This window comes from Cervus canadensis, chromosome 23, assembly GCF_019320065.1.
Source record: "Cervus canadensis isolate Bull #8, Minnesota chromosome 23, ASM1932006v1, whole genome shotgun sequence".
Taxonomy (NCBI): domain Eukaryota; kingdom Metazoa; phylum Chordata; class Mammalia; order Artiodactyla; family Cervidae; genus Cervus; species Cervus canadensis.
In genome coordinates, this window is record NC_057408.1 from 8,992,327 (window position 1) to 9,120,818 (window position 128,492).

The 128,492-nt window shown below is 42.5% G+C and overlaps 1 protein-coding gene across 1 annotated transcript; it reads right to left on the bottom strand.

Moving 5' to 3' along the window:
* Nucleotides 1-42,512: 42,512 nt before the first annotated feature.
* MBD2 (methyl-CpG binding domain protein 2) lies at nucleotides 42,513-107,635 on the bottom strand. Its single transcript, XM_043443759.1, has 7 exons — nucleotides 106,855-107,635; nucleotides 90,835-90,994; nucleotides 72,399-72,536; nucleotides 51,685-51,775; nucleotides 50,221-50,398; nucleotides 45,269-45,407; nucleotides 42,513-42,985 (listed from the first exon to the last, which is right to left on the bottom strand). Exons 1-6 carry the CDS (start codon nucleotides 107,403-107,405, stop codon nucleotides 45,281-45,283), a joined length of 1,245 nt encoding a protein of 414 aa, XP_043299694.1. The 5' UTR covers nucleotides 107,406-107,635; the 3' UTR covers nucleotides 42,513-42,985; nucleotides 45,269-45,280.
* Between the last annotated feature and the right edge of the window lie 20,857 nt (nucleotides 107,636-128,492).

Genomic DNA, 128,492 nt, shown 5'->3' on the forward strand with positions numbered 1-128,492 from the left:
TTTGGCCACCTGCTGTGAAGAGCCAACTCATTGGAAAAGACCCGGGTGCTGGGAAAGACTGAAGGCAAATGAGAAGTGGGCAGCAGAGGATTTGATGGTTAGATAGCAGCATTGACATGAATTTGAGCAAACTCCAGGAGATGGTGAAGGACAGGGAAGCCTGGCATGCTGCATTCCATGAGGTCGCAAAGAGTCGGGCGTGACTTAGCGACTGAAAAACAGCAACTAAACAACTATTATTACAATTATTGCACAATCCTCTCTGTCACTCTCCCTGGCACAGTCTGAGCAGAGTACTCAATATGTTGATTTTTTAAGAATTTTGATATGCTAATTTTTTAAGAATTTTGTATTTGGTTCATCCAAATAGTAGTAATAGTAAGAGGGTAAAGCTAATTAGTTACTGCAGTTCTGTTCCTGTCTATGAGTCACGAAATCCCATTGTCCATGAAATTTCCAGGCAGGGCCAGCCTTCTTCCTGGATGACCTAGCAGCCTCTTACACAAACTCTTCCAGATCTTTTCCTCAAGCCCAGAACTAAAATTCAAAATGAGTCATTCCCTTGATTGACAAGAGAGAACAACACTACTTGCAAGGCAAATCTTTGGAAGAGAGGACTGAACAGACCATTCTCAGTCATTAACACCTTTTCTGACATTGCTCACTTTTCCAGCCTCTCACCAGGGAATCAGGGTCCTGGGGGAAAGAAAACAGGAAAAGTGGGTCTATATCTTTAGAAGATCACCCGTTCCACCTTCGTATTCTGGATGAGTAGGGACAAGGATCTTGTTCTTTTAGTTCCTAGGTCACCAGTATCTAGGGAGCCATATACAGCTCTGAGGGTGAATATTGTCAACTTCTAGGATATTTTCTCCCAGTAGGCAAAAAAAGTAACATTTTATGTGACTTCATTTCCAAAGAATCTCCAAGGTGACACTAATGCAAATAAATGCAAGGCCATTTGTGAAACACCTGCTTACTTTGTTGTTGCTAAGTCTTGTCAACTCTTTGAAACCCCTATGAACCACAGCATGCCAGGCTCCCCTGTCCTTTACTCCTCACATCAGGTGGCCAAAGTACTGGAGTTTCAGCTTCAGCATCCGTCCATCCAATGAATATTCACCGTTGATTTCCTGTAGAATGGACTGGTTTGATCTCCTCACAGTCCAAGGGACTCTCAAATTCTTCCTCCAGAATCATAGTTCGAAGAAATCAATTCTTCAGCACTCAGCCTTTTTGATTGTCCAGCTCTCACATCCATACAAGACTACTGGAAAAACCATAGCTTTGACTATACAGACCTTTGTAGGCGAAGTAATGTCTCTACTTTTTAATTACAATGTATAGGTTTGTCATTGCCTATCATTGTCCTGTCAAGGAGGAGACTGTAAAAGGGTTTCATGATCAGCTAAGTATGGTAAATACTGCATTCAAGATCCCCTTATCAGAGATTCACAATGTCCGTTAGGAGTAAACAAAACCTGTTTTACCACTGTGGCTCAAACTCGTGAGATTTCTTTTTTTGCATGGCAGACACAAGAACTCTTCTGGAACCCTGAGAAACAGTGATGTGGATTAAAATAGCTTCAAGAATTATTAGCCAACAGTAAAGACGGTGACAGAAAGGCTTACACAGAGAAAATGAGACATGCCTGAGTAACTTCGGTAAACTTCAGTCTGTATTCTACCAAATCCTCTGATGTAAAAAATATGGAACCTAATTGGCTTCCCAAGGACATGCTTGCCCCAAAGTGAAACTGAAGTTGCTCAGCCATGTCTGACTCTTTGCAAGTCCATGGACTGTAGCCTGCTAGGCTCCTCCATCCATGGGATTCTCCAGGCAAGAATACTGGAATAGGTTGCCATTTCCTTCTCCAGGGGATCTTCCCAACACAGGGATCGAACCCGGGTCTCCCACACTGCAGGCAGACTCTTTACTGTCTGAGGGACCATGTCTCTCTCTTGGACCTTCCAGAATGAAGCAGGAATCTGGAGGAGGAGACTCGCAGAGGTAGAGGAGAAGATTCTGCAAATGAATGTGTCCCATTTCAGGATTTCACCGAAAGCGGGCCTGGTGGCCAGTGAGCAGCCAATAACATCCAGGATCCAGGAGCTAACACTCCTCCCATCAAAGAGAAGATGCAGAAATTCACATTCTCATCTGGCAAAGTCTAGTTGATGACTTCAAATGTGCTGCCAAGCCTCATAGAAGGAAAAGAGCTATTCATCCACTGCAAAGAGGTATTTTCTTACTTAAGAGCAATTCTATAAGCCCTCATTATTCTACTTTGATGTTTTTCTACCTAAAAATAGACCTTCATCACTCTCTCCAGCCCACTGTTGAGGAAACTTGATTGCAGTCAACTATGAGTGAAATTAATTCCGTGAGTCTCATAAATGAGACAGAATGGAATGAAATGAATTAGACGATATCAGAGCATCAGACACAGCAAGAGTGATTATTATTTTTTCACAAAATTTTAATTTACATTTATACATCTATTCATATATGTGTATATGCACACTGTGTTGTAACATAAAATGTATTTCTTACTTCAAGCTGTAACCAGAAACATTTAACCACCACTGATGCAACCTAATGCCCCCATTTTATGTATGAGTATACTGAAGCCCAGAGAAGTTTAGCAACTTGCCCAAAGACACACAGCTAACACGAGCTATACTTAGAATCTAGCAACTCCAACTCCTTGTTCAATATTCTTGGCATCCCGTTCAAAAACAAAAATTACACCTCCTTTCTGCCTTTTAAGATTCCTACCTACAAGGCTTGTTTAAAGAAATCTTTTCAGTAACCCTCAGCTCATTGCCTTAAACAAAACTCTACATAAAATACAGTAATATTGACCTCTGCTGAGATCTGTGCCAGACAGACATGAAGCCTGAGGCAAAACCTAAAGGAGTTTAATGCTTGGCTTGTAAACTTCCTGACTAAATACGACAGGAGAGAACACAGCCAGAAGTGCTGTAAAATTCCTATTAAATAATGTTTCTCTTAAGTAGGTACTGCTTGCAAAATAAACCCTACTGTCCCATTTTGTGCTTTATGATCTAATTTTCCTGTCAACAGAGCTAAGATATTTTTTTCCCCAAAGAAGGAAAAGATTACTTCAGCAGCAGTAGGGAACTTATCCCCCAGCTAATGAGAGCTTGTTATAAATAATAACAACAGGATCCTAAAGGTTTATAAGAGCCGGGAAACTGCACAGAACCCTCTCAAGGGCAGGGCTTCCCAGGGAGTGCAGAGGAAAAGAATCCGCCTGCCAATGCAGGGGATGCAGGACACCCAGGTTCAATCCCTGGGTCGGGAAGATCCCCTGGAGAAGGAAATGGCAACCCACTCCAGTATTCTTCACTGGAAAATTCCATGGACAGAGGAGCCTGGCGGGCTGCAGTCCACGGGGTCACAAAGCATCGGATGTGGCCAAGCACAGCACACAGTGCGGCTCTCAAAGGCTCTGAGTCCGAAATGAAAATCTAAAAACACAGCATTAAAAAAAAATTTTTTTAATAAATAAATAAAAACATAGCATTTTTAATGAAGCCGCAGACTGGCAAAAGTTGGTAGAGAAGAGGAGGCAAGTGGATAAGGGGGTTGGTTTTCTTCTTTTTAAAATAATTTTAATAATTTTATTTTATAAAAATAAAGGACAATAAAGGACAGAAATGGCAAGGACCTAACAGAAGCAGGAGAGATGAAGAAGAGGTGGCAAGAATCCAAAGAAGAACTATACAAGAAATGTCTTAATGACCCAGATAACCACAATGGTATGGTCACTCACCTAGAGCCAAACATCCTGGAGTGTGAAGTCAAGTGGGCCTTAGGAAGCGTTACTATGAACATAGCTAGTGGAGGTGATGGAATTCCAGCTGAGCTATTTCGAATCCAAAAAGATGATGCTGTGAAAGTGCTGCCCTCAATATGCCAGCAAATTTGGAAAACTCAGCAGTGGCCACAGGACTGAAAAAGGCCAGTTTTCATTCCAATCCCAAAGAAGGGAAATGCCAAAGAATGTTCAAACTACTGCACTATTGTCCTCGTTTCACATGCTAGCAAGGTAGTGCTCAAAATCCCTCAAGCTAGGCTTCAACAATACATGAAACAAGAAATTTCAGACACACAAGCTGGATTTAGAAAAGGCAGAGGAACCAAAGATCAAATTGCCAACATGCACTGGATCATAGAAAAAGCAAGGGAATTCCAGAAAAACATCTACTTCTTCTCATTGACAGTATGGATCACAACAAACTGGAAAATTCTTAAAGAAATGGGAATACCAGGCCACCTTACCTGTCTCCTGAGAAATCTGTATGCAGGTCAAGAAGCAACAGTTAGAACTGGACATGGAACAACAGACTGGTTCCAAATCGGGAAAGGAGTACATCAAGGTTATATATTGTCACTCTGCTTATTTAACTTACATGCAGAGTACATCATAAGAAACGCTGGGTTGGATGAACCACAAGCTGGAATCAAGATTGTCAGGAGAAATATCAACAACTTCAGATATGCAGATGATCCTACTCTAAATGGCAGAAAGTGAAGAGGAACTAAAGAACCTCTAGATGAGGGTGAAAAAGGAGAGTGAAAAAGCTGGCTTAAAACACAACATTCAAAAAGCGAAGATCATGGCATCTGGTCCCATCATCTCATGGCAAATAGATGGGGAAACAATGGAAACAGTGACAGACTTTATTTTCTTGGGCTCCAAAATCACTGCAGATGGTGACTGCAGCCACAAAATTAAAAGACACTTGCTCCTTGGAAAGGAAGCTATGACAAATGTAGACAGTTTAAAAAGCAGAGCCATCACTTTGCCAACAAAGGTCTGTCTAGTCAAAGCTATGGTTTTTTCAGTAGTCATGTACGGATGTGAGAGTTGGACCAAAGCACTGAGCACCAAAGAATTGATGCTTTCAAACTGTGGTGCTGGAGAAGACTCTTGAGAGTTCCTTGGACACCAAGGTGATCAAACCAGTCAATTATAAACCTGAATATTCACTGGAAGGACTGATGCTAAAGCTGAAGCTCCAATACTTTGGCCACCTGATGCGAAGAGCCAACTCACTGGAAAAGACCCTGATGCTGGGAAAGACTGAAGGCAGGAGAAGAGGGCGACAGAGGATGAGATGGTTGGATGGTGTCACTGACTCAACAGACATGAGTTTGAGCAAGTTCTGGGAGACGGTGAAGGACAGGGGAGCCTGGCATGCTGCAGTCCACCAGGTTGCAAAGAGTCAGACATGACTAAGCAACTGAACAACCATATCTTTCCTTTATATTTTTGCCATGGAGCATGTAGATCTTAGTTCCCCAACCAGGTATCAAATCCACACCCCCTGCTGTGGAAGCACAGAGTCTTAATCACTGGACTGCCAGGGAAGTCCCTCTTTTTCTTCTTTAAATCTTTTACAAATAATTATGCAAGGAACTTGGAGCTGCTTAAATGGAACTCTGAGATGGCAAAAAGTATATATTTTTGCTCATGGTTTTGAAAACAATTCTCTAAAACAATAACTGGTACCTAGGAAAATGCATGCTGACAGGCATTTGCAAAAACCACTTTTATTTTTTTGTTTTGTTTTTTCCCCCAGGGCAACTTTGCCAGCCATCATTTTTCTTGAAAGATTTCTCTTCCACTGAGGTGTTCCACATATATGCTGTAATAAGACAATGAAACAGATGCAATTCAAAATGTATGTAAGGGAGAATGTGGACAGAATAGATTGTATAGTGTCCCTTGGTACTAACTTGAGTGATGGGAAAGTTTTCCGCTAAAATGCCCCAGTCCTCTGAGCTTATGTTATAGTCAGAGGAATAAGAAGCTCTCAGGATCCATCCTGTACCTAGTCTGTGGACCCTCAGAGCAATTGGATTAATCAGTATAACAGAATGATCTCATCTGAATCACTTATTAAGCCCTGACACAGTTCCCATCAATATGAAGTCCTGGCTTCCCAACTTTCATCAACACTCGTCTTTCTTAATTCAGCTATTTGCTCTAAAGCTCTCATTTTCCCATTACAAAACAGTACAGTGCTCAGAACAATAATTGAAGCTATAATATTTATTAAATACTTTCTTTGTGTCAGTTTTCAGTTCCGTTCAGTAGCTCAGTCGTCTTGTCTGACTCTGCGACCCCATGAAGTGCAGCTCGCCAGGCTTCCCTGTCCATCACCAGCTCCCAGAGTTTACTCAAACTCATGTCCATTGAGCTGGTGATGCCATCCAACCACCTCATCCTCTATCGTCACTATCCTATTTGCTTTACATGTTTTAACTCAATTTTCACAAGTTGATAAAGTAGATGAGGGTAAGATCTAAGAAGGCAAAGGTTTCTGTCTGTTTTGTTCACTGCTTTATCACTGTAGATGGTCTCTGGCATACAGTTCATGGTCAGTAAATGTCCCCACTATACAGTTCAGAAAAGTGAGGCATAGACAAGTCTCTTGTCCAAGGTCAAAAAGGTAGGAAGTAGCAAAGCCCAGATGTAAAACAAGTGTACCTAACGGCTCGTAGTGTTACTCATGGTGACTTCTATTCAGTTATTCTTTGCAAGATGCTTTTCAAAACATCCATTTTTAATTGGGGTTTTCTAACTTAAAATTTCTTGTCATTGAAAAGTTTTAAAATTCTGAAGATATACACAGATAACAACAATAAAAATATATCCCACTAACTGAATGATAACCACTGTTAATGTTTTTGGAGGGTTTAAAATCTCTGATAAATTTCTATGAATGTAGTTACTGGATTAAAGGATATGGTCTCCAGTGGAACTTCCCTGGTGGTCCAGTGGCTAAGAATCTGCCTTACAATGCAGGGGACGTGGGTTCCATCCCGGATCAGGGAACTGAGATCCCAAATATCTCAGAGCGGCTAAGCCTGAGCGCCGCACTACTGAAGCCCACACTCCGGAACCTGCACGTCCATGCACTGCAGTGAAAGATCCTGCGGGATGCGACGAAGATCTCGCATCTTGCAACTAAGACCCGACACAAGGCAAATAAATAAATAAATGCCTTAAAAAAAGAATATGACCTCCATAGTACACATTCTGAGTTTGGAGATTATATGGACTCACCAATTTTTATTCAAACATAAAAAAGCAGGGTTACTCTTACCCAGTGATGAAGGAAGAGGTGTATAGTTGCCAATAATTTACTAAAAGTGCATTATATAAAACGTTATAACAAGATATTACCATTATATAACAATATTACAACTTGTTCTGCCTCACACAAACAAAACTACCTTCCCCTATAGTCAGGACTCAGCGTCTCCCAACAACCATTCATTTGTAGGAGCCAGAAAGTTCAACTGTCAACAGTGACCCATCTAACCAAAAAGACGTGAACTTGGATGGCCAAGTAACTGGGTTCAAGTTACACAGAAATTAAATCAGTATGGAAATGTGCCCCAAAATCAAGGAAATACATGACAATGACCAAATGAGATAGCCTAAGACAAAATCAGACCAGTGGCCTCCAATTTTTTTTATTTTCACCACAATCAAGAAAGGATTTTAGTATAGGCTTTTAACATAGGGATTTTTATTATAACATATACACATATATCACTGCATTGACATATTCTAAACCATATGAAAAAATATTTTTAACCCGATGAAATTAGTTTAAAAAATAAATGTTAATGTTATTTTTCCACACACCAATAGATCACTGCACATCCTGGAATACTTTCACTCTCTTATTTGAAAGCCATTCATGAGTTGATTGAGGCAGTCTATGTTTATAAGGATTGTGCCTGCTTCTTTTCAATTCAAGCCATATTTGTCTTCTGATGGTTTTGCTCACGATAATAGGTAAAGTCTAATATTTTTTCTGTCCACAATTTTGCCTGATCTAGATTGTTCTTCACATAACAGTAAATAAAAGATGCATAATGCCCACAGTGCTATGCCAGGTCCCACATCACAAACTCATTTCATGTCATTCTCCAAAACCAAGAGAGATTAATAAACTTATATTTTCAGATGAATGAATAAAGAAGATGCAGTGTATGTGTACACACACACACACACATACTACTTGGCCATAAAAAAGAATGAAATATGCCATTTGCAACAACATACATGAATCTAGAGATTATCATACTAAATGAAGTCAAAAAGAGAAAGACAAATACCGTATGATATCACTTATATGTGGAATCTAAAATATGACACAAACGAACTTATATATGAAACAGAAACATTCACACAATCATCCTTTCAAAAAAATTGATAAGAATACAAAGTTGTATATGTGAAGATGCCCATCTGAGCATTGTAAGGAAAAAGAAAATCAGAAGTAATGTAAATGTCCATCAGTTAGGGCATTGTTTTTGGGTAAAACATGTATCCAGCAGAATAATAAGCAGCCATTAAAATTGTTGATGAATACCTATATTTTATTGAAATGGAAAGATGTAAACAATTTATCGTTAAGGTTTAAAAAAAGGTAGGCATCACCAGGCCAGATGGGGAACATAAAAAAGGGAAATAAACACCCAAAGAGACTACCCAAGGTGCTGAAGTTGATCTCTGTGCTCCTCTCTGCTCTTTCATGAGTCAGACCAGGCTGTATATGCTTTCCAATATGCTAAAGCTTGATTTTTCTTTTATCAATATTTCCAGGAAGTACATCATGTACTCCAAACAGCTTCCTAGATGGAAACAATTTGAACATTAAGACCAAAAATTATAGACAAATGTAGTAATTCTAGATTGGCTGGCAGATCGCCGAAGAGCCTGGATGCATGATTAGACAGCTCTTCCAATTATTCTAGCCAATGGCAAGAAGTTCTGTTGTTTGGATAATTGAGATTGATGACCCTAAATTACTGGATAATCCCAAAGATTCTAAATCTGTTTTAGCCAAGGAAATAGTAACAGCCAACATTCTCAACTAAGCGGTGGCAATCCTTTGTAGTATAAAACACAAAAGTCTGAGGAATATTTCCATGCTGGCTCTTAATTAGAACCCTCCAGAGAAAGGGCCTGTCAGATCCAGAGATGAATTTATTCCTGCCGACAAGTTCCCACGGGAAAAGTATCTGTCAATACAAGTCCAGCCTCACCTCCCCCAGATGGAGCAAAAATCAATAGTTCTGCTTCCTAGCTCCGTCAAGAGAGTGCTGAGAGGATTCAAACAGCCCCTGAAAGATTCGAGATCGACTGTGTTATTGCTGGTTAGCTGTCTGAGCTACATCTCGTAACAATTTGGGTCATCCCTCTGAAAGCCACCAAAAAAGTTCCCTAGATGCACAGCTCATTCTAAAGTCCATGGAATCAAGCAGCTTGGAAAGCCCAGAGTGAGAAGATGCTGAGCCCCCCATCTCAGATGCCCCCTCCTTCCCAGGTCTTAGCCTAGAGCACAGGCTCACATCCTTTACCCACGCGTCACCCAAGCAAAAAGGAGACTGACGTTCCAGGGAATCTATCAACGGTATGTTTATTTTCACTTCTGAAATGCTAGTTAAATATGGCTGTAAGTTCTTAAAATCAAAAAAGAAAAGAAACCCAGACGTGAGTAAACTGAATATTCCCAGTGTCACGTCTTCAAGCGTCAGATTTCCCAAGGGGGAGGAAAAGGATTGCATGTCACATAATTCCAAATCACTAATGAAGAAGCCTTACCTTATTATTCTGCTTATTTATTTACTCCCATTATATTTTATCTTCTTCGGTATTCCATCGTTCCTAATTCTTCTTGCCACCAACTCCATTCTGAAACCCTGTGGGATGTTGCTTGTTCGCTTGCTCAGTCGCTCAGCTGTGTCCGACTCTGTGACCCCATGGACTGTAGACTACCAGGCTCCTCAGTCCGCAGAATACTCCAGGCAAGAATACCGGAGTCGGTTGCCATTTCCTCCTCTAGGGGATCTTCCAGACCCAGGGATCAAATTTGCATCTCCTGTGTCTCCTGCCTTGCAGGTGGATTCTTTACTGATTGGGTATGGTATTTTTAAAGAAAATCACTACTTAGCTGGCACCTTGGGGAGAGGAAGGTATTCAATGCTGCCTGGGAAGTACTTGGGGGCCCTCATTTCTACCCAATAGGAGATTCGCTTTCAGCTCTACTTCTGAAGCTAATTTTTCTATCAACAGTAATGAAATATTCTTCTTCCAAGCACTAACGTGCAGATCATGGGAAACAAAGAACAAATGGCCAAAGCCTTGAGAACGGTTGGAGAAGAGGATGAGAAAAGTAAAGGGACAAACAGCTATTATCTCATTCTTAGGAGAGTAATAATCAATCACCAACTGTTTTCTGAAAGTAATATTCATTAGGAATATAGTAGCTAAATACTGCCAGCAAAATAATTTGGGACCTCTTCTTAAAAACAGAAACAGTATTTTCTACCAGCAAGGGTCATGACAAAGCCAAAGCTCTGGATATACCAATATGGAAAAAGTACATCATAGAAAATACATTCGAGGATGACCATTTTATGTCATGGGGGGAGAGATGTCTAGATTAGACCAGAGCAGGGTCACTTCTCTTCACACTCACTCATCATTTCCTTTAGAGAAAGAATTAGACCACAACCCTACTATACATATGGGCTTCCCAGGTACCACTAGTGGTAAAGAACCCACCTGTCAATGCAGGAGATGCAAGAGACATGGGTTCGATCCCTGGGTCAGGAAGATCTCCTGGAAGAGGGCATGCAACCCACTCCAGTATTCTTGCCTGGAGAATCCCATGGAGAGAGGAGTCTGGAGGGCTATAGTCCATAGGGTCGCACAGAACTGGACAAAACTGAAGTGACTTAGCATGCAGACACTACTATATGTGTGTGTGTGTATACACTTTTGATTTGCTATATATAATTATTTTAAGTCTAGAAAACGTGTCGCTTTCATCCAAAAGTATAAGTTCGGTAATTATTAATTAATATAACTTCACATATTTCTGAAATAAAGACTACCTCCAAATGGCATGAAAAGGAGTTATCTTGAATATAGTGGACCCAAATGACTACAGTAGTCAGGATTCTAGTACCTGGTGGGGAAGGCACCAACTCCATAAAGAATAATCTTCTAGAATGTCAGTGCCTTCTAAAATGTTACCGTGAAAGTGAGAGTCGCTCAGTCATGTCCGACTCTTTGCGACCCCATGGACTGTAGGCCGCCAGGCTCTTCTGTCCATGGAATTCTCCAGGCCAGAATACTGGAGTGGGTAGCGGTTCCCTTTTCCAGGGGATCTTCCCAACCTAGAGATCGAACCCAGGTCTCCCATATTGCAGGTGGATTCTCTACTGCCTGAGCCACCAGGAAAGCCCAAGAACAGTGGAGTGGGTAGACTATCCCTGTTCCAGGGCATCTTCCAGACCCAGGAATTGAACTGAAGTTTCCTGCATTGCAGGCAGATTCTTTACCAACTGAGCTACCAGGGAAGCCCATATGTTTCCTTAGCAGGAGTTTAAGAATTCTCTTTGCATCTAGTTTGGTACTTAGATGACAAAGATGCGGTCCTGATTCTTCTTTCTGAGCAAGGCCTAGAAAAAAAAGAAGTCCTATATTTTAAAACCTGATCTGCCTATATGAACAGTTTTCAGCAAGTGGAGTTCTGTGTACTGACCTAAGAAGTGACTTAGTTTACAAAGGAGATCAGTCCCTGAGATAAACACAGTCTCCAGGAGTAACTGTACCATCAAAGCTTTTCCATGAAACAGCCATAGTTTTCTTCTTCCCCTTCTTCCCCTTCCTCCTCCTCCTCCTTCTTGTCTTTTAGTGTTTCTAGCACTTCACAGTTAGTAATATTCAAATATAGTCACGATTTCTAAGCCAAATACTAATGTTTGTTATCCGATATTTTAGAGGAACCATGTTACTGCTGCCTCTCTGAAAAGAAAGAACCTATCATTGTTTCACCCACTGGTATAGAGGCTTTCTCAGATGTCGAATCCCAGCTCCTTTCTAAAGGTATCAGACTGTGCAGTTGATTCCCAAGTCCTTCATCCAACAAACTTGTGCTGACTACTACCATGTGCTAGGCACTGGGTGCATAAAGATGAGAAAAATAAAGTTCCCATCGTTCAAAACTTTTAAGGAAAAGCGTCAAAAACACTGAATGCGCTAAAGAAGCATAATTAACATAATAGGGGTTTCCATGGTGCTTCAGACAGTGGCTCAGATGGTAAAGTGTCTGCCTACAATGCGGGAGACCTGGGTTCAATCCCTGGGTCGGGAAGATCTCCTGGAGAAGGCAATGGCACCCCACTCCAGTATTCTTGCCTGGAAAATCCCATGGACAAAGGAGCCTGGTAGGCTACAGTCCATGGGGTCGCAAAGAATCGGACACAACCGAGCAACTTCACTTTCACTTTCAGATGGTAAAGAATCTCCCTGCAACCCAGGAGACCCAGGTTCAATCCCTGGGTCAGGAAGATCCCCCAGAGAAGGGAATGCAACCCACTCCAGTATTCCTGCCTGGAGAATTCCATGGACAGAGGAGCCTGGCGGGCTACAGTCCACAGGGTCACAAGGAGTCAGACATGACTGAGTGACTAACACCATAATAGAGATCTGAACAAAGACATGAGTACACGAAGAAGCTGGTGATCTGAGCGGCTATTCTGATGTGGTTTCCCAATTACAGATAACATTTTTGGGTCTGATAAACAGTTCTGGGCTGTTGCTCATTGTTTTGCAGGAACATATTCACTTTCCCTGTACAGGATTTTACTACCAGAGAGGATTACAGGCTCAAACCAAGCATAATACCACTATTACTATTCATTAGGCTAAAGGGTCATTTTTCTTGGAGTCATCTTTTAGGTGTCTTCTCTGCTAATTCAATCTCAGTGAAGTCTTTGACTTCATAGGGATGTGAAGTGATAGATTTATATGAGTTGGGAGATGAATAAAAAGAAGTCATTCCATATTGTAGACTTAGAGAAATTAGAATGAAATGGTGAAAAGAAATGAGAAGGGTGGTCAAGAGCTCTTTCAGAAATGTATTAATAAGATGTCCCCAAACTACTATCTGTGCAATCATGCCTTAATTTATGTATTACATGCCATATAAGAAATTGGACTGCGAATCAATGTTTGAGTCAAATTCTATTTCAGAAGTACCCCAGGGCAATTTAAAGAAATAATTTAGTAAATCTCCTCCTAAAGCAGAGGCTGTTTTACAATGTGAATAATCACTTCCTCGTTTTATGTCTTGAAAGTTGGAGTTCTGTCAAGTCTACCTAATGCAAGGCAAACCACATCTTCTTGTTTATGTGAAAAAAAAAATTACTATGAAAGAAAAGGTAGCACGCTGGCTAACTTTATCTCCAGATGCATTCCAGCCACTAAGTTGGTGAGATCAGTTGTTCTAGTTTTAAATAACTTGCACGAAGTAGACCAGTATCTCAGGACAGATGCAGACTAGGAAGGGGAAACTGGGGTTGTCCGATTCTGCGACCCCATGCACTGCAGCACGCCAGGCCTCCCTGTCCATCACCAACTCCCGGAGTCCACCCAAACCCATGTGCATCGAGTTGGTGATGCCATCCAGCCATCTCATCCTCTGTCGTCCCCTTCTCCTTCTGCCCCCAATCCCTCCCAGCATCAGGGTCTTTTCCAATGAGTCAACTCTTCACATCAGGTGGCCAAAGTATTGGAGCTTCAGCTTCAGCATTAGTCCTTCCAATGAACACCCAGGACTGATCTCCTTTAGGATGGACTGGTTGGATCTCCTTGCAGTCCAAGGGCCTCTCAAGAGTCTTCTCCAACACCACAGTTCAAAAGCATAAATTCTTTGGCACTCAGCTTTCTTCACAGTCCAACTCTCACATCCATACATGACTACTGGAAAAACCATAGCTTTGAGTAGACGGACCTTTGTTGGTAAAGTAATGTCTCTGCTTTTTAATATGCTATCTATGTTTTTTTAATATGAGTCACCTGAATTTTGTTTAAATGCAGATTCTGATTCGGGGGGCTGGGGTGAGACCCAGAGGTTCTGCTTTTAACAAGTTGCTGGTGATGCCAAGGCTGCTGGTGCCATGAACCACACGTCAAGCAGCAAGGATGTAAGCTAAGTCTCTAAAATAGATGTTTAGAAGCATGCCTGGTGCTATGCAGTTTATCAGCAACTTGCACCTCCAGGCAAAATGACTTTGAGGTCTTCAAACCACAACAGTGAAGGAAAAAGATCAAGACAAGAAAGGAACTCACTGCAACAGTATTTCCTGTTCCTCAGGGTTTGTTTTTTGTCTACTGTACTCGCATCCCCACCCTCACTTTGGCTGGAGAGGGCTTTATTTGGAGCAGGGAATCTGCTACCATCACATTTTTCAGCAGCGTCTTCGTGGTTTTTCATAGCAGCCACGAAAAGGCAGGGCACATTGGAGCTGGTCAAAGGTTTTATCTTTGATCTCACACAATATCATTTCTCTAAGACATCCAGTGCTCATCTTTTGAGCAAAATTAATGCAGCGTCTTTCACTCTGGCTCTCTCCCTCTCCTGAGATGTCTCTGGAACAATAGTGCTGTACATGGAAAGTTTTTCCTTTGAACTAAGGCAGAGGGAGCACGTAAACCCCAGAACACCTTTGAGCTCTAAGCACAGCATCAGCTTTGAAACGAACGATGAGACTAGAGCTCTATATTTTTAGAAACATATATTTACTGAAAAAAATTGCACGTATGCTATTGCACAAGTTTTTTTTTAAAGCCCGGGCCCAGAACTTCACTGATGGTGCAGTGGTAAGAATCCGTGTGCCAATGCAGGGGACGTGGGTTCAGTCCGTGGTTGGGGAAGATCCCACATGTGCCACAATTACTGAGCTCGCGTGTCACAACTACTGAAGCCTCTGCACCTCGAGCCGGCAAGCACCACAAAAAGAGAAGTCAGCAAAAAGAGAAGCCCGTGCACCACAGTGAAGAGTAAGTAGCAGCTGTTCACCATGACCAGAGAAAACCTGAGCACAGCAAGGAAGATACCAGTGCAGCCAACAAAGAAATAAACAAAGCCCTGGCCCAAATAAAGGCTTAAAAAGACCCTCCCCTTATCTGGGCCTCAGGATAATGTCTACACCTTGGTTTCCTCAATTGTGTAAGAGAATTACACAATTAGATGTGCTTCACATTGCCATTATAAGGTTTCCATGTGTGCATGGTTTAGAGAATTTCCTAAAGCCACAAAATCAGCCATAACATTCACCAGGATTTAACTTCCCAGACCGTAGAAGTAAATCAGCAAAGAGGACACTCAAAATCAAAATAGTCCCACGTAGAGATTGCACACAAACATCTTGAGGCAGAAATAAATCAGTATATCAGAACTGTTGCTTCAAATATATATTAGGCAAAAGTATGGATAGGACAGTTGATATTCTTGCAAAATGGCATGCTATGCCAGTTAGTTCTACATTCATGTCTTAAAATCTCCCATGGGATGTATGTTCTACGCTTCAAAGGAAATCTGGGTACCACAAGACATTATCTATTGCTTAATACTGTTTCCAGATCCATAAAACCCCTATCGGTGAAAGTACAAGTAAAATCACCATAAGACTACACACATTCACTTCGGATAGATATCAGTTTTATATGTATTAATATGCCCTGTGAGCGCATGTGTGCTAAATTGCTTCAGTCCTATCTGACTCTTTCCAATCCTATAGCCCGCCAGGCTCCTCTGTCCATGGGATTCTCCTGGCAAGAATACTGGAGTGGGTTGCCAAGCCCTTCTCCAGGGGATCTTCCCAACCCAGGGATTAAACCCGAGTCTCCTGCATTGCAAGAGGCTTCTTTACCGCTGAGCCTCCCGGGAAGCCCAAGAAAGACACAGGAACACAATTTTTATGGTACATTTTGTATTTACCTGGTCTTTCTTTATTGAAAAACATCACCTGAGAGTTTCGATAGCTATGACATACCTGCCCTCTGGTGGAAAGATGCGTTAAGCCCTTCGGGCACTACTCTTCCGGATCCCGCTGCAGAAATCTGCCTGCAACAAGAGGGACATCTTTATGGGCCAGCAGAAGAGTGTGATTCCATCCCGAGTTGATGTCAAAGACACAGCTGGGGGTGTCTTTCAGAATAATCGAGCCAGCTCTGCAGAGATAGAGTTACAGGAAATGGAAAAACCCTGGGTAAGAAACAGTGAATGCTGTGGGAAGCCCACAGGCCCTACACTTGGTCACATGGGGGCGTCCTAATCCGACGGGAGGAAGAATTTTGAGTTCAGCAGAGATCCTTCACTCAGGTGGTCCTATGGACCAGAGAGCTCCTGGCTTATGTTAGGGTCTTAGAAAGCGACGTGTTGCTTACAAAAACTGAAGGATCTGTTTTCCGTGTTGTTTGGGAAGCAGAAGGTAGCACTGCCTCGGAACCGAGAGGATGTGGCAGGAAGCTAGAGGAAGGTCCTCTCACTTCACCTGTCCCGGCAGCACGGCGCCGTCATGTCGAGGGGGCCGGGCATCAGATGGCTTCAGTAACACCCGTGCTTTAGCAGAAGGCAAAGCTGCCAGCTTTGAGGCTGGCAGAGCACAACTTCAGGTGCATCAGCAGGTGTGGGTGCCCAGAGCAGCCCTGCCAGCAGCAACGCTGGAAGCTAGAGCGTCACCCGAAGCCTTGGCAGAAAGCGTCTGGATGAGTGTTCTGAGAGAAGAGACGTGAGGGTGTCTGCAGGGGCGGAAAGGATTCTGCTGCTGTGCTGTGTTCAGCCGCTCTGTCGTGTCTGACTCTTTGCAAAACCCTGGACTATAGCCAGACTCCTCTGTCCATGGGATTCTCCGGGCCAGAATACTGGAGTGGGTTACCATGCCCTCCTCCAGGGGATCTTCCCAGCCCAGGGATCAAACCCAGGTCTCCCGCATTGCGGGCAGATTCTTTACCATCTGAGCCACCAGGGAAGCCGAAGAATACTGGAGTGAGTAGCCTATCCCTTCTCCAGGGGACCTTCCCAACCCAGGGATCGAACTGGGGTCTCCTGCATTGCAGGCAGATTCTTTACCATCTGAGCCACCAGGGAAGCTGAAGAATACTGGAGTGAGTAGCCTATCCCTTCTCCAGGGGACCTTCCCAACCCAGGGATCGAACCGGAGTCTCCTGCATTGCAGGCAGATTCTTTAACCAGCTGAGCCGTCAGAAAAGCCCAAAAAGGATTCTACTCATGAGCAACGTGAGAGCCTCAGAAGACCCCTTGGAATAACTGGCTGTAGGAGATTTTGAAATTGGAGGCTAGGAAAGAGCCAGAAGGGTAGTATTTACTATTATCATTAGCATCTTTTCAAGCTCCAACTGATGTGACCTGATAAAGTGACATCAGTGGTGTGCACAATTGAGAACCTTTAGATGATGACCTGGAATTCAGCCCTGTCACGGCTCAGTGGTAGCCAGCACAAATACTGTTGCTGATAAAATAGCAACAGTTCTGATGAGTGAACCTAGATCAAGAGGGAAGAAAACAGAGACTTCCCTGGCGGTCCAGCAGTTAAGAATTCGCCTGCCAATGCAGAGAAGTAAAGTCACTCAGTCGTGTCCGACTCTTTGTGACCCCGTGGACTGTAGGCTACAAGGCTCCTCCATCCATGGGATTCTCCAGGCAAGAGTACTGGAGTGGGTTGCCATTTCCTTCTCCAGGAGATCTTCCCGACCCAGGGATCGAACCCGGGTCTCCTGCATTGCAGGCAGACACTTTACCATCTGAGCCACCGGGGAAGTCTTAGTGCAGAGAACAGAAGTTCAAATCCCTGGTCTGGGAACCGATATTCCACATGCCTCAGGGCAACTGAGCCCGTGTACCACGACCCCTGAGGCCTGAACGCCCTAGAGCCCACGCTCCACAACAAGAAAAGTCCCCGCAACTAGAGAAAGCCCGCGAGCCGGAACAGAGAGCCTTGCACCGCAACAGTGACCCAGCACAGCCAAAAATAAATAAATAAGATAAATAAATCAAACGTCTATTTTTTAAAAATGAAGGAAACAGAAGGCTGGAAGAAACTAGTTTGGTTAAGGATGGAACAACTCAGGCTTCAAAGACTAAACCCTGGAGAATCCCCTGTTGTCTAAATCTCAAGTACACAAGCAGCCTGTCAGCATCTTCCTTGTATTTAATTATTCCCACCCCTGGGATTCGCGTCTGGTGAGTGTATTTCAATAGGACTCTCTGCTCTGGTACCTGACTCTGCAAACTTGATCACCATTCCTGCCATACCGGCCCCCACATTTCCACCTGTAACTCTTCCCATGCTACTTTTAAATGCCATTTCCTCTGCCGTGCCTGGCGCAGAGTCAGGGACCAGTAAGTTTTAAACAAGCCTATTTTTATGAATGAAATCTTTTTTAAAGCACACAAGGCAAACCATTTGAAAAACTCCCACAGAAATAGGGTTCACCTTCACCCCCACCTCCTGTTGTCCCATCTGTTTCTTTACAATGAAGAGGCCATCAGGAATACTCCAGGAGTGGGGAGCATCAAAATCTCAAAATGCTGACATTTGCCTCCATAATTCCTGCACTGTCCAAGTTTTTGAAAGTAAGCATGCGGCTACTATTAACACTGAAAGCAAAAATATTCCCAGTTCTCCCAGCTTAATTGTTTTTCCCCAAACCATTTCCATCTCCTTTTTTATTCTGTTAACTTGGCGCCACCACCTTCCCAGTCACTTACTGTCAAAACCATGACTTTGTGTCTTCCCCGATGGTTCAGTGACTAAGACAGCCTTCTCCCAGTGCAGGAGGCCCAGGTTTGATTCAGGGTTGGGGAACTAGATCCCACATGCAGCAACTAAACATCCCTCAGGCCACAGCAAACATCAAAAGGTCTGGCATGCCAAAACTGAGACCCAGCGCTGTCAGAAAACAACAACATGAAAAAACACTCCTCCCCAAACCTTGACCTTTCCTGGATTCTCCCTCTCCCCTTTGCTGGCCTCCCTTTTGCAGACAGTCTTCAGATTTCATCTTTTTTTTCTCCTCACAAAGTCTGTTGCAAACATCTATCTTTCCACTCCTCTGCCATGTAACACCCTCATGACCTTAGTCTAGACAGTTGCAACTTTGTTTTACCTCTAGCTTAACCTGCTACATCCTGAAAAAAATCACAAAGTTAACCTAAATTTAAATATATACATTTGCTTTGAGCAAATCACTCCACTCAAAACTGTCTCCGCCTTGAGTAAGAAATCCAGATGTTCTGGTCTGACAGCCCAAGTCCTCCTGCCAACCCAGCTTTCACCTTCCCCTCTGGTTTCTATGCAGCCCCCCGCCATTCCAGGCATCACCACCCCCCTGGAACCCTCTGATCCAGACAGATGCACCTGCTCTTTGCTCCCTTACACAAACCCCTGGATCTTGCACCATCATATTCACACTCACTCCCTCTTCCACACTTCATCTTCTCCCACCTTCTCTCCCCTCAGCAAAGCCTCCTCCTGCTTCAAGATCTAAATAAACAGACCCTCTCCAGAGAATCCAAGACCCCCAACTTCCTTATGATTACATCCTCCTCTGAAACCATGACATTTACAGGCCGCATTAAATATCTGACAGGCTTTCTGAGTGTGACCCGGCATGTGGGGGAGGCTCATGTTTTGCATCTATATTCCTGGTGAAATATTCAATATTTCACTTAACAGTGCTACCCTCTTTCACGCTCAAAAAAACTCTCCATCTAGATGATGAAATGTGATCATCCTACTTATTCAACCTGCCTTCGCAAGAATCTCACTGCTGGAGCAGGACTGTCAGTGACTCAGAGATGAGAATTTTATCACATGCCCCTGAAGTTCATATGATAAAGTGTCTGCCTGCAATGCAGGAGACCTGGGTTCAATCCCTGGGTCAAGAAGATCCCCTTGGAGAAGGAAATGGCAACCCACTCCAGTATTCTTGCCTGGAGGGAGAATCCCATGGACAGAGGAGCCTGGTAAGCTACAGTCCATGGGGTCGCAAAGAGTCGGACATGACTAAGCACACATGCATGGCATTCCAGGTGGGAATATTTAATAGGTTACAGAAATATCAGTGTTTGCAATCGGGGAAGATGTGTTCTGGAGATAGAGACTGGGGTGTTTTCAGCATATGAGTACTCACAGGAACTGTGGGAAGAGACGGCGTCACCCAGGGAAAGGATGGCTATCAAAATGAAATGGAATCAAAGACTGTAGGAGAGGCATGACTCAGGCAGGCTGGACGGGAGGTATCACTCATTCTGTCAACTTTGATCAATGGCTGTGTCAGCTGTGAGTCCCACAGGAGGGTGCCGGGACCACAGACAGGAGCTGGGATGGATTCACGAGTAGTTAGTGGTGGCTCCAGGACCACGTGGCCATCATCCCAGGTTTAGGAGGCTGTGAGACACAGCAGTGCAAAAATCCAATGAGACAGCCCTTCCAAAAGAAATGTTCAACAGGAACAAGTGCCCCGGGGAGAGCTAATAGAATCAAGGGCTGAAAAGAGGATGCTGGAGTTGGGACACCTGTGACTTGAGAGCTGTCTCGGTGATGCAGCGGAGGCAGAACTGAGGGAGGTGGAGGAGGAAACAGAAGGGGTCGTAACTACCTCAATAAGCAGGGACCGTGGCTCAAGAAATTCCCAGAATCCTTTGCACGCTGCAGGGTCTCCAGGGCTCTCCGCTCTCCATCCCCACCCGCCCTTCCAGGATGTCCTCTGCACTTCTGCCCTTCTCTCCCCGACACCCCACACCACCACCCCCTCCAGGCCCGAAGACTGAAATATCCTTTGATAAAAAGATGAAAGAAATGAGACTTTTCAACTTTGAAAGACAAAGACCCAATTGACAAATGCATACAAAAGAACAGGGCTTCCCTAGAAGCTCAGCTGGTAAAGAATCCACCTGCAAAGCAGGAGACCCTGGTCCGATTCTTGGGTCAGCAAGATCCCCTGGAGAAGGCATAGGCTACCAACTCCAGTATTCATGGGCTTCCCTGGTGGCTCAGATAGTAAAGGATCCGCCTGCAATGCGAGAGACATGGGTTCCATCCGTGGGTGGGGAAGATCCCCTGGAGGCCAGCATGGCAACCCACTCCAATATTCTTGCCTGGAGGAGAATCCATGGACAGAGGAGTCCGTGGGGTAGCAAGGAGCTGGACTCGACTGAGCGACTAAGCCCAGCACAGGATACAAATGGACTCGTGCACACACACACATGCACACACTGGTTCTTTTACTACAAGGGAAAGGGGGAGTTAAAGTGAGATGACAGGGCAGCAGGCTTCTGCCCATCCTGGGATGAAGCTTGAAAAGGACAGTGGGCGCAGAGAACCTTCCGGGTCCAAAGAGAACAGCTGAAAAGCTACGGCCTCTTTAAAAACAGCACAAATAGTCCTGAATTTCAAATCAGAGCTGCTTTTGATTGCAGATGTTTAAAGTTACATTAAAGGACAGTGGCCATCAGAAGGACTCTTCTGGAGCCAGGTTAGGCAGGAAGGAACAGGACTTCATTAGGATGGAATAGGGACAAAGCTGTGACTGAAATGTCCAGGTTCAGCTCAGGTGCAAGGCTTGGCCATTTTTTACGTCGCACTGACCCCTAGAGGTTCTTCATTTGCTTCAGAAGGCGCCGCGCATCCGGCCCCAGGGAAAACAAAGAAAGAAAATCAGAGGGAAAGGTTGCTTTATTTTCTTAAAATCAAAAAGAGAGGAGAGAGCAACGGTAAAGCAGAGAGCCGGATCTCACTGCTAAGAACCATCCATTCAAACCACCTTAATAGGAGCAAACTTTGTCAGCGTCTGTCTCCTGCCCGAAGCACCAGCAGTACGGCTTGCTGCTGTATGCATCAGACATATTGGAAACCAGCTCTTGCATTTTAAAAGTGCATCCTTGATTTCCTGCCCCAAGTGGCAGCTGAGCCCCCCAGGCCAGCTGCCAACCGCGCCAGTCCCTCCCCGCCCAGGGAGGGCAGCTGGGGGGCTGCGAACCTGGGAGGGGGCCCCTGGGCGGGGTTGGGGGGGTGACGCAAGCTGCAGCATCACCACGGGGTGGAGGGAGGCCTGGAGTGTGTCAGCGTCTCCTAAGAATCTCAATGACACCCTCTGGCAACTGAAGTTTTCAAATTTTTATTAACACGCAAATCTGCTTCCCGGTGGCTCAGCAATAAAGAATCTGCCTGCCGATGCAGGAGACAGGTTCGATCCCGGAGTCGGGAAGATCCCCTGGAGAAGGGAATGGCAACCCCCTCCAGTATTCTTGCCTGAGAAATCCTATGGACAGAGGAGGCTGGTGGGCTACCGTCCATGGGGTCGTAAAGAGTCGGACGCGCTGAGCGACTAACACACCTATGGGGAGAAGGAAGGAAAGCAAGCACATGGAATATTGAGGGAGCTGAGATCCCAAGTCTGCAGCTCTGACTCTGAGGGACAGGAGAGCTGGGAGTGGATTGGAAGGTTGCAGAAAGGAATGAACCCCTCTATGGGCAGACAGCCCACGCCCATCTTTCCAGAAGGAGATGGGACCATATGCCAACATTCAAATGATCCTCTGCCGCGGTCAAGGCATCTACACAGCATCACAAATAGGAGCAAAGGAAAAATATAAGGAAGTTTGGAAACAAACAGTTCTGAAACAGCAGTTCCATCACTCTCTAAACATCCTGTAAAGCCTCTTCGTCCTTGAAGCAGCGCAGACCCACCTAAAGGGGCCTTCCCCTTCTAGAACATCCCGGGTTTTTCAGGCAGCTTTGTTTGCGCCTGGGCATACATGGGCGCTCAGGGCGCCCTGATCGGAAGCGGAGGATGCTCCCCACAGGGCTTGCCGACTAACCTGGACAGGTCATGGCGGTCAGTGGGAGACGCTGCATGATGTCCACGCCTCGGTCCTCGATTGTCTGGGTCTGAGAAGGCAAGAGTAGGGATGAGGCTTCTAATCGATTTTCTGCTGGGCAGTAATAGCCTCATCTACAATATCACTGCCCTGAGACTCCTTTCCTCAGCGGTGGTAATCGTTAGCATCTCAAGCAAAGCCAGCCTCTCCAGAGCATACACTTGGGAAGAGGCTGAATTTATTGAAAAACGGTGAGCCTGAGAAATATAATCTCAGATAAGTCTCTTTATCCCTACGAATTGTGGAAGAAGGAATTTTAAGCCGGCAAATACCTGGGTGACTTTTTTCTCTTTTTGAAGAATGAAATACCTGTACAGTATAGCTGATTCGTTTTACTGTACAGTAAAAACTTAACCCAGCATCCATCATGAAGCAACTGTACTCCAATACATTTTTTTTTAATAAGTACCTATGGAGGGGAAGGGGTGGCTCCTCTTCTAGACACTTGATTTGACACCAAAAATAGAAACATAGAATGTAATTAAACAATTCATGTCTTTTGGCTAAACCAGCTGCCCCTTTCCTGAAGATAACAACTATTAGGATCACTGTCCTTGACATTAGCCATTTGGAATTTCAGGCTTTACTGCTGATAGTGTAGTAATTGACCAGGCAGTGATCTGATTTGACGGGTGACTAGCTGAAATAACTGGACTGACAGTTTCCACAGAGAACACACCATCTTTTGCCCACGAGGATCTCATGCATTTCCTTCAATAGAGTCATACAGCACCGTAATTATTCACAAAATCTTCCAGTGCCCCACCGCAGTTGTCACTCAGAAAGTATGTCAAGAAGCCAAGCCAAAGAAATACGTTAAGTATGTGAGCCTTTGTCAAATGTATCCAACTTCCTGCAAGTCTGAGTTTCTGCCAGTCCCATTTTTATTTACAAGGAAACCTGACATGGTCAGTCCTAAGGTTTATAGCACTAATTGTGCCTTCAAATACATCCCTTTTCCCCATGTGTATTTTGAGTCTTTAAAAAGTATCAGAGCAAGCACCTGCTACCAACTTGTAAGGCTTCATTGCTACATCTATAATTTCTTTAAAAAAAAAAGAAAACTGGGAGAATACCAATCTTCCCGTTACAAGAAGAGGTGATTTATACTTACTTTCCTTTTCCGTTCTGTATTATTAGATAAGCGCCTTTTGTCCAAGGTAATAAGGCATTTCTAGTTGTTCCCTGGGCTTGAAAGTTTGAAGAAAGTAGAAAATAAAGCTGCCAACAGTGACGGAAAGCAAGTGTTGGCTGGCTAACTCCTATTCCCACCCCAGCCCAAGGATCCAATTGCTCCTTTAATTTCATCTTTCGCCTAGAAGTGATAGAATGTTGTTTGTCTGCACCTTCTGGAGTTGCCCTGGTGAAATTCACAACCAGCCCCTGAATGCAGAGCACAAGAAGAGGCCACAGTCAGGGGACTCCAGATTGGCAGGTGGCAGGCGTAATAAGCAAGGAAATTTACCTACGAGGCTTCTCTCGGCACTGCCCACCAGAATCTTACAAGTTGTAATAGAGCCCTTAATGCAGTTCAGTCACATACAAAGTCCAGGTGATCTCAACAAGACGTTATTCTCTCAAGACTTTTTTTTTTTTTTTGCAATGGCTGTTAATATGAGAACAGTGGGTAGAACACACACCTTCCAGGACGGGGGATGAGTGAGGAGCCTCTGCTTCTCTTGGTCAACTGGCGGTCACATCCTCTCTCTGACCTCCTCCAATTGTATTTAAAGAAGCCTAATAACAAAACTATTGTTCTTCCACAGCCTACGGGAAAGTAAGCATTCTGTTGCAAATGTCTGTCTTTCCCTTCACAAAGTTGGGTGAATACCAAATGAGTATGACTCAGGAGAAAGCCTGGTAGAGTTTTCAAGAGTATCATTTGTATTATTAACATGATGGTCCATTTAGAAGCAGTTATCACTGTCTATACATCCTAGTCCAACCAAAGAGTTTAATTTAAAAGATACGAGAATTGCTTGAACGCATAATTGCAGAAACACACACAACTATTGACTAAATGGTATTAATGCTAAAGGTTGTCCAGAGTGGCATGCATACACTGCCACGCCTTTTATATCACATTCAATTTCCTTCCCACTGTATGTTCTGGGTAAAAACGTAAGTTACCCAGAGGATTGTGAAGGTCCCTGGTTGTATGAGTGCAAATAACATGGCTTGGAACTCGCAATGCGCAAGATGAGACAGGAGGGTCAGTGGAGTGTAGCAGTTGGTACTGTCAAACCAGATCACCTGGCTTGGAATCCTGGCTCTGCTGTTTGCTAAATTTATGACCCGAGTTGCTTAACCTTTGTGTGCCTTGGCTTCTTCATCTATAAATATTACCGTTCTCATTGAGTGCCTGTGAGGATTAACTGAGTTCATGTTGTGAAGTGTTTTGTCATTTTCAGGGCTGTACAATGTTCTATACGTGCATGTTGAACGTGGAGACAGAATATACCAAGCTTGTTACTTAAAGGAAAGGTATTCTGCTGGCAACATTACAGCAGCAAAAACAAACAGCCTTTGGCACGTACCAGCCAAACAGGCTCGCAAGGGTTGTACCATCTTGGTTATTCTTTAGCTGCTACTACTAACAAACACTTGCAGCTGGACTTGTCCTTCACAAAGCCACTTACTCTCTGGCTCTATATAGATTATACTTTGCACCTGGCATTCTCCACCTACAACGCCCTGGTAGGATTCTGCATCTCAAAGGAAAGAAGCTCACAGCAAATAACTTCAGGGACACCAGACCGGGTTGCTGAGCCACATGATGCCAGCTTTTGGCTGTAAACTTGCAGAAAAAAAATATACAACACCTTCATGAGGATACATTAATAAACCTCTCCCTAGTCCCTAGGGGAGGGAGACAGTTCTAGCCTGCTGCCTACTGCCCTTGGACAGGCAAAGATAAAGCCATTTTTCTATTTCCTCTAAACTCTGTCTCTGTATTTTTTTTAATTCAGCATTGGGGGACAGGGGGTCAAGATTCTGGCAACAACACCCGTATGTTAGCGATTAGATCGTAACATTTGTCGCGCTACAGATGCGTTAAGGGTCCGATGAAAGTGTGCTCAGAGTGTAGAACACAAGTTTTGGCCTCTACAATTTCAGCTTGTTTATGAGCCCCACGTAGGTCATGGGCTCTAGATAAGAAGCCTTGCCTAGAACTGAAACCAGATTTACAGTGAAAACATACTGGCACAGTGACCATTAACCTATTTTTTTAATTTCAAAATCTAAGATGTGTTATCCAGGATTTAGGGAGTTGTGGACTCGGTTCATTTCCCCTAAACTTCACAGGTCCATATGTCTAGACGCAAGCCCCCCAGTAACCTCAGAATGTACTCATTTGGAGGTAGAGTTCTCAAGAAGTAAATTACTTAAAATGAGGTCATTTGAGCGGACCCTAATCCGATGTGAACTGGTGTCATTATAAGAAGAAATTGGAACCCAGCCGTGTCGGGAGGGAAGATTATGGGAAGACGCAAGGAGACGGTGGCCATGTGCAAGACAAGGAGGCAAGCCTCAGGAGAAATCAGACCTGCTGACCGCTTGATCTTGGACATCTAACCTCCAAGGCTGGGGGGCCCCACGCCCAATCTGGGGGGCAACCCTGGCAAACCGACACATTGGGGAACAGGAACAGGGAGAGCGCGGGGGCGTGCCAAACGCGAGCTGAAGGGGCTACAAAGAAAGAGGAAGAACAGTTATTCTCTTACATTTTTAAAAAAGATTTTGTCTTGATGTGGCTTCCCAGGTGGCGCAGAGTGGTAAAGAATCTGCCTACCAATGCAGGAGATGCAGGTTCAATCCCTGGGTGGGGAAGATACCCTGGAGAAGGAAATGGCAACCCACTGCAGTGTTCTTGCCTGGGAAATCCCATGGATAGAGCAGCGTGTATCCATGTACTGGATAGATACAGTCCATAGGGTTGCAGAGTCAGACATGACTGAGCATACACACACAGAACTTTATTTAAAGTCTTTCTTGAATTTGTCACAATATTGCTTCTGTTTTATATTTGGGTTTTTTGGCCCTGAGGCATGTGGGGTCTTAGCTCCCTGACCAGGGATCGAACCCGTATAGTCTGCATTGGAAGGCAAAGTCTTAACCACCGGACCACCAGGGAAGTCCCCCTTTACATTTCGATGTGTGGATATTGAAAAAAGGAAAAGAAAAACAGTTCTTCTGAGATCCTGTTTTGAAGCACATCCTTTGGAATTCCTAAGCTATCATATCATGTGAGACCCTATGAGATCCTATGTCCAGATGAGCCAGCAGTTAATTCAGAACTTTCATATCCAGGTAAATTTAATTACGTAGTAAGTGGAAAAGATTCGATAGGCAGGCAAGTGGATGTAAACATGAATGATGAAGATATAGGTATTCCTGGTGGGGGGACACTGTAGCTGTCCTTTGTCCAAACACTCGTCATGTTTGACCAAAGAGCAGAAATGGAGTCTCCCTGCACAATACTTGAACTCTGGCCACACAGACTTGAGGGTCACGGGAGGGCTGCTTCCGCAGGCAGGCAGGACGTGAAGTCACCCCAGATGCTGCTTCTGAGAAAAGAATAGCCCAATTCTGTGAGCCAATGCTGGCCGCTTTTGTCTATTTTAGCTCAGGCCCTGAAATGAAACTCCGCATGTTGTGGTGATGACCGATGAGAAGGAAGAGAAAGAGACAGAAAAGAATAGAAAAAGCAAAGAAGGATGAGCAGCCCCATCATGGAATCGCTTCCCTTTGATCCAGCCCGGGCAAGAATTGCTACCAGCTCCAGAGGGGACTTAGGACAAAATTCAGAAAGAGTCTGGTCCATAGCACCTCAAAAGAGGTCTCTTGGAAACAGCACTGACTTGTTAACGCCTGCCTCTTGGAACACACTTGATTGTAAATGTTTTTTTTTAATTAATTTATTTATTATAATTGGAGACTAACTATTATATCCGTGGTGGTTCTCGGACGTTGATACATAAGCGGACAATGCTGCTCTTCAAGTTTCTTGAATAAAAACAATTCCGGACCTAGCTTGCATAGATTTTCTATATTATTTTTAGGAAGAATGTAGCATTCAGGAAATGTCTTAAATTGAGGACTTATTCCCGAGAGTACAGAGAGCTTCCCATTTACCCTGCCTGGGTCATTACCTCGGCTTGGTCCAACTGAACCTGAACTATCTCGACAGCCAGTAAAAAATGAAGGTAATGACACTGCCTCTCCAACCAAAGGCTAGGAAAAGTGAAGCATTAAAGAAATAAAGCAGGCTGTTTGAGCGAAGAGGCGAAATGCTGAAGCAGCAACATATTCTAAAGTATCTAAATGTGGCTTCTTTCAACATGGGACTCTTCTATTTTTTTCCAGATTTTGAGACGGGCTTTTTTCTTTACAATTTTCTTTACCATTCCCTGTTTTAAAACATATATATAAAGTCAGACAAGGAAGGAGAGATATCCTAGGACATCCCTTATATGCAGAATCTAAAAAGAAACGCTACAAATGAACTTATTTATGAAACAGAAACAGACTTACAGACTCAGAGAATGAACTTACAGTTGCTGGAGGGGGAAATATGAGGGGAGGAGATAGTTAGGGAGTTGGGGATGGACATGTCCACACCGCTGTATGTAAAATGGATAACCAACAAGGACCTATGGTAGAGTGCAGGGAACTCTGCTGGGTGTTATGTGGCAGCCTGGATGGGAGGGGAGTTTGGGGAGAAAGAATACGTGTATGTGTATGGTTGAGTCCCTCTGCTGTCCACCTGTATCACACACTGCCAATCTGCCATACTCCCATTTAAAATTTAAAAATTGACAAAAAATTAACACAGAAAAAGATAAAATATAAACATATTTTAATTTCAAGTCATATTTTCTCAACTTTCTCATTTTTTTTCCCTCTCATTCCCAGGTCCACTAAATCTCCCTGCTTTCACGCGTCTGAGTTCACGCCATTGCTCTCAGTTCAGGGGTTTTTGCAGGAATGTTGCTGAAGTATGTCCTCCCCCTTTAACATAATCCATCCCGCTCTAATATAGGGGCGCTGCCTCCTGCTTCTTTCTGTGAATAGGCTAACCGGACCCGCAGAGACGGAGCAGAGGGGTGAAGGTGGTGACCTCATGGACTCGGGCACCAGGCTGCCCCGGTCCGAGCTCTGGCTGGGATGCTCACCAGCTGGGCGGCCTTCATGACTCCTCTGGGACTCCATTTCCCCATCTGCAGGATGGGGACAGTATCGTCTCTCTCACAGGGGGTATTGTGAGTCTAAATCGAGTCTATGAATAGTGAGTGAAAGTCGCTCTGTCGTGTCCAACTCTTTGTGACCCCATGGACTGTGACAGTCCATGGGATTCTCCAGGCCAGAATGCTGGAGTGGGTAGCCTTTCCCTTCTCCAGGGGATCTTCCCAACCCAGGAATCGAACCCAGGTCTCCCACACTGCAGGCAGATTCTTTACCAGCTGAGCCACCAGGGAAGGCCGAGTATATGTGCACATCTGCCATAATATTTTTGTTTTCGTCTTTTGGCCGCCCCGTGGGGCCTGCAGGATACCAGTTCTCCCATCAGGGATTGAACCCCCGCCCCTGGCATTGGCAGCATGGAGTCTTAACCACTGGACTGCCAGGGAGGTCCCTACATCTGTCATTATTGTGTGTTGTTTCATAAGCTGTTTTCCGAGAGTTCTCCAGCTCAGTAAGAACTGATAAACCTTTTTCATGGAAAGGGAAATGGATTGTAACATGAAACAAAGCAATGCTTCTCCTGGAAGTGTTTGCTCTGTTACTTCCCTCTGTTCCAGCACAACCAGGTGAAAGAAGGTCCAGTCTCTGCAAAGCTCATCTCCCTTTACGTGGCCAGCGAAATTCCCATGTTATGTCGGGTTAGGTCAGAGAACAAAGGTGATATCTAACTCACACGTTGCATTTGGAGAGTATTTCATATTTTCCTTATTGTATCCAACACAATCCTGAGCATACAAAGTGCAACTCTTTGAAACAAAACCCAAAACGATTGAAAACAGAGCAATTTTCTCCTGTTTGTATTTGACTTACATTGAATTTGGAGCCTCACTATATGCAGAGAGTAGGAGGCTACCCTTTTGTGGAATTGTCTCAACCAGAAGATGTGTTAAGATGATCAAGTTTTGATACTAAAGCATAGTATCAAAAGGAAAGTCCTTCAACAGATGAATGGATAACCAAGGATAAATAAAAATCCATAACAATAGAAGAATGAACTTTCAATTATTTATTCTCAAATGCATTATACTAGGTGAAAGAAGCCAGTCCCGTAAGTTTACGTACTGTATGATTCCATTCATAAGACATTCTGGAAAAGGCAAAAGATTGTGGAGACGGGTAACAGATCAGCGGTTGACAGAGGTTTGGGGTAGGGACGTGGTGAACAACAAAGACAGCACAAGGAATTTGGAAGGGTGAAGATGACAGAACATTTCTGTGTCAACTCTGGTGGTGGGCCTATGACTTTAGTCCTTTGCCAATTCTCACAGGCCTGCACATCAAAAAGCCTGAATTTTGGTGTATATAATTTTTAACATAAATAATTTTTTAAAAAAAAACAATGATAATGTAATCTTCCAGGCAAGCAGGTGCACTTTAGAATTCTCTACGCACCCACCCATCCACCCACCCCCTTTCACGTCTAAAGAGAGACATTTACTTGAAAGGCAAATTAAAATGCTCAGATATCTCCACATTTTGACTCTCTCTCTCTCCCTCCCCCCCCAACCCCACCATCTCTCTCTCTCTCTCTCTCTCTCTATATATATATATATATATATATATATTTATTTATTTATTTGGCATAAGGGGTCTTTGATCTTTGTTATGTCACGGAAGATCTTTAGTTGCAGCTTGTGTGATCATGGTCCCTGACCAGGGATCGAACCTGTGCTCCCTTCATTGGGAGCATGGAGTCTTAGCCACTGGACCAGGGAAGTCCCTTGATACTTTATATTTTGGAACCTCAGGACCCCCCAGAGACTCTATGGTAGAAATAATATGTGTCGACAGTTGTTCTCCTGTCCTATAATCTCACTTAGTTGGTTTATCTCTTTCACTAGATTTTTACGACCAGCATCATAAGATTAGCATCAACAAAGCACTAATGTGATATAGATAAAAGGATAGATTTGTAAAAGGTCTAAAAATGTTAAGTTGGAGGTAGGAAATACCGATGACTTGGTAGTTGCCCCAATAATTAAGCATCATTGTTAGAGTTTAATGGAGATTTTACTGCTTTTTCTTCCCAGGAGGTAAAGTGTTTGCAAGATTACTCAGTCTGTGGCCTTGTTGTTTATTCTTGTGCCATTTATTTGCTCCAGATTAAGAAAAAAAGAAAGCAATTACGTCTTAATTACCTTATAACTTGTGGAGAAAAACAACAGATATACTCCTGCTTATTTTGCATTTGGAGTTCAAGGAAGTTTTCCTGTGTCATAAAAGTGGATGGTGCAGTGGTAAGGGATCCGTCTGCCAATGCAGGAGACTTGGGTCCAATCCCTGGATCGGACAGATGCCCTGGAGGAGGAAACAGCAACCCACTCCAGTATTCTTGCCTGGAAAATTCCATGGACAGAGAGGCCTGGTGGGCTATGGTACAAAGGGTAACAAAGAGTCAGACACGACTGAAGCGACTTAGCATGTGGATCCTTGTATCAAGTTATCAAAACTGAGCGTGGTTTCAAGAGCCTCTGAACTTGCAGTTGGTATCAGAAGTGTGGGTGGACTTATGTGGACTACACCCTCAAACTTTACAATTAACGCCAGGTATGAAATTGATGAACTCACCCCCAAATTCAGTTTGTGAAACTCACTGGCCACATCCAGGAGAAACATCACTCAGTTAAGATGAGAAACACTGGAGGAACAAGCCATATGGAGTCAGGTACAATGTGTCAGACAGAGTCACGCTACCCAGAAGGGATACATTGGATTGATGGAAGCATTTGGCAAGCATTCCAAAAAGAAATGTGATCTTCTTGGGCTAAAGGAAATATAGGACTTGGACAGACTGTGAGAAAGACAAGCTAGTTTTTACAAAAAAAAAAAAAAGAGTAAAAATGAAAGCACAAAAGTGGGGAAAGCATGACACAGAAGAATAGCGAGCCATTTGAAGCAGATATTGCGCTTGACCCCTAAGAGCCATGTTAGTCCCATATGATTAATCTAAGCCACTTGGGGTAATTCCAACCCCTTTTCTCAGTGACTGGGCTTCCCTTGTGGCTCAGCTGGTAAAGAATCTGCCTGCAATGTGGGAGACCTGGGTTTGATCCCTGGGTTGGGACGATCCCCTGGAGAAGGGAAAGGCTACCCACTCCAGTATTCTGGCCTGGAGAATTCCGTGGACTGTGTAGTCCATGGGGTCACAAAGAGTCAAACAGGACTGAGTGACTTTCATGGTCTCAGTGACTGGCCTAGGAAAGGGCATAAACCCAAATCTAGCCGATGAGGCATGGAGGAAAGTGTTTGGGGGCTTTTAAAACACAGACATATGAAACTTCCCTGGTGGTCCAGTGGCTGAGACTGCATGCTCTCAATGGAGGAGGCCGGAGTTCAATCCCTGGTCAGGGAACTGGATTCCACATGCTGCAACCAAGAAGTTGCATGCCACAACTAAAGAACCTGCACACCACAACAAAAACCTCTTGTAGTCAAATAAATAAATAAATATTAAAAAAAACAAAAAACAAAAAAATGCAGACGTAGGAAGCAATAATCTACCTCCTTCCTCTGGCCGCCGTCGTGTCTAATCATGTGATCTGGAACAATCCTGCTGCTGAGATGAGGGTGAAGATGAAGATGAGGTGAGGATGAAGCTAACACGTGGAGAGGAGACCAGAATAAGAAGACTACACAGACACAGAGCTGGAGCCCTGATGGGCGGCCCTGGGTACCTGTCCTCCACGAGGATTGTCTCCTAGATACCTTTAATATTTTATTATTTAAACTGCCTACTACTGACTTTTCTGTTCCTTGGAGCTAACAGTGTGTGACAGACAGAATGGCCCCTCCAATAATGCCTATGCTGTCATTCTTAGTAGCATCAGTAGATCAGGTTCCATGGCGAACAGGACTTTGCAGATGCAACTAAAGTCGCAGACCCTAAAATAGGAAAAGTCATCTTCGATTATCTGGGTGGACTCACTCTAATCAAATCATGCAAGCAGAGAGCTTTCTCTGGCTGGAGTTGGAGACATGAGGTAAAAAGGGAGATGAGAGAGATTCACAGCATAGAAGGAATCTGACCAGCTTTTGTTGACTTTTAAAGAATAGTTATTCATAAATGTTTGGCTGCGCTGGGTCTTCATTGCTGCGCACAGGCTTTCTCCAGTTGCGGCGAGCAGGGGCTCCTCTCTGCTGCGGCGCCTGGCTGCTCACCGCGGCGGCGTCTCTGGTTGTGGACTGCGGCCTCTCAGGCTTGCAGGCTCGATGCTTGTGGTACATGGGTTTAGATGTCCCACGGCATGTGGAATCTTCCTGGACCAGGGATCAAACCCATGTCCCCTGCGTTGGCAGGTGGATTATTAACCACTGTACCACCAGGGAAGTCCCTGTTGTTAGCTTTAAAGATGAAGGGAGCCACGAGCCAGGGAATGTGGACAGCCTCTGGACATTGAAGATAATCCCTGGCTAACAGTCATCAAGGAAAGAGGGACCTTTGTCCTCTGTGCTCCATGTACCTGAATTCTGCTGACAACCCAAGTGCACCTGGGAGCAAGTCTCCTCTAGAGCCTCCAGACAAAATCTCAGGCCAGCCAGCACCTCCATTTCAACCTAAGACTGAGCAGAGAACCAGCTTGTCACACTGTGCCAGGATTTCTGACCCACAGAAACTACGAGATGTTAAAGGGACACTTGTAAGTTTCTAAAACTGCAGTAATTTGTTACCCCAGCAACAGGAAACAAATACATGGTGTCTGAGCTCATGAAGGGTTCTAGTTGGGAGTATCCGCAGGTGAGGTGTGTAGACCGAGGGCCAGAGGTCATCTGAGGAGTCAGACCTGGTCCAAAAGAATAGAAGCCCACAGTAAATGGGACCAAGAACATCAGATCGTCTAAGAGGTACAACCCGTCCATCCTAAAGGAGATCAGTCCTGGGTGTTCATTGGAAGGACTAATGCTGAAGCTGAAACTCCAATAGTTTGGCCACCTGATGCGTAGACCTGACTCATTGGAAAAGACCCCGATGCTGGGAAAGATTGAAGGCGGGAGGAGAAGGGGAAGACAGAGGATGAGACAGTTGGATGGCATCACCGACTCAATGGACATGAGTTTAAGTAAACTCCAGGAGTTGGTGATGGACAGGGAGGCCTGGCGTGCTGCAGTCCATGGGCTCGCAGAGTCAGACATGACTGAGCGACTGAACTGAACTGAACTGAACTGAAGAGGTATATAAGATCTGGTAGCAACAGCAAAATGGAACAGAACTGGAAAAACCAGAGGCACACAGAGCAGACAGATGTTGCTATAGGAAACCAGGGAGGGCTTCGCAAAAGCCTCCATATGATTGGCAGCGTATGAAACCACGGGAATGAGAAAGAAAACTGGGTGGGGCTTCCAGCGATTAGCTGAATATTAGTGCTCAAAGCTGAGTCTAAAGTTTGGGTGTGTACCAATTCGCAATGGCTGCTGAAGATCCAGGTGTCAGAGCCTAATTAGAAGCACAAAGGTGGTACCAGCACATCTGTGAATGGCTACTGGATTAGCCAACCTTCTGTGTCTGCCCTACAGCACATGGTTAAATAAACAAAAAAGAGGTTTTCCCCTTTCCATTTGAGAATATGAGCCAAGACTGCTGCAGACATTTGAATTAATCAACGAGTACTAAGTGGACGTGTTTGTGAGCGTGTGCATTGCTTCGTCGTCCTATTTATTTCTTCCCCAAATGTCCTCTGAGATATCTCTGTGCCAGGCCGGAATCTCCTCCAGTGTTTCCAGTTATTCTCCATTCTTTAACCCTCACTCATGTTTCCTCTTTTCTCTCTATTGGTCTTTAAGGATATGGTGAGGGAGCCTACCAGATTTCACTTTTTTAAATTAATTTTTATTGGAGCATAATTGCTTTACAATGTTGTGTTCGCTTCTGGAGTGAAGACATCCGTACACATATTTCCCCTCCTTTCTGGATTTCCTTCCCATCGAGGTCACCACGAAGCATTGAGTCGAGTTCCCTGTGCTGTAGAGCAGATTCTCATTAATGACCTACTTTATACATAGTATCAAGAGTGTAAATATGCCAATCCCAATCTTTCCCAGTCCCCTCTCCTGTCCCCACTTAGTGTCCAAACGTTTGTTCTCTATATCTGTGGGATTTCATTAAAAAAAAAAAAAAATTAAAGAACAAAGATAGTAACTATTCCCTGAATGAATTTTATTTTATTTTATTTTTTTTTTCCTGAATGAATTTTAAGTTCCAGGAAAGCTGAGTATGTTTTTGACTCTCTGAGTAATACTGCATTTCCCCCCAGGGTCAAGTATTTTTAGGGTTAGGTGACTAATCCATCCTTTTCTCACAGCAGCTTCTGATAAACTAAAATCTGGCCTGTTCCAAAGAGTCACAGTGTTATTTTTAAAAAATAACAGTCATAGCTGTAAGCTTGTGGTTTTCTCATTTACAGCGTTTTATCAAGCGACTCTATGTTTTGGGGGGAGACAGAGGAAATAAAGGTTTTAAAATAAGGCATTCAGTCTCATCATAAATAGAACTTTCTATCATGTTGCTATTCATATCTTTAAGTTTCCAAATGTTTCTATTTTCACGTAAGTCGCTATTGTTGAGTCCAAGGCCCTTGGGTATAAGTCATGATGTGAGCAATAAGGCACCGACAGCTGGCCCCCACCTCCCCCACTAACACACACGAGTCCTCACCTTGGTTCTCTCTAGGTTCAAGAGGTACCTGTCCGGTCAGCAAAATTCAAGATAACTCCCCCCCAAAGCAGAGTCCAATCTCAACAAAAATCCCCAGGGTGTGTTTTGAGCAAAGCGGTTGTTACCATCTATGAAATACAGGCCATAAACCAGGCATGTGAGATGTATTTCCCCACTGAGAATTTTTTTCACAGAAGCTGTGGATACTAGCCCAGAAGAAGAGTACATTGTCACAAAGCTTTTTATTTGATGGCAAGACATTGGCAGGCTCCTTGACTCCAGGGTTCGGGAACCCCAGATGAGGAGTCCTGAACTGGAGTACTGGTCTCAAACCTCTTTTAATAAGAAGAATTTAATAATAAACACTTTAATAATAAGGCTGAAACCGTGCAACTCAGATTGGGACTTGAACCCATGGGCCAGGACTCAAACCCACTGGAACTCGAACCCAGCCAAAACCCAGACTGGGATTTGAACTCACTGTCTTCTGAATGAGATCACACACCTGATCTCAGGACTTAAGCTCAGGTTCTTTAAGTCTCATGGCAGAAAGAATTCAGTGAGAGACAAAGTGATAGGTAAGAAGTAGAATTTTTAGAGAGATCCACATTCCATAGACAATGCGGTTTGTCTCAACAGGTGAGCATGGCCTTGGGAGAAACACTCCACAGACAGAGTGCGGGCCATCTCAGAAGGCGGGAGTTCCCAGAATGTGGGCTAGTTAGTTCTTCTGAGCTGGGTCATTTCACAGGCTAGTAAGCGGGAGGATTATTCCAACTATTTCGGATAAGGGGCAGGGATTTGCAGGAATTAGGCCACTGTCCACTTTTTTGGCCTTGTTTGATCAGCCTCAGAACTATCACGGCGCAGTGGGTGTGTCATTTAGATGCTGACATATTACAATGAGCGTACAATGAGGTTCAAGGTCCTCTGGAAGTCAAATCTTGTCATCTTGGACCTAGTTTGTTCTAACCAGTTTATGTGGTATCCTCAAGGGCTATATGTTATTCTTCCAGAGGTTGTGGCCTGCCCCCTTCCCTCCTGTTTCAAGCCCTTTAAAAAACAAAAAGCATAAGTTCTCAATTTATAGATGTTTATTTATAAATTATATACATGTACTACTCTGATAATATTCAGTTCAGTTGCTCAGTCGTGTCCGACTCTTTGTGACCACATGGACTGCAACACGCCAGGCTTCCCTATCCATCACCAACTCCCGGAGCTTGCTCAAACTCATGTCTATATTCTGATAATATATTATGTCTTTAATTACTCAAAAATTAAAATCTCAAAAAGATCAGATGGCAACAACAGTGCAGGACCCTATGGAGCCTTCCTGGAAAACACCCCCTACACCATATCCTCTGCTGTGGCTCCTCTATGAAGGATCTAGATAATAGTATCTGATGCATATTTCCTGAGTTTTTCAGATGCCAAAACCACCACCAAGTGGAAGAAGTTAACTACTTAATGATCGTGAGCACATTGAGCCCAGATCTACCGGAGCTAAGGACTGGAAATGCTAACCCCTGTGACACAGTCCGTAACAGGACTGCCTTAACAGCTCACCACCAACCAGCCAGAGAACTGTGCAGAAGCTGATCACGCACCCTGGGACGTTGCCTTTGAAAATGCTTTGCTGAAACCCAAGAGGCGTTTGGGTGTTTTGAACACTAACTCTTCCGGACACCTTGCTTGGCGCCTTCAATAAACGCTGCACTTTGCTTCACCACAACCCAGTGTTAATAGATCGGCTTTACTGTCCATGGGTGTGAACGTTGGTTCAGTAACATTCCCACCCGCAGTGAATGCTTACACACAAGCCCTAGATCAGGCGCCCCACTCTGCAGCCCCGTCCCCAGGCCCTGCAGTCCAGTTGCATCTCGATGCCAGACTTCTCACAGCAGCAAGCTCATGAAGCAAAACGCTCAACTACAGGCAGAAGGGAAATGCTAATCCCCTCAGATAAAAATAACTCCCAACATCGTTGAGACCGAGAAGCTGCGCTCTTTCCACCTCTTACAGACGATAAATCGTAACAGGGAAGATTTCTCAGCAGAATTCAATGGAAAAGCTTTGACTGTTCAGTGTGAAAAGAACCAAGCTTCCCATGAAGAGCCACTCTGCCCTGAATAAGTTTTCAGGCCACAGTCGTGCTATACTTGATAAACCAGACTGTTCTGTTCTCTGTCACAGAGAGAAAGGCCCCTTCGGACGTGAGTGGGGAAGAGCGTTGAAAGGTTGCGTGGCGTTCTAAAAGCAGAAGATCGTTCTTCAGCTGCTCCCTCTCAGCACCTTACCGGCTTGAGTAAGTCGTTTAACCCGTCTGCTTCTTAAGACTCCTCGACTCTTAAACTGGGGATAGTAACATGTGTATATATATGACGTGGTTTATTTGTGGTTTGCAATTCAAACATGACATTAATGGAGGTAAACCTGTTCCGAACATCATAAACTGCTCTATAAATGAGAGGAAACAAAAACTTGTGTCCTCCTGCCATAAAAACCAAAGCCAAATAATTAACTGAGCCACTTACACGGACTCTTCTGGAATGGCTCAGAGGGGAAAGAATCTGCCTGCAATGCAGGAGACCTGGGTTCAGTCTCCGGCTTGGGAAGATCCTCTGGAGAAGGAAATGACTACCCACTCCAGTATTCGTGCCTGGAGAATCCCAGGGACAGAGGAGCCTGGCGGGCTCCAGTCCATGGGATTTGCAGAGTCAGACGCAGAGCAACTAACACTTTCACTTTTTCACTTACATGGGCCCTCCTGGAAAAATCAGTATGCAACTTGAAGTTTTCAAGGCCACCCCAGGGACTTCCCTGGTGGGTCCAGCGATGGAACGTCTGCCTGCCAATGCAGGGGACACGGGTTCGATCCCTGGCCCTGGAGGATTCCACCAGCCTCAGGGCAGCTGAGCCCACGTGCCACAGCTCCTGAAGGCCAGGCACCCCAGGGCCTGTGCTCTGCAACGAGGGGGGGTCCCTGCAGTGAGAAGGCTGAGCACCGCAACGCAGAGCAGCCCTGCTCACCGCAGCTAGAGAAAGCCCACACACAGCAGAGAAGGCCCAGGACAGCAAAAAAAAAACCTCCTTAAAAAAATAAAGCCCACCCCAGACCTTTCAGACAGGCAGGTTTGACAAGCCATAGCTGTAATTCGCAACCCCACAGCTAATCCCGCCCTGACGGATGTGACGGCTCCACCGGTGTAAGTGGTGGAAGCCAGTGAAGCAGATTTCACACTGGGGTCACATATGCGTCCCAGCCGTGAAGGCGGGCAGGGCAAGGGAGCTGTGACCGTCCCAGCGGAGGACCAGAGGCTATGGCCTCGCAAGGTCCGGCGTGGCCACCACCTGATTCTGAGAGCCCGTCCGGCTCTTTCTGCTCGCTAGACACACCGGCCGAATGCTGAGCCAGCACCGCAGAAACAACGGCAAGCAGGGTCCCTGGATAAGCTTGAAAGCTTTGGGGCCCTAACCCCAGTCCACAGGCCCGCCCCGTGTCCGGGAAACACAGGCCCGAGATTCCTCCACAGATGAAGTCACTGAAGATGACTTACACAAACATTTTTAAAGCTTCGAAATTTATTGCTGTACATTTTCGCATAGCATTGACTATGGAAATACTAATAGTGCAAATATTTATTTTGGACTTTGTAGCATTTGAGGGATCACAAAGCTTTTTGACATCTTTCGCAATCACTTACGAAGCTCTACATAGTTCAACTTACTTCAGAAATCCAAACAAGTCATCTTATATTCAAAGAGATTACATAATGCTTTCTCGATCTCCTCTCTAGGACCAAAAAAAAAAAAAACACTACCCCGGAAGCCAGCAGGGGCATTCCTTTCCGTGGTAACACAGATGTCTTGCAGGACTTTTCCAACTGCAAGACTTGGTGTTCATAGATTCATTCAACAAGTATTTACTGACAAGCTGTTATGTGCCAGGCACTGAGCTAGGCTCTGGGGACAGAAGCATGGACAGATGCAGTTTCTGCTTTCATGGTGCTTACAGTCTAAAAGTAGAAACAGACATGCAAACAAATGTACAATACAGTAAAGTGCTTCCGTGGAGGTATTTACAAAGTGCAGTAGGAATCTGGAAGAGAGAAAAAGCTCATCTGCCTGGAGGGGATGAAGGACAGCTTCACAGAGGAGGTAGACAACGAGCTGCGACGGGACCAGTGCTCGAGAACCGGCCGTGCGGGCAGCAGGCAGAGGGGACAACAGGGGCAGAGACAGAGGCCCAAGCGGCGCTTCGAAGGAGCAGGTGATGCAGTTTCCTTGAGCTGAAGGTGCGGTGGGGCAGTGGCAGGATGAGCTAGACAAGCAGGCGGCTATCAGATCCTGAAGAGCCTTTCGATCAACCGTCCATCTATTCCACGCACCCGTACTAAGTGCCTACTGCGTGCCAGGCACTAGGCTAAACGCTGGGACTATAACAGGGAGAAAGGCAGACACATCCTGGCTCTCAAAGAGCTTACATTCTAGTAGACAGACAGACAAAAAAAGTCAACAAATAAATAAAATACAGATTTAGAAGATTTCCACAAAGGAACAGAGTGCCAAGGCGGAAAATAGAGAGTATTGGGGGCATTTATAAAGTGGAGGGTAGTTAGGGTTATCAGCAAATGCCTCTTGGAAGTGACATAAAATGACACCTGCAGAGCCCGTCACGACACACCAGGTACTGTGCTGACATGACAAACAGCATCTCGTTTAGTCCTCACGGCGACTCTATGAGGTAGGTATTATTACTATTTCACTGAGGAGGAGCAGGCTCACAGACATTGGGTAAACCTGACAAGTCACACAAATGGCAAAAGTAGGGTCCAAACACAGGTGCTCTCCATTTCCAAGTGCTCACTCTTATGAAGCAGGACTCTAAACCGCGTACACAAGACAAGGGAGGAATTTTGAGCAGGGAAATGGTGAGACCACAGATGCTTCCAGGACCATTACTGATGACTCCATGGAGGAGGAAAAGGAGGGATGGAGGAGGGAAAGGGGACAGGTGAAAAACAGAAGGTGCAGAGTGCAGAGGAGAGGAGGCTGCATGAAGGCGGTGGCTGTGGGAATGAAGAAGATGCGGGTTGGCATCTGATAATCTATTTTTTGACAAATAGATGAGAGAAATGTGGCTAATAATGCTAACAGGATTGATGGGATGTTGGCTGCAAGGACAAGAGTGGCCTCCGGGATCACTCTTGGGCGTCTGCCTTGGGCAGCTGGATCAGATGATCTGCTATCCCCTGAGTTAGGGAATGCAAGATGGTGGAAGGTTGGGGGGATGAGATGATGAATTTTGGGTATGTCCTGGGGGTGCACTGCAAACACCTGGACTTAGGGGTTCTCAGCTGGACACCCTGGAATGGCTTTCAAACCTTGTTCTCTACCTGAGCAAAGTACAGAATAACAAAAATTTTGTATGTGGGTACATTGTGTTTTTCCCTTGAATACAAAAGTTGCTTATACAAGCATGTATATCTTGGTGGGACTGCTTTGTGACATGAACGTATGACGGCCAAGATGAAGTCACCCCAAGCTTGATGACAAATGAAGACTCATGGACTTTTAGAGGAGTCTAAGAAAAGCCTTCAGGCATTCAGTCTAACGAGTCATGATAGCTTTTAAAAAGAATCAATACTTACTTCCCACTGTCACCCCAACTGGGGACAGTCGGAAGGGCCTAGGGCAGGGAGCCTCTGCCACTTGTCTTCCCAGAGTCTACCAGTATCTCTGCTTATTTGCCAGCAGAATTACTCTGAGGAAATTGGTGGCCTCAGGCCCAAAGAGCAAAGTTGAATGCGAGTCAGGAATTCCAAGAAGGTGTCACCTAAGGAGTTTGGCGTAAGGTCCAGAGAGATAGCAGGTCAAACCTAGCGAGTCACATTGCTTTCACTATTTTCTTTTCTTTCCTCAGGAACTGGAAGGGTGCTGGAGATACTAACTTTAAAAAAAAAAATATATATATATATATATATATATATATATATACACATATATATATAAAATACACACAGGTGACATTTATAGAGAATTGGTCACATCCTTGATCACATCATTTTGCATCTAATTTTAAAAGAACTCAGAGTTAAGAAGTGCATAAGCCCTTCCTATAGAAAGATATTATTTTTGCTCATTTTCTCAAAATGTACTTAAATTTGCTTAGTTCCATTTCTTGGCATCAGATTACCTTGTTTTGCTTTTTAAAACTCATTTCTTAATGCTGTGCCAGTCTGAGCAATTAGATATCAAGGAATTTAAGAAGTAATGAAATTAATGCTTGTGAGTTTCAACAGGAAAAAAAAATGTTAAGACTCTGGAGGCTGGGTAGTAATTAGCAAAGCATTACAATCTGGTTCATTTAGCAAGTCTGCCCAGAATGCTGCCTCTCTCTGTGACAAAGGGTCTCACCTGCACCTGTTAACTCTGTAAGCCAACACACATTGGAAAATACAAAATGTTCTCAAAAAACAGTCTCGGACTTCCAGTAACATCTGAAGGGCACGTGTGTACCTAATTCATGCCCGAGGGAAGAAAATGCCTTATTTTTATAAAAGTAATAAAAGTACTCGTTACAGGCAAGGGAAAATAAAAATTACCCACACTACATGACATCATACAATTCTGAGCACAATTCTCATGATATCCAGAGGCATATTGCAAATGTATGAACTATTTCCCACCACTTTCATTTCAAACCTAAGGCCCAGGGAAGACAGCTGAATGTGAATCAGAAATTCTAGGAAGGGACTATGCATGGTGTGTGCTCCTTAACAGAAAGAATTCCAATCAGTCTGTGAATATAATCATTTATTTGTCTTTACAGTGATGATGGAAGAATGTACAGGTGTCCTCTTTCAATAAAGTATAAAAATCTGTTTATATACAGTGAAGTCACAATAAGCGCTCATTGGGAAATTTATTTGGTACTCCTGATCTGTTCATATTAAAATTGGGGGGAACAAGTATTTCATGGAAGTGCTACATTTCCAGTAGATTGCACCTGGCATCACAAGCTCAGCTTCGTTTTAAGGGTCCTGCTTGGTATTACAAAAAGACTAATTTTAAGTCCTGGGACTCAAAATAAACATCATTTTTGAATAATAGATATATACATCAAAAATACATCTAAAAAGGCATTGGTTAGTGCTATTAAAAAGCTCTATGTGCTCAGGTACATTTTTTTTCTTAACAGGCAAAACCCAGTGGAAACGTTTTTGCTCAATTCTAGGAGTTTGCTCTCGGGGAAAGTCGGTCGAAAGTTACCTGCAAGAAAACAAACAGACTTAAGTAATTCAATGATTTCTCAGGTGAGGTCAGCAGCTCGGAAAAGCAGTGAGAGACCAAATTTCACATAGAATAGGATTTTTAAAGCCTTGATAGCATTTAGTTACAGCACTTTGCACATAAAAAGGACTCAACATTTTCCCCCCATTGTTTCAACTTCTTTAATTCTGAAAGAATCTTCATTTCATTTTCAAAGTAATCATATGTGCCCCTTTGTATGCTTATGAAAAGGTTTTCCATCATTAAGTCAGTCAGCATAAAATCGGAACTCACAGGGCAAACACATGAAAAAAAAAATCACAGATACACCCAAATCCAAACATATTGAGAAAATTTAGGAAGATTTCTGCTAACGATGATTTATTTTATTTCACCATAATTTATTTTACTTCAGAGAATTTATAGATGATAGAAACAGAGTAAAGTCTTATTACTGCTTAACTTGGATTTGTACGTGTGTATAAAACAAATAAAGGTCCATCCTGCTAATAAGGACCATTAGAAAGACCAGCCCTGTCACAATGCAATGAACACACCTAAACAGAACTGCGTGGTTCAGAGTCCGGCATGTTACCAGGCATTTGAACTTGGCCATGCCCCACCTTTAGTCAAGCTAAGTCCTACCTATTCCTCAGCTTATTATGAACCCCTAGTTAAGTCATGTGGCAGTGCTCTGGTTTATTAAACACCCTAGGTGTATGTGGGGCTAAATCAGTGATTTAGGTAAATTTAGTTTTGATAATTAAGATGTACTTCTAAATCTTCTATAACCCAAAAGTCTAATGGCCTGGTCTAATAATGCCATTCTCAACTTTAGAATATGATATATATAATACCAATTTCTCCCTACCCAACATACCGAAGTGTCGGCTACTTTTTAAATATATATTAACACTAATCACTCAACGTTAATTAGTTTGTTTTCCACATTAACCACCTTTGGGCCAGGCGATGAGCGCTGCCGGCCTTTATGAGCGCCAAGTACCTAGTCCCTAAACACATGGTCGCTTACATGACCCAGGGGGCTGCCTTGACGTCAACCTGCAAAGTAATCTGCAAGTAGGCAAGGGTCCAGTAAAACCTCAACGACACGACCCTTGATTGTTCCTACATTGTTTTCAGGGGAAAAGTCTGGAAAACAATTAAAAGCTCTGAAGAGGGCTTTCCTGGAATCAGTTCTCATATGGTGCAGGCATGGTGGTCCAGATTTCTGCACTGTGCTGAAGTCTTTGGACAAAAAAAAAATACACTTCAGACTTCCCCCTGAGAGACTTTACACATATGAAGTGTGCTCATCACAGTCCAGAAAACACACCCCTACTGGAAGAGCAGACAAGATTCAGCGTCAACACAGCATCTCCCTCTCCTCGACACGGACACCAGAAGAAAACTACTTAAGAGCACCAAGCTGGATTTAAATGGTTCTGCGCGGTCAGGAAACTGTGGGGTCAAAGGTTGCTGCTGCCGCTGACCATATTCAGGTAAAAAGTGGTAGCTATTACCTGATTTCTGGGTCACTGTGGCATAAGCCACTCTGAATTAAGACAAAAGCACTGATGGGAAGGCAAGACCGTGTGAACAATGAGTTCCTCCTCCCGGCGTGCACCAGCTCCAGTCTGCTCCCTTACCGAACAGGACCCCTGCCCACCCACCCACCCAGCGGGCTCCCGTAAACAGCCTGGGCTCAGTCATCCACCCGGTCACGTCGATTCTGCCTCCAAATACATCTCAGATTGGCTTTTCCATTTTTCTCTGCATCCATGATACCAGGACCCTCAGGAAGCTACCATCACCTCTAGACTCCAGCAGCCTAACTTGGTCTCCCTGCATCACGCCTGTGCTAGAGAGATCAGAAGAGGAGAGGAGAGTGACGGGCTTTTGCCTCCTCTGTGACCATAATTTTACGTATGTGACAACAGACCCCTTTACCCCAGAAAGCGACTGTGGCAGAGGCGACGGCTGCCCTGTCTCCTGCAACGCCTCTCTCCCTGGAGGAGTCCTTTCCTTCCTCCTCTGCTTTGCTCCAGTGACACCTTGGAGCCCAAATCCCTTGCGAGTGGCCGCAGGGGTGTGAATATTTTCACATCATGAGAACAAAAGGATGCACACGTATATGGTCCTTAAATACAAAGGGGGCCCAACAACAGCATGCGCACAAGATATGCAGTGGAGAAGGCTTTGTAGGCGCCGCTGAAGCCGCTGCAAGGGCAGGAGCAAGGAAAGAAAAGCCCTGAGTTTCCACGCGTCCCGGCGTTGCTCTACCTGATGCCAATCTTAGGCGTCATCCCCACTGTCCACTTCGAGGCCCGTCGCCTCCGCGTCAGCAGCCCGGGACAGGATGTCTGCCATCAGCGCCTCCTCCAGTTTCTTACGCACCTGCTGCACTCGCTCTTCCTGTTTCCTTTGTGAAAACAGAGTAAAAGACACTAACAATTTGGCCAGTGTTGGAACAACGATGCTGCCGACGACGCGGTTTTTCTTTACGCCAAAGTCAGGGAAATTCCTCAGAAACACACATCTCTTTCTCCTTAGACTTTGCAAAAGCAGCTTCTAACCCTCACCAAAACCAGGTCTCGTGGGAGATGGGCTTTGCCCAAAATGGGGGGACATTCGGACAGGCAGGGATGCCCTCATCTCACAGAGAATTCCGGCAGGAGGAGGTGTATTTCAGGGACCTTTTCTTCAACTTCAAAAACCTCAACTATGTGAAGGTTCGGGGTTATTCCTATAAAGGATAATTTGGAATAGAAGTGGGAAGTGATACGGAAAAGAAGGAAGGAAAAGCGATTTGCCGGGTGAAGCACTGAGAAGGATGGAGGAGGAGGAGGAGGCATGACGGGCCGGTTCAGCTGCTGCCTCGGGCGGTGTCGGGGAGGCCAGTCGGAGCTCCCCCCTGGGTCCGCAGCCTGCAGGCCAAGGCCGTCACGAAGGAGCCAAGACCATACGATCCTGTGCACCAAGGACGCAGGAGGAACGGACCCTTGAGCTGAGCTGAGCCAAGTAAGTGAAGAACATGCAAGTTCCTCTGTGTCTTGGGGACTCTAAAGAAGCCTCCAAAGTGAGAGTTAAAAACAGCAAGTCATACAAGAGAGGCAGAACCAGGACATGAAAACCAGAGCGCACCTACTGGTACACAAGTCATCCTTCAACAGGGCACGGCTACTGGTACACACGGCACCCTTAAAAAGCAGAAGAAAAAAAATGGAGAACAGCTCCCTGACAGGGCAAGAGAGAGATTCCTAAAACAGTTCTAAGCAAACCAAGAGGCAAGCAGAAATTCGCCTCCAGAACCCGGTGGGGAGGCAATGGCTGAAGAAACAGCAGAGACGCGACAAGAGTGGCAAGTAAAAGGCTGAGAACAGCAGCGAGGAAGGAGCAGAGGCAAAGGCCCAGGCGGAGGGCGGGCCTTGGCTACAAAACAGGGCGCATGGCCTCCAGAGGCCACAGCGAAGGTGCTGGGATGGATACAGGCTGGAGGGGAGCAGCGCCAGGACAGGGAAGAGACGCAGCGAGGGACTCTAAGGGCTCTGCTGAAGGAGGAAGTGCCAGTTTCTCCATCCATCGTTGAGGAAGACAAACTACGGCACTGCCCCAAACCGGGGAAAGCAGAAGGGTAGATGGGCGATGTTCCAGAAGACCCCACGAGGATGCCCTGGGCATCCGCCCCTTGGGTGCCCAACCAGCTGTGGAGTCACGTTTGCTGCAGTCCAGTCCCCACGTCTCTTTATCTCATGAGTCTATGTCCAAGGGAGCGAAATTAACACATGTTGTGTAACCACAAAAACTTCAGATGTCATCTTTACCAAACTCTGAAAAACGCACAGGGAGATAAAAGGTTTAGACTTCCCCCTTTTAAATGAATTTTCGAAAAGAAGGGGAGCTGCCACTGAGTCAAGCTCTGTAGCCTCAATCATATTCACAGAAACTGGAGTTGAACAGGTTTTTTTCTCTTTTTTAGAGATGTTTTGATCCCTGGTAGCTCAGACGGTAAAGAATCTGCCTGCAATGCAGGAGACTCATGTTTGATCCCTGGGTTGGGAAGATATCCTGGAGAAGGGAATAGGTACCCACCCCAGGATTCTTACCTGGAAAATTACATGGACAGAGGACCCTGACAGGCTACAGTCCATGGGTTGCAAACAGTCAGATACAATTGAGCATCTACCACTTTTGTTTTTTAGGTCTTTATTGCAAGTGTTACAATACTGCTTCCGTCTTCTGTTTTGGCCCTGAGGCATGTGGGGTCTTAGCTCTTGGACCTGGGATCAAACCGGATCAAACCCGCACTCTGTTCGTTGGAAGGTGAAGACATAACCACTGCACCTCCAGGGAGGTCCCTGGAGTTCAACAGATTGTCACACAGCGGAGCAGAGTCATGAAAAACAGGATGTTTATTTCTTACACAGTTAGCCTTACGTCTGGCTCAGTAACTCCAGGCTTATGATAAATGGGGTGTCGGTCACGGGCAGCCTCTTGTGCCTGATATCAGAGTGTCTGCACAGCTGCCCTAACATCACCCCATCGGGAGGATGAAGGAAACGGGAGGAGCAGCGCTTCTGGCTGGAGAAGTGTATCTGAGAATCTGACACTGGCCACCGCTCCTCTGCTGTCTTGAGCGCTGCTTCCCACAGTTATGGAAACCGAAAGCAAAGCCTCTGCCGGATGGGGCAAGCAGGATCTAACACAGCCCCAGGATGTCCCCATGGGCCCCGGCTCACATCCCAAGCAGAATTCTCTCCCCATAAGGGCAGGAAGGACTTAGGAACACATGATGGGATGTCATTCTATGATTAGATTACTAATAGCTGACCTTGAGTTAATCTAAAGAGATTATCATAGAGGGCCTGACCTAATAAGAACAGGCTTTAAAAGGGGCTGGGCCCTTTTAGAAAGAAGCAGGAGAGGGAATGTGAGGGGAGCCATGGGGCAAGGAGCGGCCGGCAGCTTGAAACCACCACCGAGAACAGCCCGATCCCACAGCCGAGAGGGGCTTCATCCCTGCAGCTAGAAAGACACGAACTCCGCAACAAGCTTAGGAGGAGCCCAGGCTCCAGAAGGCCACGCAGTTCTACAGACACTCAGATTTCAACTGTGTAAGATTTGGGGCAGGGAATCCAGTCACGCCCGCCCAGACTTCCGACCTACAAAAATGAGAGCTACGAACAGCTATTGCTTTAAACAGCGAGGTTTGTGAGAACTTATCACTAGGTATCAGAAAACAATACACCCATGAGTGAAAATAGTTATCAAGCTGGCTGAAAAAAAAACATGTGCTCAATGTTGAGACCCTCAGTTGAAGGTTTAACACAAACAGATTATTGGTGATACAACAGGAGAAAAGGTGATAATCCCATTTGCAGTCGTTTATTTTGAATATGTACTAATCGGAGAAGAAATGTTTGGCTTGATGATTTCTGTTATGACAGTGATCAAATGGACAATCTGTCAGATGAGTTTACCCTAAAAGGAAAAGCATCCAGATCTGGCTTTGGCTGGAGAAGTATATCTGAAAATCTGACAGTGGCGAGGCTTCCCACATTTATGAAAACCGAAAGTAAAGCCTCTGCCGGATGTAGTAGGCAGGATTCTAACACAGCCCCAAGACGTCCCCACGGGCCCCTGTCATCAGTCACAGGACCTCAGTCAACACCCAGAGGGGCCTGGCAGGACCTGGGCTGATGAACTGGGTGCTCATTCCAGGACAGAGGGGAGCTAGCCTCCTGGGTGATTTCCTTCCTCAAAGGTAGGAACAGTCCAAAGAGCAAGTTGATTCCTTTCCTTGATTTCACACTTTGTTTTTCTTAAAAAAAAAATACATATATAGTAACACTGATCATAAATTCTACATCATCAAGGCATCTGAATACAACTTCGAACCATTTCACATCTTTGCAAAAGGAACTGCTTTAAAATCCGGGAATGGCTTTCCAATTATAAACCTGGCTAGATGGAGGCATTTAACAACAGTCTCACACCAACTTTCAAGGAATTAGAAAAAGAACAAAAAACAAATACTTTTTTTTTTAAATTCAAAAGTGCCATCTGCTGGCTTGGTCTAGGAATAGTAAAGCTTTCGGGTTCACACTCAGAGGACAGAAATAATGAAGTATACACCCTGTCCTCTTCTGGGCTTCCCTGGTGGCTCAGTGGTAAAGAATCCACTTGCAATGCAGGAGACAGCCTGCAGGTGTAGGGGACACGGGTTCGATCCCTGGGTTGGGAAGATCCCCTGGAGAAGGACATGGTAACCCACTCCAGTATTCTTGCCTGGAGAATCCCATGGACAGAGGAGCCTGGCCAGCTACAGTCCATGGGGTCACAAGAGTTGGACATACCTTAGCGACTAAATCACCACCACAATACAATCATTCTAAAGAATAATACTGAAATCCATAAATCCCATATAAGAATTTCTTTGTGGTTTTAGTATCTGGAATAGTTTTGTTGCTCCTGAGCAATGACTTGCTTATACGCCTTGGGCATTATCTATCTGAGTGATACATTTTCCTTTCATAATCTGCCGCTATAAACCTAATTTGTGGCCCAGCCTTAGAAAGAGTGAAAAGATGCTAATGGATGCAGCTTGTGTCCGCGTCTCGCTGTCAGCTCCATTTTACGTAACAGCTTTACCTTTTGCTTTGTCTTTCTTCTCATTTGCTTCTCATCTGGCTTCACTCGATGTATGTACATGTGTGTCTCACTGTGTGAGTGTGTGTGTGTCTTCAGAGCCACCTTAAACCTTTACTTGAAACAAAGTTAAGTAGAGATAAATAAATCTCTAAATTGAGTTTACGTGAGATCAATAAAATCAAGATAAGTAAACTGAATTCTGAAAACACAACTGAACTCAAAGCAGCATAGGAATGATCTGCTACTGCAGACCAACCAATGCAGGGGGCAATCGGAACAGAGGTAACTGAATGCAGGGGCTCCTCAGAGCAGAAGGGCCGAACCCCAGACTGCATAGGATACCGCCAAAACCATGTGGAGAGAGGACAACTGCTCTGTCCTTCGGGGATAATCAGGATGACACACCTTATACAATGCCACCTTTTTCAGCATGCATTTGTTTTAAACATCCTATAGCATCTGTTTTAAAACAGTTTTGTAAAGAAGGTTCATCACTTACTAGGACATGTCACTGAACCTAGCAAGCAATAAAAAACATATCAAGTGCAGAAGACAAGTTTTCTGAAGTCATGTTGCGCTCTCACCTAATGTCTTCATCTGTGACAATGAAAGCCTTGCAGAGGGGCTGGGACGTGTTAAGCCAGACAGCAGGGTTCTTTTCCACAGCAGCGGAGACTTGCCCTGTGATGGGTGCAGAGCTTGTGTGCAAAGCGCTGGCGACAGCAGATAAAAGGGTCTCGTCGTTACTGCCCGGACCGACCCCTGCAATCAGAAACACATCAGTTCCAGGACGTTTCCAGCCGTGCTGAGCAAACCCTGTGGGGCCTAAAACAACTGATCATCTTTATATTCATCTGACAGCAGCTATTTAAAACTGACACAAGCCGAAGCAGCAAAAGGTAACAGCGTATTTACTTAGTTATCAGCAATAAAGAATTAACATTAAGGAAACAGTAACCAAATACTTGAGTATTTTAATAAAACTTTAACAGAACTTTAAAATACATGTCCAAGGTATTAAAAACTTCTTAAAAAGTTGGCTACATTTCATCATGCAAGGTCAATTATTCTTAATGACCTAAGTCCCTTCTAAAGTCATCTTACATTCAAATATCCCTATTAACGTGTCCCTGGGTCCTTGAATCGTTTCCTCTGTAGCTTGCCATGTCTCAACACTTCTTTTTTGTGCATGGATTTCAAAGGAAAAGCCAATGGAAGTAGGCTGTACCTATACCTTTAACAGCTTTTTCAACTAACAAAATATCCACATGAATAGGATTAATAACTGTACACATTGACTGCACATTAGGAGACTGGAACCATGGCTACATTTAAGTGCATTTCTTACAGTCCTAAACTTGTTAAACCAGTTAAAGCAATAATTTCCAAGAGCACAGAGGGATGAGACACTACTTTAACCATGAATTAGGAGGATTTTTGAGCAATCCGCAGTGTATCAAGATTTAGAAGCCAAAGTTGTAACCACTCGAAAACTAATGCTTCTCTAGAACCTGGAGTGAACGTGTGACCCCACAAGGCACGCCAGCAGCTGAGTTCTCCACCCCAGACCCTGCTCGCTCCTGTTACTGGACCCATGGGCATCTGAGGCTTGCAGCAGCAGGTCACGGAGGGAGAGGCAGGAGGAGAGATGCTGTCTGTTCTTTGGATAAGAGGAAGGGAGAAAAAAGCAAGCGCTGGGGCCCAATGTTGCTTTGAGCAGGAAGCTGGGGACAGTCTGCCGCTTAGGCTGCATTTGGGTCTTAACACATAACATGGGTGAATTTACATGACGAGCCTAATTAAACTCAGGCCAAAAGGTACACGAGAAAAAAAAACTTAGGTAAGACACCGCCCGGAAGCGTTCTGCAACCTACAAAGCGTCTCAGGCACACTGCCTCTGGGTTTACTAAAACCCAAGGGGAGCATCACCCAGCGAGGCAAACAGTCCCCACAGCAAAGACCTGTCGCCCTCATCACGTCTGCCTCCACTGCCTCCGACACACAGCCTGGCACACAGCAGGGGCTGCTCAACTGAACTCGGAGAATACCTTGAAGACCTTTAGGGAGTTCCATGGTTTTTATAATTTGTTCTGTTACATCTGATGCACTAAGTCCTTGTAGCCTCTTCTCCCAGAAAAGCTGTAAGGCAAAACATCACTGTTAATAGATACATTCTCGGGACAAGAAAGTAGCGCATCGATGCTGCTGAATAATGAAATTGAAATCATATCAGTAGTTCCCTAATGTCCCCCTTTTTTTTTTCTTACAAAAAGCTAAATGATACTTCAAACATGACTTCAACGCACATAATTCTTTCAAGTTATATGACTCAAAAACTTTGCTTTGTCATTCTAGGCAGCCTATTCACTTGTTACATCCAATAGATTGTTACGTGCTATGCATGAGATACAGTCCTAAATAGATAACAGTCCTTTGGAAGACATAAGGTATCTTCCAAAGAGTATTAACTTGAGTTCTTCAAGGTTTCATTTGGCATGAAAATTTAACGTTACAATTTATCAGGAAAAAGAAAAACTGTATTGCATAATACCTCTTTATCCAAGAGTGTTAGGGAAACAATTTCTCCACCTATGTGATTTTTCTAAGACACAGAAGTTTAGCCTTTTGGCCTGTTTTAAGGGGAACAAATGCCATTTTTTATGGAAACTTTTCTAAAATGTTTTGCATACTTCCTTGCTTTTTAAACAGGATGCCACATTCATGAGTGCCTCTCCTTCTGTGGTACAGAGCCTGGGTCTCCTCAGTCACTAGGTGGCCCAAGGTCATCATTCCGGCATCAGTGAGCACGCTGAAGACTCTTCCTACCCCATAGGTCTAGCGAGATATGCAACTGCTTATTCATACACTGAGCAGTCCAGGACAGTTCTGCTGCTTGATTTCAAATCCTTTCTACATTTAATTCTCTCTCCTAGTCGGCTACCGCGTGCATGCTTGCTAAATTGCTTCAGTTGTGTCCGACGCTTTACAACCCCATGGACTGTAGCTCGCCAGGCTCCTCTGTCCATGGGTTTCTCTAGGCAAGAATACTGGAGAGGGTTGCTATGCCCTTCTCCAGGTAATCTTCCCAACCCAGGGACAGAACTTGTGTCTCCTATGTCTCCTGAATTGACAGACGAATTCTTTACTGGGGAAGCCCAGTTGGGCATTTCTTGTCATTGATGTCATTCGTCCATATGAATGTATTTCTTGATACACTCCTACTGTGCGCTGTGCTTGGCCTGTGAATCCAACAGTAGGTAAGAGAGAGAGGGTCTCTGTCCTGCAGCCTCAGCTCTTTTCTACTGTTTCATATTTACTGCAGTCCAAAAAACAGATAAAGGAATTCCTTAGAATTTGATAAATTTGTCTTTAATCCTGGATACCCGGGGGCCTGTCATATAGTGAATATTGAAAAAAAATTTGTGTGACTGACTGATGTGGGAATAAACGGGCTCAGAATCAGGGTCTTGAGGGACACATGCACCCAAGTTGAAACCCCAGCTACAGACGTACGACCTTGGACAAGTTCTGTGACCTCAGACGTTCAACGTCCTCTGTGGGCGTGGCAAGAGCGACTGCTACGTAGGATGATTGTGGAGATTAAATAAAGCGATATACACAAACACCTGTCACACAGCAGCCATAAGCTTTATTAGGTTTACTTTTAACAGATTTTTGAGCACTCTGAGGGCTTCCAAGCTTATGTTCTAACTTCTGGATACATGAAAAGCATCAAATAACATCTTTCCGGACAAATGAGAAGATACAGTAAAATAATTCTACTTATGGCAGAACAATAATACCTTAGATTATATAATAACCACAGTGCTAGCACCAAGAGTAACTTCTTTACTGTCCTTTTAGGCTTTTAGTATATGCTAACATCTCCACATACCTCCATATAAATTACATCAACAGCAGAATATGTGGTCAACACGTATGAGGTCATGAATACATTAACCATCACGAGGAAGAAGTAGTTAGTTCTTCTAAGTAACAGTTAATGAATATGATAAATGTCCTAAGAAAGTCTGCCTGCTTTTCTGGGGAAATAACAATCATCTATGCTTTGAATATCACAACTATAGGGGGAAAAAAAAAACAACAAAAATTAAAATGCAGTTAATTCCTAATGAAAAAGTGTACAGAGGAGTCAGTGAATATGAGATTAGTGTTTTATATTATATAAATTTTATAATTATATAAATTATAATTTAAAAATTACATATAACTTAGTTTGTAAAATAAATCAACACTACCAAAAACACTATGAAAAACTACAGAGATGATTACTAATAAATCATATCTAAAAATCCCAATTCTAGATACCAAAAGTTAAATTTTTTACCTTCTATAATTTCTAATGTTTAAATTTCTATTATTTTGAAGGAAAACACAAATTTAGGATGAAATATTTTGCAAAATAAATCTTAGCTTGAGAAACAAGTGTACAGCTCTAGATTACACGTCCTGGTATCATCACACAGCACCAGATAGCCCTCAACAAAATCTGAAGTTGAATCTGACAGGTTGATGACCTCTCTGTAAATGAAGCAAGCACTCAGGCCATGAAAATGGAGGCACATGTATTTATGGGTGTGTAAGTTGTATATATGTGTGTGTGTGTCTTTCTGCCACCCCCAACTCCCTGGGAAGTGGGAAAGGTCAGAGCAGGAAGCGAGGTTAGTTTGAGAAAAGAAAACATTTAACCAGTCAAGGTCGCCCCTGCCCGCCTCCCCATCCCATCCGCCAGGCGTTCGGCGCTAGCGCGCTCACCCAGGGGCGCTGCATGTCTGTGTCCCTAACTCAGATTCTCCACACCCATCTTCTCAGGTTCCTATTCGCTTTGTTCTGGAAAGAAGGGGTTCTCCGCACTTTAAAGTATGTGGAAAACTTACATCAAGCAGGCATTATGCCAAGCGAAGGAAGCCAGTCTTTTACATACTGTATGAATGATGTGTATGAAAAAGAAGAAAACTGTAAGGGTGGTTGCCAGGAGTCAGGGCTGGAGGGAAGATCCCACTGCAAGGGGTCAGCACAAGGGGATTCCTTGGGGGTGCTGGAACTGTAATCCCCCCCCATAAACACAAACTTTATCCAGCTGATATAATTACCAATTTCTTTTCTTTTTCCCAAGCAAACTGCTCAAATATCAATTAATTTGCACTATCTCCTTTCTCCCAGACCCATTTCAACTTTATTACCCTAGCCCCATTCCATGGATTTCCATTACATTTACTCTAAAGGTCAGTCAGCTCCTCTCACCAAGTGCAGGGACCTTCTCTCACTGTCTCTGGTCACTTTAGAGCCCTGAATGTATTGGAAGGGTTCAGGGGAAGGGAGGGGTCTTCCTCTGCCTGACATTAGGATTTCAGATCTCCTTGCTTATGTATTCTGTGGGATTACTAGGTGACTGTGGTCATCTGGAGTTCTTCCTACTGCATTAACATTAGAAATTGAGACAGAAATAGGGAGAAGACGAGGCTCGCTACATTTGAAAGGAGTCCTCTGTCCAGGACAGCTGTCTTGTCACCATACTTTCATGAACGCTGTGACTTTCATAAATCCTAACCGAGCCGATGAAAATCTGATTTCACTGGCCACATCCAATGATTTTCTCAGCTTCACCTTGCTGCCTGGTGTGAGGTCAAATAATCAAGATAATTTAGGGATCAGTGATGTAAGATGTGGAAAAACTCTTTAATGGGCTCTCACTCTGAGTTAGTACATCCCTCCCCACTCCCCACTGATCAGACCCTCCTCTGACATCACCCTGCAGTAGAGAAGAGAACTGGAGAGCTCCCACACGTACTTTCTCCTGCCGATGGTCTGGGCAACGCCCTACCCAGCAACCCAGCCGATGGAGAAGCCTAGGATAGGATTAACAGTCACACAGAACCAGGAAAGTGCCTAAAATGTCACTGACAGGGACCATGCAGCTTTGAAGAAACCATCTTACTAGAAAGTGGAGTTCATCTCCACACCGTCACTCCTCATATGACTGTAGGAAGTACTTCTGTGACATCGCTGGCAACAACTGCTGTATGTACTTGACCTAAGGGTCCCAGGGGACAAGCATGACAGTGGACGGTGAAAGCTGCTGCTTTAGTGAAATGATCAAGTCTGTTTCCTGAAAGGACAACCAACCCAGAATACAACTATACCATTATTTTTAATGGCTGCAGATTTAACTGGGACTTTGGCGGATTTGTCCAGCATGCCTTACAAATGATAACCAAGATGACAATGAGGAAGATACAGGGATCTCAAACAACTCGTCACAATACACGCACACACACGCGCACGCGCGCGCACACACACACACACACACACACACACACACACACCCCTATTCTGATGGTCTGGGAACTAAGGCTGATCGTGTTTATTAAGACCATCCTCTACCACCCTGACCTTAATAATACATACTCTGAAGGAATCTGTGCTCTTGGGAGGATGTCAGAACAGAATGGTTTACTGGGAAAAAGTAAGTAGAGAATCGATCCAAATTCAACAGATGCCCTTTTAGAGCCCATTAGACACAAAGCATTTTGCTGGGCACCAGGGATGCATAGTCGGCAATCACTGCCCACTGGCTGCTTACCATTTGGTGAAACTGTTTTCTAGTAAAACTCTAGAAGGGAGACTGTGTTAACTGCAATAATGAAGATACAATATTCACTTCAATTTGGGAGAATCTGGAAAGGCTTTCAGGAAGAGGCAGCTCTCAAAAAATGTGTTAAGGATTCTGTAGAAGAGGAAAGACGTCTCCAAGCCAAGGAAACAGCGTAAGCAAAGGCAAGGAGATGAGACAGAGTGTGGGTCAGTATTTCTAGATGTTCTTTATACATAAGAATAACCAGGGTGGCTTATTGTATAGGCATGTTCTGAGACCTCAGCCCTAAAGATTCCGTTCAGTAGGTCTGGGGTGAGAGAGCTGGTTTTATTTTCTTTTACAAGTGTCTCAGGTAACTCTGAGGGAGGCGGGGGATCTCGGTCTGAGAAAGGCGGGTGCGGTCTGGGCTGACAGCGCAGCAGTGCACACGCGGGGCTGTGTACCCCAGTCACCGAGATCTCCGAGTTGTTCCCGATTCTGCTAGACGATTAAAACACATATCGCGCTATCCTCTTCTCGCAGAGGACTGGAGGAAGATACTCGCTTTTCTAGTTTCCATTGCAGGAGGATGTGTGTCAAAGCATATTTAAGAGCATACCAAACTGTTCAGGGGTAAACAGAGACAGCGCTCACCCAAAGATCTGTTTGTGCCCGGGCGTCTTCTCCTGGCGGAATAAGAGGAGGAGGAGGCGGGGAGGACGACTCCTGCTTACCCATCGAGCCCTTCCCTCCAGCCTGGCACTGTGCTCAGGGCATCACATACAGTAATTCGGTTAGTCTTTCCTACAGCGTTTTGAAGAAGACATTATCAATACCCCCTCGCAGTAACTCAGCAAAGGCGCACGACTCGTCAGGGGTGCAGCTGGAATTAAAACCCAGGTCAGTGATTAGACAGTCCTGATCTCAACAAGTGAAAGCTCTAGAAGAGCGTTTACGTGCATGGCTCTGTGTCTAACAAGCCAGAGACCCTTCTAGTCATGAAATCAAACGCGAATGAAAGATCAGTAATTGCCAAGAAAACTATCAAGCTGCTTTTAATCCATTTACCTACAGTGTGATACTGTGTAAACTGCATTGGAGGTGATCCGTGCCGATGCCACGCCCTTCCTCACGTAGAATTAAGAAGCCCACCTGTGTGATGTATTTAGGCTAAAGCTGGCACAGACTTTTACAACAATCTCAAAAGAGACGTGGGAGTAGCTCACATGATGAAAACTAAAGAATCGGTATAAAATACATTCTCTATGAATTAGCTCTCTTGGAATTAACTGCGAATATCAATGACATTTGAACACCCCATTTTTGGGGGTTGTATTTTTTTTGGTGGATAGAAATTCAAGAGCGAGATCTCTACTCCAAGAAAGCACTTTCTGAGAAGTCACACTAACAATGGAGTGTCAGCAGACGTTTCATGAAACAGGAGAGATGGAGTGCCTCATGAAGCATGTAGAATGGAAGGCTTTTGAGTTTTTTCTATAATATTGTTTTAGGTTCCTTTTATGCTAATTCTGATTTCTCATAAACACATGGACAAGCATCTAGATCAAATACATGTTTTCATCCACCATCAGATTTCATCTGAAAAGCACTGTGTAGTGTTAAGAAACTGACTTGCCATGTATACTCATGACCTCAACCTGAGAGTCAGCTTGGAGGGTAGGAAGACTGAACTTCTGAGTAGCTGAGTGAACTGGGATTGGCCTTCAGAGTCAGACTAACCCTGATTCAAATCCAAAACTATGTGAGGAGGTTTTATCAACACGATAACCATTAGAGAACAAACAGCAGTTTACTACTTAGTCTTTGCCCATGGCATCTAGTACCCTGCTGATCACATCACAGCACCTGCTATGCTTTAAAATTAATACATATAAACGGCACAGAGAGTCGGTTCTGAAAGGCACATATTCACAAGTGAAGACTGAGACATGGCGTTTGTTCAGAGCTGCTCGTCCTGCCCAGATTTTCGGCGGGGGTGCTTTCTACTACTCTAAGTATCTTAAAACCCTCCCCTTCCCTTTTCTCATGCAAGCCAGTCTGCCCCTTCTCAGGCCCAAGTCTAGCTGGGAGAACTCTGTAAGTAGGAGCAGCTACACAGGCTGCAGGGCTCTGAACAAAATGGAACCAGGAGGATCTTGTTCAGAAACTCTGACGCTCCTTTCCCGATGACTGCACCTGAGCAGGCTCGGGGCCCTAGGAAGTGGGTACTTGGGTCACAAGCCCGTGAAGCCAGAAGCGGTGGAGAGTGCCGAGCAGGGTAGGAAGGAGGCGAGACCAGCAGGGCCTGGAGACCCCTGTGCTGCGGAGGGTACTTAGGGAAGTGCTGGGGTGGAAGCTCATCCTGTGACTTCCTTAAGAGCAGCAGGACAACAGAAAGTCGGAAAGTGGCTCTGGCCGGATCTATGCAATAACAAAGGAACCTTTCCCTCCCTTCTCGTCAAAGCACTCCCGGGATTTCTCCTCCCCACTGTGGCTCCTCTGGACTGCCCGAGAGAGGCTGCCTGCCAGTGACTCAGCAGCCCAGCTGTACGCGGGAAGAGGGGAAACCCGGCGGGTGATGAGACCACAATGGGGAAGGACGGGATCTAAAGACGGATGGGAATTTTGTTCTATTTAAAGGCCAGTGGATAACACGGAAGTTTTTCCTGAAACTGTAATCTCCTCGTTATTTTTACCCCATCTATTTCCATGTGTGATGAGAGCAGAGCCCTTAGAAAAATAGAAAAACTCAAAAGGGCTCTGAACTTGTTTCAAGAACAGAAGGTCAGAGGAAACCTGGAAACAAACTACGTTTCTGTTCTGCAGTGAAGCAAAAAGTGGGAAAACAAAACCTCAAACCAGCAGCAATGGCCTAGAGTGGAGTTTCTCAACCTTGGCGATGCTGACATTTGGGGTTGGATAATTCTGGGTTCTCGATGTTTAGCGACATCTGTGGTCTACACCCACCAGACACCAGTAGCACCGCCCCAGCTGTGACAACAAAAAATGTCTCTGGACGCGGCCAATTTCCCCAGGGTATCTGTGGTTGGGATAGGGAGCATAAAATCAGGTCTGGCTGAGAACCAGGGGTCCAGGAAAAGAGAAAGGGAACGGGAGGACAGAAGGTTTGCAGCGGCAGGGCCCCAGATCTCACAGCTGGAACAGAAAGGAGACCCCGCCCTCGGCACACAAACCGCCCCGCCAGCTCCCGCCTCCACTTCCGGAGCCTCTGCCCCAGCTCTGACTCCTGGGCCTTATCACAGCTGCACTAAGTGGCCTGGGGCCGACAGCCCTTCTGTCCCTGCCAGCCAGCCAGGGGGTCAGCAAGATAAAGCAGAAGTGGGAGAAACACTTCTTACAGAAAGAGCTGAAATTGAACACGCTTCCTGATAAAAAGATGGCTATAAGCAGTAGTTATTTTTAATAATTCAGACAGACTTAGGAAATGCAGGTTTGATCCCTGGGTTGGGAAGATCCCCTAGAGAAGGGAATGGCTATCCACTCCACTGTTCTTGAGTGGAAAATGCTATGGACAGAGGAGCCTAGGGTCGCAAAGAGCTGGACCGGCTGAGCAACTAACACTTTCACTTTCACTTCAGACTTAATGGTCTTTTATGGGCTGGTCTGGGACGCTGGAACCATTTATAATTATCATTTCTACTGGAAGATGTGGAGTTCCAAATGACCAAAACATGACATTTTATATCCCAACCTGTAAGGTGAAAAGCATCTGTGTGTACAGATTTGAGGGAGTTCCCTGTTATAACCATAGGATCAGAGATCACGTGTGTGTGCAAAGATGTTGCTGATGACTGAGAACACAGCTCTATTCAGAATGACTTTAGATGCTCAAGTATAGGTACAACAACAGAACAGAACCACGAGTTGACCTTTACCATTTTAACTTCCATAAATTCTTAGTACGTAGCTATCTGTGGGGCCTGGACAATTCCAGATTAAAACTCCAAGGAAACTGCACCCTGCCAAACTGAGCGAGATGAAACCTTAAAACTCAGATCTTCACAGACGTTTCGTGTCTCGCCTTAAAACATGACTGTTCCCTTTTGAAATTATAATCTCCATCAGGAAAAATTAAACTGAACTATATAGAAACACACAGAGATTTCAATAATGAAACTGAATTCATCTAAAATTGCTAAAGAGCCAAACCTCTATTTCTTATTCTTCTTTTTCAACACCACAAGCTGAATATTAGCTCTGAGGCCAAGAAGTCTGTACTAACTGATTCCACACCTGCCTCTCGAGGCCCTGAGCATCTTCAGTTATCTGCTCTGCCCCGGAGATCACCCCTGGACCGCTTCATCCTTCCTTCTCTCCTGTCATCTGCTCTGCCCTGGAGATCACCCCTGGACTGCTTCACCCTTCCGTCACTTCCCTCTTGTCTCTGGGATCCTGCTGTCTCTCTGAGGGCTTCTCTACACTCGACGCCTGGTCCTACCCTCTCCTGCCTCCTTCTGACCCAGCCCATATACATGCCCATTCTCTCACACGCTCCAGTCTACTCCTTCCTCTGCTCGGCATCTCCCCCTGACGTGGCAGATACACTGGAACATGGCTAACCAAGAAAGTGTCCTCATTTAACTTATTGTTGTTGCCTGGTCACTAAGTCCTGTTCAACTCTTTTTGCGACCCCATGGACTGCAGCCCACCAGGCTCCTCTGTCCATGGGATTTTCCAGGCAAGAATACTGGAGGGGGTTGCCATTTCCTTTTCCAGGGGATCTTCCCGACCCAGGGATAGATCCCACGTCTCCTACATTGGTAGGTGGATTCTTTACCACGGAGTCCCCTAGGAAGCCCTTATTTTATTACATCTCCTCCAAACCACCCGTCTTCTTCCTTCCACTAAGGCAGAAACTTTATTTCCTCATCTCTCATTCCTTCCTTCCTTCTAACCTGGGTTCTACTCCTAATATTATGTTAACTGACCTGCCCAAGGTCACAGTAACCTTCTAATTAACAAATCCAATTCCTGATTCAACCCTCTTCTGCCTTACTTTCCTGTTGCCATCACCTGCTGTCAGAAAACTTATGAAAGTTTGCCTTTTATGATGGTTTTCTGTATGTTTCTATATCTTCTATCACTGTTTAAGCAACAAATTAGTACCCCTGACAGTAACTGTCAAAGAAATGGTACTGTAAGCATTTTTTTCTACTGAAAGAAGATAGTTAACATGTGTAAGATGTAATATACCTTTTAAAGTATTTGAAGACAGAAGTGTTAATACTTCGTAAAGTAGAGGAAACAAAAGTTACCTTTAGAATCTAATCATTACACAAATTTTAACTTGCACAGTCTTCATCTCTGTCAAGAGCATGATGCAAGACACTCAAATTTTGGGGGATGAATTTACGGTTAAGAATGGGCTTCCCAGGTGGCTCAATGGGAAAGAATCCACAGGAGACGCAGGTATGATCGCTGGGTCGGGAAGATATCCTGGAGAAGGGAATGGCAACCCACTCTAGTACTCTTGCCTGGAAAATCCAAACAGCAGCAGCAGGGTAACAGGAAAAACCCTGGCTTGAAAGTTTAATGCTTCAGTCCCGACTCAACCGTTAAGTGGAGTGCTGTCTTAGGAAGTCACTTAATCCCCTTGGAATGTATTTTCACTAGTAAAATAGAAATACTAATAACTGCCTTATATACTTCAGAAGATAAACGCTGATAAAAAGTGAGGAAGTTCTTTGAAAACATAAGCATTTTATTGAATTGCCCGGAGTATTTTCTCATGTTAGGATTTCATAATTTCAATGAATATCTTATTCACTTTTCTAAGGCTCTTGCTAAATCTGATCAAAGAACAAAGGATCTTGTCATGTATTTGCGGACTAAAGCAAAACCCCAAAAGTGTTCACTTTACATTCAGTGACTCATGAGAAGCTAAATATGCAAGACACGGGGTTAGAGCTGCACAGAAGAATGATGCTTCCTGCCCAGAAGGAATTTGCTGTCCAGTTTATAAACCGCTGTATTTCAAACCAACCCCATATGATAGCCGAGTCATCTAGTCTGGGTCAGCAAAAACAGCTTAACTTAAATACCATGGCTTACAAACATCAAAAGACAAACATGAGCTACCCTCTTATTTTGGGGGAGTGGCCTAGGAAGAAAAGGCTAGATAATGACAAGAAAATTATTACATAAATCAAGGAAAAGCTTGATTCATGTGGCTGAGGAAACGATAGTGAGATCTCTTGCTAAGGCAAAAGATAACAATTTGGGCTAGAGAAGATGGAAGGAGGAAGCAAAAGGCAAAATCTGGAGTTGAGGAGGATGGAGGTGTAGCTGTCTGCTGCAGCTGCTGGTCTAAACTTTGTCATGAACACAACTTACACAAAGTGGGCAGGTAATATACCTGGAAAGGGATTATTATCCTAAGATGACCATGGACTCAGAATAGGCCCCTAAGCTTTTCATAAGGCCCCTAAGCTTTTCATGTGCCACTCCCGCAGGAAAAGTTGTAGCAATAATCTTATTAATACATAAGAGTCCATATGAGGACATAGCTATGCTCCTTTACTTCTTCTGTGTCACATTTCCACACAGCTAAGATGATCTCGTCAGTGTTTGTCTTCCTTCTTAGATTAGAAGTTTTATAAGGACAGGATGCATGACTGAATTATATGTTTGTATCTGCCTGCCAATGCTGGAGATGCAAGAGACACAGGTTTGATCCTTATCCCCTGGAGGAGGAAATGGCAGCCTGCTCCAGTAATCTTGCCTGGAAAAGTCTATGGACAGAGGAGTCTGGTGGGCTCCAGTCCATGGGGTTGCAGAGAGTCAGACACAGCTGAGCAACTGAGCACTCACCCACTAGCATCATAAGAGAAGCAACAATATATGCTGTTGAATAAATGAATCAATGATTTCAAAACCCCATTCAACAGCAAGAACTTTGGTCTCTGACAGATAAGGAGGCATCATTAGTTGTTTATCAGAAAAGATGCCTTTCAGAAGAGCTTTCCTGAAACTAATTTCAATAGTATAAATGAATTCCTCATTTTTATAGTGGGGCATTAATAGATTCTATTTCCTTTTAAATATCAATAAATCAAGAAATAAAAGTATATACATATTATTTAAAGCATGACACTGACAAACCACTAGAACTAAAATCAGGTTACAAATCCTCAAAACTATCAGAAGTATGAATTTAAATGGAAAGCTTAGACCTGACAACAAAAATACTGATACCAGAAAATGACAATAAAATATTAAAAACAGTACATAAATAGAACGACAGAATCAAGACCAAACATATCTATAAAATAAATAAATGTAATGATCAACTCAGCTATAAAAGAAGAAAAGACTATCGGATCAGATAGAAAAAAAATCAATTGCATGTTTTATGCAAAAAAAAAAAAATCTCTAAAGATAAAGGGACTCAAAAAACTGACAATGACAATGAAGAGTAAAGAAACAGCAAGCAAATATAGAATGAGAAAACAGAAGTCTCAGCATTACTAGGAAACTACTTTAAGGCAATAAGTGAGAAATAAGACATAGCTTAACCCATTGTGTAACTAACTAGCGTCTATAAAATAAATATCATCTTAATAAGTTAATTTGGCTTTCCATGGGGAAATAGGCATGTATATAGACTGAGTTCAAAACGTGTTAAGAAGGCTCTCCCCAATAGTTCATTCCACCTTTCATCTAGATACTACCAACATCAGAGAAAAGAAGATATCACAACAGATACTACAAAAATGAAAAATGTTACTAGAAAATATAACTATTTGAATATTTTTAATAATGGTGAACGTATACCATTAATTTGAAAATTATGGAATGCACAAATTCCTAGAGAAACACTTTCTCAAAATTGTTATAAGAGAAACCATGAATATTTATCCATGTACTGACTGAATACACTGAATCTGCAATTTCAAGCCTCCCCATTTAAAAAGAACGACAAATTAGGCTGAGATGACTTCACAATTAAGTCTTCCAAACATTTAAAGAACAGCAGCAACCTTCACAAGCTCCTCCAGAGAATATTGAGAGAGGTCACCTCCCAGCTTATTCTACAAAGCCAGCAAAACCATGATACTAAAGCTTGAGAAGCAAATTATGAGAAAGGAAAAATGCAAGTCAATCTCTCTTGTGAATATAAATGCAAAAAATCCTAAACAAAATAACAGTAAATCTAAACAGTGATAATACATCATGACTACACTGAGCTTATTAATCCAGGAATTCAAGGTATGTTCTCCAATCAAAAAATCAAGCACTGCCATTTCTCACATCAACCAATCACTGTAATTCACTATGCTATCAGAATAAAGGACATTTTATCACTTAGCTAGGTAGAGAAAATAATTTGATAAAATTCAATACACACTCATGAAAAATATTCTTAGTAAACTAAAGTGAATTTCCTTAATTTGAGGATATTTACCACAAAAAAAAAAAACCTATAACAAGCATCATATTTAATGGAGAATCATTCAAAATATTCCCTAGTATATAACCAATGAGGATATCTGCTATCACTTTTATTCAAGATTATACTGGCATTTCAAGCCAGTGAAAAGAGACAAGGAAAAAAAATCAAAGGTTTAAGGATTGGCAAGGAAGAAATAAAACTCTTGTTTGCAGATGATATGTTTGCTTGTTCATGAATAAGGTTGGAGAGACTCACTGATTATTTAATAAGTTAATTTAGGAAGATAACTGAACACACAGTATATAAAATTCAGCTTATTTCTACATATTAACAGCAGACAACTAGAAAAAAATTTTAATGTAATCAGAATAGCATCAAAAAACAACAACTATCAACAAATAAAAGACATAACAGATCTCTAGAGTGAAAACTATAAAATGTTAATGGTGGGACATATGAGGTTAGTTAATTTTATATATATATATATGAAATTAAAAGATGCTTACTCCTTGGAAGGAAAGTTACAACCAACCTAGATAGCAGATTAAAAAGCAGAGACATTACTTTGCCAACAAAGGTCCATCTGGTCAAGGCTATGGTTTTTCCAGTAGTCATGTATGGATGTGACAGTTGGACTGTGAAGAAAGCTGAGGGCCGAAAAATTGATGCTTTTGAACTATGGTGTTGGAGAAGACTCTTGAGAGTCCCTTGGACTGCAAGGAGATCCAACCAGTCCATCCTAAGGGAGATCAGTCCTGGGTGTTCATTGGAAGGACTGATGCTGAAGCTGAAAATCTAGTACTTTGGCCACCCCATGTGAAGAGTTGACTCAATGGAAAAGACCCTGATCCTGGGAGGGATTGGGGGCAGGAGGAGAAGGGCACGACAGAGGATGAGATGGCTGGATGGCATCACCAACTCGATGCACGTGGGTTTGAGTAAACTCCAGGAGTTGGTGATGGACAGGGAGGCCTGGCGTGCTGCAACTCATGGGGTCACAAAGAGTCAGACACGACTGAGCGACTGAACTGAACTGAACTGAATCATAAGACTTAATATTGCAAAAATGCTAATTCATCCCCCAAATGGTCTATAGATTTATATCCTGGCAGGTTTTAAAGAAGACTAAGCAAGCTGAGTCTAAAATGTACATGGAAATGACAATAGCCAAGACTAACAAGATAATCTCAAATGAAAACTAACAAAGCTAGAAAACTTGCACTACCAGATATCAAGTTCAAGAAAACTAACAGACCAATGAAACAGTACAGAGTGTAGAAACCAAGTCACATGTACAAAAAGGCCAAAGAAACAGATGGACCAGAAACAGACTTTCACAAGACGTTCACTCACACATTCCATACAGGACAGAGGTGACAACACAAGGCAATGGGAAAAGAATGGTCTTTCAGAAAATGGTGCTAGGTCAACTGGATATCCACTTGGGAAAAAAGTCAGTCCACCTCGCATCATATACAGAAGTCAATTCCAGATGGATTAAAGACCCAAATGGAAAAGTAAAACAAAGCTTTCAGAAAATGGTATGAGGGATATGTTGATAACCTTAAGTAAGCAAAAATTTCTTAAACATGTCACAGAAATAAAAGGAGAAGACTGACAAAGTATATTCTAACTTGTTATAACTTGAAGTATTACATATAGAAAAGTGTAAAAAAAAGAAAAAAAGTTTACAGTTTACTTAAGTTTCACAAAGTAAACACACTCATGTAACTGCCACACAGATCACGAATCAGAATGTCACCAGCATCTTAGAAGCCGCCACTGCCACACTCACCCAGTCTCTGTCCCACCTCCCAACTCTCTTAAAATTATGAACTTACACTTACCAAAAAACACTATTAGGGAAGTGGAAAAGGTTAAGCCGCAAACTGGAAGAAAATATGTGACAGATCTGACAAAGTACTGATCTCAGAAAATGCAAAGAACTCCCACAAGTCACTGAAGAAAAGAAAAACACCATTAACACAACAATTGAGTAGACGCTTCAAAAGAAAGGATATCTATACAGCCAACAGACGTACAAAGAGTGCACAATATCATTAAATATCAAGGAAACGCAAGTTAAAACTAAAAGTATCCCTAAACAAATATCAGAATGTCCAAAATTTAAAGACTGATCACATCAAGTGTTAACAAGAATTTGAAGCAACTGCACAGTGCTGGTAGAAGGGTAGCTCTGTGTGACCACTCTGGAAAACTAGATGGTGGCATTTAATAAAGCTGAACGTATGCAAACTCATGACCTGAAACTTCTACTCTGGTATAAACCCCAAATCAAAAGCACATACTCGAATATTCACTGAAGCAGTAGCCATAACAGTCAACAAGAAAGAAAGAAACTGAAACTAACAACAAGAGAATAGTCAATGCAGGGAACAGAGAAAAAACAGATACCAAACAAAAAATATCCTTATAATTAATAGATTGAGAGAGGTAAGAGTGGAGGTTGTAGCTATAAAATAAAAACAGCAAAACTTTATGTACAAAACTGCTGCTGGAAATTAAAAATAACATCACCCAAATAAAAAAACAAAAAAAAATGATAAAAAGTTAAAATCAAGAAAACATCCTGGAAAGTAAAACAACAATCGTTAATAAGAGAGAAAATACAAAAGTAGAAATATGAAAATTCTAAGATGGCTAATACACAACTTATACAAAGAGAGAATGAAAAGTTAAGGGATTCAGCAGAAGAGAGGGAAAAGATGACAAGAACATTTTCCATGCAAAGGATAAACATTTCCCTCTATCGCCTACGAAGTGCCCAGTGAATTCAAAAAGGCCTACAAACACATGTCAGTGAATTTTTTTAAAATCACACACATACTGTACATTTTCAGAGAGGAAAAAAGAAAAAAAAAAAAAAAAAAGACCATGAAGGAGGAGCAGACATTCAGCATGGCACTGAACTTCTCTTTGGTAAGACTGAAGAAATTTTCAGGGTCATAATAAATGAATACTAAAGTATCTTATGAATTTTCACATAGAATGTCTTTTAAAAGGCATGGTTTTAAAATTTATCTTTCATCTACAAAGTTTCTTCTAACATTTAAAAACAGTCCTTTTTGATTACTATCAAAAAGATGAGCTCTAAGTGCTGGCAAGGATGAAGAGAAAAGGCAACCCTCACGCACTGCCGGTGAGAACGTACACTGGTGCAGCCGTGATGGAAAACATTATGAAGATTCCTCAAGAAATCAAAACCTGAGCTACCATACGATCCAGCAATCCCACTTCTAGGTATACATCCAAAGGAAATGAAATCAATATCTCAAAGACGTACTGCACCCCGCCCCCATATTCACTGCAACTTTGTTCACAGTAACCAAGATATGGAAACAAACTGTCCATCAATGGACAAATGAATGATGTGTATATATATATATACACACACTGAAATATTATCATCCATGAAAAGAAGGAAATCTTGCCATTTGTGATGATGTAGATGAACCTTGAGATCGAATGCCAAGTGAAATAAGGCAAAAAGGGAAAGCACAAACTGCATAATCTCACTTAAATGTGGAATCTCAAAAATGCAAACTCACAGAAGTCCAGAGTAGGATGGTGGTTGCCAGGGGCTGAAGAGGGGGTGCTGGTCAGAGGGTACAAACTTCCAGTCAGAAGATGAGCAAATCTTGGGGATCTAACGTACAGTCTGGTGACTACGGCTAACAACACTGTACTGTATGCCTGGGAGTTGCTGAGAGGGATCTCAAATGTTCTCACTATCATGACCACAACAAAAAAATGGTAATTGTATCAGGAGATAGATGTATTAACTAACTTCTTTTGTGGTTATCACTTTGTAATGTATACATACATCAAATCATCACATTGTACACCTTAAACTTACATGACGTTACATATCAACTATACCTCAACAAAGCTGGAAAAAAAAACATTTAAAAAAAAAAAGACATTTCTGGAAGGGAGGAAAGGAAAGTTTCATATCCTTTGAACATAGAATTAGTTAACAAAATAAAAAGAAAAACATCTAGGATCAGATGGGAGATTTAAGCCCACTTCTTCCGTGATTTAAATATTTACTTTTGGGTAAAAAAAAATTAATATTGTGTAAGAAATGTAATTTATATTCAAAGACTATCAGAAACACCTAAAGCCCAGCAAGTTTAATTAAAAGGAAGAAGTAAAAGATGAAGCTCAAAGGTGAACTTTCTTTGATTGGTAGATTAAAAAAAAGAGAAAAAGCAAGAGACCAGAAAGTGTCAAAGATGACAGCATTAAAGAAATAAGAAAGAAACAGACGTGTGAGATCTTCACATACTGAAAGGAGGATGCTAGGAAAGACACCCTTAACAGCAAAATCACAATTCAATTGGATTAAAAAGAATTTAGGATGTGATTTAATATCTGGCCAGATAAGGATAGTTCAATGATCTTATTATTTGGAATAACAGTCTTATAGTTGGGAGAGTTCCCTCCACCCCCACTCCAGATTTCTTTTTAATCTAATAAAAAGACAGGCATGTGCTAGATATGTTTATAGTGTATATAAAACTGGCTAGCTACTTACGCTATCATAACCAGGCTTTACAAAAATCATCTTTACCTTATAATTTTAATTATAGGCAGAAATCACTGCTGAGTTCTGTTCAATGCACTTTTCTTGTATTAAAAGTGTACTTTTGTTGCACTTTTAAAATTAAGGCATTTTCAAGGAGTTAATATATTAGAAATTCATATATTTTAAAGAATTCAAAATAGCGACTGCCATATAGATAAGACTCAGGCATAGGAGTTTTCTTATAAAAAACAGGCATTATTAATTTCTATGATTGCTTCACATGTAGACTAAACATTTCAAACCGATTCAAGATAAAAGATCCAAAAATCAAATCCTAATTCTAGGTCTCAAAATTCAAGACTCCAAAAGGAATGACAAAACCACTGGCTTACATATCCTAAAAGAATGTGGCACAGTTAAGGTAGGGACTACCCAGTGGTCCAGAGGCTAACTCTGTGCTCCCAACGCAACGGGCGCAGGTTTGATTCCTGGTCAGGGAACTACATCCCTCATACCACAACTAAGACCTGGCACAGCCAAATAGATAAATATTTACAGTTAAGATAAAAAACACGTATATCTACAGGAACCTCAAAAAACAGACACCTCATCGGCTAATTTATTTACTCTCTGATCAGAATAACTCCTCCAAATGAAATATCCGGCAATTCCTATTACTAATCTAGTTCAATGAAGTTATGCAAAAGGTAGCAAAACTGGAAGAATTTTTGCGTATGTATTTTTTTTTTTTTTGCCTATCTCCTCAACAATAATAGCTCACTAGCAGTCATTTGCCATATTAATGTCAAAATATAAGTAAAATCAGCATCTTCCTTTACCAAAAAACCTAAATCTAACCTGGAACAGTCAGGATAACAAGATCATGGTTTTGAAAACATTAATACCAAAGTTGTCTTTACCATTTTCCTGCTTTTACTCAAGGCACAGTCTTATATTTTGAAATCCTACTAGGGGGACAGTAGTCAAATATGACCTCAGTTCTTATGTTCAAGATGAAGGGGGAGAGACAACTAATGTCTCACAGTATAATCAAAAACATCCAGCAAAAACTGTCAAATGACAAGAGGATAATGTGAAAAACAGTCCAAGTATTTGCAGAAGTAACCTCCTAAATAATTTTTAACACTTTCTGTCTAGGAAAGTGCTAAAATGAAGATAAAACCCTCAAAAGATCTGGGTTAAAATTGATATAAGTGTTTTGTGTATGGGGGTTAGGGGGGGATTTGATTTTTTGACAGATCTTTTCACTTGAGAATAATCTCATAAACCTTAATTAAAGAAGGAAAACTTAAAAACTCCTCAATGTACCAAAGAGTAAGAAGCAACTAATCTGGTTACTTAAAAACTGTAAACATCTAGGTTGCCAATACCTCTATAACCAGATAAACACCCAGTGAATATAGTAAGTACAGTTTTTAAAATCTGTGACTGAACTTAGGTGCAGAAAACAAATTCTTGTTAAAATGACCATAACTTGCTAGTTGGTTTGTCTTTAACCAAAATATTTGTTCAGAGACTATTGAGAATGATTTGACCAAGGCAAAGGGGGATAAAATTTACTAAACACTATCTGTTCTCAATGAGACAACTCAAATTTTCGATATGGAACTAACATTACGCGTTATTCCACTTTCTTTATCTTTGTGGCTTTCTGAAGCAAACTGTCTTGCCCAATTACATACTTGCAGAATTTTCAATTAACAAAAAAAAACCTTTACAAAGAAACAATTTTAAAATCACCAAAAAGCCAAGGACAAGATGTTCAAGACTTTATAGACAGTATCTAAGAAAGAACACAATCAGGGAATGGCTTTGTCAAGGTAGGCAAAGTTCAGAATGGCCGAGCTCCCTCCCTGTTGGAGCTGAATATACTACCGCTGCCGGTGGCTGGGGGTCTGGCACTGGGTGCAGTAGTGAAACAGAAGGGAAAAGCCTGGTACAGAAAGCTGAATGGCCCAAAGGAAACCTGAGTGGTGACAAGAACCTAAAGGCACATGCAGGTACGCATCTTTTATATTGGATGTGATACACTTACATGGCCCCTGTTGAATCTCTTGGGGACCAACAGTAAAGCAAGTCTAGAACTTCAAATCTTGAGACATCTATAGCAAGATGCTGATCCAATGTGGCTCCAAATATCTTCTGTTTTCCTGGCTCACCTGAAGAGGAAAAAACACTACAGAGGATGTGGGAACTGCATTTCTTTAGGTAGCTTCTTCTAGAGCAACTGTCTGAAAGTTTTGGCCCAGTCCTTTATGAAGTCTGCAGATGAGACACTTGAGGGACTAGTGAAAAACAAAATTCAAATGAAAAGGTGGAGTGAGACATCCAAAAGGGGGAATACGAGAGTCAAAGATAATGGTCATAGGTAAATCAGTGTTTCTAATCCTTAAGTGGGAGGAGGCAGAGAAAGGAGAGAAAAATGCACCGAGGTTTCTCCCTCCACTCCCTCACCCCAATAGCTACTAAAATTTCACCAAGTACCTGAACTTTTTTTACCACAATTAGGGAGTGAGTGCGCAAGATTACTTGGAGAGTTCAAGCGTTTTGCCAAGTCTCCCTCCCCGGGCAGTGTGGCATTATTAAGCGGCAGGGAGGCCTTTCAGATAATACTTATTTTCTGAGAAAAGATTCTGGTGGAATACAGCTCGAGGCAATAAAGAAAGAGAAAAATAAATGCCATTTATACAAAAATGGAAGTCACAGGACAATATACCCTATTGACAACGTTTATTTACTTCTGTTTTTCCAAAGGGGAGGGACTGCTTTCGTGTAATAAGAAATCAGAACAAAAAGTCGTTTTCGAATAATAGAAAATATTTTTAAACTTAGCAACACAAACTGCATGCTTCTTCCCCTTCGGAAATATTCTCCCTGGAAAGATAATCTTTAAAAAATAAGCTAAGACGAGCAGAACCAAGTCTGATGTACCTTCACACAAAAGCATAAAAAGGTAGTCCATGAAATTAATTTTTTATTTTTTTTAATTAACTTAATTTTTTCTTAAAACATTTTATCTAAATATTGTCTTAGAGCTAATCTCCAGCATTCCAGTAATAGCCTAGGATATAAAACAATTTTCTTTCCAAATATATTCCATTTTAACCAGTTAATTTGAACTATGACTGGTAAAGATACCAGAATTTTCTGAAAAATAAAATTGGAGAACCAACTAGATCCTTACCTGACGTGGCTGTTCATTCATTCGTTGTGGATCGGATTTCACTTTATTACTAGGATGATTTGTGACTTTGGTTACTGGTTGCTTGAAAATAGATGCTGTTTGTCTAATTGGCAATGTTGTATTCAAGTCTGGTTTACCCTGTGGATATAAGTGTTTTAATTAATAAATATTATATATAAATGTAATTAATTACTTATTAATTCAATATCTATTACTTTGATTATTCCCAACTTCCCAATCTCAGCATTTTAAATACGCTGAAGTACATTTTAAACACTTTATTATGTAAGACTTATGTAAAGTTTCACAATAAAAAATGTTGTGTTCTTTAAAATGTCAAAAAATTCTCTATATAAAATTTGATTAACAAGATACTAGCAACTTCTAAGCTAACAAATATATATTTATGGTTGGTGAAACAAGAGGAAGGAGGGCTTTCAGGTCAATAACCAGGAAAGCAATCATTTCTACATTCTGAGAATGGAGGAGAATAATGGCGTACTTGGCTATTAAAATATAAATTACCTCCTCAACTGTTAGGGGTCCAGGCTTACATAAAACCACAAAGGTTAACCTTCCCTTTTTTATATATATTTAAAAAAAGGTAATTAGAAAGCTTTAATTCCCACAAACAAAGCTCAATTTAGGAAAATGTAATAAAATATTCTCTCTCTTTAATTTTGTAACACATTTACTTTTTAAAAAGAAACTTAAAATTGAAGTTTCAGAAAAGCAAGCAGCATACTTACAGACTTTTAATCAACCAGTAAAAAAAAAAATGTAAGATGTAAGAAATGAAAGTGTGGCACAGAATTTCTATTAAATTCACATGAAGTACAGTAACATGCTGTAGGGGGTTGGGGGGTGAAGAAAAAGAACAAAATGTGATTTGACTCATTTGGGCTTCCCTGGTGGCTCAGCGGTAAAGAATACGTCTGCAATGCAGGAAACATGAGTCTAATCCCCAGGTCAGGAAGATGACCTGGAGAAGGAAATAGCAACCCACTCCAGTATTCTTGCCTGGGAAATACCACGGACAGAGGAGTCTGGTGGGCTATAATCCACACGGTCGCAAAGAGTTAGACATGACTTAGTGACTAAACAACATCATTCTGATTTGGGCAAAAAATAGAAAGGGTCAAATATATCCTAAAACAATATATAGTACATTAGATATTTTTAGTATAGAAATGTACTTGATAAATCATCTACAGGATGTCAATGAACTTTTATTAACGATCTCCAAATAAAAATTGGATCAACTTCCAGACTCCGAAACAGTGTTTCTCAAACTTGAGCATGCATCAGAGTTACCCAGGGGGCTTATTAAAACACAGATTCCTGGGTCTCACTCCTAGAAATGATGATTCAGGAGGTCTGAGGTCGGGCCTGGGAATTTGCATTCCCATTAAGATCCAGGTGATGCCAATGCTGGTCCAGGGACCACACTTGGGCACCACTGCTCTAAAACAAAGACTGCAAGTTGGCGGCAGAGAGACCAGGTCTCACCCACAGATGTGTTCTGCTCCAGTTCTTAGTCTCTTGAGTCAATGAAGCTAAGAGCTACAAATAAAATCCACATAAAATCGAGAATTCTAGCTTCTCTTAAAAACTCAAAGATCTAGAAATGGACTGATTTGGCCAAAACAGGCCAAGACTGATTAGTAATGGCGGCCACTAGAGGTGTCAAGGGTTGTCGTTTTGCAAAAGGCCTCATTTCACATTTGTGACACATGTCTGAACCCTACAGGTATTGAGTTTGTGACCTCCACTTACAGAACAGCAGAAGTTAGTCTGATCATTATTACAGGTAATTATTTGGGTGCCCTATTCAATGTGTCTCCTCTCCCCCACCCTACCCCAGCCCACGCACACTGCTCTTCTGTACACACTGGGCATGCTGGTCATTTCTTTCTCTCATTCACTTTTCTTCCAACATACGTGCTTACCTTTAAGAGGCATATTCATCTTAAAAACTCTAACAATACCACTTCTCAGGCATTTCATTTTCTTATCTTTATGGTTTAAAAAAAAAAAAAATGATTTAGAGGTGTGGAAACTTGGCCAACAGGCTGCAAAATAACCACTTAGGATTCAATCTCCAAAGAGCGTGAGGCCCAGGAATGTGTATTTTTAAAACTCTCCTGGTAATTCTGTGATGTGCAGAAGATTTGGATCCCTCTGCTTTATGACATCAAGAGCATTCTAAGACCCTAAGTGAAGCCAACCAACCTGTACCAGTCAGTATTCAGTCCAAAAGACACTTAACACATAATGGCTTACAAAGAACTCTTCCTGCCACTAATTTGTTCTAAGCAGTATCTACCACGAAACAATACCTTGCTTGGTTTTTAATGTTTCTGTACTTTAATAAAGAATAATATACTCTGCTGGTATTAGAACAAAGATGGGATCAGCAGACAAAGAAATACAGAGCAACTATTTGTATGAACAAGCACAGCAGAGCCTGTAAGAGTCTGTTACGAAGAATGATTGGAGGAGGCAGAGACTAGCTTAAACTATTCAAAACTATAAAAGGAAAAAAACTATAAAATCCTTAATCCACACAGACTGGAATGAAGCATGAAACATGTAAAACTACTGGGCTACAATGATAAGACTAATTTATTATGTTTGTGATGCAATAAAAAATTAATCTACTGGCTAAAAAATTCCACTGTCTGACAATGACAGTTTATTGCCCAGTGGAACAGAACGAGATCTTTCAAGAGTGTGCAGCATTGCTCTTCTGTTGATCTTATTTATATTTTATTATTTTTCCTCTTTTAAACTAGCCTGAAAGCTCTGAAGAAAGAATTTTTTACTAATTAATTTTGTATTCTACAATATATCATGTAAAATAACCTGAAAAGCTGGACTAACTGGTTTTCCCAGAAACTGTCACAAAAAAAGTAAATTTTATGACCATTCTCTGAGGACTGTCGAAAGAGTCACTGTTAATTCACACCCAGTTGTCTGAGTTTTTCTAAATAACTACAAATCTGCCATGAACCTAGGAGTTATAAAGCAAACTTTTTTTTTTAAACACATGATGATATTTTAATATAAATACAAATTACAAAACATAATAGACAGATGGCAATAAAATATGGTATTTTATTTGTACTGCATGACATCCTTAGTCATAAATAAATTCTTAGAAACCAGTAATAAAGACACTGATACACCAAGGGAAATGAAAAAAAAAAAAGAACAAAATGAAATAACACAAATGACTAGTAAGGATTAAGCATATATGAATGAAGATGACCGAGCTGAACAATAACAGAAGAAAAGCAATTTCTTTGTAATGTCATATTGCCAACGATTAAAAATCTAACATTTGTACAGTTTTAGGAAATATACCCACATAAACACTGGTGGATACAATAATGGTCATTATAGTGGTGGTTATTTTAGCATTCTTTCTGAGACTTTTGCACATGTGTGAGTTCAATATTAAAACATGGTTAATATATCTGTATATCGCCACACGACAATCTAAAAATCAAATGTGAATTACTGAATAGAAAGTTGTCTGGAAAATCACAGTAAAATTTTAACCTTACTGTATAAACAGATCACAAAAGAAGGGACTGCGACTATTTTCTGTCTTTAAAGTACTTTTTTCAAAATGGGACAAGATTAAAGCTATTCGTGTATCTGAAATCTTCCCTTTCAATATAGGAATAAGTGAAACAAAGTTCCTTGCATTATAAAACTAAACTGAAAAGAAACACACATTCTAACAAAGTTTCCAACCTTAAATGTATCTTCTCAGTATACAGGCTGGCACTCCAGTAAAAATTTAGTGTATTTTATAATAATGTGTATATTAAGCTGGGAAGTTTCCAATAACTCAAATAATTGTTGACAGTTTATTCTATCCCCCCAGGGATGAATACAAAAATAAATCTTTCTAACAATTTTTTAAACTTTTACTTTATCTAATAAATATCTGTGATGGCTCTTAAAACTTCAAAAATAAATACACAATAAAAATTAATTTTAATCAAGGACAAGGGGAAACAAATTTCCTTTTGAAATGGTTAACAGTGATTGATACTAGCCTTAACCATCAGATGTGGATCTGAACTTTCTAGGGGCGTGGGCAAAAAAAGAAACATTCAATGACAAGGATTTCATACTCAGAAAGGAGGAAGCATACCAATTAAAGAGTAAAATAAAAGCTGGTATTAAATCTAGAAAAAAAAATAGACACTTAAATCACAACAGATAGTAAACAGATTTCAAATGCTTTTTCTTTTTCCAATGACCTTCCGTAAAAGCCAAGAACATACATAAACGACAACTCAGTGAAGATGACTTTGAAAAGGACTAAACCAGCATGGCCTGGTTATTGTGTAACCTTTCAATGATTCAATGTGAGCCTGCCTCTTAAGAAACCTATATGCAGGTCAGGAAGCAACAGTTAGAACTGGACATGGAACAACAGACTAGTTCCAAACAGGAAAAGGAGTATGTCAAGGATGTATATTATCACCCTGCTTATTTAACCTATATGCATAGTACATCATGAGAAATGCTGGGCTGGAAGAAGCACAAGCTGGAATCAAGATTGCCAGGAGAAATAACAATAACCTCAGATATGCAGATGACACCACCCTTATAGCAGAAAGTGAAGAGGAACTAAAAAGCCTCTTGATGAAAGTGAAAGAGGAGAATGAAAAAGTTGGCTTAAAGCTCAACATTCAGAAAACTAAGATCATGGTATCTGGTCCCCTCACTTCATGGCAAATAGATGGGGAAACAGTGGAAACAGTGTCAGACTTTTTTTGGGCTCCAAAATCACTGCAGATGGTGACTGCAGCCATGAAATTAAAAGACACTTACTCCTTGGAAGGCAAGTTATGACCAACCTAGACAGCATATTAAAAAGCAGATACATTACTTTACCAACAAAGGTCTGCCTAGTCAAGGCTATGGTTTTTCCAGTGGTCACGTATGGATGTGAGATTTGGACTGTGAAGAAAGCTGAGCACGAAGAATTGATGCTTTTGAACTGTGGTGTTGGAGAAGACTCTTGAGAGTCCCTTGGACAGCAAGGAGATCCAACCAGTCCATCCTAAAGGAAATCAGTCCTAAATATTCACTGGAAGGACTGATGCTGAAGCTGAAACTCCAATACTTTGGCCACCTGATGTGAAGAGTTGACTCACTGGAAAAGACCCTGATGCTGGGAGGGATAGGGGGCAGGAGGAGAAGGGGACGACAGAGGATGAGATGGCTGGATGGCATCACCGACTCGATGGACATGAGTTTGAGTAAACTCCGGGAGTTGGTGATGGACAGGGAAGCCTGTCGTGCTGTGGTTCATGGGGTCGCAAAGAGTCGGACATGACTGAGCGACTGAACTGACTGAACTGAATCCTAGAAAGGGCTTCCATGGTAGCTCAGCTGGTAAAGAATCTGCCCACAATGCAGGAGACCTGGGTTCCATCCCTGGGTTGGGAAGATCCCCTGGAGAAGGGAATGGCTACCCACTCCAGTATTCTTGCCTGGAGAATCCCCGTGGACGGAGGAGCCTGGCGGGCCACAGTCCACGGGGTCGCAGAGTCGGACATGACTGAGAGCACACAATGCTAGAAAAGAGGAAAACTAAAACAGTGACGCAGATCATGTGTCTTTAACCTGTAGCATTCAGATACTGTTTCACTGCTAACCCCTAAGTTTTACTGAAAATAGATTAACCCCACCTATTTCAATTTTTTAAATGGAGGAAAAAAAAAGAAAAGAAAAGAAGAAAACAGGACACTTACAGATATCATTTTAATTCTGTGGCTTTGCATACCCCAAGAGATATTCATGTCCCAATTTGAGAAGCAAAGACTTTTATTTTTCTAAAGTCACTTTCCTCATCTGTAAACGAGGTAAATACAGTAACTACTCTTAAGATTCTTACAAAAGCAAACAAGATAATGCATGTGTGATGCTGCTGCTCAAGCAGCTTTCATTAAGTCAGTTATTGAACAAATATTGAGTGCCTACTATCTGCCAGATACAGACCATGTGCTGTATACAGTCATTCACAAATACCAAAGTCCTCCAGAGCTTACACTCACAGGGCAGAGAGGAGACAAAGCAGTGGTACAGCTTACAGTCACGCTGGCACATAAATTCTGAATAAATAGCAGCTATCTCTCTTATCAGCACTATCATGTTATTGAACATGCTACTCAAAGTTAAAACCTTAACCTGTTAAGCTTCCCCATAAGGAAAGTCACCTCCTGGTTCATGCAAAGAGGAGCCTGACCTTTAGGGGAACCAAGATTATCCTCAAAACCTAATTCTGGATTTGCTCCCAGATACACAGTAGCCAATGCGTTTCCACAAAAGTCCACAAAAGTCAAAAGCCAATATAAAGTGCTTTACAGTCCATTTTTTTAAACATATGATTCACTCAACATAAAATCCATCATTTTATTCAATTCAGTGGGTTTTAGTATATTGACATTCAGTGATTTTTAGTATATTGACAAAAGTGCAACTTTGCAAAAAGGTTTTTACAAAAAGTAAAGAAAATATGTATCTGGGATCTATGATTTTGTAGTGAAAATCCACTTCATGTAATATCATAAATAATACCTTTTTAAGGAGAACAATGGAATACTGAATATGTAAAATAGAATGAGTGGACTCTACTTTGAGCTCATTAAAAAAGGATGTAGTTCATTGAAGTGGAGGTTTGTAATTCATCACTGAAATCAAGTTTTGAAGAGTTTTGTTTGAAAAGTAACTTCTTGGAACTTTAGTTAATATGGACTTCAGTTAAAAGGACTTTTAACTTTAGTTAAAAGGACTGATGGCTAAAGACTAATGAGTTTCAACCAGAGCAGCTCTGCTCAAACTAAGGGTTCTAACTGCATGGAACCAATCATCTCCTTTACATCTGGGCTGGCACTAGCTGAGTACACAACTTTAGAATTATGAAAACAGTCACACAAATCATTTTCTGCAGGGCTTCATTCTCTCACTGATCTAGAGTCTAGAAGTTAGGTAACTCTGCAGGACCTATAAAACTTAAGTGAAACTAACAACCATAGAAACTCCAACATCCAAAATAAATGTTGACAACATACCACGGGCAACATCTACTCTCATTATTGCACAAAGGTCCAGCCCAGAACCTCTCAGAGGTCTAGTGCACTTTGACATCTTTGAGGAACTAACTTATAACATGCTAAACCTACTCATACTGAACAGGCTGCTCTCATCAGCAAGTCTGTCTGCTAACATGGCTAAAGTTCTTCTCTTCACTGTTTGCTTCCTAGAAATCTTTATTCCATCCATATCTAAACGCCTAGCTCAAATTAGCCAAAAAATGGAACAGTGCTGTTAGTTGCTAATAACTTCTTAGTTATCTTCATTTTTCAGCTAAAGATTTCTGCACATGAGAAAATTAGAAGCTCTCTGGAATGGCCCTTGAACAACATGGGACTTTGGAGTGCCAACCCTTCACAAAGAAAGCCTTGACCTGTGGTTTTGCAGCCATGGATTCAACCAACTGCTGATTGCTAGTACTGCAGTTATTTACTGTGGAAAAAAAATCTGCATATACGTGGATGTATACAGTTCAAACATGTTGTTCAAAGGTCAACTTTGATTACAGTATCTCTTGCTACATCTTACTCCTTCTTTATTATTCATTAAATGAGCACTGTCCAAGCCATCATCATTCCAGCTTGGGTAAATAGCCTCCTGTTATAACTGGCCCCTGACTTCTACTTCTGAACCTCTATGGTACATTCTCCACACAGCAGCAAAAAAAAAAAAAAATCATACTGCTCCCTACATAAAGTCCACAAGAGCATTCTATTCCCTTCCTCATCCTGGCTTGCCAGGTCCAGTGGCTAGGTCTGTCTGCTTCCTTGGCCTCACCTAGTACCTCTTTCCCACTCACTAACCTCCAGCCTACTGCCTGTCCTCATGTGCTCAACGTATCCTGCCTTAAGGATTTTGCCCTGGCTATTCCCTCTGCTTAGAACACTTTACCCTCTGGTTTTGTAGAGTTGAATCTTCTCATTCAGATCTTGGCCAAAAATCATTCCCTTCTGATCATTCGGCCTAACAGAGCCACCAAGTCAATCTCAACCATTCTTAATTAACTGTGTAGCATTTAATTTTTAAATTGTGTTAGTCATCCCACTAGAATAATAATCCCACAAACACAGAATCTCCCTCTATTATTCCCAGAATCTGGAATAATGTCTGCGCACACAGAATGTGCTTAAAAAAATTTCATGGAGTAAATGATGCATAAAATGCCTGTTACATGTAAGATCTTATGGTATGCAGCCCTTATTCCTAAACAGTCTCATTGTTCATTCTTAAACTTACACATGCTATGTAAGTGGAAGCTACTAATTCAATGTGGTCTACAACATCCATGTCAAAATTATCAAACATAATCATCTGTACTATATACCTCAAGATTACTAATGTAAAATAACCCCCAGACTTGTTCCATTAATTACTATATAACATGAAGTTATGCTTATAGATACATAGCGAGCCCTACAAAAGGATCCCATGGGAAAATAATCCTCAGATGGTGTTTTTGGCAAAGTCACTGTCAATTAGAGGGATGTTATATCATGAAATAATGGGAAATAAAGAGTACAAAGAATTTATAACCGAGAAGACTGCCAACATGAGATTAAGACATCAAAACAATCTACGTACATTGGCAAGACACATGCCATGTGCTCTCAGACAGCCATGATTCGGGAAAAGTGTTCATTACGGACCTGAAAACTTAGATCACTTCAGTATAACATGCCATAACAACTTCTCATCTGTATACTAAAATAACCTAAAATTTAGCAGTGGTTCTAGACAGAGGAGACTGATACGGAAATTAAAACCTTGGGGCAAAGTATAAGGTCAATTAATAGGATGTCAACAGATTAAGTAATAGAGATGAGATAGGTAACCGCTTGACTGAGTTACACAATTTAATCTGTAATAATATTAACTAGGTGATAAACTAGATAATATTAACTAGGGGCTTCCATGGTGGCTCAGTGGTAAAGAATCTGCCTGTCAAGCAGGAGATGTGGGTTCGATCCCTGGGTCAGGAAGATCCCCTGCAGAAGAAAATGGCAACCCACTCTAGTATTCTTGCCTGGGAAATCCCATGGACAGAGGAGCCTGGTGGGCTATAGTTCATGGGGTCACAAAGAGTCGGACACGACTGAGCGACTTCACTTTCACTTTTCACTTTCATGCATTGGAGAAGAAAATGGCAACCCACTCCAGTGTTCTTGCCTGGAGAATCCCAGGGACGGGGGAGCCTGGTGGGCTGCCGCTTATGGGGTCGCACAGAGTCGGACACGACTGATGCAACTTAGCAGCAGCAGCAGCAAATGTAGGACTGTTCTCTCAGGAAGGCGAGCAAAGATGCTTGTTTAAGGAGCCCATACTCCGCTGAGGAGTCCTATAACGTATCAGGCATGCTGGGGGCTGAGAACTAAGGCAGGAATAAAGTCAGTTCTTTGGAGGCTCAGAGATCCGAACAAGTCCTTCTTGCCTAAGAAAGTTCTTCTAAGTTCATTCATAATAGTTATCTGGCAGAGGTACACATACCTCCTTTCTGAAAAATCAGGACAATAATATTTGAAATGTTTGTGTACTCTGCTCTAGCAATCATCAAAATTAATCCCATCACACCCCACATCCTATCTTCATAATAACCAAACAGCCATGTCCCCCAGATCACACGTCATCATGCAGTACTCACCTCTGTAATATTCTGTACGTCCACCCTGTAGTTCAGTGGCCCTCAAACTTTTTTGACTTCAACTAAGAGTAGAAATATACACTTTAAATCATGCCTCAGTACACACAAGGGTGTACAGATCACAAAAATCACCTAACATACTTAGCCTTACTAAATGGGATGTGTACTATTTTCTATCCCATTGTCTCATATCTTAAAAATTCTAGTCATGGACAAGTGAAATAAAGTGAAAGTCGCTCAGTCGTGTCCGACTCTTTGTGACCCCATGGACTATACACTCCCAGGAATTCTCCAGGCCAGAATACTGGAGTGGGTAGCCTTTCCCTCCTCCAGCGTATCTTCCCAACCCAGGGATCGAACCCAGGGCTCCCGCATTGCAGGCAGATTCTTTACCAGCTGAGTTTGAAAACCAAACCCTAACCTTACCCCTCTCACTCCTCCTGCCAGTCTTTGCACCGTACACTCTTGGGTGGTTGGTCAGCAGGCTCTCCTATATCCTCAATATTTTCTTTAAACATTCTCTCCAGGAGAGAATGGACTTCCTTAAACTTGCCATCCCTCAAAGATCCTATCTCCCCTAAAGTTCTTCCAGATAAAGGCTTTCACCTTCTTCCTCTCTGACAACCACACTTCTAAGGCCCAGTAAGTGGTGCAGGTTCCCTCCTTTCTCCCCATTACTTTCTCACATCATTTCTGTTTTTCCTCCTTCACAAAGCAGAGCTCCCCTGAAGTTCATAGGGTCTGACTGTCTGACTTCCCACCCTCCTCCCTGATTTCTCCTTTACTCACTGAAGACTTTAGCTTCTGTTTCATGTTTTCTTCCCCAACCCAGCTCTTAGTCTTCATTCTTAGAGGTCTCAATACCCACGTGGATAATCCACCCAACATCCTGAGTCCTCTGACCTGTTCTTCTACCCAGCCTCACCCACCTAACATTAGAGGCACAGGCTTGTCTACACTGGTAACTATACCGTGCCCAATATCTCAGGCAAGCATCCGACCTTCCAATTTCTACTTCCTGTCCTTATAACTCACTGAGGACTGCCCTCCAGGTTCTTTGAACCCATCAATACTCCCTGCCTATTGGCTGACCTGTTTTCTTACTCTTTCAAAACCTCTTCCACATTCCTCCCCACCCCGTATAGATTCCATGATCCATCAGCGTCATTACACTGTCAATGTGCTTAAACTTCTGTGGTTTTCCACTGGTGCAACAGGCCCCATTCTTACCTTTCCACAGTATTTAAAATGGGAAATTAACCGAATCAGCATCCCTTTCATCTACCATCTAGTGATTCTCCTTCCTAGTCAAGAAAATTTACTCAAAGTATTGTCCACAATGAGCAACTTTAATTCTCATTCACTTTCAACCCAATCCAATCTGGCTTCTCTTTTCCCTGAAACCACTGGTATCAAGGTTATTAATGACCTTCCTGCTGCCAAACTCAATGGAAATTTCTGTCTTCCTCCATTCAATGCTTCAGTGGCAATCAATGTAACTGACCATTCTCCTTTTTGAAATATTCTCCTCTCCCGTGTCTCTCCTGTCTTTCACAATCCACTCTGCTGATTCCTTCTACTCTAGTTCAATTTTAATCACTGGACTTTCTCAGAGCTTCCTTCTGGATCCTTCTGTCTATAATCTCCAGGCCCATTACTTGAAAAACTACCTACGTGACTTTCTACCTAATGCCTTTCCAGCTCAGACCTCTCAATCAGTATGCCTACATGACATGACAAATCCATCTGGATGTTTAATAAGCATCTCAAACTCTGTACACTCAAAGTTGAATTCATTGTATTCACCCATATAAATTCTTTCCTAAGGCAATCTCAGTAGATAGCAACCCAATTCACCTAGTCACTCAGTCTACCTAAAATCTAAGGGCTCTCTGTCACCTTTCACGCGCAGTTCATTAGAGAGTTCTGTCAATCCCACATTCAGAACAAGACTAGGACCCCCTTCTCTTCCATCACCACGTGCGTCCAGGCCCCCATCACTCCTCACTGTGCTGCTGTGACAGCTACTCGCGCCTCACTCCTGCTGTTGTCCATTTCTTTCAACTGAACAAAAACCTGTACTTAAGAGTGGCCCACACTTAAGTGAGATGTCAGTAATCCCCTGTAAGGACTTCAAGGCCTAGAAATGCTGGATTCATCATCTGTGATCTACTCTCTCCGCTTCCCGCCCCCAACGTATCCAACAGAGAGACCAGAAGCCACTCTGTTCAACAAAGGCTTAATAAATGATGGAAAAAGCACCAGCATCTTTGGAAAAGATTTTAGCTACCTTCCTGTCAGCCAGGCATGTTTTATGCAAGGAACAGGATCTCTATTTTCGGTTTAGATGGAAAGATAACTAGGAAGGTGGAAGCCAACAAGTAGATCTTACCACAATATCAGGAGCTGGTAATCAGACTGATCCTATCACGGGGCCCTTTAGGTGAAATGGGGTCCCTAATTCTGAAATAAATCACCCCACTAAGGTGCTACTTCAATACCTGAAAAAATTCCTCATCAGTTAAACAAAGGTCTAACCTGAGCTACAGCAAGTGAGCTGATCCTTAACCTTTTTTGCCAAAGACTTGCTCCCTCTCCTGTTGTAAAACAGTAGTTAACTTTTTCAGTTACATTCTCCTTTGAGAAATTGGTGAAGACTTTCTCCTTTGGAAAAAACAACAGAAATTATTTCATTTAAAGGTTCCTGGAGAGCATCCAGAAGTGTGCACTCTCAGGTTAGAGATCTTCCTGACTCTACCGGTTCCAAGCTGGCCTCTTTCGTCTCCTAACGGGAAAGCAACAACACGATACCGTTCCGTGATCGTGCCTTCTTTTCCGAACACTGTCCTCTTTCCTCCGTCTCGCATTTAAACTTCACAAGAGTAGTTTAACCGTTTTATGAGGACAGAGGCAGAAAAATGCACATATGCATACATGCTCAGCAAATGCACAGAAGCTCTGAAAGGGTATAAAAACAAAACTGGCTGACAATAAATTCCTCTAGGAAAGAGGCTGAGCCCGACAGACTCAAAGAGGAGGGAGATGCTCCTCACGGAATCTCCTTTCCACCATGTGTGCAAGTCGCAATCAAGTAAGATTAAATAAAAAATTTTTTAACTTTTACAACAGCAGGCTACATCTTTGCTCCTAATTTCTGGTTTCCCAGAAAGTTTCTGGCATTCCAAACCTGACTTGTGGTCCTTCTACCCTGCCGATGCTGGTTACATCTAAGTCACCAGGTGACTTGTTTGAAAATTCAGTGAATACTACAAAGTCGTTATCTTCCTCAAGCTCTCCACGGCATCCAACAAAAAAACCTCTCCTAGGCCGTCACAATCCCACATTCTCTTCACTCCCCTACTACCTTGCTGGAAGTCCCTTCTTACTCTCCACATAGCTAATTTTTTATCCACTGCGTACAATGTGACAAGGTACTTTTCTATCTGCTCCTACACTGGGCAATCTCAATGTTTCACAAACCCCTATGACAGTTCTCAAAGCGTGACCCGGGAATCCCTGGAAGTCTACGAGATCTTTCAGAATCCAAGAAATAAGAGCATTTTAACTCAGTCTTCCTCATCAACCACTGTCCCAAGGGACTCAACCCAGAACTGGAGCAGGCATCAACAATTCCCATGCTCTACAATCATCAGGGACTCATGTACTAACTTGTCTTGTTTGAGTCCCACACCTTTTTATACCTCCTGGCTACAGCGTTAGTCCAGGCCCTCATTCATTCTCTGGACTAAACTGTTCTAACTCCTCTCCCTGCTTCCAGCCTCCACTTTTCCTAAATGGTACCCATTCTACATCCGACACCTAACCTGATTCCCAGCAGCACCACCAACTCACTGAAGTTTCTCAATGTGCAACGCTATTGCCCCCAAGATATATTAGCTGTCTTTAAGAATGTTATTATTATTTTGTTGAAGATAATTAGAGCAAATCACCTGCTGGATGATGTGATTGAGCACTTAGGCCAGAACCAAACAGAATCCAATCTGTGGTTACAGTCACAATAGTAGACTACCACGCATGCTTAGTCGCTCAGTCGTGTCCGACTCTTTGCGACCCCGTGGGCTGCAGCCTGCCAGGCTCCTCTGTCTGGGATTTCCTAGGCAAGAATACTGAGGTGGGCTGTCATTTCCTTCTCCTGGGGATATTCCTGACCCAGCGATCAAACCTGCGTCTTCTCCTTGGCAGGCAAGTTCTTTACCCACTAGCCATCAGGGAAGCCCAGTATATAACCAGAAACCAAGGTAATTCGTGACAAGAAATAATGGCAGCCTTCTACAATAAATTCCTTCAAGAGACCATAATGCTATTTTCAAATGCATCCAGTTTGCGTGACTAGAGAAATATGATGAAAGAACTGAGTCTTTCCAAGGTATTAGCAGCATTGACAAGTCAGGGTGAAATATAATTTGTTCCATACCAGATCCATATTGTGAGCAAGCTGTAAAATATATGTCACATTAATGTTAGGGAACTTGAATTTTACTAGTTTTGCAGATTTAATTCATAAATGTTTCAGTGTTGTTAAGAGCTAGAAACACAGGAATTCAGTTTAATATTTACACATCTGAAACATTAAAATTTCTAGCAAGAAAACTAAGCTACTAAAGTTCTTTAAATATATCATGCACTGAGGATCACTGTACTCTTCTCTATCTTATCTTAAGACTATTCTCTAATTTTTAAAGAAATGTATCTTTAAGAAATTAACTTCCTTCTTAAAAGGTTAAGGATTGTTATCTCTTAAAACCTTGAAACATCTCCTCTTTGGAGAAACAAAGCCTGCATAAACACCTAAACAGTATTTAGATTTTGAAGCAAAAGTCGTTTTTAAGAGGCACACTCCAGAACCGAGCAGTCCAATATGGTGGCCACTAGGCACATGTGGCTATTAAAACTTTAATTAAATAAAACTACAGGTTCAATTAGTCAACCACACTAGGCACTTTTCAAGCACTCAACAGCCACGTGTGACTGGTGGCTGAAACATTTCCATCAAAACAAAAACTGCTACTAACAGTGTTGCCCTCCTACGACTCCTCCCTTTGAGTGAGCTCCGAGGAAGCCACTCATGAATTCAAAAAATCAGCTCGAGGTTGATGACTTCCAAATCACTCTCTAGTCTTTTTCCTTTAACCAAATGGAATATCTTCAGTAACAAACTGGTTATTTTGACTTTATCAACTAAAGAGATGGAAGTAGGGGCTGGAAATAATTATGAGAGTGGCAAGAAAATCAATAAGGTACAACGTAATCAAGAATGGCACAGATTTCCAGCATAAGGTTGAGACTGAGTTTGAGACAAACAGGAAGAGGTGCCACAAAAGCCTTAGTAAATATCAACTGAAAGACAATCTCCACTCTACTGTACCCACCAATCCTAAAAGAATTAAAAATCATTTTTAAAGTTCTTCAAAAGGTATCTTTCCAAACATACTTGAAGATATTCACTCAGTAAATTCCCCTCTGATACAAAAGATATATTAAAATCAATATACAAGTCAATATAAACTATAATTTATACTGTTTATAATTGCATTGCTTATAATTCAAAGTTTATATTGTTCCTTACACTTCTAATTTTTTCAAGATAAGAGTCTTTAAAAAAATCCCATTCCTGAGTATGTAGCTGAAGAAAATAAAAGCACTAATTTGAAAAGATACATGCACCCCAATGGTCACAACAGCATTATTTACAGTAAGCAAGACATGAGAGCAACCTAAAGTGTCTATCAACAGATAAATGGAGAAAGAAGATCTGATATATAAATGTACACAAAGACACACACACCACACACACACACCCAAGAATACTACTTGGCCATAAAAAAAAAATTTTTTTTAAAAAGGATGAAATTTTGGCACTGCAACAATATGGATATATCTGGAGGGCATTATGCTAAGTGAAAAAAGTGAGACAGGGAAAAACAAATACTGCATGTTATCATTTATATGTGGAATCTAAAAAATAAAACCAGTGAATATTAAAAAATATTAATGCAATTAATGAACTTCAGCCAGTTTCACAATCTGCCTACAAAGCCAAACACTACCTCAGATTCCTGTTTAAATCTCCTTAAATCTCTGTATCTCTCAACTTTCTCTATACTGATTACTTTAAAAAGACCTGGTATAGTTATTAATAACCCACAAATATGTTTTCTGCTTTATAGAGATATTTAATGTTGGTGTTACTCCAAAAGGGACCTTACTTAGAAAAAAAGGAAAAACTACATTTTCTGTCTTAACTAAAATAAAATCAGATGCAAAAATAAGACCAGGGCCCCCAAATTCAGACAGAGTGCTTTCAGAAAACAATGATTAACAAAAGGCATTTCCAAAATATGTAGTGTATTAATTTATTCAATCAACATTTACGGCTACTATAAACTTCTGGAATGGAGTGAATAATAAATAAACATTCAGCAAACATTTATGAAGTACCTACCGTGTGCCAGGCTTTGGATTATATATATATACCAAACAAAGCAAAACGAGAGCCATGGGCCCTGCCCGCGCGGAGCTCACAGTCTAGCTGCAGCAGCCCGACAGCCACGGATCCCGTGGCCGAGCCGGGCAGGCCTGCGGGAGGAGGGCCTGGCTCCGGGCGGAGGGTGCAGGGCAGGCTTCAGAGATGGAGACAATGGAGCTGGGCCTCGGATGAGGAGCAGGTCACCAGATGGAGGGGGGGGGGAAGCACATTCCAAGCAGAGGAAACAGCACATGAGCAAGCAGAGTCTTGAAAGCACATGCCACGGTGCGGGATGACGAGCAGTCCAGCGCAGCTAGAGCGGAAAGGTGCACACAAACTAAAGAGACCAATTAGTTTTAGGCTTGTCGTGAACCCTAACCAGCGGGAGGTACATCTGCACATTACACTGAGCGCAGCTCAACTGTGATTCTGCTAACAACGGGGTGCTCTGGAAGCACTCTGTTCATTTCATAAATATTTAAGCCCCTCCAATAGATGTCCAGGACTGTTTAGAGCTTTAAAAAGGCAGTTTCAGAAAAATACATCTTAATTTTTCCTCTTACATTTAAAAAGCAAAATTAGCCCAGAATCAAGATTTAAGCTGAAATCATACAGCTTCACCCCTAGTTACACTAGTGACCTAGTCACTAGCGATCCTAGTTACACTCAAGGTCCTAACTTGAGCATCCCTCCTCCTGCCACTAATCCCAGCCCCTGAACACCCTCAGAGCCATCGACAACACCGTTAGGTAGGAACTCGGAGGCAATGCCAAGCATCCCTTTCCGGCTCTGCCTCTCTGAACGAGGAACCTGCCAACGCCCCTGTGAAAGCCAGGCCAGGTAACTAATGCAGTACGTGAGGAGTGCATCCTCACCGCCACACCAGGCCTTCGGAAATCAAGCTATTCTTTGGAAAAAAACAAAACAAAACAAAAAACTGCTGAGCTAAATTCTGGAAAAAAGAGGGATATGAAGCAGAGACTGCATAGTCTCCAGGAAAAGTAAAAGGCAAGGAGGGAGGGAGGCTGGGTCAGAAAGTTTCCCATCCTGGCCACCTGTTCACCGAGGCAGCTTGGTGCTCAGGAAGCTATAAGGGGAAAAGGAAAGGAACATGCTAGGTGACTTCATGGAAACTCCTATTTACTGCTCACAACAATGCTAAGGGAAAGATCTTATGATCATAAGTTTACAGATGAGAAACCTGAAGCCACCAGAGGTTAATCAAGGTGCCAGTGACTGTGTGAGCTAGGAAGAGGCAGAGCCAGAACATGAGCGCACGCCTGCCTGGACCCACGGCCCGCCCCCCGACACGTGGGCTCCCAGGTCCTCAGGCGAACGCAGCGCTCCCAGGGGGCACGCAGGCCTACACCAGTCATGTCCCTACAAAGAAAAGTCCTTCCTTCTCCCTCCACCACTTTCACGGTCAGTGTGAGACAATCGTGTGGTAACACATACACACGTGTTTCTCTGAAATTTAGAGGGAAAAAAACTGGGGGGAAAATAAAAAAGGTTTATAAGATTAGCTGTTTGGGGGACAAGGGGAGGTGCAGCACTTTCCTTATAAAGATATTGGGGGCTTTAATACAATTAAATTAGCATAATTCAAATGCTACTCATGTAAATTCTTATATGATAAACCATCAACTAAGCAACTCACTAAGAGTAAGAGCTAATGGAAAAATCTCCAATCACAGTATTAGAATGTGAATATTATTCCTAAAGAATATTACTCTCCAACACCATCAAAAAGTCAAAATAAAAACTGTTCTTTCTCAAATCCTGATCCTGAATATTAAAAGGGACGTATAAATAAACTATATGGTAAGTAAGGGTACTAGCACCACAATAAAATTTTGCCTCTTTATGGGCAACACAAACTATTTTAAGGGGGGAAAAAGGAGACAATTAACATCAACAGAGAAATTTTTTGTCAACAGTCCCAATGGGCACGAAGTGTGACATACGTTGGCCTAGGGAGATACTGAAATGTTGTTTTCAACATCTTTACTTAGGCTCTCTCTCTTTGTAAGCCAACTACCAGAAAATTAATCAGATTTATTAAATCAAAATGCTTTGCAGGGGGGAGAAGGAAGGGAAAAAAAAAACCAAACTGGGACATTCAGACAACCGAAACTCCAGTGACACAGAGCAATGCAGGAGGCTTCAGGGAGAGCGTCTGACCGACCAACCTTATTCTGATTGAGAGGGTCGTTCCGCAGCCTCTGCTTGTTCTTCTGTAATTTACTAGGCATCATCTTTCCAGTTCTGAAGTCAAAACTGCTGAGGTCAACAGTATTTCCCAGATACCTTGCCAACTGAGGTTTGCTTCTGAACTTCTTACCACTCGGACTAGAAGAAAGATAACATTAATTGGCAAACAATTAATTAATTAATTGGCAAACAAAAGGCAACAATATATACCCCAGACCGCTACACAAACCTTTTCTTCATGCCTGCCTTTATGCTCCCAATTAGTATCACATCATGGCTTTACATATGTTTATTTTTTTCCAAGGAAATACTAAAAGTTTTAAAGGAAATTCTTAACTTCCTAAAGAAAGAGATAGCGTGTCTGTCACCTCCCATACCACCCCTAGATACACTGCTGGAACACATGACGGATGTTCACACAGGTCATCCCGCTGGTCACTCACGCAGCAACCACGGACAGAACCCCAACCCAAGGGGCACGCAGAGCGCAACGCACACACACAAACGGCTCCTCTTTCACCCACGCTCCAGACTGACTTCTGAGATGTTTTCCCATATTACACACACAGAATGCCAACGGTAGCCAGAAAGAGCTTCAAAACAAACTGCTCTGAGGCAACAATCCTTGTTAGAAGCACACTTAGGGACTTCCCTGGTGGTCCAGCAGTTAAGACTCCACGCTTCCACTGCACGGGGCCCGGGTTTGATCCCTGGCGGTTAAGATCCCACATGCCGTGGAGCTCAGCCAAACACACACACTCACACACACACCCCACAGATGCACACACACCAAACACTCACATACACACACACTCACACCACACACACACACACTCATGACACACACATACCCACCAGACACACACACACTCTCACACCACACACACACACACCCCACACACACACGATACACACACTCTCACACCCACACACACCACACACACACACACCCCAGACACACACACTCACACCCCATCACACCCCACACACACACCCACACCCACATACACACCACTCACACACACACTCACACCATACACACTCACACCACACACCACTCACATACACACCCCACACACCACTCACACACTCACACCACACACACACCCACACACACGACACACACACTCTCACACCCCCACACACACTCACACCCCCCCACACCCCACACACACACACACACACCCACACACCATACACACTCACACCACACACCACTCACACACACTCACCACACACACCCCCACACACACACTCACACACACACAACACACACTCTCACACACCCCCACACACACCCCACAGACACACACACACACTCACACCCCCACACACACACACCCCAGACACACACACCACACACACCAGACACACACACACATACACTCTCACCCCCCCCACATACCACTCACACACACACTCTCACACCCCCCCCACACACACTCCACAGACACACACACACTCTCACACCACACACACACACCCCCCCACACACACACACACCACCTGTAATCCATATAACCTTTGGGCTACCGATTTGAACTCAAAACACAACAGGAAAAAAAAAATGAGTTCTGACAATAATAAATGCTCCCTAATGTTACTAAAAGGAGAAAAACTAAGGTAAACATTTACAAATGTGTTTGTATGATGCTTACATGACTTTTGTGAGCCTAACTCCTATCTGAGAGAAGTGTATCAAGAACTTACTTTTTGTAAAAAAAAATTGTCAAAGCTGGAATATTACAAAAGTGTCAGAATTATACAGAAGCTTGAACTAAACAAGTTTTTCCTAAAACAAAAACAAAAAAATTTCCCATGTGGCACCGAACTGTAAGAAAAAATTTAGAGAAAGAACGCCCCAAAGTCTTATCTAATAAATTTTCTGAACCAAATGTGCTAGAATAAACTTCAGTGAGCTATAACACCAGAAAAGAACTGTGAGAATTCTAGAAAATCTCTCAAAAAAGCCAACATGTCATATTGAGAACTTAACCTTGCACCAAATGACCACAATAAAAGAAAAATAATTCAACCCAGAGACAAAAGAGAAAAGGCTGGAAAACCAAGCAATTTACAATTGCCTGGAATAGCAAAAACTTCTCTCGGGGTCAAGTTGGAAGCAACACACCCCAGTCTGCCACAGACTCCACCAGCCGCCACAGACCTCAAGACAGCTGAAGATCGTATCAACCTTCTTTTTCCACAATCACATGACGTGGCTATTCCTGAAACACAATTCAAGGTATAGAATTCAGCCCACAGATGAAGATAACAGCCAGTGAAGACCAGTATGTAACAGAATAGAAGGAAGCAGAGAGCAACCAGAGCCCAGAGGAGGAGAGAATATATGCTGATGTGTAAACGAACTCAACTCCCATTCTAGTCCAGATGTCCCAACATGGTCAGCATCACGGAATGAAACAGCACACGACCCTCAACACTGTCTGAACCTGAATCACCTCTGGCCGCTGCGATCTTCACCCCCAACCTGATCCTCTGGAGCATCATCTGTCGCAGCATCACTGTCTACCCAGCAACTCATCTTCCGGCTAGAAGGCCACACACAGTGTTCAGGGCACCATCCCTCAGCCCACACGGCCAGTACCAAGTTCTAAATGCTCAGAGACTCTTCAATGCTGGCACAACAGCTTTGCCTTCTTAGTAAAACATCAAAAACCTTCCAACTGATCAAGTACTTTTTCCTGATTTTTTCCTATCAGACGTCAAGACACCCTACATTCTAAACTCAACGTCACCAAAAATACGCCACGTAGCTTTGACTTCCAGCTATGTCTTTCCAGGAGGAAGGGTGAACATAACCAATATTCTGCCTATCATAAAATATTAAATCCTCCAAGCCCAGGTAGAATGTCACTGCAACTGTGAAGTCATCTGTGATTCTGCAAGCCCAGTTAGAAATAATTCTACTATCCCTCAATTCTACTTTATTACAATCCTACACATTTCCTTGATTAGTCAAACAACCCAAAATTACGATGCCCCTTATTAAAACTCTCAAACAAAACTTACATAGGCTAGTATTAAACAAAGTAACTTCTGAGAGCAAAAATGGTGAAAAGAGGAGAGTGAAAAAGCTGGCTTGAAACAACGTTCAAAACACTAAGACAGATGGTATCGGTCCCATCACTTCATGGCAAACAGAAGGGGAAAGAGCGGAAGCAATGACGTTTTAACCCCTTGGGCTAAAAAAAAAAAAAAAAATCAATGCATACAATGACTGCAGCCATGAAATTAAAAGATGCGTGCTCCTTGGAAGGAAAGCTATGACAAACCTAGACAGCATATTAAAAAGCAGAGACTTCACTTTGCCAACAAAGGGCCACGTGGTCAAAGCTATGACTTTTTCCAGTAGTCATGTACAGATGTGAGAGTTGGGCCATAAAGAAGGCTGAGTGCCAAAGAACTCATGCTTTCGAACTATGGGGGCTGGAGAAGACTCTGGAGAGTCTCTTTGGACAGGGAGGAGACCAAACCAGTCAATCCTAAAGGAAATCAACCCCGAATAGTCACTGGAAGGACTGATGCTGAAGCTGAAGCTCCAAAGGGCCACCCGATGTGAAGAGCAGACTCACTGGAAAAGACCCTGATGCTGGGAAAGACTGAAGGCAAAAGGAAAAAGGGGCAGCAGAGGATGACATGGTTAGACAGCATTACCGACTCCATGGATATGAATTTGATCAAACTCAGGAAGACAGTGGAGGACACAGCCTGGCGTGCTGCAGTCCAAGAGGTTGCAAAGAGCTGGACATGACCCAGTGACTGAACAACATCAGCTGAATAGTTAAGAACATGGCTTTCATTCACACACAATGGAACAGAAAAGTCTATACTTATTTAAAACATTAATATATTGCCTGGAATTTAAAATACTGAACTGGAAAATCTTCTCATGGTTAATCTGACACTACATAACAAAGGAAATACTACTAAAAAAAAAAATCCAAGTTAGTGAAAAATTGGTAAAGAGTACCCTGTTATTATGTCACTTGAATATAATTACAATTAATTTTAATTAAGCTGTAATAGCCATACCGTCCTTATAACCAGATACTCCAGCTACTGGTAAACAAGATTCTGCTAACAACTTGACGTATGTCAAGATTATAAGCATGTGCACTCCACAGCCCTAAGTACTGGTCTCACACACTGCTGCCTTCAGAATACAGCACAAGCTGTTTTCCTGTCCGTAACTGCCAGAGCTTGTGTTCGGGGCTTTCAGGAAAGTCAACCTGGAGGCCCCAGCGGACTTCAAGACCAGGGACCTTCCTCTGCAGGAGACCAAGGCAAGCCTATTAGAAAGGCAAGGCCCACGGGAGCTTAAGGTGAAGCAGAAATTCTGTCCGTCAGGTGGGGACCGTCTTCACAGCAGCCAAACAACTGAGTGTGGCCGAGGAAGTCAGGGCTAGATAAACAGAACGGCGGTGGGTCCCTGGAGTGACTCGGTCATCGTCTGCCTGCTCTCCAAGATGGCTGCTGTCACTAACAGTCAGACACCCCGGGACTTAACGTGACTAAGCTTTTATTCTAAAAGCATCAAACTGCAAGGCAGGGAAATTACTTTAAAAAAAAACTCTAGTAGACTAGTGAAGGATATTAGTCATTTTCAGTTTTCTCTGCCCAAAGCGATTACTTCTAGTCCCAATAACGAAATACTAGTATTTCACTTTCAACCACAAAAAAATTCCCTACCAACCGCCCCCTAGATCTGCCTATCCTGAGCCGACCTGTGATCTCACCTCTCCTTGTCCTCCCCACTAAATACCCTGAAGAAAAGTAATTATTAATGAAAATCAAAAGCATGAGTTACATTTTCCCAGTTCATATAAGAACATTCCATCACTTGAATTGTCTTTGCTTGCTTTCATTTTGATTAAGCTGCTTAAAGCAACTTTTTTTTTAACTTTTTCTTTTTTTTTTTTACTGAAGTACAGTTGATTTAAAGCACTTCTTAAACCTAACTCTACCTGAGAAGTTTCTAACTATAGATTATCAAAAAGAAAATTTTATTTGGCATCTGACTTTCAAATCTAAAAAAACTTTACTGAGAACCCAGAAAGACGTAAATAACAGCCATCTTAACTCAGCAGGATTCCCAGACTTCCCCGGTAAGAATCCGCCTGCCAATGCGGGGGACACAGGTCTGATCCCCGGTTTGGGAGGATTCCACATGCGGTGGAGCAACTAATCCTGTGCACCTCAGCTCCTGAGCCCACGCTCCAGGGCCTGGGAGCTGCGCCAGGGCCCACGCACCGAAGCCTGCACCCTGCAATGGAGCAGCTGCCAACGCCGCCGGCAGGGAAAGCCTGCAGGCAACAACGAAGACCCAGCACAACCAAACTTAAATAAATAACGTCTAAAAAAGAAATACATTAAAAAAAAGAAAGAAAAGCTCAGTAGTACTCCCATGATGTCAGTCTATCGACTCCCACATCGCCTTAGACGACTGCTAGTCTATGATTTGAGAATTAACTCTTCTGAAGACCGCACGTGCAACTGGGCCCTGAAAAGTGACAGGGCAGAACACGTGTTTTCAGGTTACGCTGGTAACACGGATAATCGTGATGCTTCAGTCAAACCATTGTGAGGGGCCCGGAGGTCTGAGCAAACACAGCTAGCTCTTCAAACCAGTTTGCACCAGGATGACCTGTGGGGGAGGCGGTAACTCAGAGCCGAGGAAGACGGACTGGCCTGAGACAGCAAGGGACGCTGCGGACGGCCACGCGGCTAGGTCGGGGCTCGAGAGCAAGACCTGAGGCTCGCCGCTCTCCAGTAACTTCAGGAAGGGCTTTACGGGGGATAACAAGAATCCTATAAGCTACAGCAACGGAAAAGGCTGAAAATAAAGAAATAATCAACTTTCTATTTTTCTAATCCCTTTAAGTGTTCAAGTTTACTTGTTACTTACAAAAGTTTAAGTATTGAAAGATTTCTCTAACATGAAACAACAATCGTCTCCAGAAGTCAAATTTTAGCTAAGATTAAAACTCTGAAATTAAAATGATCTTTTTGTACCTCAGCACAATCAGAAAACTGCCAAACCAATTAATTTGAAAAAATATATACCATTTTTCCCCCCCAAACCACATGACACACACACAGGAAAATCTATCTAAGAGTCAGCTCCCAGGCCCCCTCAACTCCTTTCCTCCCAAACTTCAGGTGTAGGCCTTTCCTAAAATGAACCATCCTCAGCCCCACTCTACAGTTTGGCCCAGGCAGAAGTTATCTACTTAGTATCTTACTTATCACCTCCTATCTCTGATCAATTACTAAATCCAGTTCCTTCCTAATCACCTTTGACCCCATCCTTCCTCTTCCACCTCCACTGCCACTGCCTAAATCAGGTCTTCATCACCTTAAGTCTCAATCACTACAGCAGGCTGACTTTCTACTCACTTTCGCATCCTAAACCTTCTTTGCATCCTAAACCTTCCAGACTGCTCTTCCTCAAATACCACTATCACCCCAGGTCCAGTTTAAAAGCCTTCAATGGACTTCAACCCAATAGCAAAAGCGAGCGAAACATCTTAGCCCTGCATCTGAGATTCTTTTTCCTTTAATCTTCTCTTAACCTTTCAACCTACTTTGCACTCCTCAAACCCAGTGACTTTTGCCCCTGCCATACTGGTTTATTCAAGTCTATTCTGAATCAACAGGCTGAATGATTTTGTTCTTCAGCCCTATACAAACCATGCCTTTTATTGGTCCAGCATGCATGTCTCCACCCCGAATTCCCAAGAGTCCAGAAACATTAATCCACCTCACTGTTGTTTAGTGGCTGAGTAGTGTCAGACTCTTTTGCAACCCCATGGACTGCAGTCCACCAGGCTCCTCTGCCAATGGGCCTAGGCAAGAAAACTGGAGGGGGTTGCCATGTCCTTCTCCAGGGGATCTTCCCGACCCAGGGACTGAACTGTCTCCTGCACTGGCAGGCGGATTCTTTACCACTGAGCCACCAGGGAAGCCCAATCCATCCTTTGCCTCCTCCGTAAAACCTTAACAGAACAAAGTATTAACAAAAGGAATTATGTAAATAATCATGAATTGCCTGCTGGCATCTCTTGCATTCTAGTTTGAAATACTGAGCTCTGTATAGCTGTAAAACTTCTACAAGTTTAAATTCTATCTTCACAAATAGCATATTGCTGCTGCTGCTGCTGCTAAGTCGCTTCAGTCGTGTCCGACTCTGTGCAACCCCATGGACGGCAGCCCACCAGGCTCCGCCATCCCTGGGACTCTCCAGGCAAGAACACTGGAGTGGGTTGCCATTTCCTTCTCCAATGCATGAAAGTGAAAAGTGAAAGTGAAGTTGCTAAGTCGTGTCCGACTCTTAGTGACCCCATGGACTGCAGCCCACCAGGCTCCTTCATCCATGGGATTTTCCAGGCAAGAGTACTGGAGTGGGGTGCCATTGCCTTCTCCCAATAGCATATTGAAGTGCAGTTATTTAACAAATGAAATGACAGAATGTCCAATGTGCTTCAAAACAATGAAGGCTGAGTCAGGGGTAGTAGATCTGACTATGGATGAAACAAGGTTGACAACTGTTGAACTGGATACTTGGTAGTTTTTTATTTAATTCTACTTCTATGAATGTTTGAAATGTTCTATAACAACAATTTTTAAATATACACATTGAAGAATACAGGCTGAGTCCTTCCCCCTAAAAATCAAAAAGTAGTTTTTGAAAAATATGAAGAGTGTAGGCAAGTAAATTTGAGCATGAAATAATTTCCCTAACAGCTGAGGTGGGGTTTGGGGTGGAAAATTAAAGTATCAGTAAGGACAAAAATTTATTATATTAACAATTTGGCTACTCATAAAATGTGACAACATTCAACCTTTTCCTTCAACTTAAGTATTTAAGGAATCACCACCCAATTTTAAGTGGTATGAAAGATCTTCAATAGAATTTGAATTCTGTACCAATCATTCCATAAACTAGCATTTATTTAACAAGAATTATATGCAAAGAGTGTATGATTAGTAGCAAATTCTACTATCTCTGTATCATGGTTAAGAAAATGGTTAAAAAGTCAGGGTGGGCCACTAAAAAATAAAAAATGAATGAATGTAGAATTCTCCCTAAATCTTATCCCACTGCCATAAGCACTCACTGTCTGAAAAAGGAAAAACACCGGTTATTTTGTTTGAACTAAGGACTGAACACTGCTATGGAAATGTTGGAAATTAAACATATCTGGAAATCATTTCAAAATATAATGGGAAAGGTGGGGAAAGAGATGAAACAAGATTGGCCAGGAGTTGGTAATTGTTAAAACTGGTAGACAAGCACATGAGGGATTCATTACACTTTATCTACTCTTGTTTTCACATGTTTGAACTTTCCCATAATAAAAAAAAAAATACATGTAGGTAGATAAGAACACCCAAAAAACAAATTATTCTTTTAAAAAGAGGTTAAGGGTGCCTGGGAAAGGCCATTTAAAAGAAATGCACACACCACTGCATACGCATTAAAAAGAACTTTAAGTTCATTCATTCCCTGGTGGCTCAGATGGTAAAGAGTCCGCCTGCAAAGTGGGAGACCTGGGTTGGATCCCTGGGTTGAGAAGATCCCCTGGAGGAGGGCATGGCAACCCACTCCAGTATTCTTGCCTGGAGAATCCCACGGACAGAGGAACCTGGCAGGCTACAGTCCACGGGCTCACAGAGAGTCTGACATGACTGAGCGACTAACACTAACTATGCTTGCTTTAATCTATGGTTTCCTCCAAAATGAAAGCAACTATAAAAGAACATAAATACGTGTGTGGGGGTGTGTATGTGTATATGTGTGTGCACAAACATATCCAGGAAGCAGGATGCAAGTCAAAATATTATGTCAAAATAGTAACAGTGATTCTCTTTGGAACTATATAAAGACAGACATTTCTCTTTATATACTCTTCAATATCTTCCCAATTTTCCACACTGAACATGGGTTATTTTTATAATCAGGGGAAAAAATGGAATATATTTTTAAAACTCTGATGAACATGTATAACCTAAGCTCTACCCTATTCACATTTCAAAATACAATACAATATTGGAAACCATCACATAATTAACAAGCACATACTTCTATTTATGTTGGATAATTAAGTGAAGAAAAAGGAACTAATATTTTACTGATCTGACCACCTACTATATATGCCAGATGCCTCAATGTATTTTCATTTAATCTCAAAAAATTCCATGAAGCAGAATTCTTATCCCTGATTTACAGATGAGGAACTGGAAGCTTACAGAAGTTTAAAAATCTGTCCACGTTAAAACAGTAAAGCAAGACTCAAGTCCCAATCTTCTGATTCAGAGTCCCTACTTTTCTATTAAACCAGTCCTATGCAAGTCAGTTTATGGACAGACTTACTTCAAACACAGTATTTAAGTAAGTATGGAAGTGAAAAGAAAGCATTAAGAAACTGCTATGGTAACCTGACATAGTAAATTTACTATCTGTAGTATGTAAGAGTAAAAAGTTGCAAACACGTATTTCGTATGTCCACTTTTGTATTATTGCCCATTTCCACTAGGGGCCTCCAGAAAAGATCTTTTTTTTTTTTAACAGATACACATACATCACTGCATACATGTTAAAAAGAATTCTAAGGACATTATAAAAAGAAAAGGAAAAGAATTCCAAGATATATTATTCAAAAATCATCAAGAGGACGATGATTTTCTAACATTTGTAAATCACTAATAATTCTTCTTGACAAACGATAAGTATTTGATTTTAGGATCTAATTTTAAATTATATTTACTATCATTTGCATTTACATACTGCTTACATACAGTTCAGTTTCCAAACAAATGAATTTGACTTTATAGTAAGATAAGGCAAAATCAAAAGATCCACATGTATTATTTAAATTTCACCCTATTTCATAGTTCTATTCTCCTTCTTGAGAAGTTTTAGTTTTTAGGAAGTAAGTTAAACTTCGTTTTCAATTTCCAGTTATTCCTTAGTGGCAATGGCAAACACCAACAAAAGACCAACAGACAAGAGCTACAAGGGGAATTTCTATCAAGCCAAACAGTAAGTGCATGAAAAAAGAGCTGATGATTTATTTCTAATTCATCCTGCAGGTCTGAGAAACCTCAACACAAGCTAAAGGTTATGAATCTTTATTAGTCCCACTATAAAGCGTAAAACAAAAACAAAAAAGTCACCACCAACTTTGCAAAGAGCCTGCTTGTTTCACCAACTAAAGTTAAATTATGAAAAAAAATTGTGACTAAATCTCACAAGTGAAATTTTAAAAAAAGTAATCTGAAAAAAGATCATATATCAATTTCTGTTAGAGATTATTTTTAGAATGTATGTGTATCAGTTCCGTTTCAGCTAAGTAGTTCCTCCACTACAGGTATTATGGGCCTCCTGGCAGGTGAGACTTTGCATGTCAGACTCCGAAAATCAGATGCAGGACGGATGGTAAGGCTGCAACCTAACAAAAATCCCTCTAGCGCATCACGAAAAGATGTGATGGTACAGCCGAGAAAGAAGTATCCGAGCACAATTTCCACCATGCCTAGGCTTTCTATATTTCTACGTTATTTCTGGATCCAGGCTTCAATCAGAAAAAGCTAACATTAGTTTGATAAGAAGCATTATCAAGAAAAGAAACTAAAAGCAAGGCAAACTTTCAATTACGCAATAAGCATTTAATAAATATTGTATATTGTTTCTCCAAAGGATTTTTTTTTTTTTTGGTCTACAGACCAACATTTCAACTGGGTCTCAATTCTGAAAACCTAATAAAGCTTTTTGCAGGAAGTATATAAAACTACCTCATAAACCACACTGAGCCTGCAAGTTACAACGAGATTTCTTCCAATTTAAGTGAAAGCTTTTAAAAGGCTTCTTAGGTAATGTGTTGCCTATCTGAATATCTGATAAATAAGAGGGGCAATCCTAGGGTGAACAAGAAAAAGAGAAAGAGAAATATTTCTTAACAAAAAGGTCACTTCTATTACCCAGGGGAAAAAAAATGCTTTTTTAAAAAAACTGGTCTGTAGTATATTTCAACTGTGTCTCAACTCTGAAAGAAACAAAGCTTTTTGCTTAATTTATCGCTATTTTCCCACTTTTTTCCTCCTTCAATATTACATAGAACTTGGAAGATTCTTTTGGTTCAATGGCTTCACTACAAAATAGGATTTAAAATGTACCCCTTGTCAACTTCAGGATGCAAGCATAACAGTAAATACATACATTAGTTTAGTGGTACACCAAGCTTAACAAAGTAGATTAAGCATGAGATGTTGCAATACTTGAAAGTGAAAGTGAAAGTGTTAGTTGCTCCGCCCTATCAACTGTTTCTGATCCCATGGACTGTAGCCCACCAGACTCCTATCCATGGAATTCTCCAGGCAAGAATACTGGAGTGGGTTGCCATTCCCTTCTCCAGGGGATCTTCTGACCTAGGGATCGAACCCACATCTCCTGCATTGCAGGCAGATTCTTTACAGGCTGAGCCACCAAGGAAGCCCAAGTCACGGTGCTTGAGGATACAGCTGGGGATGGCCCGAGGCAGCAGCAGGGCAGGGTGGTTCAGAGTCCCAGGGTTGAAGCACCAGCGTCAGGATGCTAATCCTGCACTCCCTAGCAGTACCACCTCAAGCAGCACTTAGCTTCTGGCCTGACCCCCACCTGTAAAATGCAGATAACCGCACAGCAGAGTGACAAAGGAAAGGCATTTAAGCCTGCTTCACTAAGCTTTCAGTGTCATATCAATGGGTAAATACTTATTTGGCATCTGTGTGTTTAGCATTGTGTCTGGGGATCGGGGAGGAAGCCATGTTCTAGGGAAATGAACAAGACAGTAATACAGGAGATGCCACATTTAACTCCATGGTGATGACCAGAAAGAAAATATCACGAATAACAGTTAACTGAACACCAATGAGACTTCAATTAAGAACTGTGACCCTTGGTCCACTGAGCTAGTTTTTTCCAACAAAGACTATGTAGAAAAGTCTGTATTTTTAAGACCCAAAAAAAAAAAAAAAGGGAGGGACAGGCCCTATTTGAACTTTGATACCCTCAATGATTCAGAATTCATGGCTTCAAAGACCATACCAGCCTTTCATAACAAATGAGATTACTTCTATACACTTTTAAAAACCTATTTATATGTTCGGTCCATACAACTTGAGTTAATGAACTGTTTTCCTTTAATTAGTCCTTAAACATATACAAAGTTTTAAGAGAGCTATATATTTATTTGAGTGTTCTAGAATTGAGTCCACTATGAGGTACAGGTACAATCCCACTACCCACGTCATTAACAGAGAAACCACACCCTGGGGAGTAAGTGACATGCTCGAGGCTGCACAGAGGTGGGTACCAACTCCAAACCTCTCCACCCCTGGGCCCTGCTGCCTTCCCTAGAGACTCCTACCTTCACCATCTCACTCATGACTTAAAGCTCTCAATTATATTGCCTCTGAGGCCTCTTCTTTCCAGATCAAGGTGAAATCTCTTTAGTCTCTCATCACGCACCTGCTCCCTAGTGATTATTTCAAATGTCCTCTGGTTCTATTTTATCTTTTCATAGAAGTGATCTGGTGTAAATGCATCATAATTTGATACAAGAATCAAAAATGGTTACTCTTTTGTTTCCAGTACCCAACCAGATCATACTTTATGGCAGCAGCTGTAGCTGTTTACCCTGACTCTTGGGCCTTTAACCTACTTATAACTAGTAGTCTAGAACCCAATAAGATATTGATACAGAGCTCACAGAAAGACAACTGATTTTCAAAAAGGCATAAGGCAGCTACTAAAAGGTTCCTTTGCCAAGGAAAATGACATTTCAAAAAAAACAAATCTGCAAGTGCATGGAACCAAAAGCTAGAAGTGACAGGAATCAGTAGACCAGTAAGAAAAGTATCGTTGAAATAATCGGCTCTTATGATGGCAATGAACTTTTTCAGAAACTCTACCAATAGATCCAACACTTGATCAAGCCACACCCTTTTAGAAAACAAACTTGGGATGATAATACACAAACTGCCACAGCACTACCAGTAATCCTGACAGAAGACATAACTATACTGCTTAACTGGCAACCAGAGGCACACCTTCCTATTAGAACCTGGCAATCTCAGGAAAGAGGAAAAAAAAAAAGAAAAATTCTATCAAAATTTGAGGCTTTCTTGAATGAGCTTAATTTCAGTCCAATTAATAACTGTTAAGACACACCCTCGGTTAACAGGCACAGATTTGTTTAAATCAATCTCCCCAGGGGCAAGCTAAATCAGGAGTCAGCATTATTAGAATCTGTGTGAACAACTGTGTGCAGGTGTTCACATTACCAACGGAAGAATTAACGCACCCACCTATTAAGAGATAATGGCCAGAACTTTGTGAGTTATTGGTTTTTTAATGAGTGGCATGTATGTGGGGATGCTAATATACAAAGCACTGACACCGTGGATTGAAAAATAGTGTGTTCACTGTTTTTTTTATTTGCCACACCACGCAGCATGTAGGATCTTAGCTCCCCAACCAGGGATGGAAGGCAGGCCACCTGCAGTGGAAGGGCAGTGTCTTAACCACTGGACCGGCAAGGAAGCCCTACGTGTTCACCTTTAATATGAGTAGGTAACTTCCGTCATCCACCATTGAAAGCAGAAGTCAAAGTCAGAGGAAGCACTGTATCACAGGCGTCACATCACACTGTCTGGGTCCTCCTGCCTCGTAACCTCTCAGAAGGAAATCCTGTAGTGTAACTAGCAGACAACCATGACACACAACACTCCCTCCAGCCCTGAACGAAGTGCATGTGGCACAAATCTGTTCAACGTGTGTTTTCATTTGGCACAGACAGAAAACTGCAAATCATTCTGCACTGTCTCATAAAGAGACTTTTAAATTGATTATACCAGTTTTTCTACCATAAAATAATCTATTAATATTAAAAATTTAACGTCAAAAGTTGACGACACACCCATACACAAAGGTGGGCACACACCAGAAGGAGCGCTACGGCAATCTGCCTTTTGGAAATAACTTTTCCAGCTGCTGCAAGAACTGCAACAACAAAGGCTCTGCAGTAACCAAGTTAGTTTGAACAAACATACCATCCCCAAACCAAACAAAGCATACCCAGGAAAAAGTCAAAAGGGGTGAAATTCAAAGCTGAAGATGCTCTACTGAGAACAGACTAGTCACCCATTCCTCACGGAGGTCAATCCCAGACACAGAATATTCTGGTCAAACATCACTGGCTACAAGATGTCAAAACAGACTTCACGTGAAGAAGTGTAGGCATGCTACTTGATTAGAAAGATAACAAAAGGAGCTGTTAACGAAAGACTATGCAAAAATGAACAATCGTGAAAAGCACTGCAAGAAACAAGTGAGCCTGAGAGGAATAACAATTTGCTCCAAAATAACTTAGTATTACCAAAGTATAATTTAATACGTAATGATGGGGAAATGCAAAACACAATTATCACCTTTGTATGTTTAAAATAAGCTTTCTAAGCATCATTTACGATTTCAAGATGAGTGGTCTCAGATTAAATGTCAAAATAAACTCTACTAACAACACCACTTTCATTTTTTTTACTTGAAAAGGTGAAATAATTTTACTAAAATTCCTCATCCATATATTTGAGCAACCATCAGGAATGTTTGTATTTACATGTTGTGCCAGTAGTGATCATACTTGGATGTATGTATACATGTACACATATGCACATATACACAGATATATTTTTTAACCCCTTAAATCTATTTAAGAGTATTCTCAATTCATAAACATGGTATTTTGTGTGTGCATTTGTGTGAGTATTATACATACACATACACACACACACACACACACACACACACACACACACACACACACTCACTTTTCCCATGGGTAATGAATCAAACCTACTTGATGTTAGAAAACAGGAAATCCTTCCTAACACACTCTGATGGTTAAATGGCAGATGACAACTACTCCAACACCTATGTATAGTCCCTGAAAATGACTCAACGAACCCACAAACGTTGCTCTCCAAGCCACTGAGTATAACATGTTTATGTTCTCGTCTAGAAATGGGACAGTTTATAAGAAAAGTTAGCAAATTTGTTTTTAAGAAAATTCCACTGGTATCAATAGCCACAGACCCTGTCCTGAGCTTACTGGGTCATCCAAACTAATGACAGGGACAGCATGACCACAGGATTCATCATCAAGCTGAAAACCTTTCATCGTTCGGACCAAGATTTCTCAATCCTGCACTTGTGACATTTTGGGCCAGTTAATTCTTTGCAGTGAGGGCTGCCCTGTGTATTACAGAATGTTTAGCAGCATCCCTAGTCTCTGCCCATTTCATGTCAGTAGCACCCCCCTTCCCTGGTTTGACAACCAAAAACGTCCCCAGACAGTGCCAAATGTCCCCTAGGGGGACACACTCTGATCTAGGAGCCTGACAACTGACCACACTGCTTCTAAAGGCGAGTCAATTCTGCAACAACAAGGGCGGTTCCAAGAAAACTACAGGCATCCCCAGTGGTGACTTTGTATGACACTTCCCCGGGATCCCAACAAAGTAACTAAAACCTGCTTCACTGTCATAGATGGCTCCTTTCTTCCACGTGTGCGTGATTAAACACTTTGCGATGATGAATCTGGGACGGACTTGGGACGGCGGCCAACAGTGGCTGGTTTTATAGTTTCGATGAATTGCACCTTCTTTTAACCCTTCGGTGGACCAGTCAGCCCTGGCGTAATAACCCTGTCTTTCTCCCCGCAAACCATCACTCCCCGGGCCCCTACCCTGTGGAGATGCCCTCCGGGGGGCTCGCACCATTCGGACGCTGTGACTGTCACTGCACTCGGGGGTTGGGGGGGTCACCTCTCAGCCAAGGGCCCGGGCCCCTCTGCCGTCCTGTTGACACCCCCCTACCCAGGTCAGCGCTTGACCCCCCGACCCCGGGCTGACCCCGCCGCCCCCCAAGGCGGTACCTGAAGTAGTAGACATCGCTCTTGCCGGCGCTGAGCCCAGATTTTCGGATCACTTCCTCCTTCTTCCATCCGGGGGGGAGGGCCGGGCAGTCCATCCTCTTCCCGCTCTCCGCGGCCCGGGGTCCCCGGGGCCCTGGCCCCGCGCTCCCCGACGGGAAAGGGACCGGCTCCCGCCGGGGGGCGCCGCCGCCGCCTCCTCCTCCTCCGCCGCCGCCGCCGCCGTCGCCGCCAAGGCCGCCGCCGCCGCTCGGGGGACGGCCGCGGCCCCGGCCCCGGCCCCGGCCCCGTCCCCGGCCACGGCCCCGGCCCCGGCCACGGCCACAGACGCCGCCGCCGCCGCCGCCCCGGCCCGCCGGCTTCCACCGCCCCCGGCCACGGCCGCCGCCCCGCGCGCCCTCCCTGCGCGCGCCGCTCACCGGGGACGGGGCGAGCGCGCAGCCCGGGCCCCCCTGCTCGATGGCGGAGCCGCCGCCAGCGCCGCTGCCGCCCGCCGCGCTCTCCCCCTCCTCCTGCTCCGGGCAGCAGCGGCCTCCCCCCGGGTGCGCGCGCATCCAGCCCCCTCCCCAGCCGGCGCTGCGCTTCTTCCGTAACCGAGCCCTTGGAATCCCGGAGACCCGCCCCGCCCGCGGCGCGGCGCGCGGGGGACGCGCGCAAGCATCATAGAGCGGGCGCGCACAGAGCGGCCCTCCCGCCGGGGGGCGGGGCCTCCGCCACCTCCTCTCAGGTCCTCCGAGCGGCCAGGGCGGCCATCTTGTCCCCGCCTCCTAAAGGACACGCCCCCGCCCGCGGCCCCGCCCACCGCGCCTCCGGCCTCGCCCTTCCGGCCCCCCGCCCCCACGCGGCGCGCGGGCTAGGCCCGGGGCTGCGGGCGGAGAGGTGTCCCGGGGTCTGCGGTCCCTTTGTTTCGAGTTGAGTTACCCTCGCTCACGGTGCAATCTTACCTACGTCTGCGTCCCAGTTAATGAGCAACAAACAAAGTGTATCTCTTATTTTATATTTACCACCTCGACTGTTCATTTAATGAGCAAGAGATACCTTTTCCTGCCTCGACGTCATAGCTTGCCAGGGAGCTCAGGTTGATGGAGTGAGTTGAAGTGTCCTCATAGCGGAGTATCACTAGTCTCCAGAGTCCGGCTTTCAGAACTTTAGAATTCTGGATTGATTATCATCCCAGAACTTTGTAAGGCCATAGGAAGGGAAATGACAGCCCAAAAAGTTCCCTCCAGTTCTACAGGATTTACCTCTAACGTCCCCATAAAATGACCAGAATTCCTGAATTCACCTAGAATTGACCAAACTTCTTAGGATCTTTTCTTAAATTTATACTTCGTTTTCTAAAGACCTTTGACAAATATCCATGGCCTTTGGCTTCCTTAATGCACCCTGGTGCTGAAAGACCCATTTAACCTAATCACTAGCCTTAAGGAATCTGCGTGGAATTCACTTGCACCTGCCAGCTCATTGTTCAGGAGTGATTTTTAAAGACTAATACCAAATTGATTAAGAAAACTGATTTCCATTTCAGAGGAGCACAATTTCTGTTTGTTTAACCTTTTGAATACATTATGAAACGTTGGGTTACTGAAAATAGTGTTAGGCTATCTTCAGATTTTGAACATACAGGACCTAAAAGTTAAGGACCAAGTTTAAGGGATAGAAAAAAACTGATGAACATAAAGTAGTGGAAAATCTATATTTATTTGATTTGCTTTTGCAATTTATTAAGACAAACATCAGCTCAAACACACAGATTTGCCTCTGAGCCTGACCTTAGACTGCTTTTAATGTCTTTGAGTTGAGATACATTAAGCTATAGCTTCTTCCAAGAAATCTGTCTAGAACTGTGTCTAGCAAAGAGTTGGAAAGTCAAGTTCTCAGGAGAGAGGTCAGTTCTGAAGATAGGCATTTAGAAGTCAACTTGTGAAAGTGATCATTGAAGGGAACCCTGCAAGTAAATAAGATCTCCAAGGAAGAGCATGCATGGTAAATTAATTAATTAATTAATCTAAAATTTAAAGATCATTTAAAGAAAAGAAAGAGGAACCAAGAACTGAGTCATAAGGAACACGTACATTTGTGGCTCAGGTGAAGGAGTTAGAGTCAGAGATTTATGAGATCAAAATTTGGATAACAGGGAATCCCCCGGCAGTCCGGTGGTTAGAATTTTACTTCCACTTCTAGGGGACAGGATTCGATTCCCAATCGTGAAACTAAGATCCCCAAGCCGTGTGGTGCAACCAAAAAAAAAAAAGTTTGGATAACAAACACCCTGTAGGAGGAAGGGGTTGACTTTCACACTTAATTGTTGAGATTACAGATGGGGAAAGATAGACTTTTGGAAATTTTTTCCTTTCCATGCGGTGTCTCACAAGGCTGTATATTGAATGATGCAATGGATGTAAAAACAGGTCTAAAAGACTAAATCACTATCAATTTAAGGTAATTGCTTTGACTTCTACTACCAGATTGTATTTGCTAAATCCCACTAGATAAAGTGGGGTGCTCCCCTAGTTAAGAAAAAACTCATCTAGGGCATTTCAAAAGCTTTTCTGGTCAAACTTGAGTTTTTCTGCCGTGATACCATAAACCAAAGGATAAAAACAAACAAAAGCACTTAATTATTCTACCACTAAAAGAAGAAAATTATCTAAGAAAACATTAAATTCTCGCAGGGACTAGATTGACACCTGAAAGTATTGAGGATAAATGCTTAGCACCTAAGACATAGATCCTTCTGTTTTCCTTAAAATACTGAACAAGTAATAACCCTTTTATAACCCTGGGAGAATGTATTTCCTATCACCCTTTGAAGAATAGCAACGTTGTTTTTCTGAGGCAAGAAAGCTGTGACCAAATTTTTCAATTTTAATCTCTCTCACAGTGGAAAAGGTCTTGCTAACTTCACCTTACGGAAAAAGTGAAAGACAACACCAGAGAGGATTATGTATGAAATCTGGCCGATTAAGCAAACAACTGAGATTTAACCACCTCGGATCTCTTACCCTCAGGTGTAGAAGCAGGTGTTGAAACACCAACTGTCACCCTCGAAAGACTACCTATTCTTTAAAATATTTTCCTTGCATTATTTCCAGGGAGAGTTGAGGTTAAGCCACGACAGTAATGTAGTTTTCAAGAAAATAGGTGTTAATTTGGATTTTTATTGAGAAAAATGGAACAAATTCAGGGAATGAAACTTGCAAGAGTGTGAAGTAGTGGCTAGTTTTAAAGAAAGAAAGAAAGTGAAGTCGCTCAGTCCCGTCCGACTCTTTGCGACCCCATGGACTGTAGCCTACCAGGCTCCTCCATGCATGGGATTTTCCAGGCAAGAGTACTGGAGTGGGTTGCCATTTCCTTCTCCAGGGGATCTTCCCGACCCAGGGATCAAAGCCAGGTTTCCCGCATTGTAGGCAGACACTTTACCATCTGAGCCACCGGGAAGTCAACAAGCTAGTTTTAAGATCTGTGTATTTATTAAAGATATATAACCTGCAGGCTTCCCAGGTGGCTCAGTGCGTAAAGAGTCCACTCGCAGTGCAGGAGATGCAGGAGACTCAAGTTTGATCCCTGGATCAGGAAGGTACCCTGGAGGAAAGCATGACAATCCACTCCAGCTTTTGCTGGAGAATCCCATGGACGAAGGAACCTGGCAGGCTACAATCCATAGGGTTACAAAGAGCTGGCCACGACTGACGTAACGGCGCGCACACACACACATATAACTTGCATTTGAATTTTTGATTGTGATAAGATACTCAGGAAAAGAAGGATTTAAATATTGGAAATCTTGTTTCTAATGAGCATATTTGCATCAGGTGATAACAGGGGCATCGCTTTCCCTCTCTTAACAGAGTCCAAGCAGTAGGGTCAGAATTTATCAAGACGTTAAATACGAGTGAGGGCATAGCCAAAAACCATTTTCCAGCTCCAATTAGCAGGTTTTATGATTCACTGAGTTGGCTCAACTACTGTTCACCTAATTCCCAACTAAAACGAAATGCTGCTGGCATGGCACATCAGGTTGCCAAAGGACACTTTCAAGTACATGCAGTATAAATAAAGGGTTTTTTATTATTACTATTACCTGCCACTTGGAATGACTACAGAGGAATCTTACACTGCGTAGTTTTAGCTCAAAAGAGAAGGGTTAATTACTTGAAAGGCAAGAGAAAACAAGAAGAAGTAAGTTTTGTACCAAGGGAAATTATTTCAGAAGATCGTGTCTTGTATTTTTTGAAATTTTCTGTGGGTTGTTACATTAGCCATAGGTAAGTAGCTGGTATTAAGTGTTTAGGATTAAGGGGTGGAGAGGTGCTTATTTAACTTCCTAAAAATAGAAAACGCAGTACTAAGAATAGAAAGAAAATCTCATTTAGGTTTCAGACACCTAAGATGCCATTTAACACGCTCAACAGTGAGATTTTTTAACTTAATCCTGGCTGCGAATCACACTCAGGCCTGAGTTCCCAAAGGGCAGCAGCCGCAAGCTCGTAGCCTTGCCCGCGTTGTGCACCCCAAGTTCCAGAAAACTGCTCGTGCCCACGTTGCCAGGTATCCCAGGCTCTGCCGGCCAAAGCCCCAGGCCAAGGCTCAAACCCAAGCAAACTTCAGCTCAGGCTCCAGTCCAGGCTTCTACAGGTGCCCACGTCCCCACAAAGCCTCCAGAGTCGAGGCCTTTGTCTGCCACGTGAGGACAGGAGGGCTGGTGTGACTGCTGGGCTGCCGTGTGCAAGGCGCGGGGGTCCTCCTGCGCTATTGGTGCAAATAAACCTGAGGCAGAATCTGTCCAAACAAACAAAAGACACCAGAATGCCAGGACAGGTGGTCCAGAAGCCCGAGAAGTGGAAATTGAATACATCAGAATATGCATCTCGCCAGGAGATCTCGCTATGTAAGTGGCTTTCCCCAGGTCTCAACGTATGTCTCAGATGGAACAGAGCTAGGCCTGGAATCCAGGCCTCCGGACTCCAAGTTTAGAGCTTTGTCTCCTTAACTGCTTTCAAACTGCCCCATTTTCTCTGATTTTCTCACCCCGAAACTTGTCCTACTTCAGAGTGGACACCTTTGCTTCCACCCTCTCCTCAGCCCAGCACCTTTCTCTGGCTAATTCCCGTTTATCCTTGGGTCTCACCTTGGACACGCTTACCCCCAGAGCCTTCTCTGACCTCCCTGGACCCTCCTCTCCTGCACTCCCCTGGGTGTGTGCTAGATGCCACACTGCCATTAGATATTTGCCCCATGCATTTGGTGACCTTTATTATAGTTGGTTATTTCATTGTCTTTCTTCCACTACCATCCTAAATGGCTATTCTTCATGTTTACCATTGCATCTGCAATGCCTCTGACTGGACTTACCTGGAGCATGGGAGAGGTTATTAGATACTTGATGAATAAATCAAATTAACACACTTTGCAAAAATTGTGTCCTCTCAAAATATACAAGTGCCATCTTTTCTTCTCAATGGATGCATATAATCACATGAATTCTGTAAAATCAGAATACTGACAACTGTTCTTACCTTACAAAATTTGAATAGGCTTCTGTGTCCCAAGAGTTATTTAACAATAAATCTGACTGACCTAAAAATAAGGTTTAAATTCATCTTACAAACATGTTTAATTACAAGACAGTTATACTGTTTTCTTTGGGTGGTCGTTCCTACATGAATTGAAAGCAGTTATTCATCAGTTTCTCAAAAATTTTGTCATGTATATCATGGGACCTGCTGCATAGCAGAGGGAACTCCGCTTGGTGCTGTGTGATGACCTAGATGGGCGGGATGGGGGGTGGGATGGGGGTGGGTGACAGCAGCCCTCCCAGGAAGGAGGGGATATATGTATACATGTAGCTGATTCCCCTTGTACAGCAGAGACTAACACAACATTATAGAGCAATTATATTCCAATAAAATAAAACAATTTTAAAAACTACCCTAATCATAAAATAAGACTCCACTTCTAAACAACGATTCCTGAATTTGTATACTTAATCTACACTTATGTTTCTCCTCTTTGGCTTCAAATAACCTGACTCCTCCTGATATTCTCTGCAGTTATATGCACACATATATTTTAATATCTTTTTATTTTGGAATCTTTTACAAGGTTCTCAGGGTGGTGTTTGTTGTTGTTGTTGTTTTGCATTCTTAATTTCTGATTTTCCCCTAAATCTGTGGTTTTTTTTTTTCAGCATAGCTCATGATTCCATTCTGAAATACTTTCAGACTTCATATTCCAACATTTCAGCTACCCCGATTCTCAGTGTTAATCACAATCGTACAGTTAAACTTGAGCCCTTATATTGCTTATCTCCCAGCATCTATGATTAATGTCACACAATTTCCTGCACAGCTTGGAAGTCTGTCCTCTGAGACAGAAGGTGCATGATCCAGCAACTGTCACCATCGGTGGCTGACACATTGTTGATCTAACAACACCCATTACCAGTCTCACTTGCCTGCCTGCATATGTGCGTGCGCGCTCAGTCACATGGTCATGTCCAACTCTTTGTGACCCCATGGACTGTAGCCCACCAGGCTCATCTGTCCCTGGGATTTTCCAGGCAAGCATACTGGAGTGGGTTGCATTTCCTACTCCAGGAGATCTTCTTGACCCAGGGATTGAACTCCCATCCCCTGCATTTTCTGCATTGCAGGCAGATTCTTTACTGCTGAGCCACCAGGGAACTAAAGAGACTTAAAAAAAAAAAAAAAAAAAGGTAAATATTAGCTATCCCAGAATAGTTTAGACAAGAGCAGGAGAGAGCTGGCAGTGGTTCTGAGAAAGTTTTTACTTCTCTATTAAAGCAAAACAAGAACTTGATCAGCGCTACCCTCGTCCCTTTGTTCCTGCCACGGATATGATTTCTGAAGCCTTAACAGCCACTTGCAACTATGAAGCAAAGATTAGAAAGATAAAGGCACACATCCTAAGAGCAGTGGAGTCAGATGATGTAGCCTGGAAGGCATTATTCAGCAGCTGAACCAAGTCTTGCCACTCTTTATCTCCACACTTCTGTGCTAGGTGAGAAATTAGACTTTTTTCTTTTAAGACGGCGCTCTCTCTCTCTCTTTTAATTTGTCTGCACCAGGCCTTAGTTGTGGCTTGCAGGATCTTTAGCTGCAGCATGTGAACTCTCAGTTGTGGCATGTGGGATCTAGTTCCCTAATCAGGGATCAAACCCGAGCCCCCTGCATTTGGGAGTGTAGAGTCCTAGCCACTGGACCACCAGGAAAGTCGCTAGACGGTTTTTGGATTAAATTACTGTTGGATTTTCGGATAACCAAAGCAAAAAGCATTCTTTACTGAGATATGATTCCTACCCTCAGTGAAATGTGTGTATCTTGCTGGAAATTGGGCAACTCTTGAGCTGAAGGCCACGGGGTGGGCTATTGTGCAGGGTAAGGGAGAGAGGGAAGGAAAAGGGCAGAGAGAAAGGGAAGGAGAATGGCTGATAGGCACTGCCCCTGGCAGTAGCAGACCAGGGAAGTCCTCCCTTCCATACTCTGATGGAAAGAAAAGCATTCCAAGAGATCTCTCCTACTTCGGCTCTATTTTTATCCCATTGCTTCTCACAATGACCCTGGAGAAGGGAAAGGCTACCCACTCCAGTATTCTGGCCTGGAAAATTCCTTGGAGTTGCAAAGAGTCGGACATGACAGAGCGACTTTCACTTCACACAATGACAGGTCCAGCTCCAGAGAATATGGTCCAGTAAACTGTCTTTGAACTTGATCACTTCATTGATCATATCATCTGAGCCTCAAGTAGAATAATAAGCATGGGGAGAAAGAGCCTAATCCATGTTTCTATCGCTGAAGATTTCATTTCAAGAAAATCTTTTATTTAAAAAAAAAAAAAGAATCCGAACATAAGAATAAACACCTGGTGTCTGAGTCATGCCATCTTATTTCACTGCCCAAGACTGGTCTAGTTGGTAACAGTGCTGTTTTGAATGACATTGGCTGATGACAAAGGGACAGATGCCAACTTAATATGTGAGCAATGAGGTTGTGTCACATGAAAGCCAAATAACTTAAGATCACAGCAAATAAGTTTTTCTGTCCTTCAATCAGAGAAAAGTGGTGGGAAAACTTGTTACCTGAAGAAGGTAGTGGTGTTCATAGGCCAACACCCAAACTGACTATGGTAACTTGTACCACATTCACATGAAATCAGTAATTTGGCTTTGAGAAGGGGGCGTTGGCATTGGAGGGTTTGGGAATCATCAACAATATTAAATTGATTTAATTTGATAATTTTACTTACATTTAACTTATGGATTTGTTCATTTCTATTTACATAAGAACAATAAGCGTAATGAGGTTAAAACAAGCTTCATGTTTTTACATATTTAAGTAACATCAGAACAATAATTTAACTCAACATGGGGGAGGGAGGCCCCCAATAATTTTTTCCTCATAAAAGGAATATTTGCATTTCTCAGGGTTAAGAAAAAGTGCCCTCAAGGTTAAGAAAAGTTCACACTCTCCTTGTCATAGTCTTTTCCTTAGCAAAGAGATTTCTGAGAAATTGATAATTCATCTCTGGTGACCCCCCTCCTTCTTAAAATTCTTTCCTTCCTTGGCTTATGAGACATCATACTCTTCCGATTCTCATTCTATCTACTGCTTTCCACTTGTCTTTGGTATAGCATCTTTCTTTGTTTTAAAGATCTTTTTCTTTGTCAATAAACATGAACATTACATTTATTTTTTAATTTAAAAAAATTTTTAATTTTGTATTGGAATATAGCTGATTAAAAATGTTGTGATAGAGTCAAGTGGGCAGCAAAGGGACTCAGCCATACGTATACAAGTATTCATTCTCCTCCAAACTCCCTTCCCTTCCAGGCTGCCGCATAACATTGAGCAGGGGTCCCTGTGCTATGGTATAGCTTCTTTCTTGAACAGTTTCTTAAATGATGATGTTCTTCAAGCTTCCCTCTGTAGACACCTTGTCTTCGGATTCTACACGCAAGGCAGGTCTTAAAGATGAATCTGCTAAAGGGGTCTTAACCAGGAGGCTGCTGAAGGATGTGCTCTACCAGAACACGAGAGTGAAACAAGACTGAGAAGCCAGGGAATCCAGGAAAGGGAGATTCCAATAACGCTGAAGTGAGGCAAGGGAATGCCCTGGGTGATCAGGAAAAGAGCTCCTAAGAGACGTGCAAGAGGTCCAGGGAGCAATATTCCAGGTTGAGCAAAAGAGACAAAGGTTGTAGGAGGTACATTTCTAGAAAAAAAAAAGAAAGAGGACCATTTATCTATGCTGATGCCTATGCAGAAAATACTTCGCCTATGCAGAAAATACCTTAGCCACCTGATGCAAATAGCCAACTCATTGGAAAAGATCCTGATGCTGGGAAAGATTGAAGGCAAAGGAGAATGGGACGGAAAAGGATGAGATGTTTTGATAGCATCACTGACTCAATGGACATGAATTTGAGCAAACTCCAGGAGATAGTGGAGGACACAGGAGCCTGGCATGCTGCAGTCCATGGGGTCACAAAGAGTTGGAAATGACTTAGCAACTGAACAACAATAAAAATGCAGAAAATTACATTAAAAAGCTCTTGGAGACTGTGGGGGGAAAAATCAATGATAATTGCATAGAAGACTAAGAACATTTTTAAGAAGAGGTAATCATTAACTTCAAGGGAAAAAAATAAATGAAATATAATCATGGTGATACTATGGTGATATTATGTAATAGGTAGTATATTGAGAAGGTGAGTCTACACTAGAGGAAGCAGCTAATAAAGCAGGAATGTGTTACCTGTGGAGGGTGAGACAGAGAATTAGAGAGATGGGGCTGAGCACTGCATATTTTCTTTATATACTTAGTATCATGTAACTGAACCATGTGCCTGTATATTTTGGTAAAAATACAACAATTTTTTAAATTGTCATGGGACTTTCTTTTAGTACCATCACTCACCACCTCACAAATATGGATAATTACCATTTTTTCCCCAGGTGTTTATTACACGCCAGTCTTCATGTTGGATACTTCCTGTGCATCTATCTAATCTTCAAAACACTGTGTAAAGTAAATAATATTATCCCCAGTTTATACATGAGGAAACTAAGGCACTGAGAGGTTAAATTACCCATCAGAGTTGACCTAACTGGTAAAAAAAAAGCTAGAGTGTAGCCATCTGGTTTCAAAACCTAGGCTCTTTGAATTGCACATTGTGGTGAAATACAGCTTTACCTTTGATTATATATAATTTCAATTGTTATACGTCTTGCACATGTTTACATAAAGCCCTACCTGGGTTTTATGCATCACCCCTCTTTTTGTTCAGTTATTTTGGCAGCACTGGGTCTTTGGCAGGCTTAGTTGCCCCTTGGCATGTGCAATCTTAGTTCCCCAAGCAGGGATCAAACCTTCATCCCCTGAATTGGAAGGCGGATTCTTAATCACTGGACCAGCAGGGGCCTCCACCCTGCAGGTCTCCTTAAGCTGACATTTTTCAGCAAGCAGCATATTTATCTTTCTCAGTTTCCTGGTGTATCCTTTTGGATAACTCCATATTGTTTCTCTTTTAGCTGATTTGAGTTTCAGAGCTTGCTCTCAGCCCTGACTCTGAGCTTAAAGAAATTTTTAGCACTGAATGGTAGGCCTGAACTGTGGACAGTGTTCATCTGTAAGTTGGATTCCTTGGTGTCGGATGAAGAAAAGTGCGAGCTGAAGGTGAGATGCGTCTAGAAAGTCAAGAGATTCTGTAGGCTCACTGACTACACAGCCAAGTATTATATAGCAGCAGCCTTGGGAGCAAGAGAGAGCAAAGCTTGCTCTCTTGATGAGGATCATAACCTCATTCCCTTGCCTTATTTATCTCCATCTAGTAATCAGGAAGTAATTATTCTGTTATAGGAGTTTCATGACAGTGAAAATAGATGAAAATACTCAACATCAAAAAACTTAGTGGGAAGTATTTTTCTTTAAAAGACATGAAACAAAGAAATGTTCACAGACTTTTCTAAATATGTGACTTGTCTCCAGTAATTATACATGAGAAAGCTATTTTTGGAATCTTAGCTCACAATAAAAAGATAGGATTATAAATTGACTCTTTTAGCCTTTAAATTAACTCAGAAAGAAATGATTTTCCAGTTGTACACTTTTTATTGTTTAGCCTAAAATAACATTTGAACATGTATGGCAGATTTGTTGTTAGACCCTACAACTTGCAGAATACTGTAATTAACTGATTCTAAATAATAAATAGCATAGAGAATGTATAAAGAAAAAAGACTCCAAACCAAATTATATTTCTGAGAGAAATGGAGAATTAAAGGATGCATGAAAATATAAGAAATTTGTACTTATTTTAGCAAATGCCTCCTGCAGATTTTTCAGTCTATGATTATACAAATCATGACCTATCACAAAGGAAAAAAACAATTAGTGAAACCACAAAAAAGAAAAATGATACGTTTTACAGTTTTTTAAATAAGTAGGAAAGTATATGTTTGCCACACAGATGAGAGGTAGTTTTATTTAACGCTGTGTTCTATTTGGAGAAGATAAATCACTGTTTTAAAAAAACAGTGCTCCATGAGAAGTACTTCAGGGGGTTGCCCAAGTGCATAATTTCTTGAAAGTCCAAGTGTATAGTTTTCTGTGTATCTTTTATCTTAAAACAATCTCAGATTTACAAGAAAAATTTAAAGCACCTCTTTGTCTCGACTATTTGAAAGTAAATTGCTAACATGATATCTTATAACCCCAAATACTTTTATGTGTAAATCTTACAAACAATGATGTTCTTCTCTAAAACAATTGCAAGTAAAACCTTTCAAACAAGAAATTAACATTTGTATATAACCACGATCCCCAGACCCCATTCAAGTTCTACCAGTTGTCCCAGCAATAGTCTTTAGAGCAAATGAATCCAGTCTAGAGTAACAGAGCATTTGGTTGTGGTATCTTTTTGTTTTCTTCAATTGCGGAACAATTCTTCAGGCTTTCATTGATTTTCACGACCTTGAAGTTTTTGAAGATTACAGGTTGATTATTTTGTAGAATGTCTTTCACTTTGAGTTTGTTTGATGTTTCCTTGTGATTAAATGAGGTAGCTGTGTAACTTGGGCAGTAATATGGAAGAAGCAATGTTGTGTTCTCATTACATCCTATCAGCAGGCCCAGGATTTCAATTTGTCCCATAACTGGTCATGTTAACTTTGATCACTTGATGGTGGTGTCTGGCAAGCTCCTCCCCTATTTATTACATTTGTAGCTTGTATGTATTTTAGTATTAATATACAGGCTAAAAAAATTTAATGATGATAAAACATACCCGAATATATATGTTATAAATCAGCTTTTAACAATAGGAGGCCATTTCCAGTTTTTGGCTTAACTCATGTTTGCATAGAGCCTAGCCAGTTGCTTACTATTTTTCTCAGGTTCTTACAACATAATGTTAAATGATTCTTCATAATTTCTTTTTTTAGCTGAGATTTCTGAGCTAATCTGAGATCACTCTCAGCTATATTTCTGAGCTTAAAGAATTTTTAACATTGAAATGACAGCCCCGAAATTCTCATAGAATTATTTGCCTGGAAATAAAGCATCTGTATTCATTCTTCTACTGCTGGATAATAAATCACCACAAATATATCCTTAAACAATACACACTTATTATCACACATTTTCCATGGATCAGGAGTCTGGGCATGGTTTTCTGGGTCCTCTGATCTTTAGAATATTCCAGGCATTGACTGGGCCCAGAGTATCCACATGAAGCCCAGTCTTCTTCAGTCCACATAATGGTAGGCAGTATTCATTGTGAAGCCATAATACTCAGGGAGGTCTATTTCTTCAAGATCCACAAAGAGTCTCTGGCTTCAGCTTCTGATCTCAGGATCCTCTTTGAAAGCTTCACCTGGTTAAGTCAGGCCACCATGGATCATCTCCCTTTTTGATCAGCTCAGTGTAAACTGATCAGGCATGTATTAATTACACCTGCAAAACCCCTTCAGCTTTGCCATCTGGATTAGATACTTGAACCTCTTGTACTGCCTCAACTGGCTGTTGGGTTTGTCACTTGGTTCTGACTCAGCTTTTTCTTTTCTCGATATTAACTGAAGTTTTTGCATGTTGGAACCCATAAAACTGTACAAGTAAAGACACTGTTACAACCTGTGTGCGCTATTGTGAAATCGCAGGCGAGCCTCAGGTATGTCTGCTTTGTGTGTATGTACCAGGGAGTCATGCAATTGGAGGAAATACACAGCCCCTGGACCTGTGGGACTTTTATATTAGGTGATTTTAACTTTTGTAAGTCTGTGGTGCTTTTTCCCTGCCTTTTTTCGGTACGGAATGAAATCAGTTGTTAGATATGACTCGGGATACCACGAAGAGGCAAACCTTTATTAACATCTGCTTAAGCTTCTGGATCACTTTAACTGAAGAGTTTTCCATGGACACTGATTAAAAAATACCACTTGAAATTCCTTATCTGCATGAATCTAGAATTTCTGAAAACTCTGCAATCTCAACAAGATATAAAAATGACTGTTGGGGTTGATCTCTGCTTACATTATACTTGTTGATATGGATTTTAAAATGTGACCTTAAAAAATAAACATATGGTCATAAGTTTCTGCTTTTATTTATAGTAAGGGTAGTGATTGAGGTGGGTGTTTTAAGTGAAATTTCGCTTCATTGAAAAGTCTGTTGCTTTAAAAAATAATTTGAACACCACAGAAGAGTTTGAACAGGATAGTATTGGAAAGGCTGGATCTTCAGTTAGTAAATGAATCTAGGAAATTCAAGAACCTAATCAAGTTAATAATTTAATTCTTTCTTAAATAGGACTTATGAAGCTTCTATATACTTTGAGCATTTGCATATCCACCCAATCTGAATAAAGGACTACTGATATTACCTCCTCCATTAAGGTTTTTTGAACCTGATCAAGAACCCAGTGATGCTCTACTTCAGAAATATACAACAGCCTTTCTTGTGTCACTGAGTAAGCCTTAAATTTGAATATATAAACCTATCCAGACACAGTTTATCAGCCAAGGTTAGTTTTTTCAACTGTCAGCTATAGCTTTAGTTATAGGCTGTAGGCTGCCTAAAGTCTAGGACACAATTTTTAAACACTGTATTCCTTGGTCTATGCCTCCTAAGATTTCCTCTCCTGGGATGGGGTCAGGAGAGACCTAAATCTAAATGTCCTAAAGAGTTAGCTTTCTCAAGGGTTTCCCTGACCCCTAATCTTATTGAGATATAATTGAAATGTACCGAACCACACACATCTGGAGAGTATAATTTGATCCATCTTAACAGACGTGCACACCACAATCATGATAATGAATATTTCCATCTGTCTCAAAGGTTTCCTTTGCTTCTTTGTAATCCTTCCCTACCTCCACCCCCTCCCCCAGAACCACTACTCTGCTTCCTGTTATCACAGATTAATATTTTCTGAAATTAAATGGTATCATCCACTCTGTCCTCTCCTTTTGCCTGGCTTCTTTCACTCAGCTACTCATTTTAAGATTCATCCTTTGAAATAAGTCAGAAAGAGAAAAACAAGTATCATATAATCTAATGCATATACATGGAACCTAGACAAATGGTATAGATGATCTTATGTGCAAAGCAGAAACAGAGACACAGACTATGGATGCCAAGGGGGAAAGGGGAGTGGGGTGAATTGGGAGATTCCAATCGACATATATATACTACTGATATTATGTATAAAGTGGATGACTAATCCGAACATACTGTACAGCACAGGGAAATGTACTCAATGCTCTGTAGTGATCTAAATGGGAAGGAAATCCAAAAAAGAGGGAGTATGCATAAAAGTGTGACTAATTCACTTTGTTGTGTAGCAAAAGCTAACACAACACTATGAAGCAATTATACTCCAATAAAAATTAGAAAGAAAAGATTCATCCTGTGGGGAACATCAATTTTCCATTCCTTCTTGTTGCAGAATAGTATTCCATTGAATGGCTATGTCACATTTGTCCATTCATTACTGATGGACATTAGGATTGCTTCCAATTTTTCACTCTTACAAATAAACCTGAATGAGCTTTCATTGCAGGTCTTTATGTGGGCATATGTTTTCATTTCTCTAGAGTATCCAGCTAGGAATGGAATTGGCACACAGTAGGTGTTGCATTTCAGAGAAGGCAATGGCACCCCACTCCAGTACTCTTGTCTGGAAAATCCCATGGATGAAGGAGCCTGGTAGGCTGCAGTCCATGGGGTCGCTAAGAGTCGGACACGACTGAGCGACTTCACTTTCATTTTTCACTTTCATGCATTGGAGAAGGAAATGGCAACCCACTCCAGTGTTCTTGCCTGGAGAATCCCAGGGACGGCGGAGTCTGGTGGGCTACCGTCTATGGGGTCGCACAGAGTCGGACACGACTGAAGTGATTTGGCAGCAGCAGCAGCAGCAGTAGCAGGTGTTGCATTTAATTTTCTAAGAAACTGCCACATTGCTTTCCAGAGTTATTGTACCACTTTCCATTCCCATGAAAAATATGTGAAGGCAGGAGGAGAAGGGGGCGACAGAGAATGAGATGGTTGGATGGCATCACTGACTCGATGGACATGAGTTTGATCAAGTTCCAGGAGTTGGTGATGGACAGGGAGACCTGGCGTGCTGCAGTCCATGGGGTTGCAAAGAATCGGACATGACTGAGCATTCAGTTGAGTGAACTGAACTGAACTAATGAAAAATGTGTGAGAGTTGTAGTTGCTCTATATCCTCATCCACACGTGGGATAGTTTTTAAGATTAGTCTTTCTAATGGGTGTGTAGTTGTGTTAACCTACATTTCCTCAGTGTTAAGATGTTAAGGATCTTTATGTGTCTGTGTGTGTAAGTGAGGTATTCAAATCTTTTGCTCATTTTTCCCCTAGGTTATCTAGTGTGTTTTTAATGAGGATGTCCAGGAAAGATTTGGCATTCAAGTTACCCATTTCCTCATGTTGAATATCTTGGCTCAGAAAATGATAAGCTAATCTCTTTGATCTCTGCCAAACTTGAGGAGACTCATACTTTTTGTATAATAAGAATCTGTTCTGGACTGCTCAGTCCTATCACCTAGTACGTTAGAGGTCCTCTATCTCTATATGCATGTGTTTTCTGCTAGGACATGCGCTGTTTATTAAAATGTTGTGACAATTTGGCCGTTGTGGTTTAGTCACTAAGCTGTGTCTGACTATTTTGCAACCCTGTGGACTGTACCTGACAGGCTCCTCTGTCCGTGGGATTTCTCAGGCAAGAATACCAGAGTGGGTTGCCGTATCTTCCTCCAGGGAATCTTCATGATCCAAAGATTGAACCTGCGTCTCTTGTATTGGCAGGTGGATTCTTTACCACTGAGCCACCAGGTACCCACTTTATATCACATATGTTGTGGTAGATACTATTAATGTTATTGGAGACATGAGCACTAGAATTAGTGCAGGGGCGTTCAATAGAAAGTCCCCTAGCAATCAATGTAGAATGGAAGAATGTTTTTTTGTGTGTTTTGTTTTTAGGGAAATTTTATCCTTCTAAGAAGAGAATGTCAACTTAGAAAATTTTCTCCAACTGTAACTATTAGTAAATAAGATATTGCCAGTAGAAATCTAGAGGGTACTTACTTTTTTTAGGGGGTACTTTTAAAATTGGCTTCCCTGGTAGCTCAGATGGTGAAGAATCTGCCTGCAATGCGGGGGACCCGGGTTTGGTCCTTGGTTGGGGAAGATCCCCTGGAGAAGGGAGTGGCTACCCACTCCAGTATTCTTGCCTGGAGAATTCCATGGACAGAGGAGCCTGGCAGCTACAGTCCATGGGGTCAGGAAGAGTTGGACACGACTGAGTGAATAACACGTTTGAAATACTTTGTTTACCCTGAGTTTTTGGTTTGTTTTTTTTTAAGAGGAGAAGGAAATGGCAACCCACTCCAGTATTCTTGCCTGGAAAATCCTTATCTATTTAAAACAAGAAAGGTAACTTGAAAAACAATTAAGCTCTCTTTTTGCACTCTCATCCTCAGGGTAGATTCTTTGTTTTTTTTTTTTTTTTTTTAACTGTGCTGCATGGCATGTGGCCCAACAAGGGATGGAATCACCTGCAACCCTGCACTGGAAACATGGGGTCTTAACCACCAGGGAAGACCTAGGAGAGAGTCTTTGGACCCTGTACACAGTGACTGATACCTCCTTCCTCTCAATCTTGAATTGAATTGTCTCTGAGTTGTACCCATAATCGGACTTTGAAATTAATGTGTAAGTGTGTGTTCAGTCATGTCCAACTCTTCGTGACCCCATGGACTGTAGCCTGCCAGGCTCCTCTGTCCATGGGATTTCCCAGGCAAGAACACTGGAGTGGGTTGCCATGCCCTCCTCCAGGTTTGAAATCAATACTACTTGATAAAACAAAATCCAGGTGAAAAAGATGGGAGTCGAATCCAAAATAATAGTGGTTATCTATTTTTCAAACTATTGCAGATGTCTGTGGGGGGTGGGGTGGGGTGGGGGTTGTTAAAGATTTGCCCTTAATAGTGAAGAGGATTTCTGCTCTCCCAGAGGCCGTGTATTTACTTCTCTTCTCTCCCTTTTTCTTTCTTCATCCTCCCTTTCTCTTCCCCAAGGCAAGAGCAGTTATTTATTTAATTAGGGAGGAGAGCCTGAGAGTCCTAAAGCCAGGTGGGCTCAGCCCTGAGAATGCTTCTTGGACGGCCTTCCCCAGGGCGCTGCGGGTTCACCGCGCGTCCAGGTTCTCATCGGTGAGCTGGCAGGCGTGTCTGCCCTTCCACAGGCCCTGACAGGCCTCTGTTCTCTCAGAACCAGCTTCTTACCCGGTTCCCGGGTGGAAGAGTCAGCGCGGCTGTTGACATGTGGCTGTTTATCTTCAGTGCACGGTGGGTGGGGCTCTGCGGAAGGTAGTAGGCCTCAGGAAAATGCTTTTTACTTTAAACCGAGTGTTACTGCTCATAAAGTTTAGGATGCACCTGTCTTCCGTCTGGAGGGGATTTGAGCCATGGCCTTTGAGATTCAAAAAAAGAAAAGAAAGCTCGGGGTGACGTCTGTGAAAGGGCTGCTCCATCCGGCTCCCCCGGGGAGGCGTGGCCCAGGTCACGTGTCCAGGGCCGGCTCTGCGCTTTTGCCCCACCCTCTCTGATACGCAGTCAAAACCAGACTCCCTCCTCTCTCCCCTGATGCTTGAGTAGTGAGGTGTCTTGTAAAAAGTATAGGTGTTACACAAGCATTTGCTAAGACTTGCAGAAAAACAAAGGAAAGCATAAGTAAAAAGGAAAGAAAAGAAAGAGTAAATCTGAAGGTAGAGAAGGCTGATTTGAAAGCATTAGAGTTATGGTTTGATAACATGCTGTTAACTTGAGTATCTACCTCAGCAGTTTTTCCTGAGGAATGGATAAAGGTGACTCAAGAAAACGGAGCGGATCTTTAAACCCAATAAATCTGGTTGTTGTTGTTGTTGTTTTTCCTAAAGCAGATGCCTTCTGCTTTTATTCACTGAGTTAAAAACACATATCATATTTTTATGGCAGGCATTTTTGTCCTCACGCTGTATTTCCTTCCTGTTTAGGATCGTAACCACAGTGGTTCTGCCAACCACAGTCCTTTTCGGGAATGTTGTTGTTGTTTAGTTTCTAAGCTGTGTCTGACTCTTTGCAACCTCGTTGACTATAGCATGCCAGGCTCTTCTGTCCTCCACTAGCTCCTGGAGTTTACTCAAATTCATGTCCATTGAGTTGGTGATGCTTCCTAACCATCTCATCCTCTGCCGCCCACTCCTTCTTTGGCCTTCAGTCTTTCCCAGCATCAGAGACTTACTGATCTTGAACTGAGGACTGATCTCTTCAAGCTTAACATAGATCCTAGTTGTTGATGCTTCTACAAAGCCTGAACATCAGTGAGCAAGAATGATTTCTTAACAGTTATTTCAAATAATGTCAAATGAAGTTCTAAGTCACTTATAATCCTTGTGCATTTTCTTTAAATTGTCTTTCTATACTTGTATTTTTTCAATACTCTGTGCAATGAATACTTGAAAAATATTTGACAGTTGGGATTAAGCTCTTCACAACTTCAAAGCATGAGCATGAGCAACCTGAGAGGCAGACTCTGTCTAGGAAGACAGCTTGCTGAGATAAAAAAAACTATGATTAAAGAACTATAGAGAATGGACTTATGGACATAGGGAGGGGGAGGAGAGGGTGAGATGTATGGAAAGAGTAACATGGAAACTTCTATTACCATGTGTAAAATAGACAGCCAGCGGGAATTTGCTGTCTGGCTCAGGATACAGCAGGGGCTCTGTATCCGCCTAGAGGCGTGGGATGGGGAGGGATATGGGGGAGGTTCAAAAGGGAGGGGATGTGTGTATACCTATGGCTGATTCATGCTGAGGTTTGACAGAAAACAACAAAATTCTGTAAAGCAATTATCCTTCAATTAAAAAAAAAAAAAAACAAAAAACTAGGAAGCCTGATTCTGCCAAACAGCTCAACAATTGTGAATAAGTTATTTAATCTTTCTGGTCATTCATTTACTCATCTGTAAAATGACCCAGTCTTTTCAGTCTCTATGATCCTTTCCAATTCAGAATATTTGAATATATGATGTTTTAAAATACTCTGGCATTTCTCATGAAGCCCTTTCACATACACATATCATTTTGTCTTCAAGAGAATCATTAAAGTAGATAAGGCTGGTCTTTGGAGAATAGATAAGAAGTTGGGTATCCTTTTAAGTAAGATGATAACTAGGTGGTAACTAAGATTGTGGGAAATTAGGTGATTGGCAAAGATTACCTGTATGATAAATGGAAGAACTGGAACAAGAACTCGGGTCTTCTGACTCCAGCAAACACCTGTATAGGCCACAAAAAGATGCACGGGAAAGCGTAACCGTTTGGAATCACTAGTTATCTGCAAGTATTACTTCTACTGGTGATAATGCCCTTTACTCAAACCACACTAACTCAAAGTAAAAGTAAATACCAGAAATAAAAGTAATAAAATGGCTAGTGCTTTATTGTAATATGAATGTGGGGTAATTACAAGGGATTGAAAGACAACAGCGGAGCTACGGGTGGGTGAGTTTGAGGCTGCAGTGTGGAGGAAAGTTATGATTCAGTTATGGCCACTCCTTACCAGAAATGTAGTGATAAGGTACAAGCGGTGGGGGATAAAGCCATGAGGAAATGCCAAGAAGTAGGAAACTCTGACTACTTCTTGTTATGGATTTGTTAAGTCATGTCCTACTCTCTTGTGACCCCATGGACTGTAACCCGCCAGGCTCCTCTGTTCATGGGATTTCCCAGGCAAGCATACTGGAGTGGGCTGCCATTTCCTTCTCTGAGGGATCTTCCCGACCCAGAGATCGAACCGTATCTCTTGCATTGGCAGGAAGATTCTTTACTGCCGAGCCACCTGGGAAGCCCTGAAGCTAGGTAAAGGAGAAGAACTCGGAGACTACAACTAGTTGAAAAATAATAGCATATGAAAAACACAACTATGACCATGCTGGAAAAAATGAAGACTAGGGAGGGATAAAAACTTGATGATTGGATTACAATAAAAATGTTTGTAACTATCAATTACATGCCAAAATATGGGGACTTAGCTGGTGGTCCAGTGGTTAAGACTCTACACTTCTGATGCAGGGCATGTGGGTTCAATTCCCGTTTGGGGAACTAAGATCCTCCAGGCCGAGGGCGACTCAGCCTGCACACTGCAAGTAAGACCCTGCAGAGCCAAAAAAAAGGGTGACGTGGATTAGGAAATGACGCTTAAAAATCAAGGGGTAAGGGTGTGATGTATGAAACCTACTCCCAAATAGCTCAGAAAAAATATGTGTGCGTGCATGTGAGTGTGTGTGTGTGTGTGTGTGTGTGTGTACCTCGAACCAGGATGCTTTCTGCTTTCTGTTGCTCTCTGACCCAATTATTTCTGACTGGGGAATAAAACCCCTCCCAGTTCCGTAAAGATACTGGAAATCAGCAAAGGTTATAGAGAGAAAGTATTAGCGATGTTTGTGTCCTGGTACGTGGCCCCATTCCTGAGAGTGATAAACTAAACTCCTATGTGGTTCAAGGTTACCCTGAAGACGAACTGAGCTAATGAATGAGAAAGTACCTGGTAAAGACAATGGAACAATAAAAAATGAAAGCATTCCTGAACTGTGGTGATATAATGATCAGGTATACACAGTTGTTACTATTAAGCTAAAAGAAAGCCAATGTTAGCATTGGAAAATACATCATCAAAGAAATCATCAATAAATCATCACTTGTTTTTTAATACTATAAGCGCATAATAGGCAATGTAGCTGCCCTAATCCTAATGGATACAAATCCACTGTTGTTTTCTCTTCGCAATGACTCATGAAGTATGCTTGCAGGGAGCTGCTGTAACAAAGGATCACAAACCAGGTGTTTGACACAACAGAAATGTATTGTACCACAGTTCTTGAAGTTGGAAGCCCCACATCAAAGTTTCAGTAAGGTTAGTTCCTCCTGTGAGGGAAGGAACTATTTTAGGCCTTTCTCCTTGACTTATAGATGCCTGGAGACTTAAGAGATCTAGGTTAGATCCCTGGGTCGGGAAGATCCCCTGGAGGAGAGCATGGAAACCCACTCCAGTA

Coding starts and splice junctions, on each gene's coding strand:
- MBD2 (XM_043443759.1), bottom strand. CDS start 107,405: ATGCGCGCGCACCCGGGGGGAGGCCGCTGCTGCCCGGAGCAGGAGGAG. Junction 90,995..106,854: donor AGCGATGTCTACTACTTCAG/GTACCGCCTTGG, acceptor TCTTTCTTCTAG/TCCGAGTGGTAAGAAGTTCA. Junction 50,399..51,684: donor ACTCCCTAAAGGTCTTCAAG/GTATTCTCCGAG, acceptor TTCTGATTGCAG/GGGTCGGTCCGGGCAGTAAC.